This window comes from Narcine bancroftii, unplaced genomic scaffold (genome assembly GCF_036971445.1).
Source record: "Narcine bancroftii isolate sNarBan1 unplaced genomic scaffold, sNarBan1.hap1 Scaffold_275, whole genome shotgun sequence".
NCBI lineage: Eukaryota > Metazoa > Chordata > Chondrichthyes > Torpediniformes > Narcinidae > Narcine > Narcine bancroftii.
This window is the reverse complement of record NW_027212010.1, coordinates 130,111-252,658: the sequence shown is the minus strand read 5'-3', so window position 1 is coordinate 252,658 and position 122,548 is coordinate 130,111. Positions and strand designations below refer to the sequence as shown.

General features: G+C 40.5%; 2 protein-coding genes and 1 long non-coding RNA gene across 11 annotated transcripts; 2 read left to right on the top strand and 1 right to left on the bottom strand.

Moving 5' to 3' along the window:
• Positions 1-908: 908 nt before the first annotated feature.
• LOC138750829 (NACHT, LRR and PYD domains-containing protein 3-like) lies at positions 909-55,961 on the bottom strand. 7 transcript variants are annotated; one of them, XM_069912947.1, is made up of 14 exons: positions 55,770-55,960; positions 36,738-36,878; positions 32,217-32,278; positions 25,169-25,335; positions 11,443-11,605; positions 11,281-11,346; positions 5,403-7,128; positions 3,575-3,661; positions 2,779-2,949; positions 2,508-2,666; positions 2,110-2,280; positions 1,788-1,961; positions 1,524-1,691; positions 909-1,418 (listed from the first exon to the last, which is right to left on the bottom strand). In XM_069912947.1, exons 3-14 carry the CDS (start codon positions 32,248-32,250, stop codon positions 1,331-1,333), a joined length of 3,174 nt encoding a protein of 1,057 aa, XP_069769048.1. In that variant the 5' UTR covers positions 32,251-32,278; positions 36,738-36,878; positions 55,770-55,960; the 3' UTR covers positions 909-1,330. The 7 variants fall into 7 exon arrangements, with proteins under 7 accessions (XP_069769048.1, XP_069769047.1, XP_069769050.1 ...); XM_069912946.1 differs by lacking the exon at positions 36,738-36,878; XM_069912949.1 differs by lacking the exon at positions 36,738-36,878 and having other exon boundaries at positions 2,508-2,609.
• Positions 55,771-73,634, top strand: LOC138750830 (uncharacterized). The gene is made up of 2 exons (XR_011349539.1): positions 55,771-56,135; positions 73,288-73,634. It is a non-coding gene; the product is annotated as an uncharacterized lncRNA (long non-coding RNA).
• Positions 73,635-91,046: 17,412 nt separating this feature from the next.
• Positions 91,047-98,638, top strand: LOC138750828 (probable G-protein coupled receptor 139). Of its 3 annotated transcripts, none has more exons than XM_069912943.1 (2): positions 91,047-91,656; positions 97,494-98,638. In XM_069912943.1, exons 1-2 carry the CDS (start codon positions 91,473-91,475, stop codon positions 98,390-98,392), a joined length of 1,083 nt encoding a protein of 360 aa, XP_069769044.1. In that variant the 5' UTR covers positions 91,047-91,472; the 3' UTR covers positions 98,393-98,638. The 3 variants fall into 3 exon arrangements, with proteins under 3 accessions (XP_069769044.1, XP_069769045.1, XP_069769046.1); XM_069912944.1 differs by lacking the exon at positions 91,047-91,656 and adding an exon at positions 92,787-92,897; XM_069912945.1 differs by lacking the exon at positions 91,047-91,656 and adding an exon at positions 94,561-94,636.
• The last annotated feature ends 23,910 nt before the right edge of the window (positions 98,639-122,548 follow it).

Below are 122,548 nucleotides of genomic sequence, written 5' to 3'. Positions count from 1 at the left end.
GATGTACTGCCAAAGTTTCAGGCCTGAGTCCTCTTCAAGTAATAAGCAGAATGAGCGAAAAACAAACATCTCAAAATACAGACAGTAGGGATTTACAAATTGGATTGTAACACGAGTTTAACCTGCCAATTTGCCAGGCCAATTAATGGGTAGAATTTTAAAAAACTGCATTTCTAGGCAAACCAACCTGGAGGTGGATGGCCAACCACTGTACATACACTGAGTAGCTGCTGCTGGTCAACTTGTAAGCAATCATGGCTGCATTGGTAGAAAATGACATCAGTGCTTGTGTGCAATGGTTGTCTTCCTTACCCATAAACCCTCACACTGCTGGAACATGAGAGCAGTTCCAGCAGTGTGGAGGATTATAGGTAAGAAGGACAGCCATTGCTCCTGCCCCAACCCGTTCCCCGCCGGCCCACTCTGCTCCCAACAGCCCATGCCATTCCCTGCTAGCCCAACGGTGTTTGCCCTCCACCCCCCCCCCCCCGTCTCCGACAGTGTTCCTCCCCTGGCCCCGACAGCGTTCTGACTCCGTCCTTGACCCGGTGCCAACAGCCCTACCTCAGCCACTTACCTGCGGGGCCTCGGTGACATGGTGAGTGCATGACATATCACTCACCATGTCACTTTTAGAGGCACCCTTAAATTTCCTGGTCGCTGTTTGACTGGGCAATTTAGAGTCCAGTGCATAAGGGGCTGTAGGGGCATGCTACGTGGGTAGGATACATGGGGCCCGAGCAGCCCCAGTTTGTAAACATCTAGTGCTAGCTGACAGAGGAATCCAGACCAACAAAAGGTGTTAATTGGATATGATAAGGGGAGAGGTAAGGATTGATTATGTCTGTGTGAAAGGAGACAGGGAGAAAGGAGTGAGACAGAGCTGGGGGAAGGTGACAGGGGAAGAAGTGGGGTGGGGGAGGGTAGTTTAACGAATGCCAGCGAAGTCAATATTAATGCCATTTGGTTGGAGGGTGCCCAGTCAGAAGATGAGGTATTGTTCCTCCAATTTGCGGGTAGTCTCAGTGTGGCAGTGCATGAGACAGTGGACAGACATGTCAGCAAAGGAATGTGATGGGGAACTGAAATGAGGGGCCAATGGCTATTGCAGTGGACAGAACCAAGGTGCTTAACAAAGAGATCTCCCAATCTGGGCCCAGTCTCTCCAATGTAGAGGAGACCACAACGGGAGCATCGGATGCAGGGGGTTATCTACTAAAATGGTTTCTTGCACCATTCTCAAGAAATCGGAAAAGTATAAGACACCACAAGGAGCAATAGAAATCCCATTTGGAAACAAAATCACTTTGGTGCTTGGAAATGGAAACTTTCACACAATCACTGTCATTCTGGATCTGTAGTTCCGCAGCGACAGCAGGCGGTCACGCCCCTCTGAACTGAACTTATTATCATCCAGGCTGAAAGAAAGAATATACAGAAAAGGACAGCCTTGATATTTCAATAATTACAAAAACATTATCCTCAAAAAATGTAAATCTACTGATATTCGCAGAAACACTCACTCAATAATTTTCAAGCTGCTGCAGTTCCTTGTGAGGGTTCGGAATTTTTCAACAGATTGGTCTGTAAAGAAGTTAGATGAAAGGTTCAGCTTCCTCAATGAGCAGACTCCAGAGAGACCAGAGACAAGATCTTCAGCACATGAATCATGAAGGTAATTTTTCCATAACCTGTGGATCAGAGAAAGAAATAACAGGAAATGAGGTATTTACCAGTGTTCATTTACACTACCACGAATAACAATTTATTACGACTCTTGCACTTACTGTAGTGTTTGTATTTTAGAGTTTGAGTTGTTCTTCAAAGCCTCACACAGCAATTTCATGCCGTGATCTTCTAGTTTATTACCACCCAGGTCCAAAACCTTCAGTGTGCAGCTTATACTGAGCACAGATGCAACATCACTGGCACAAGAAGCTGTGAGCTTAGCTGAGCAAAGACTGGGGATCACAAATGACAATAAAGAAAACCATATTTCAGTGTAAATCCCCAGGGTCCATTAAAAGATGGTGATAATAAACATGAAATTATTGAATAACATTTAGCATTAGCAAACTTGTAATTATGATTTAACAAACTGGTACTTACTGCAATTGCTCTAGCCTTTGGTTAGGTTTCTTCAGAGCTTCAGAGAGTGCTTTCAGCCCTGAATCCCCCAGGTTATTACAACTTAAGTTCAGAGATCTCAGTGACTGGTACTCACTGATAGTGGTAGCAAGGTCCTTCATGCAGCAAGCAGAGAGATTGTTATTTTCCAGACTGTCAGTCAAGGATTGTGGAGGAAGGACAACCCATGAAAACGATTAAAGGAGAAATGGGAAATGAGAGCAAGATTCACTATCAGTGGAATTTATATATTGGCACCACTAACATTGTTACTCCGACAAATTATCAACATTTGATACTAATATATGTCAATAACCTAAATGTTCAGTACTGGACAGCCAATCATTATGAAGATGCAAAATGATACATTTGGTACTCACCCCAATTCCTGTATGTTCTTCAGATCCTTGAAGAATTGTCGCACCCCAGCATCACCCAACTCATTATTCCCCAGATACAGAGATATCAGTGACTGGTTTGTACTGAGGGCAGAGGAAAGATCATTGATGCAAGCAGCTGTGAAACTGTTAGCATTCAGTCTGAAAATGAGGGAGAGGAATGAACAGAAACAAAAATAATTACCTAATACACAAAGTGCATTTTCCAATAACTGGTTAATAGCAAAACAATTTTGCAGAATCAGGTACACACCTCAGGTATTGTATTTTACTGTCTGGGTTCTTCAAGAAAACAGACAGATTTTTCATCCCTGCATCTTCTAATTTGTTATTACTCAGGTCCAGTTCCAGCAGTGATTGATTTTTACTGAGAGCAGAGGAGAGATCTCCAGTACAATCAGCTGTAAGGTTGTTAACATTCAGCCTGAAGGATCAGTAACCAAGAGAGAACACAAAGAAAGAATCAATATAAATCCCGAGGGTATGCTAATAATCTTATTAATTACTCTAATATTTGTCTGCATACATGGTGGAGAGGGTCAGAACCTTTAAATGAACGCGAGTCCGCATTTCAGAAGACCTTTCCTGGATGTTGTCAGATACTCTCACACTTTTATAGGTGCACTGTGGAAAGTCCATGACTTCACAGCCTAGTTTGGCAATTCAAGTGACCCTATTACCCTTCCTTTAGGCAAAATGAACAGGAGGCCGAAGACTTGGTCCTCAAGGATCAAGTACAATTTCTTTCCAACAGCTCTGAGGATCTCCTTGTTACACTAATCATGGACTGCTCCAACACTACAAATGGTCTGTTTACTCGATTGCAAGTCGCTTTTTTGTACTGAGATTACTGTGGATATTTCTGTCATCTGTATTTATTGTCTCTTCTAATTAAGTTTACTTTGATCATTTTTTGTGTACCTGCACAGCTGTAGCAAGTAGGAATTTTGGTGCATATGCATTGACAAACATATGTACTGCATATTATGCAATTAATATTAATTGTTTACCCAATTATTACAAGCACATTAAATCTCAGTATTACTTACATCAGTTGCTGTATTTTACAGTTAGGCTCCTTTAGGACAGCAGACAGCAGTTTCACTCCTGAATCTCCAAATTTATTGTCCCTCAGTCTGCAAGCACATTGAGAAACATTTTGAATCAAACAATTGATCTACTACAGTTTCTGTAATTTTATATTTAACCTCAGGGTATTACTGTCAGATCTTTCAGTCAAAACACAAAGAAATGCTGGAGGAACTCAGCTAGTCTCGCAGTGTCCTTAGGACGTAAAGATATATTACCAGCATTTCAGGCCTGTGTCCTTCTTCAAGGAATAAGCGAAGAACTGGAAGGCATCAGAATAAAGACTGAAGACTGGAATCCAGGCTGACAAAAGGTGTTAATTGGATAGGATAAGAGGAGAGGTGAGAATTGATTTTGGCTCTGTGAAAGGAGACAGAAGAGAAAGAGAGAGAGAGAACTGGCGAAAGGCGACAGGAAAGAAATGGGGGGGGCTTTAAAATGGAAACTGAAGTTGATGTTCATGCCATCTGGGTGGGAGTGCCCAGATGGGAGACGAGGTGTTGTTCCTCCATTTTGAGGGTGGTTTCAGTCTGGCAATGCCTGAGAACATGGACAGACATGTCTGCAAGGGAATGGAATGGGGAATTGAAATAAGTGGCCACGCTAGTGCAGCAGTCACACCTGATGTGCTCAACAAAGCAATCTCCCAGTCTATGCTCAGTCCTGCCGACATGGAGGAGACCATAACAGGAGCACTCGATATAGTAGATGACCTCTGCAGATTCACAAGTGAAATGTTATTTCACCTGGAAGGGCTGTTTGGGGCCTCAAATTGTGGTGTAAGGGGAACATGTGGGCACAAGTGGAGCATCTGTGGTTACAGGGGTAAGTGTCAAGGGGTCGAATTGTGGGGAGGGGCAAGTGGACAAGAGAGTCATGAAGGGAGCAAGGGGAGGAAAGGGGAATATTTCTCGAGTAGTGGGATCATGTAGTAGGTGGAGAAGGATATGTTGGACACAAAGACTGGTGGGGGTGGGGTGTAAGTGACGACAAGGGGAATCCTGTCCTTGTGGCATATGTGGGCAGAGGGGCCAGTGGAGATGTGAAGGTAATGGTGGATATGTGGATGAGGGCTGTTGATGGTAGTAGAGGGAAAGTTCATGTTCTCAGGCATCACTGATGATGTGGCATGGAAGGCCTCATCCTGGGAACAGATGCAACTGAGACATAGAAATTTAGAGAAGGGAATGGAGAATAGAGAGAAGGGATCTTTCAGTCAATCCATCTGAATTCTTAGGTGGCTAGGACACAACAATAAATATTCTCACTGAACGCTTTCATTGACTTTCCAAATGTCTTTCAAACTAATCTTATTCCCGATGACTGGATTTATTCCCCTGGTGCTCAGGAGTCTCACCATGTACAGGAAATTTCTCACTTATTTGCTTCTTCAAATCTGGATTTTATGGAGGAGATGGGAAATGTTTCCATGAATTGGATGTTAGCATAATTCACCCTGCAATTTACACATTAACTTGCAGAAAATTTCAGGGGAAATTATGCAAGATGCCACAAGGTGAAAAGGTGCTTAATGCTGCTCTTACACATCGATTACAATTAAATCAATCTTACTGAAATGATAACTGTTTATCGTCCCCTCACAAGGAGCAATTCTCAGCACTCTCATCCTTTGGGAACCACAAAATGACCTCTGGATGCGGGTTATATTTTGTGAAATCAGCTTCTCTCCTTTTTAACGGAATTGCTTGATGCTGTTTATACTATGAATCAACTGCACATTGATACACTGTCAACCCAATTTTCAGTTTGAGACAAATAAATAAATACCTCAACACTTCACATTTATGCAGTCCACGTCCCAGCCACTGGAGTCCATCATATTGAATGGAGCAATTTTGCAGGTCAAGTTCTTTTATTGTGTCACATAACTCAATGACATTAGTCAAGACAGCACAGTCAATGGGATTCATTTGCAGTCCACTGAATGTAACTTTTTTCACTAATCCAACAGTGGATTTAACAAGTGGGCGATTCTGAGACTCGAACAAATAGTGGAACAAGTTCAGGAGGTTCCTTTTACTGGCTTTGGAGTTCGTGTTTACAAGCTGTTTATGAACTTCTTCACCTATCCAGTCAATAACTTGTATGATCTTTTCTGAAGGAAATTCTCCCAAGAACTCTTCAAGGAGCTGATTTGATTGTGAGGAGAAGCCAGCGAGAAATCTGAGAAGTAATTCGTATCGCTGATCTTCCTCCCTGTGGGCTTTCTCGAAGAGCTTCTTCATATCCTCAGGACTTGCGGTTAGGAATTGTGCGAGTGCTGCCACAAACTCTTGGATTGTGAGGTGTGGGAATGTGTATACCACACTCTGGGTAGTATCATCTCTCTCTAAAAGCTCCATCACAAACCCAGACAAGAACTGGGAAGGTTGCAGATTGTATTTGATCAAATCTCCTTCTTTAAACACAATGTTCTTCTCAGAGATTCCTTCAAAGGCCATCTCACCTATCTTCAGCATTACATCCCTCTCCTTCTTAAAACTGTGGTTTTTCAGGATGTTGCAGATATAACAGGAATATAATTCAGTGATGGTTTTTGGAATGCGATGCAATTTTTTGCCTTTCATGAAGAAAGGGCCCAGAGTTTGACCAAGGATCCAGCAATAAGAAGGGTTGAAGCTCATAGTGTACAGAATCTGGTTCTCTTCCACATGCTTGAAAAGAGCTGCTGCCGCTGTCTGATCTTCAAAAATCTTGTTAAAATATTCCTTCCGCTCTTCATGATCAAATCCCAGGATTTCAGCCCAGACATCTATCTCAGCCCTTTCCAATAAATTTAATGCAGTTGGGCGACTGGTCACCAACACTGAACATCCTGGGAGTAGCTTTCGTTGTATTAAACCATACACAATGTCAGACACCGCACACCAACACTCTGGATCTGTGCACATGTACTTTGGCTCTGTGTTTCTTCGATTGTCTGCAAAATCAATTCTTGTGTTGTATTCATCTAAACCATCAAATATAAACAATATTTCTTCTGGAAATTTCCAGATTTCCCTCAGGAGATGTTGAAGGTAGGGATATTGATCCAGAATCAGTTCTTGCAGGTTGACTCTGCAATTAATATCATTCAAATCACGGAATTTGAAAGAGAACACAAATTGGAATTTATGGTATATTTTTCCAGTGGCCCAGTCATGAACAATCTTTTGTACCATTGTTGTTTTTCCAATCCCTGGAACTCCAATCACAGCAGTTGAACTCCCAAATTTGGATTTACTCCGGGAAAAACTGCTGCAGAACAATTTATCAGTTTGGATTAATTCTAGCTCTTTCTGTAGATGCTTCTCTCTCCAAACTTCATGCTCTTGGCCTCTTGCCAATAGTTCATGTTCTACAAGTTTCAAATCTCGAATGGTTGAAACGACTGTAAGCTGAGCATATCGATCAACCAGCTGGAATATCTTCACTGCCTCATTTGCCTGAATTGTCTTCATTCTCAGTTTTTCAGTTTTTTTCCTGAGCTCTTCCTTGTGTTTCTTTTGAATATCTTCAATAGAATAAAGCAGTTCATAATATTAGTTTAAATTGAGAAAGTCACTAATCATTAACATGGTTGCAAGAAATAAATTAACAGCTTAATTGCAGTGTAAAAAGTAAACATCAGTTTATAGCAATTTTTTTGACAGTGCTCAAGAATTGAAACAACTTTTCAAATCCTCACTTGATTACATGATGTCTAATGATAATGGTATATTTGTTCATGATATTTTAAACAGCCTGATCATTATTTAATCCTTTTTTTGGTAGTAATGTTCAGGTGAATATTTCAGACAACAGCTGGAAGAATGAGTTCTATCAATGTCACGGGAAAGTTAGACAGTGAATGTACTTGTATCTTATTGCTTTAGACATTTGGGCAGGTTATCTCGTGCATTAAGAGAGATCTCTAAAAAAGGCCAGGTTGCCCACTGGTGGTCCATTGACTGTTACGGTTAGAAGAATAGAACACTACAGCATGGAAAAAGGCCCTTCAGCCCATCTAGTCCATGCTAAACAACTATTCTACCTTGTTCTGTTAACCTGCACCCCGACCATACCCTCCAGATCCTTCCTATCCATGCACATATTCACATTTTTCATAAATTTCAAAAATCAAGACCACTTTCACCACTTCAGCCGGCAACTCATTCCACATTTTCACCACTTACTGCGCAGTTTACCCTAGTTCCAATTTAAACATCTCATCTTTCACCCTTCTCCCATGTCTTCTAGTTCTTGTCTCATCTAACCTTAGTGAAAAAAGCCTGCCTGCATTTCCTCCATCTAGATCCCTCATAATCTTGTGTACCTAAATGTTTCTTTTATTACTTAGTGCACTGGAAGGCAAAGATAATCAACCAACATGATTTCTCATCAGGTTTCCTATAGCAAGGAACATCTACTTGCACCTCTGTAATATCATCCATTTTTTGCTCTTCCTTTGATGCTCAAATCACATTCCGTTCCTTCAACTCAGCTTTTGGTCAGTTGCTCTCCCAGCATTTTGCATGAGCTTGAGTTTGCCTGTGTTTGCAAAGCCCATATCCAAACTTACCCTGGAGAAAGGAGTTTGATTGGGGATTTAAGGGAAAATGGTTTTATTACAACTTCAACTTGCAACCACGGATATTGGAATCAGAAACATTTTAGAGACATTTATTCAGGTACTTAAAATATACAAGGCATGGAAAAACACAAACCAAGTGCAGGGAAATAGAACTATTATGTATGTGGTTAAAAAGATTGACATGGATGTGATGGCCAAAGGACCTGCTTCTGTGCTGTGACACTGTAATTGGAGTATACTGTCCACTAACCCTGATGAGTACAATTCCAAAATAAAGCTCAAGATGCTTGACCATCCAGGATATCCTGTCACCATCCTAAACAGTAACTGATGGACAGTCATGGCAGGGTATACCATTCAGAAAACGCAAGAACTCAGGTGGACCATGAGCTGACAAACAGAAGCTCCGATTCCTGCAATTGCATTCATTAAGGAGAAGGAAACAGGCACTTAGGAGTACCAGTACTATCAATTGAAAATCACGAGCCTCATTGCTTGGAAATACATCATTTGTTCCTTTAGCACCCAATAAACCTACTGACCTTCATCCTGCTCTAATTCAGGCATTCTGTGCCTTCTGAATTATCAATTTTTCCTTCTGTTGGCTCAAAACTCTGCCAATTCCCCCCTCCCCTCCACCATCCCCCCCCACTCTCTCCACGACCCCAATTCATTATTCTTTTCCCATTTTTTACAACAGGAATTTTACTGGTCTCACCTCTAAAGTGTATCCACATCAGAAAGCAACGATAAAGAACATTTAAATATTTTTGTCTTATTTCAGGACTCCGGTTTCATGTGGAATATCTTGCAATTCTTGGTTGTAGTTAAAGATTGACCAATATTCTTCAGGTACACAGTGGGACCAGATGGCATTTTAAGGTATTAAGGAGAGAATAGAGTTAATAATAGCCTTGGTTTGCATACAATGTTAATCGAAGTAAGAATTGCAAGAAATAACCACACAACCATAAATAATTCATAATATCCAGTTATATTTTTGCTTCAAACTGTTAAGTCGGTTTCTCTTTCTAGCTGTTGCCTGACTGATGATTATTTCCTGCATTTTCTTCTATTGTCACAATATCTGAATCTTGGAAGAATGGAAACTAGAATTTTTTTTTAAGTGTGATCAAGCAGAGATTTGGTGAAGGCAAAGGGGCCAAATAACTGGGTTCCAAGATTGAGAAATAATATTTTTTCTTGTTTTGAAGGCTTGTATTAAGAGCTACTGCTTATCCAGAAAATTCAGGACAACATTTCAAAGAGTAGACAGGCAATAATGTAGGACAATTTTGAATTGGCAATGGTTGGAGTACTTAAGAACAATCACACCCAGTAGTCAAACAGTGCAAGGCAACAATATGTACTGGGTTCACAGTTCTATTTTTTTTACTTTAAAATCTATTTTCAGGATGCAGTAAAGAGCAGCATTTAATTGGCAATCCCCGACTGTCTTTCAAAAGGCAGTCGTAAACCATCATCCCCTTGAAAGGCTGCAGTTCCTTTGCTAAAAGTCCTCCGCACACCCCCCCCCCCCCCCCCATATGATAACGTAGGGATTTTTAGACCCAGAGATGATGAAAAATTAACATGTTCATGGCAGGATGATGTTCAATTTGAAGCTGAATCTTTAGTCAGTAGTGTCTTCTGTGCTTCCTAGTGTCAGAGGTTGAAGATACAATGGGTGCAGTCAAAACAACCCATGCAATAAAGCACTCTTGCAACCCAGATACAATGAAAATGAAACAAATACAAGTTCAAAGAGGTCAATAATCCTGAAAGGTGGCAGGTTTCTTCAGCATTGCTGGATTGGGACTTATCCAAACCATTGAAAGCATTCTATCTTTCTCTTGATTAGTGACTTGTAGATTTTTAAAACCATTTTTAAATTTCAAGATGTGAGACTCACTTTTTTTTGCACGCATTGGCTTCAATATCTCATTTTTGATACATATATGGTCAGTTAAGTTTCAAAATCGCAGATTTTGACAATAGTGGGAGACTTGTCAACACTTGTGCCACTGAATGCTGAGGGTGGGTGGTTAGATTCTCTATTGTTGTAAAATTTCATTCCAAGCACCGTCGTGGCACAAATGCTGCTTCGAATATGAAAATGAACATTGTCATAAAAAATACCCCCTAATAAATGTATAAGAGAAGGGAGGTCATTGTAAGGGAAGGGATGGAGAAATGGCTATTAACCTTTACTACTATTGACACTGCGTGACCTGCCAAGTCTCTCCACCACATTTGTGGATTGCACTAGTCCCCAGCAACTGCAGATTTTCTGGTTTGATTCTATTCAGATGTAGACGAGGTTTCACACCGTTTCAGCACACAGACAGCTATTTTTGGGGGGGTGGTTACAGTATTCCAGGGTTCTGCCTGATCTATAAAAGGTTTCAGAGTTTGGTAGGACATTGCAAGGTATTTTCATAAATTTTGCTGTTCATGGCCTTGCTCGGAGTCTATGGAATTTCACAGCACCTACAGGGTGCTGTGATGGGAAATCCAGCTGAACTAGGCATGAAAATAATATGGATACAAGAGAAGGCTAAAAACTACACCTCACCTCCTGACAGGAATTATTGTGCAAGTGGTGGAACAGTTAAGTCTATAGTGTATTAGAAGATGAGCTTGCTTGGCTGAAATAATTTCAACAATGGACAATGGAATAACTCACTTGACCAGCACCTAATCTATCACCCTAAAAATTCCTTCTATTACTAGCAGTGTGCGAAATCTGCAAGTTACTTTGCAATTACTCAACTACAATCCAAAAAAACTCTCCAAAATCTGTTCAGGGAGGGCTCCATGCACACAACAGTAGTGCCAATTGTAGGTTCTCTATCCTCAAAGTCTCACACCTCTCTGATATGGAATTTTGCCATTCCATCATCCAAGTTCAAATCTTGGAATTCAGACTCAACAGCATTGTGGAAGCTCATGGAAGCAAATTTACCAGGAATGCACCAATACAAGAAAGGGCCCACTAACCACACGAGCATTTCAGAATGGATCATGAAATATGACCATATTTGCAGTTCCCTTATTGTTGAAAAAAAAATTAAAATCTAATTTGTCACTTACCTTTCAGTTGAGTGGGAACTTCAGGAAAATCACGGATTAATTTCATGAAATCCGCTGGATCAGTGCCTGTTCAAATAATTTAAATTTTGTATTGTAATAAATCCATGTAACTCTATGATAAAATATGGACATTTTGAATGCAGCATGCAATTTTCTTCTTACCCAATTCATGTATCTCTTTTAGCACTCTCTTCAACTTTGGTAATCTATTTATCATTTTCACAAAGGATTCCCACATAACTTTTCGGGCAGCAGAGCCTTTTCCCATCACAAGAGTGAAAAGAACTTTGGAACTATAGGCCTTGCTCTGTTGCTCCACCACTTTCTGTGGACAATAATAATTGTTGATCAGAGAGAAAGACAAGCACAGGAAACTGACATTTTCCAGTGAGAGAATCTCGAACAATGTATCCATTGGATAAAGAAGTGATTGGAAGAATAATATTCTGTAAATGAATATTCTGTAGAAACCGGACAGCCAAATCAGCGCTGTCTGTTCAGACATTCAATAAGATTTTAAACTGATACTCATACTGACACTTGCACTAATCCCTCTGACTTTAAAAATAGATCCAACGGAGAGGAGTCACGTGATGGGAAAACCAGCCCTCTCCAGAAAAAAAGGAAGTTAGGAAAAGACAAAGCACAACAAAGAAATAGAAAATAAAGTTACAGAGAAGAGAAAGAAGATGGCACCCAAGAAGGAGAAAGTAAAAACAACTGGGAAAAAAAGAAAAGTCACCAGAGAAGAAAGAAGAAGGCCTTACCTGCATGAAGGAACAGGGAGTTGTGGTGGCGAGGAGCGCCCGATCCCCAAGGCTGGTGCCTGCCCTGTGGAGTCACGACCTCCCGACCAGTGGACTTCAAGCAAGAGTGCGCAATCAAAGGAAAAAGAGGACACTGATGGGAGGGGGGCTCAGCAGAGGAGAGGGCAGGCACAGTGCGATCAGCTGAGGGACGCCCGACACCAGGGCGCTCAGCTGGAGGACAAGGAAGGCAGCAGAGGAGGAAGTGAGGAAACAGACGAGGGAGAATGACGGAGGGGTGACCGACAAGAGGATCAACGGCAGAAGGCCCGACAGACAAGCAGTCCAGGAGGGGAGGACTAACAGCAAGAGGCCCAGCAAAGAGATAGAAGCAGCTCATCAGGAAAAACAGAAGAGACACAGACACAAAGAGAAGAAGACACAAACACAGGTACAGACACAGAAGAAGAGGAAGAAGAAGACCAAGATCTTCACAGAGAAATGGAAGGTAAAACTGATGGACAGAATATAGATAAAGCTTTTTTTGAATAACAAATGAGATCATTAAAAGAATGGTTATCATTCGAATTTAGTGCAATTAAAAGGAAAATGAAAAAAGCAGAAGATAAAATGCAAAGTTTAGAGCTGGTCATGACAGAAATAGGGAAAAATATGGAAGAGCAGGAAACGGCTGTAGAAATGGAAGTAAATGACAAGAGAAAAATTGGCAGAAAGTGACAAAAAAATTAAAGAGACACAAGAGTTGTTATCTCAGAAAATTGATATGTTGGAAAATTATAGTAGACGAAACAACATAAAAATAGTGGGCCTGAAGGACGGTGAAGAAGGCACAGACATGAAGGAATTTATAAAAGGATGGATCCCGAAGATCCTGGGAATGACAGAAAGCAGGAAGAAATGGAAATAGAAAGGGCACACAGAGCACTAGCTCCGAAGCCACAGGCACATCAAAAACCAAGAACCATCTTAGTAAAATTTTTTAGATATACGACAAGAGAAAATATACTGGAATGGGCAAGCAATAAAGTTAGAGAAGATAATAAGCCATTGGAATACAAGGGTCAAAAAATATTTTTTTACCCAGACACAAGTTTTGAACTTTTAAAGAGGAGGAAGAAGTTTAATACAGCAAAAACGATTTTATGGAAAAAAGGTTATGAATTCATGTTAAGATATCCAGCCCTGCTTAAAATATTTATACCTGGGGAGCAAAACAGACTGTTCTCAGATCCAGAGGAAGCACAAGAATTCGCAGAACATTTGCAGGACAGAAGAGATGAAGAACGGTGATAAAGTGTATATATGTAAAGCTGTAAAGAACTAAAGAAGGTAAAGAGAAGGGAAGGAAGGAAGCAAGGGGGAAAAAAGAGAGCTTTGTTGTATGTGTAAAAAAAAGTGTTTTCTGGGGGGGCTGGGGGGGGGGGGGGGAGGAGAGGGAATAACCTTTACTGCAAAATCACTTGATGCTTGCGAGCAAGATCGCAATCCAAATGGAAAGGGAAGTTGTGGTTGTCCGGCAAGGGATAAGGGGCAACTCAGAGAGGGGGGGAGCATTTGGGGTTAAGGTATAATTGGGTGTGGGAACTGTTGGAGTATTTTATGTTTTAAATGTGTTGTCATACATTGAGTTTAATAAGGGAAAACTAAGAGATCAAAATGGGAAAAAAGGGGATGAAGGAGGCGAGGAAGTGGAAAAGAAGTGTAAGCAAGATATAAGATGGCCACGTTGAATTCTATGATTATAAACATTAATGGAATACATAACCAAATTAAAAGGAAGAGGCTACTAAATTTATTGAAGAAGGAAAAAATAGATATAGCATTTGTGCAGGAAATGCATCGAACTGAAGTGGAATATAACAAATTAAAGTGAGACTGGGTAGGACATGTAGTGGTAGTATCATATAATTCAAAAGCTAAAGGTGCAGACATATTAGTTAACAAAAATATACCAATCAAAATAGAGGTGGAAATAATAGATCCAGCAGGGAGGTTCGCAATGATAAAGAGTCAGATATACTCAGAGTTTTGGAATTTGCTCAATATATATGCGCCTAATGAGGAGGATCAAAAGTTTATGCAGGATTTTTTTTGAAGATTGCAGACACACAAGGAAATATATTGATAGGAGGGGATTTTAACCTTAATTTGGATCCAATGTTGGGTAAAACTGGACAAAAGACAAGCAAAAAGAATAAAGTAGCCAAATTTATGGTTAAGTCAATGTAGGAAATGAAATTTATGGATATATGGAGGAGGCAGCACCCAAGAGAGAAGGAATATTCATATTATTCGAGTAGGCACAAAACATACTCAGGGATTGATATGTTTTTGTTGAGGGCCCATATTCAAGGGAGAGTTTGGAAAACTGAAGTATAAAGCTAGTCTACTATAAGATCATTCATTAGCAATAGAACTGAAGGACATCCCACCAAGAACATATAGATGGAGGTTAAACTCCATGCTACTTAAAAGGCAGGAATTTAGAGAGTTTATTGAATGACAAATTAAAACATATTTTGAAATAAACACAGAATCAGTGAAAGACAAATTTATATTATGGGACGCAATGAAAGCCTTCATTAGAGGGCAGATAATAAGTTATGTAACCAAGATGAAAAAGGATTACAATTGGAAAATAGAGCAGTTGGAAAGGGAGATAGTAAGTATAGAAAGGAAATTAGTAAAAAGGGATGATATGATGAAAAAGAGAGAATTGGCGGACAAAAGAATAAAATCTGAAACATTACAAACGTAAAAGGTGAAGAAGAACACAATGAAAACAAAGGAAAAGTATTATGAACTGGGAGAAAAAAACACATAAAATATTAGCCTGGCAACTTATAATAGAACAAGCTAAAAGAACTGTATTGGCATCAAGGAAAAAGGACAAACAAATTTCATAAAACCCAACAGAGATTAATGAAAACTTTAAGGAATTTTATGAACAACTATGCCAAACTGAGAATGAGGGGAAAGATGATAAAATAGAATGATTTTAGCAAAAATTGAACTGCCAAAATTGAAAGAATAGGAACAAAACAAACTGATAAAACGATTTGAAATTAAGGAAGTACAGGATATATTAAAAAACCTCCAGGAGAGGATGGATTCCCAATAGAATTTTATAAAACATTTAAAGAGTTATTAATTCCTCCTCTCCTGGAAGTAATGAACCAGGTATAAGAAACACAAAACTTGCCAGATACATGTAAGATAGCAATAATTAAAGTAATACCAAAGACGGGGAAGGATCCATTAACACCAGCTTCATATAGACCAATATCTCTACTTAACTCAGATTATAAGATGATATTGAAATTATTAGCAAACAGATTGGCTGATTGTGTACCAAAAATAGTAAAACAAGATCAAAGTGGATTTATTAAGAAAAGATGAACAGCGGATAATGTCTGTAAACTTATTAATCCAATTCATGCAGTTCAAGGAAATAAGAAGCCAACAGTGGCTATTGCTTTAGATGCAGAAAAAGCCTTTGACAGAGTAGAGTGGAATTATTTATTTAAAGTATTACAGAAGTTCAATCTACCAGAAAAATATATAAATTGGATTAAAGCATTGTATAATGGACCATTGGCAAAGATAACAGTAAATGGATATGTATCAAATCAATTTAAATTAAGTAGGTCAACTAGACAGGGATGTTCATTATCCCCCTCATTGTTCGCCTTAGCAATAGAACATTTGACAGCACTGATAATAATAGAAAATAAACTAAAAGGGATAAAAGTAAAGGAGAAGGAGTATAAAATCATCTTATTTGCAGATGACGTCATAGTATACCTAACAGAACCAGAGATATCAATAAAAGAATTACATAAGAAATTGAAGGAGTATGGTGAAATATCGGGGTACAAGATCAATGAAAAGTGAAGTGATGCCAATGAGTAACGCAGACTATACAGAATTTAAAAAAGAATCACCATTTAAATGGCAAGCACAAGCAATCCGATATAATAACTTAAGCCACTTGAACAAATTAAATTATTATTGCAGTAAGACTTAGAACATTGGAAAGAATACCGCTAATGTTGATAGGGAGGGTAAACTGCATTAAAATGAACATGTTCCCAAGGATATAATACTTATTTCAAATGTTACCAATTCCATTAACAGAATTTTTAAAAAACGAACTAAAGAGAATAATAAGGAAATTCTTGTGGAAAGGGAGGAAACCGAGGGTAGCGTTAGATAAATTAACAGAGAGGTACAACCAAGGTGGTTTGCAGTTAGCAAACTTTAGAAATTATTATAGAGCAGCACAATTAATGTATTTATCATTTTTTAATTAGACAAGGAAAAAACCAGACTGGACTAAGATAGAACTAGATAAAATAGGGGAGAAGGTACTGGAACATATACTTTATAAGTGGGATGAGAAGCTGGTGCAATATAATAGCTCACCAGTATTGCATCATTTACTTAATACATGGAAGATCCATTTAGAAAGGAAAAAAAAATGAATACCAAATACCAAAATTATTATTGATGCAAAATCCACTAAAACCTTTTACAATAGATAACCTTTCCTTTAGAGAATAGGAGAGAAAAGGAATCAAAAGAATAAAAAATTGTTCTTTGGGAAATAATTTATTAACATTTGAACAGTTGAAGTACAAATATGGAATAACTCATGGTACAATGTTTGCATATCATCAACTTAAAGCTTATATAAAGGATACATTGGGAAACAGATTGAGATTACCTGAAGGAAGCAGTTTTGAATATGTGATTACAGACACAATGATAATTAAAAGATTTATAATCGAGTCCACGCTGCTGAAGATCCAGCTGCGCTGGATGGGTCACGTCTCCAGAATGGAGGACCATCGCCTTCCCAAGATCGTATTATATGGCGAGCTCTCCACTGGCCACCGTGACAGAGGTGCACCAAAGAAAAGGTACAAGGACTGCCTAAAGAAATCTCTTGGTGCCTGCCACATTGACCACCGCCAGTGGGCTGATAACGCCTCAAACCGTGCATCTTGGCGCCTCACAGTTTGGCGGGCAGCAACCTCCTTTGAAGAAGACCGCAGAGCCCACCTCACTGACAAAAGGCAAAGGAGGAAAAACCCAACACCCAACCCCAACCAACCAATTTTCCCTTGCAACCGCTGCAATCGTGTCTGCCTGTCCCGCATCGGACTTGTCAGCCACAAACGAGCCTGCAGCTGACGTGGACTTTTTACCCCCTCCATAAATCTTCGTCCGCGAAGCCAAGCCAAAGATAACGAACATGTACATTAAGCTGCAAGTAATGGAAAATGAAGAAATAAACTATAAACCTTAACAGAAGTGGGAAAAGGATTTAAACATAAAGATAAAAAATGAAGTATGGGAAATGTTATGTTCTGGAACTATGAAGAATACAATAAACACAAGGTTATGCATGATACAGTATAATTGGTTACACAATATCACTCCTCAAAAATGAAAAGAATGGGATTCAACATTATCAGATAGATGTTTTCACTGTAAGAAGGAAATGGGAACAACAGTACATGCAATTTGGGCATTTACGAAAGTGAATACGTTTTGGGAAGAATTAAATCAGATATTAAATAAAATCACAAAAAATAACACACCAAAAAATCCAGAGATCTTTCTTTTAAGTAACATAAGAAGTAAAGAATTAGGCCTCAAATTGGATAAATCGCAATAAAGATTCATTATGATAGCCTTAGCAATAGCAAAAAAAAATATAATGTCAACTTGGAAAATGGAAGAGAGCCGGAGAATACAGCAATGGTACATAAAATTAATAAATGTATTCCATTGGAAAAAATAACCTATAATTTAAAAAATAAAGTCACATTGTTTGAACAAATTTGGGAACCATACATGGAACATAACAGAGAGAGCTTGCCTCGGACCTCCATCCCCTAAAATGATAAGAAGACAAAACGACTAGATTCAGTATGTAACAAATTGATCATGCATTTTTCTTGTTTACTTTCCTTTGTGTGAAGATATTGTTTAATGGTTTTATTGTATATGTTGAATATTTATGGGTTTTGGAGGAGGTGGGAAGTGGGGAGGGAAGGAAAGGGGAAAAAAGGGAGAAAATGACACTGTGTATATTTAATGAGAAATGTTTGTACATATTTTGGTTGATACGGTTCACAGTGTGAAAACAAAAATACATCCAACATGTCTCAGTGAAAATGCTACTAGGATGGAGCAAACTTGAAGGAGAGAATTTTAAAAAAACTGATCATCCTAAATATAAAGGTAACAGCAAGAATCAGTATAACAAATACAGTGAGGAGGAGTGGGGAAGAGAAATACTAACAAAGGAACAAATAGCATTTGTTATAATGGGATTGTAATTTGATAGCTACCACTGAGAAAAAGGAAATACTTTTGACAATAATTTCACTTGCACATTAAATAATACATGTGTGTATAAATTGGACAGCATGGTTGTATCGTGATTAGCGCAAGACTTTTACAGCGCTAGTGATCGAGACCCGTTTTTGAATCCTGTGCTGTCAGGAGTTTATACTTTCTCCCTGTATCTGAGTAGTTTACCCTGGAGGCCCAGGTTTCCTCCAACTGTTTGAAATGTACTGGGGGTGGGGGGATGGGAGTGGCAGGGGAGTAGGTTAATTGTGTGGAAATTGGGAGACATGTACTAGTGGGACGAAATTGCCTGTTAATTTGTTGTGTTTAAATTTTAAAAAAACACAGCATGACTCCAGGCAAAGTAATTTTGGTGGCAGGTTACTGAAGGGAAAATGAACCATAGTAAACCTGTAGAAGTAGAAAAAAAATACAGAAATGCTGGAGGAACTCAGCTGGTCATGCAATGTCCAGAGGAGGTAAAGATATATAACATTTTGCACTTCAGCCCTTCATCAAGATAAAAAGGGCACAGGCCCGAAATGTCAGTTATATATCTTTACCTCCTGTGGGTGCTGCGAAAACCACTGAGATCCTATAGCATTTCTTTATTTTTACTACAATCACAGCGTCTGTAGGTTTTCATGTTTTACTCCATGTTTAATAATGACAGTAGTGGGTCTGTGGCCATTTGATCGACCTCTCAGTGAAGAATATCAAAAAGACAACATCTTAAAATTAAGATTTTTTTCTCTAAAAAAAATGGACAAAATAAGTATTAAGAAACCAAGGCAGCCAAGAACAAAAATGGAAGAAGCTTCTACTCAGCCAGGAACATGGAGCAAAAGCCAAAAAAGGAGTGGCGCAAGAGCGACCTTGGGCCCGACGGACCCTGGTAGAGCTGGGGAGTCAAGACAATAATCAAATATTATCCTGGAGAAAATGGAAAACTTGAGCAATCGATTTGCTGGCGTCGAAAATGTAATGAGAGACACGACTGAAAGGATGACTGAAATTAAAGAAATCGATGAAGACTTAATGGAAAGAATGAACCAAGCAAAAGAAGACTTGGTAAAAACACAGGATAAACTAAAAGCTTTGGAGAAAGATGCAAAGCAATGGGTGTCGGACAGACAAGGTCTGCTGGACAAGATTGACCATATGGAGAATTTTAGCAGACAAAATAATGTTTAAATTATTGGACTGAAAGAAGGAATCAAGGGAAGAGATCTGGTGAACTTCTTCAAAACATGGATCCCACAAGTGCTGAGAGAAGACAAATTCAGAGAAAAATTGCATATTGAAAGGGCTCACCCGACCTTCGGTCCCAGAAGAGCTGGTGATCAGTGACCACAACCGGTCCTGGTAAGACTTTTGATTTACTGGGAATGGGAAACAATTCTGGGAGCAGCATATGAATACTCTAAGTAAAATAATGGCATGCTGGAGATTGACCATGAAAAAGTGCTATTCTTCCAAGATTTTAGTCCTAGTTTGATTAAGCAAAAGAAGTAATTTGATGATGTAAAAAGGCAATTGCATTTCAAAAACTAGAAATATTCGATGATATACACTGTGACTCTGAGGGGCAAAGCAGCAGAAGGTAATCTATAATTTTTCAAGACTAAGAAAGAGGTGGAAGACTTCCTGCGAGGTTTATGAAAAGACTAAGGTTGCCAAAGAAGACCGTGAAGAATGTTTACAATGGGACTAAGTAAAAGTTATATTAAAAAAAAACATTTTGTATTTATTGTTGAAAAGAAAATTTTATTGAAATGTTTACAGAGAGTTCAGAAAATTGGGAAAAGTAGTAGCAAAGTGAAGACTTGGTCCAAGGGGGAGAATGGTGCCCAGAGAGGAGTATATATAAAAGATGGAGTTCTTCATCCTTGAGAGATTCCTTGGGCTTTTTTCATGGCTTTCGGGGTTTCCTGTTTACGTCACAGTCAGGGCAGGGACACTATGTTTTTTTTAAAGGGGAAAGATCACTATTATTTAAACAATCAAAAAGACTTTTATTGTTCAACAATATTTGTTTAAAAAATCAATATGGATAGAATGTTAAAATGTATTAGTCTTAATGTTAATAGGATAAATGGAATAGTGAAAAGGAGGTGGATTTCGGCATACATATAAAATTAAAGACAGATATAGTCTTTCTATAAGAAACACCTCTTATTAAATTGGAACATGCTAAATTAAAAAAAGGATGGGTGGGACAAGTAACATCGTCTACATTTGGCTCAAAAGCAAAAAAAGTAGCATTCCTAATTAAAAATAAATACCAATAATAATAGAAGATACACTGACTGACCAAGCCAGAAGATTTGTATGACATATTGTAAAATTTATGCAGAATCATGGACATTTACGGACATCTAATGCACCAAATTATGATGATGAAGCCTTTATGAAGAATATCTTTTTAAAAACAGCAGATGGAAGACAAAATATACTGGTTGGAGGAGACTTCAATTTCTGTCTAGATCCAATATTGGATAAATCGGCCAGAACAGTGACAAGGGCAAAAGATGCAAAAATGACACGATCGTTTATGAAGGATTTAAATTTGATTCATATATAGAGGCAGCTTAATCCCTTAGAAAGAGACTATTTGTTCTACTCAAGGATACATGATTCACATACAAGGATTGATTTGTTTTTAATGTCTGCGCAGTTAAAAAGTAGAGTGTGTTTAGATGGCGTCTCAATACCACACTGTTGAAGAGTAAGGACTTTTGTAAGTTTATTAAGAGACAGATAGAACCATTTTGTAACTCTAATCTCCTTTCTACTGATAATTGCTTTTTAATATTGGATAGGCTTAAAGCCTAAGAGGACAAATTATTTGTTATACAAAAAAAATCTTAAGAAAGAAGCTGGATGGTCTAGAGAAAGACATACAAAATTGGAAAAAGATTCTCAGAGAACAGGGTTACAAGAAAAATATAGATTATTAGAGAATAAAAATTGAAATATGACACATTATAAAACATAGAATGGAAAAAAACTATATTTAAAAACCAAAAATATTATGAATTAGGAGAATGGGTGCAAAAGTTTTATCTTGGCAGTTAAAGAGGAGTTATCTAAAATATATAATCAAAAAGAAATAAATAGGATTACATTGAAGATAGATGGAATCAAATATTTAGGAATAATGACAGATAATAATTTATGGAACTTATATAAATTTAATTATACTCTTAGAAAAAGAGAAAAATTTACAGAAATGAAAAGACCTGTTGATTAGTGGGAAGAATAAATGGTATTCTGCCAAGATTACAGCATCTTTTCAATTGTTGCCTAGTGCCCGACCAAAAAAATTAGTTAAATTATTGAATAATTACATAAGACAATTCCTATGGAATAACAAAGTGCCGAGAATTTCATTGGAAAAGTTAACAATGTGGAAGGACATCTGGACTTTAAGAAATACTATTTATCAGCACAAGAAAGATTTTCTTTCATTCCTTTTTACAAAAGACAGTCCCCTTTCTTGGATCCAAATGGGATTGAATTCAATAAGAAACAGCGAAGGATTTTATTTATTAACATAAAAGACAGATAACCCTAAAATAATACATAGGATTAGAATATGGCACAAAATAAATGAGTATACTGGGGAAAAAAAAGCAGGTGTCTCATTAAGAACACCCTTGAGTAAAACTATTACTACCTATGAATCTGGGTAACAAAATATTGAATTCATTGTATGATAAAAGGATTAAGATATATTGATGATTGTTATGTGGTGGGATCTCTCATGTCTTTTGAACAATTACGAAATAAATATGGAGCAGCTAATGGGACTTTCTTTTGTTTTCTCCAGCTAAGGTCGTTCCTAAGAGAAAGGCCCCACTTGAAATTAGTGAAGTGGAATGAATTGTAATTAGTGAAGTGGAATGAATTGAAATTAGTGCAGTTGAATGAATGATTTGGCAGGGGAATACACTTAAATGTATAACCAAGATGTACTACACTCTCCAAAATGAAAGTGGGAAACTAGGTTTACAGAGATCGAGAGAGATGGGAGTTGGATCTAGGTGTTGCAATAATGGAAAGATGGTGATTTGATTGATGTTTGGATAGCATGACATCAATTATAAGTTTATGATGGGCATAAACAAAGTATTAAAGGAGGGCATATACAAGTGCTTCAACCGCAGGTGGTCTGATTAGGATCAGACATAAGCTGTATTTGTGATGCAGTGCCAAAATGCTAGTCTGATAAATTTATGAACAGCTAATTGGAGATCTCTAACAATAATAAGTTGGAATATATAAGGGTGATAGAGAGACTAGTGACTTGGAGCTAGGAAGTAAAAAACTTCCAGAAGATGGTGCAGATCACTCTCCAGTCTGCATTGAAAGACACTGAGCACCCAGGAGTAAATATCTCCAGTGAACTATGCTGGTCCACAAATATTGATGCACCAGCACCTCTAATTCTTGAAAAGCCTGAGAAAATTTGGCAAGTCACCTGCCTTCCTCAAATTTCTACATTTGCACCATTGAATTTATTCTATCAGGGTGCATCACCACATTGAACAAGAAATGCTTTGCCAAAGATCACAGGAATCCGTAGAAGGTTGTGAACTCAATTCAGTCCAACATACAACTCCTGCCCCTTCAATGACTTCATCTATTCTTTCTGCTGCTTCAGAGAAGCAATGAACATACCAAGTCTCATTGCATCCATCATATACTCTCCACCTTCTATTGGAAGGGAGATTCACAAGTGTGATATCACACACCAAAAAGTTGAAGGAGAGTTTCTTTCCTGCTGTTATTAGACTCTTGAACGACCTCCAAAACAATGAAATTAATTAACCTTTGCTCTGTAACAACTGATACCTGTCACTCTACTGCCCCACATTGTGATTTCTTGCTGTACTAGTCTGGGATGTGTAATTACTCTGCTCACACTGCACTTCCCTTGGTATAAAGGGACAATAAACTTAAACTTAGAGCAATTCAGAAATAGTGCATGTAGCTTGGGAGAAGTAGTTGTGGGGTGAGGGAATGAGACTCCTCAGACGTTAAAAAGTGACATTAACTGCTTTATTTAATCACTTTTAAACTAATCAATGATTTTTTTTCATCCTTCTTCAGTATAAAAATTAAAATAAATGCAGTTAGGATTTAATGACAAATTTCAAACAAACACCATTGTGGTGTCATATTAGTTGCAGAGAAGCAGCTTGTAAAAGTTTGGTGATGCATTGATTTAACTGCACATGCGTAATTGAAGTTGTAATCCATTTTTCCAAATAAAAGTGCCAAGATAGGCAGTTGCTTCTATCTCAAGAAGCTCCCATGTGATGAAGCTTTTTAATTCTGTGTGGCTTTTGGATAAATGTCCCTCTTTAGGCCACCTGCAGTGGCTCAGTAAGTAGAGCTGCCTCATAGAGCCAGGGACCAGCTGTCTGACATTTGCAGGTTCTCCATGAGTCTGTATGTGGTTTGTCTGGGTATCCCGAGAATATGCAGATTGGATGACTGATTTGCTGCTCTAAATTGCCCCTCACAAAGGTGAGCAGTAGACTTTGGGAGGGCGAGAAAAGAATATTGCTGAGCATGGGAGGAAAATATGGGATTTATGTCAGATTAATGTAACTAGTTGGTCGATGGATGACTTTTCTGTGCTATATCTCTATGAAACGCCATTTGAAATGTCTTTGCTGGCGGAGGTACTATAAAGGCAATGATGTAACGGCAGCATTGCTGCTGGTGCGGCTCTGCAGAGAATCGCCGCAGGGTTGAACTGCCCAGTCTGACTGCCGTCAACTCTATACAGGTTTTAAACAGCCTGTTAAAGGAACCAATGGTGATATTATTTAAAATCCTGCCATCGCGGGGTCTAGACGCAAGATGGCGCACACCTATGATCGGCAGCTGTCACGACAGGTTCCATACTCCAGGTAAGCAGAGGACTGCATAGGGCACCAGAAAGTGGAAGAACACCCCACTTGAGAAGCAGAGGAGATGACCCATGGCACGGTGACCATGGCGCCGGACCAGTGAGGGGGCTCTCTCTGCAGCTGAGGACACACAGGTGGCGGGGCTGTTGCTGACTCAAGGTGAGGAACCCATGGAGGCTGCGGACTGGTGGAAGCTGTGGTCAAAGGATTCACAGAAGGCTGCGAATTGCTCATGGCTGGTTGAAGGGGTACCAGGTATTGGAACTGGGATGTGAGAGGGTGCTGAGAGCGCTGAAAATTTCCTAGTCATGTTGGAGGTTTGGATCTGGAGCTCGGGTTGCTGGTGGTTCAGACTGAAGTTTATGGGGCTATGGAGGATGCATGGGGACAATTCACAGACACTCAGTTTCGGGGGGGTGGGAAAAGCCTCTTTTGCTTCTCTTTCTCTGACGAAGAGGTGCCCGCCAATTTTGGCTGGTCGTGAATCAGTCTACCTGACAGCACACTAAAGTCAATTACATAACAATAAAGGAATCTTGAATGAATAGGAAGGAGTCTTATATTTTTGCTCAAAATGCTTCTCATTTTCTTTGCAGATCATTGTCACCTCCAAATTCCTTAAATTTAGCCAAGAAAGGAGGTGCAATTTTGTCGTTGCAGGAAGTCAAATCATACCTATTTGCTGTACAGAAACATCTGAGAATAGTTTTCAAATTTATCACTTTATCTTTGCTCTGTTTCCCTTCAACAAACCTTTGTGTTCTCATAGTTAATGCACTTTCAGTTTTGTGAATATGGGAGAAATGAAATTCATTAGATTTTTGTGCCACTCACCAAGTGGTCTTTTTCACTGAAATGCTGCTTCTCTTTCAACACAGAGCTGATTGATTTCACCTCTTCCTCAATTGCCTTTTCTAATCGGTCCCGGTAGAATTGCGTTAATTTGAACAGATGATGTTCTTTGCAATTTTCCAAAAGTTTAGTGAACTTAAAGGTCAGATCTAAGGGAAAAAAGTGAAACATTAACAATCATTATTCCAGGGTTTGCATTTACCAAACTGCTGAAGCCTCTTATAAATTACATCAAATGTCTTCTGAAAAATCATTTGGCATTTCATCATTGCATGTCTCAACAAATTAAATTGCATGTCAAATTCATGCCTTCTGCAACTAATCCTTTCTTGTTTAGCTTTTCATGCCATCCCTTATGTTTATTTATTTGACTTGAAATTACAGTTCACAAACCATGCCACAACAAACCAAAAACTAATTTTCATTGATGCTGTGGGTCCAGTGAGAGGAAGTTTGGTTACAGGTTTAGATTGGAAGAAAATTGGAAAATGCGCCTTGAAGGAAAAGAGATTGAGTGGAGTTTTGATTGGGGTGAAATAATAGGCAGACAGACATACAATAGTATGCAAAATGCAGTTGGAGAAGTGGAATTGAGGTGGAACTGTGGTTATGAAGGTGAATGAAGAAGAAATGTTCAATTATTTCAAAAGGAGATTTGATGTGGATAGGAGAAAAAATTGCAGGGGAAACGAATGAGGCAGCATGGATTCAATTAGATGAATAGCACGTTTAACATTAAAAAATGACACGAGTTGATCCTCCTTCGGTACACAGGTTTTATTTGACCCATATAGATATTGCAAATACAGGTACGCAATCCTTTCTCCGGAACCCTTGGGGGAACAGTGTGTTCCGAATTTCGGATTTTTCCGGATTTCGGAAAGCCAGATTTTAGCCCACCAAATTGTACTGCCGTATCCACCCCCACCCCTTCTAGTCGCACTGCCGTTTCCCCCCCCACGACTCACGCTGCCAGTCCCCCCCCCCCCCCCCACACCTCCTGCCCAACTTACGCTGCCGTCTCTCTCCCCACTTGCCGGATTTTGGAGCTTTCCGGATTTTAGAAACCTGGATAAAGGATTGTGTACCTGTATTAAAACCAGATTTGAAAATAGAAACAGACAGCGCTAATTTCCTATGACATCCCTCAAGGTTCTTGAGTTCATTAATGAAGCCAAGTAATATGGCCAGATGCTCTTCTGTCTCCCTTCACCACCAATTTAATGTTTTGATTTAGAAGCAGAAAAAAAAACTGTTCATCACCTCATAATGGGCTTGCGCTGTCTTTCATCCTGTCTCCTACATAGATCCGAGCCTGCAAAATGCTCCTACCCTTTCTATTCCAGATATGTTAGATCCTTTCACACACTCTTGAACAAAATGATTACCCCTCTGCTCCTGCTCTGTTATTCCCCCTGCCTCTTCTCCTGCACCTATTTATTCAGGCAGCTGGCTGCTTTTGCTCATACCTGATGAATAATCTAGGCCCAAAACATTGTATACCCTTTAATTTCTATGGTGCTGCATAACTGTTGGGTTTCTCTAGAATGTCTGTAAACTGCACCTGATCCCATGCTATGTAAACTTTCTTGTTCAACATCATAGTCAATATACATGCCTTGATCTCGATCTTTCTTTATCTCCAAAGATATATACAATCATAGTACACTATGAATCATTGAGTGCAATACTAGATCTCCCATTAGGGAATGAGACAGGTGACAGAAGTATGTGTAGGGAAATATTTTGGGTCCAGTGATCATTTTGGAGAAGGTTAGGTCTAGGCCTCAGGTTGAGATTCTAAATTAGAGAAAGGGAAGCTTTTTTGAAATGAGATAGGATCCATAATGTGCAGATTGGGATGAGTTGTTTTCGAGAAAGGATGTGCTTGGTTGGAGGAAGACCTTCAAAGATGACATTTTGAGAGCAGAGTTTGCATGTTCCTGTTAAGATTAAAGGCACAGTAAACTTGGTTTTCGAGGGATATTGGGGATATAGTTCGGAAGAAGAAAGAGGTGTATAGCAGGTATAGGCAACACAGAGCAAATGAGGTACTCGAGGAGTATAAAAAATACAAGAAAAAAAAAACTAAAGAAAGAAATCTGGAAGGCCAAAAGAAAACACGAAGTTCCTTTGTCAGATAATGTAAAGAAAAGCCTAAGGATTTCTACAGGTATTAAGAGCAAAAGGATAGTAAGGGACAAAATTAATCCCCTCGAAAATCAGAGTGGTCGGCTAAGTATGGAAACAGTAGAGATGGAAGAGGTATTTACTGTGGTACGGAGTTGTGGGAAATAAGGAAATCAAGCAGTGAGGCCATGAAACCAATAGAGATTAGAGAGGAAGAGGTGCTTGTAGTCTTAAAGCTATTAAGGGTAAATAAATTCCCAGGGCCTGACAATATATTTCCTTGGACCTTGAGGGAGGCTAGTGTAGAAATTGCGGATCTGGCAGAAAAAGTTAGTGTCCTTAGCCATGGATGAGGTGCTGGAGGATTGAAGGGTAGCTCATGTTCCATTGTTTAAAAAAAAGGCTCCAGAAGTAACCCTGGAAACTAAAGACCTGTGAGCCTGATGTCAGAACAGGTACGAATTCTCTCATCTGAAATTCTGTAAACCGAAAACCTCTGAAAACCGAACATTTTCACAACTGCCTCCAACGTCCAGCTCCGTCGCAACCACTGCCAACGTCCAGTGCCCCCAATGCCCAGCGCCGCCACAACCGCCCCTGACGTCCAGCAGTGCAAATACTTAAAAGTACCACTGATTATTCAGATTATTCTATTATCTGAAAAACTCCAAATTCCAAAAAGTGTCTGGTCCCAAGAATTTTGGATAAAAGATTAAGCACCTGTAGTATGCAAGTTATTGGAAGATGTTCTTAGGGATTGTGTAGACAAGTATTTGGACAGCCAAGGACTGTTTAAGGATAGTCATCATGGCTTCGTGTGTGGTAGGTAGTGTTTATCCAATCTGATGGAGTGTTGAGGTTTACGGGAAAGTTGATGAAAGAAAGGTTGTGGATGTTGACTTTAGTTAGGCCTTTAACAAGGTCCCACATGGGAGATTAGTCAGAAAGGTTCAGATGCTGGTATTCATGGGATGGTAGTGAATTGGATTTGACATTGGCTACACAGGAGAATAATGGATGATTGCTTCTCACACTGAAGGCTATGACAAGTGGAGTGCCTCAGGGATTGGTGCTGGGACCATTGTTGTTTATCATCCAGATCATTGATATAGTTGACAATGTGCTAAGTTTGCAGATGATGCAAAGGCTTTCAAAACTTGCAGAGGGCTCTGGACCAGCTGGAAGAATGGGGTGAAAAATGACAGATGGAATTTAATGCAGACAGATATGACGTGTTTGGAAGGACAAAGCAAGAAAGGACATACACAGTGAATGGTAGTGTACTGAGGTGTACAGTGGAACAAAGGGATCCTGGAATACAGATCATAATTCCCTGAAAGTAGCATCACAAGTAGATAGGGTGGTAAAGAGATCTTTTGGCATATTGGCCTTCATAAATCAAAGTCTTGAGCATATGAGTTGGGATCTTATGATAAAATTGTACAAGACATTGATGAGGCCAAATTTGGAGTATTGTGTGCAGTTTTGGTCACCGAACTACAGGAAATATATCAATAAGATTGAAAGAGGGCATGGATCAGGAACTGAGGTACAGGGAAAGGTAAACAGGTTAGGACTTTATTCCCTGGAGCATAGAAGAATGAAGAGAGATTTTACAGAGGTATTTAAAATGATCAGGGTTCCAGACGTAGTAAATATAGGTCGGCTTTTTCCACTGAGGGTACAACCCAGAGGACATGGGTTAAGGGTGAAAAGGAAATGGTTAGGAGCAGTGGTTTTCAAACTTCCCCCTAAGATCACATTCCATCTTCAGAAATTCCTGTGATCAGTAAGGGATTACTTAAGGTGGTATGCGAGTGGAAAGTTTCAAAACCCACTATTTTAATCATACTTAATTGACCAGTTATGTGCATGGTTTCATAACTCCAAAGGAAATGGGCCCATGACAATTTTTCTCAAGCGGTGATTCTCAACCTTTATTCCCCCTCTCACATACCACTTTAAGCAATTCCTTACTAATCACAGAGCACTTATGGCATAGGGATTACTTAAGGTGGAATGTGAGTTTAGGGGGAGAGTTTGAAAAGCACTGTTTTAGAGGGAACATTAAGGGGAAATTCTTCACACAGTGTGGTGGGAGTGTCGAATGAGCTGCCAGCTGAAGTAGTGAATGCAGGCTCAATTTAGAAGAATTTAGACAGATGCATGGATTGAAGGGGAATGGTCATGGTATGGGTCAGTGGGATGAGGAAGAATATTTTTCTCTTGGTAGAGAGTCTAAAACTAGAGAGGACTGTTTTAAGGGTAGGAGAAAAATTGAAAAGGCACCAAAAGGGGGAACTTTTGTCCAGGTGCCGATGTTTCATCTCATTGGCTATGTAACTTGCTCTCCCTCGGCTTGTACTCTCTGGACTCACACTCCAAGGGTTGCGACTCCAAGGGTTCGCTCTCCATGGGGTACAACTGCATTGGCAAAGACCCCATGGGCTCACACTCCGTGGGCCCATACTCCGTGTTATAATTGCATTAGCTCGTACTCCGCGGGCTCAAACTCCGTAGGCTCGAACTCGACGGGATACAACAGCATTAGCTCACACTCCAAGGGCTCTCGCTCCACGGGCTATGACCGGAGAGGCTCACACACACTGGACTCACATTTCCTGGGCTATGACTGCATTAGCTCGTACTCCAAGGGTGGGAAGGGTTACACTCTAGGGGTGGGGAGGGACGCACTCTAGGGGTGGGGAGGGACGCACTCTAGGGGTGGGGAGGGACGCACTCCAGGGGTGGGGAGGGACGCACTCCAGGGGCTCTGGATGCATTTAATCACACTCCCTCGGCTACGACTTCAATAGCTCGCATTCTTTGGGCTTGCTCTCCACTGGCTACAATTACAAGGGCATGAACTCCCTGGGTTCACATTCTGTGAGTATGACGTTATGAGTACAACTTCATGAATACGGATTCAGATTTACTGTCAGAGTACATTCATGACATCACATTTAATCCTGAGATTCTTTTTCCTGTGGGTGAGGCAGAGTAACCATTTGTTGGCAATGCAAAAAAGAACTAACTCAATGTACTCAGTGAACAAACAAAGAAATGTGAACCAACAGCAATACAGAGAGAAAAATAACAACAAAGTGCTAATGTCAGAATCCTTAAACGAGTTCCTGGTTGAGTTTGTTGTTGAGGAGTTTGATGGTGGAGGGGTAACAGCTGTACCTGAACTTGGTGGTGCGAGCCTTGTGTCACCTATACTTCTTACCTGATGGCAGCAGCCAGAATAGAGCATGAACTGGGTGGTGTAGATCCTTGAAGATCGCGGCCATTCTCAAACGGCAGCATTCCCTGAAGATGAGGAGGGTTTTGCCTGTGATGTACTGGCTGTGTCCACTACCTTTTGGAGGGCTTTTCTCTCGGGGGTATTTGGTGTCGCCATACCAGACCATGATGCAGCCAGCTGGTCAGCACACTTTCCACTATATATCTGTTGAAATTTGCTAGGTTTTTCAATATCATACCAAACCTCTGCAAACTTCTAAGGAAGTAGAGGGGCTAATGTGCGTTCTTAACAAAGCCATTTGTGTGTCAGGTCCAGGAAAGATCGTCTGAAATAAGTGACTCTCATGAACTTCAATTTGCTCTCCTTCTCTGATTACCCAATCACTGGATTGAATACCTCTGGGTTTCCCTTCCTGAAGTCAACAATCAGCTCCTTGGTTTTGGTAACTTGTCGTTGGTGCACCATTCAACCAAATTTTCAATCTCTCTTCTATATGGTGACTCATCACCCCTTTTATACAACGCACTACCGTTGTGTTGTCAGCAAACTTGCAGATGGTGTTGCTGTTGTACTGAGCCACACAGTTGGAGGTATAGAGTGAATTGAGTAGGGGGTTAAGAACACAACCCTGAGGTGCTCCGGCACTGATAGAGATTGTAGAGGAGAAGTTCTTACCAATTCTCACTGATTGTAGCCTGGAAGTGAAGAAATCCAGGATCCAATTGCACAGGGGGTGTTAAGTCCCAGTATTGCATTTTGCTGATCACTTTTGAGGGGATGATGGTGTTAAATTCAAATTAGTCGATAAAGAGAATCCTGATGTATGCTCCTTTGCTGTCCAGGTGTTCCAGGTCTTTATATAAAGCCAATGAAATGGCATCCATCATAGACCTGTTGCTACGATAGGTGAATTGGATCGGATCCATGTTGTCACTCAGACAAGAGCTGATATGCTTCAACACCAGGTTTTCAAAACACTTTATCACTGTTGATGTGAGACCCATTGGTCGATAGTCATTTAGGCAGGTTATCACACTCTCCTTTTGCACATTGAAACAGGCGAGTATCATGCCTTGCCAGAGTGAGATGTTGAAGATATCTGTGAATACATTGGCAAGTTGGTCAGCACAGATTTTTAATACTTGGCTGAGTACTCCATCCAGACCAGATGCTTTCCTTGGATTCTCTCCATGACTCTACAGTGCTCACCAAAATCCATATCCAGATACTCATCCTCAACCATCCATTGGAACACTCTGATTGTACTGAGGGGTAAGCAGCATTAGTTGCTGACAAGGAGAGAAGTGAGTATGGTGGTATAGGCGGCTGAGAAAAAGGCCAAAAGACAAGGAGAGAGGGAGTCAGGACAGTACTGGACCATGACTGGACTGATGGCCATGCCACATTTACATCAGGAAGCTGCTGTTATTTTTCATTTAAATTTCAAATTTGACTTAACTGAAACATTTAAGTTATTTTGTACCATTGACATGATTAATTTTATTGTCGTGTTCTCTGAACATTTTTTGTTCATCGGAAATGGCATCACAGCATGGTACTTTTCTGTGAGCCGCTGTACGGCATGCAAAGCTAAGGTTTCACTATAACCCTGTCCATGAGATAATAAATAATTTAATTAAAATGTGAACTTGCCTGCATTCACTGCAGTTCTTGGATCTTGGGCCATGATGCTCCTATTAGCAGATGATGATTACCTATCGTAAATGCAATAATCAAATGAGAATTAGATAGATGTTAAGATGAAAAAGACATGCTTGCTCTCTTAAAGTTGGGATTCTCCATGACCCTTAATGCCAAAGGCACATTATACCCCCTCCATATTTCCCTCTTGTGAGTTCCGCTATCTTCTTCTGCAAAATAGACTTGTTTGATTTCAACCTTCCCTAACAGATACGCATCTCCTTTTACTTTAACAGAGCCTAAATATTTCTGGTCATCCAGCGTACCTCATTCTTACTCTCCATTCTCATAGGAATATGCTTTCTCTGAACTTTCCCAGTCTCTTAAATCTCCCACCATGTGCAAAGTTCCCCTTTTGGTTGAAAGTAGCCTATCCCAATCAATCTTTGCAAGCTCCTGTCTCCTCAGGACATCAAAATTAGCCTTAATAAAAGTGAGAACTTTCACATGTGGAACAGTTCTGTCTTTTCCCATGAATATTTTAAAACTAAGAGTGATGATCACTGGACCGAGAGTACTCCTCTACAGACACCTCAGTAACTTGTCCTGCCATGTTTCTCAAGAGGAGGTCCAATGCCATTTTGTCTCTATTGACATATTGTTTGAAAAAAAAAATCCTTTAGACTATGAGAATCACAATCAATGAGGGAAGTTGAAATCAGCAACTGTTCTGTCCCTGTTATCCTACAGCTGGCTGAGATTTCCTGACACATTTGCTCCTCTCATCCGCTAACCCAGACAATTTGGGATATGGGAAGAAACAGCAGCACCTAGAGAAAACCCATGCAGTCACAAGGAGAAAGCAATAAAGAGGAGGACGATATATTATGAAAATAAACTAGCCAAAATAGACAACCAGATGCTAAAAGTTTTTATAATTATATAAAGTGGAAAAAATGTGGCTAAAATGAATGTAAGTCCCTTGGAAGACAAGAAGGGGCAATAAATAATGGGAAATGCCAAAATGGTTACTTCAGGACAGTCTTAAAGTGGAGGACACGTCTAATTTGTCAAAGAGTGATGTTATGAATGTCATGGGAGATGAGGACTTCAATGCAGTTGATATCACTAAAGACTTTATTGCCGAACAAACTAAGGCCTGATGGTAGATAAGTCCCTTGGTGCTGATGGAATGCATCCAAGGGTAATAAAAGAAATGACAGAAGTTATAGCAGAAATAATAGTGCTAATTTACAAAAATTCTCTGGACAGGACATGGCAGATGGGAAAGCACCAAATGTTATTCTAATATTACAAAAATGTACAAGAAAGGCAACTATAGTTCCGTTTGCTTAATGTCGGTGTTCAGGAAAATGCTTGAAGTTGTCATTAAAGAAGAAATAGCACATCACCTGAATAGAAATGTTTTCATCAGGCAGATGTAGCATGGATTCAAGAGGGTTGTGTAATATGGAGGATCATGCATGCTATGTGAGACTAGTCAGAAGTCATCCCACCTGCCAATCAAGGTCAGGGCCTGCCCACAGATTAGTACACTCCTGTCCAATGGCCCCTGCAATCACCTAACCCACACCTGGACCAGACTCTCCAGTTGATTGCACTATAATGCCCAACACATGTGGTCCATCTGCCTCGGGACGAACCCCAGTTCTACTCCATGTTGCGAACCATGGGGGGATGCTGGAGAGTCATTGGTAAGGTGTGTGCGGGCAAAGGTTTGGGATCTGTTATATTGGATACATAGAAATTACTGATCCTAGACTAGTTTAGTTCAGAGCCATGCCTGGACTATGTCAAAGGATGACGGGTATTGTATTTTATTCCTTGATTGCAAATCTATTTCTCCATGAGTGGTTGCAAGTATCAGATAGTTGTTCTATCCACTGCGATTGTATTTGAGTGGGCGTGTGTGTTTTATCCATGTTGCAATTTACCTATGTGTCTCAATAAAGATCAATAAAGGGACTTGTCAAAGTTGTTTTTCTCATAATATTTGATGCCTTAAGCAGGGTTCTTGGAGTCATGACTGAACACGGATACAGAGGAGATATTTTGGAATTGGGGAAGGAAAGCCAGTGAAGGCAGTGAGAGGATCCCCAGGTGGACCAACTATGGTGCAGGGCTTGGGAGCTTGGCTAACATGCTGGTGGATCATGGCAAATCAGTAGACCGATCCAAACACCTGGAGCCATATGGTGAGAAAATGGGACACCATGTAGTATCCCTCCTCAAGAAGTCAGGGTTCCCAAAGACTACGGGGAGACAGATGGGTGACCTTTGGCTAGCTTCTCTCCTGAGACACCAATGTGAGACCATAGAAAGATCAAGAGAGCGCCCCCCCAAAAAAGAGACAGAGACACTCTAGTAATGCTGTTCTGCACTGCAGGAGTCAACGTGGGCTTCCCAAGCCTGAGCCACAGATCTTGAGATGAAAGTGATTAAAATGCAACAGATGCACACAGTTTGCCAGTCCAACTGACAGCTTGATCCAGTTAAGATCTGGGCCAGTGAGGGGACGGGTTTGACACGTGGTCAGGGATGGGGACATATAGATGGACTGTGGTGAGAGAGAGGAGACTGGCACATATACACCTGCAGGCAAAGCTGGTGACCACACAGTCCCAAACCTACCACAATGGCACTCCGCCAATGCTACAGAATGGGGAAGCATCAGAGATTCCGGGGACCTCATGGGGACATATCTGTGGCTGCTGTGAGACCAAGGAGACATGACAATTCAGCTAAAGAGATAACTGGGCTAGAGGATTAATATCACTAGTGGCCGGGCAAACACCTGGCTGTGTGGCTGCTCTGACTCTGGGATGAGGATGCTCCCAATGTGGTCTCTCTTACCAGGAAGCGAGCACCCTGGATAGCTTATCTCAGTGGTTCTCAATCCTTGTCTTTCCACTCATGTACCACCATAAGCAATCCCTTCCTATTCACATATCACCTATGACATAGGAAATACTTTAAGTGGTACGTGAGTGGAAAGAAAAAGGTTGAGATCCACTGGCCTATCCAATCACCAATAATAACCTGCAGGCACTGTCTGAAGGGGTCAGTGGTGGCACCTCCATATGGGATAGGGTGGGCCATATGGCGAGCCCAATACGCCACTCTCCTAGAATGGAATCTAAACAATGGCCACAGTAGAACACTATTAGTGAAGGGATAATGGTCATCAAAGAATGGACATTAATTACCGGGATCATTGGGGGAGTCCGTGATCGCCATTTCCCCGAGAACACAAGGGTGACATGATGCCTCAGCAGAGTACTCTTACCACAGTTACCACAGCATACCCTGATCTAAAAGCAGTGGTCCTGGCCCTCATGGGACCGGCAACTGGAAAGACTGTCTGGAAAGTCATCAGACTTCTAGAAAGGCTTGAATACATGGAGTGGGAGGCACCCGGTAAATTCCGCAAGACCGAGGCAAGGGTTGGTAAAGTGACACCCCCAGTTTACTCGCAAAGAATTTTACAAGGTATTGGTGTGTGCCAGTGTGGAACGCGCTCGCATTAATGGGATTCACATCTCTGCTATGTATGCTCTCTGGAAGGAGCATTGAAGGGAGGAGTTTAGAAGTCCCCACCCATGGCTCAGCGCAATCCCCCCTTAGCTCCTACTCCACCCACAGTGGCCCCGACTCCCTTCGGGGAAAGCTAACAACCCTGCTGTGCAAGGAAATTGCCCATATCTAGCAAGAGGAAACATCGCCTGCAGGGTGGCCAACCTCCACCCCCACCCCCCCCACAGAATAGAGGCCCTGAAGATTTACTCAGCGATTCTGTCCTGTCCAGGCAACCCAAGGCCATGTTTCCCGGCCGTACATTGGGCCAACAGGAACACACTATTGTTGGATGGCCTGAGTAGATGTTGGGGCTGAACACAGTATTATCCCCAATAATCCTGCAGTTTGGAGAGGACAGTAGGTCTCTGTAGAGGGTAGGAGGGTCCACTGTTCCCACCAAAGACCTCACCCTCTGCCTATCCATAGGCATTGAACCACACCGACCTGTCAGGCCGTTGAGTGTATCTTGGAATGAATGTGCTCAAGGGGCAGTCCTTGTGTACCAACAGGAGGAGATTCACTTTTGGGGTTGCCTGCATGACCATAGTAGTTGGAGCAGCCAAATGGGAGTGCATAATCATCTCCCACCCCCTCTCCAAGGTAGTCAGCACCAGACAATACTGGGTGTCTGGGGGCACCAAAAAATCACAAACAATTGATGGATTATTGCAGGAGAGAGTCATCCGACTTGCTGCCTCCCTATTCAACAGCCCGATCTGGCCCGTACGCAAGAAGAATTGCACGTGGCACATGACCATTGATTACAGGCAGGTAAACAAGGTTGCCACTCCCCTCACTGTCAGTCGCTGATGTGGTCATCCTGGTGGAGGACAATGGGAGACGGGAGATCAAGCATTGCTATGCCTTTATCAATTTGACCAGTGCTTTTTTTCCAACTTCCTTCATTTCCAATTCCTAGGGTCAATTTGTGTTTACCTTAGAATGCCCTTGACATACTAATTTCTTCCTTGTATGCACGAGCAAAGGCCGTTAACATTGAAAAAATGCAGCGCCCCAGTTAAATAATCCTCTTCCGAGGCATCTAGTGAGATTCCAACCAGAGAGAAATTCCTGCGGCTGCAAAAAATAAGATCGTCAATGCTTCAGTGGCCACAAATAAGGTCGAAACCCAGCAGTATGTGGGCTTTTTTTTGTTTCTGACTCCAGCACATTCCCCATCTAACTATGCTGCTTTTCCACCCTACGGTGTTTCGAGAGAGAAAACAACATTCCAATGGGGACCCAAGCAAAAAACAGCCTTTGAAATGGTAAAACAAGCTGGTAAACAAGCACTGCCGCTGGCCCCATGCCAGACTGGGGTGTCCTTTGAATTGCAGGTCTCTACCACGAAAGCAATTGCCGAGTGGAACCTCTGGCAGATGATGCAAGATCACAGAGTCCCACACAGATTCTGGACAAAGTTCCTCCCTGAAGCTTCCTCTCACTATGCCCTGTTTGAGCGGCAGTTGCTTGCGTGCTACTTAGCTGCAGAGACCATCACACTGCGGCTGCTCCTCCCCTCACAATGGTCTATACCTATTCGTGTGTCCTGGTGGTGCTGCCACATCAGTGGGCCAACCAGGATAGCACCATTAAAGGATTACAGCATCAGTACTGTGGAAGGTACAATCTGACCAGGACTCAAACTTCACTCGGGCCAAAATACAGAACTGGGTGGCAGAGACTGGCATCTTGTGGCTACTGCATATTCCCTATCACCCACAGGCATCCAGTCTGAATGAGACAATTAATGGCCTGCTAAAAGGGAAATATGCACACAGCCCTCACCAATGCACTATAGGGGTGGCTCAGTGTGTTGCAGAAAGCAGTTGACCATATGAATTTGATTGCAATTGGCCGGGGAAGTTGGGGGGGGGGGGGTTTCCCACTCTCATGACAACTGGCGCCCTCTGACTTTGGGAAGTCAGAGGTTGAGGTTCAGCACTCCAAGAAATGAGAAAATGTGTAGGTGCAGTAGCCACAATGTCCACCTAAAATAGGGGAGATGATACCGCATGGGCCTGGGGACATGCGAAGGGTCGCGATACTGAATGAATGTACCATCTCATGTGTTCATACAAGTCAACTAATCGAATGTGAGCGAGTCTTGCATTTTCCCCACCATCCCACCCCTAACAGGAGAATGCCGTCACGGAAGACAATCCTGATCATTGCGGTGTTGATCAGCACTGTGGAAGTCTACAACAAGTTCCTCACCTATATATTCCTACAAACTGAAGCTTTAATACCTTGTAACTCACTATTTTTCTTTCATTTATATTTCTGTCTAAGAGTCTCTTAAATGCCCCTAACGTTTCAGCCTCCACCACCACCCCTGTCTAGCAAGGATTTCCGGGCACCCACAACATGGTGTAAAAATTAAAAATAAATGCACCCATGATGCCGTCCCTAAACTTTTCTCCTTTCATTTTGTGGAGTTGTCCCCTATTCCTGCCCTGGGAAAAAAACCGCAGGTTGTCCATTTCATCTATGTATCTCAGATTCTTTTTTTTAAATTTTTTAAAATTTTTTACTTTTTACACTATAAACCACATTGATCAAGATACATACATTTTCCTTTTCAAATATATACAGTGTCGTTTTCTCCCCCCATTCTCATCCCACCCTCCCTACCTACCCTCCCATTCATTTAAAGTTCAGAATCTAAGATACATTAAACCCGTCAAACAATGTTGTCACTCAATAAAAATAAACAAGAAATTCCACTGAGTCAATTCTTTTCATTCCCTTCTCCTTCTGTCATTTTAGGTGGTAGATGTCCCCGGTAGGTTTTCTCTATTGTGTTTCATGTATGGCTCCCATATTTGTTCAAATATTGTAATATTATTTCTTAAATTATATGTTATTTTTTCTAATGGAATACATTTATTCATTTCTATATACCATTGTTCTATTCTCAAGTTATCTTCTAATTTCCAGGCTGACATAATACATTTTTTTGCTACAGCTAGGGCTATCCTAACAAATCTTTTTTTGTGCACCATCCAAATCAAGTCCAAATTCTTTGTTTTTTATGTTACTTAGGAGGAAGATCTCTGGGTTTTTTGGTATACTGCTTTTTGTGATTTTATTTAATATCTGGTTTAGATCTTCCCAAAATTTTTTCACTTTCTCACATGTCCATATTGCATGAATTGTTGTTCCCATTTCCTTTTTACAGCGAAAACATCTGTCAGATACTGTTGGGTCCCATTTATTTAACTTTTGAGGTGTAATATCTTCTTTTCTTCTTTGGCTTGGCTTCGCGGACGAAGATTTATGGAGGGGGTAAAAAGTCCACGTCAGCTGCAGGCTCGTTTGTGGCTGACAAGTCCGATGCGGGACAGGCAGACACGATTGCAGCGGTTGCAGGGGAAAATTGGTTGGTTGGGGTTGGGTGTTGGGTTTTTCCTCCTTTGCCTTTTGTCAGTGAGGTAGGCTCTGCGGTCTTCTTCAAAGGAGGTTGCTGCCCGCCAAACTGTGAGGCGCCAAGATGCACGGTTTGAGGCGATATCAGCCCACTGGCGGTGGTCAATGTGGCAGGCACCAAGAGATTTCTTTAGGCAGTCCTTGTACCTTTTCTTTGGTGCACCTCTGTCACGGTGGCCAGTGGAGAGCTCGCCATATAACACGATCTTGGGAAGGCGATGGTCCTCCATTCTGGAGACGTGACCCATCCTGCGCAGCTGGATCTTCAGCAGCGTGGACTCGATGCTGTCGACCTCTGCCATCTCGAGTACTTCGACGTTAGGGATGTAAGCGCTCCAATGGATGTTGAGGATGGAGCGGAGACAACGCTGGTGGAAGCGTTCTAGGAGCCGTAGGTGGTGCCGGTAGAGGACGAATGATTCGGAGCCGAACAGGAGTGTGGGTATGACAACGGCTCTGTATACGCTTATCTTTGTGAAGTTTTTCAGTTGGTTGTTTTTCCAGACTCTTTTGTGTAGTCTTCCAAAGGCGCTATTTGCCTTGGCGAGTCTGTTGTCTATCTCATTGTCGATCCTTGCATCTGATGAAATGGTGCAGCCGAGATAGGTAAACTGGTTGACCGTTTTGAGTTTTGTATGCCCGATGGAGATGTGGGGGGGCTGGTGATCATGGTGGGGAGCTGGCTGATGGAGGACCTCAGTTTTCTTCAGGCTGACTTCCAGGCCAAACATTTTGGCAGTTTCCGCAAAGCAGGACGTCAAGCGCTGAAGAGCTGGCTCTGAATGGGCAACTAAAGCGGCATCGTCTGCAAAGAGTAGTTCACGGACAAGTTTCTCTTGTGTCTTGGTGTGAGCTTGCAGGCGCCTCAGATTGAAGAGACTGCCATCCGTGCGGTACCGGATGTAAACAGCGTCTTCATTGTTGGGGTCTTTCATGGCTTGGTTCAGCATCATGCTGAAGAAGATTGAAAAGAGGGTTGGTGCCAGAACACAGCCTTGCTTCACGCCATTGTTAATGGAGAAGGGTTCAGAGAGCTCATTGCTGTATCTGACCCGACCTTGTTGGTTTTCGTGCAGTTGGATAATCATGTTGAGGAACTTTGGGGGACATCCGATGCGCTCTAGTATTTGCCAAAGCCCTTTCCTGCTCACGGTGTCGAAGGCTTTGGTGAGGTCAACAAAGGTGATGTAGAGTCCTTTGTTTTGTTCTCTGCATTTTTCTTGGAGCTGTCTGAGGGCAAAGACCATGTCAGTAGTTCCTCTGTTTGCGCGAAAGCCGCACTGTGATTCTGGGAGAATATTCTCGGCGACACTAGGTATTATTCTATTTAGTAGATTCCTAGCGAAGATTTTGCCTGCAATGGAGAGCAACGTGATTCCCCTGTAGTTTGAGCAGTCTGATTTCTCGCCTTTGTTTTTGTACAGGGTGATGATGGTGGCATCACGAAGATCCTGAGGCAGTTTACCTTGGTCCCAACAAAGCTTGAAAAACTCATGCAGTTTGGCATGCAGAGTTTTGCCGCCAGCCTTCCAGACTTCTGGGGGGATTCCATCCATACCTGCTGCTTTGCCACTTTTCAGTTGTTCGATTGCCTTATATGTCTCATCCAGGGTGGGAACCTCATCCAGCTCTAGCCTTAGGGGCTGTTGAGGGAGCTGGAGCAGGGCGGAATCTTGGACTGAGCGGTTGGCACTGAAAAGAGATTGGAAGTGTTCTGACCATCGGTTGAGGATGGAGATCTTGTCGCTGAGGAGGACTTTGCCGTCTGAGCTGCGCAGCGGGCTTTGGACTTGGGGTGAGGGGCCGTACACAGCCTTTAGAGCCTCGTAGAAACCCCTGAAGTCGCCAATGTCCGCGCTGAGCTGGGTTCGTTTGGCGAGGCTAGTCCACCACTCATTTTGGATCTCCCGGAGTTTGCGCTGAAGATGGCTGCATGCGCGACGGAAGGCTTGTTTCTTCTCTGGACAGGACGGCTTTGTAAGGTGAGCCTGGTGGGCAGCTCGCTTCTTTGCCAGCAGCTCCTGGATTTCCTGGCTGTTTTCGTCAAACCAGTCCTTGTTTTTCCTGGAGGAGAAGCCCAGTACCTCTTCAGTGGATTGCAGTATGGTAGTCTTCAACTGATCCCAGAGGGTTTCAGGGGACGGGTCCGTGAGGTGGGTTGCATCGTCGAGCTTTGCTTTGAGGTTTGCCTGGAAGTTTCCTCTCGCTTCGTCTGACTGCAGGTTTCCAACATTGAACCTCTTTCTGGGGGCTTTATTGTTCCTGGGCTTTGGTTTGAAGTGAAGGTTGAGCTTGCAGCGAACCAGCCGGTGGTCAGTGTGGCATTCCGCGCTAGGCATGACCCTGGTGTGCAGCACATCTCGTTTGTCACTTTCTCGCACCAGGATGTAGTCCAGGAGGTGCCAGTGTTTGGATCGGGGATGCATCCAGGTGGTCTTAAGGCTGTCCCTCTGCTGAAAAAGGGTGTTTGTAATGACAAGCCGCTGTTCTGCGCAGAGCTCCAACAGGAGGCGCCCATTGTCGTTGCACTTGCCGACGCCATGCTTGCCCAGGATTCCTGGCCAGGTTTCTGAGTCTTTGCCGACACGAGCATTGAAGTCGCCCAGGATGACAACCTTGTCGGCTGTAGGGGTGCGTTGGATGAGGTTGCGCAGGTCAGTGTAGAACTTGTCCTTTTCTGCTGGTTCCGCCTGGAGGGTTGGAGCATAGACACTGATGAGGGTGATGTGACGCTTGTTCTGAAGGGGGAGTCGCATGGACATGATTCGGTCCGAGAGGCCTGTCGGAAGGTTTTCGAGTTTGGAGGCAATGAAGCTCTTGACCATGAAGCCTACACCAGATAGGCGTCGTTCATCCGAAGGCTTGCCAGACCAGTAGAGTGTGTAGCCCGCGCCGCGTTCTTGGAGGCTGCCTACATCTGCCAGGCGGACTTCACTGAGAGCGGCTATGTCGATGTCAAGTCTGAGGAGTTCATGTGCAATGAGGGCAGACCGACATTCAGGTCGGTGGCTGTCAGCCTTGTCTAGCATGGTTCTGATGTTCCAGCATGCGAGCTTGAGTTTGTGAGCATCTTTTGAGGGGGAAGGCGTGGAGGGAGAGGACGTGGAGGGGAAGGATGTGGAGGGGGAGGACGTGGAGGGGGAGGACGTGGAGGGGAGGACGTGGAGGGGGAGGACGTGGAGGGGGAGGACGTGGAGGGGGAGGACGTGGACCTGTCCTCGGGCCTGCGCAAAGGAGCTTTTAGGTGGAGTGCAGTGCGTGCAGTACTGGCCCCACCCTTTACACCCATGGTTCGTGTGCCGTGGCCAAGCAAGCTGGGACGTGGCAGCGAGGTCCTTGGGTCGTAGGTTTTATATCGGAGTGGCCTTCTCCTATGCAGGTTTCTTACCCGGGCTGGAGGGGCCTGCCTCCCCTCCTAGGTCGGTCCATACTGCCCGGACCGGGGCCGAGGCCGCCGCAGCTCACCCTGTGCCTGGACAGGGTGAGGTGTAATATATAGCCTGTGTATCCAGCTATATTGTATCATACGTAACCTCGTATTTATTGTATTTCTCATAGTTCCTGAACATAACTTCTCCCAGGTTTCCTTCTTTATCTTTATGTTTAGATCTTGTTCCCATTTTTGTTTAGTTTTATCATTTGTTTCCTCATTCTCCTTTTCTTGTAGTTTAATATACATGTTTGTTATTAATTTTTTGATCATCATTGTGTCTGTAATCACATATATAAAATTACTTCCCTCCGGTAACCTCAGACTGCTTCCCAATTTGTCCTTCAAGTAGGATTTCAGTTGGTAGTATGCCAACACTGTATCGTGAGTTATATTATATTTATCCTTCATTTGTACAAAGGATAATAATTTATTTCCCGAAAAGCAATTTTCTATTCTTTTGATCCCTTTTTTCCTCCCATTCTCTAAAGGAAAGGTTATCTATTGTAAAAGGGATTAGCTGATTTTGAGTTAGTATTAGTTTTGGTAGTTGGTAATTTGCTTTATTCCTTTCTACATGAATCTTCTTCCAAATATTGAGCAGATGATGTAATACTGGAGAATTCCTACGTTGTACCAATTTTTCATCCCATTTATATAATATATGTTCAGGTATCTTCTCCCCTATTTTATCTAGTTCTAATCTGGTCCAATCTGGTTTTTCCCTTGTTTGGTAAAAATCTGATAAGTATCATAATTGTGCGGCTCTATAATAATTTTTAAAGTTTGGCAGTTGTAAGCCTCCATGTTTATACCACTCTGTTAATTTATCTAGTGCTATCCTCGGTTTCCCCCCTTTCCATAAAAAATTTCTTATTATTTTCTTTAACTCTTTGAAGAATTTCTCCGTCAAGTGTATTGGCAATGCCTGAAATAGGTATTGTATCCTTGGGAAAATGTTCATTTTATTACAGTTTATCCTTCCTATTAGTGTTAGTGGTAAGTCTTTCCAATGCTCTAAGTCGTCCTGTAATTTTTTCATTAGTGGATAACAATTGAGTTTATATAGATGGCCAAGGTTTTTATTTATTTGTATACCTAGGTATCGTATTGCTTGCATTTGCCATCTGAATGGTGATTCTTTCTTAAATTTTGAGAAATCCGCATTATTCATTGGCATTGCTTCACTTTTATTTGCATTAATCTTGTATCCCGACACTTCTCCATATTCCGTCAATTTCTTATGATATTTATTGATAATTCTGGTTCTATTAAGTATACTATAACGTCATCTGCAAATAAACTGATTTTATATTCTTTGTCTTTTATTTTTATCCCTTTTATTTTATTTTCTGTTCTTATCAATTCTGCTAGTGGTTCTATGGCTAACGCGAACAATAAGGGTGATAGTGGGCATCCCTGCCTTGTTGATCTGCTAAAGTTAAATTGTTTTGATATATATCCATTTACTGTCACTTTCGCCAATGGCCCCTTATATAATGCTTTAATCCAATTAATATACTTCTCTGGTAAACTGAATTTTTGTAGTACTTTGAATAAATAATTCCACTCTACTCTGTCAAAGGCTTTCTTTGCGTCTAAAGCAACCGTTACTGTTCGAGCTTTATTTCCTTCTACTGCATGAATTAAGTTAATAAATTTACAAATATTGTCTGTTGTTCGTCTTTTTTTAATAAATCCAGTTTGGTCTAGATTTACTATTTTTGGTACATAGTCGGCTAATCTGTTTGCTAATAGTTTAGCTATTATCTTATAATCTGTGTTAAGTAAAGTTATTGGTCTATATGACGCTGGTGCGAGTAGATCTTTCCCTGTCTTTGGTATTACTGTAATTATTGCTGTTTTACATGAATCTGGTAAGCTTTGTGTTTTATCAATCTGGTTGATGACTTCCAGGAGGGCAGGAATTAATAAATCTTTAAATGTTTTATAGAATTCTATTGGGAATCTATCCTCTCCTGGTGTTTTATTATTCGGTAGTTTTTTTTATTATCTCTTGTATTTCTACTATTTCAAATGGTTCTGTTAATTTATTTTGTTCCTCTATTTGTAATTTCGGTAGTTCAACTTTAGTTAAAAATTCATCTATTTTGTCTTCTTTCCCTTCGTTTTCAGTTTGGTATAATTGTTCATAGAATTCTCTGAAGTTTTCATTAATCTCCGTTGGATTATATGTGATTTGTTTGTCTTTTTTCCTTGATGCCAATACCATTCTCTTAGTTTGTTCTGTCTTAAGCTGCCATGCTAGAATTTTGTGCGTTTTTTCTCCTAGTTCATAATATTTCTGTTTTGTCTTCATTATGTTCTTCTCCACCTTATATGTTTGTAGTGTTTCATATTTTATTTTTTTATCTGCCAATTCTCTTCTTTTAGTTGTGTCTTCCTTCATTGCTAATTCTTTTTCTATATTTGCTTTTTCCCTTTCCAACTGCTCTGTTTCCTGATTGTAGTCCTTCTTCATCTTGGTTACATAACTTATTATTTGCCCTCTGATGAATGCTTTTATTGCGTCCCATAGTATAAACTTATCTTTCACTGATTCCGTATTCATTTCAAAGTACATTTTAATTTGTGTTTCAATTAATTCTCTAAAATCCTGCCTTTTAAGTAGCATGGAGTTTAATCTCCATCTATACATTCTTGGAGGGATGTCCTCTAACTCTATTGTCAATATCAGGGGTGAGTGGTCCAATAATATTCTAGCTTTATATTCTGTTTTTCTTACTCTGTCTTGCATACGAGCTGATAACAGGAATAGGTCTATTCTTGAGTATGTTTTATGTCTACCCGAATAATAAGAATATTCCTTTTCCTTTGGGTGTTGTTTCCTCCATATCTCCAAAAGTTGCATTTCTTGCATCGATTTAATTATAAATTTGGTTACTTTGTTCTTTCTGTTAATTTTTTCCCCAGTTTTATCCATGTTTGAATCCAAATTAAGGTTGAAATCCCCTCCTATTAGTATGTTCCCTTGCGTGTCTGCTATCTTCAAAAAAAGATCTTGCATAAATTTTGATCTTCTTCGTTAGGTGAATATACATTGAGTAAATTCCAAAACTCCGAATATATCTGACATTTTATCATTACATATGTCCCTGCTGGATCTATTATTTCCTCTTTTATTTTAATTGGTACATTTTTACTGATTAATATAGCTACTCTTCTAGCTTTTGAATTATATGACGCTGCTGTTACATGTCCTATTCAATCTCTCTTTAATTTCTTGTGCTCCATTTCAGTTAAATGTGTTTCTTGCACGAATGCTATATCAATTTTTTCATTTTTCAGTAAATTTAGCAGTTTCTTCCTTTTGATTTGGTTATGTATTCCGTTAATATTTAAAGTCATATAGTTCAACATAACCATTTCATACTTTGTTTACCTTTTCTTTCCGTTTCCTCATCATCACCTTTCCTTCTTATCCATTTCAGCTTTCTAGTTTTGAACACTTTATAAGACAACATTTCTAAAACATCAAACATTTCCCTTATTCTCCTATCTAAAATTTCTTTAACCCCACTATCCCCTTCCCTTCCTGAGTTGCCCTTTATCCCTTGTCGGGCAACCACATCTCCCCTCTCCATTTGGATTTGCAAATTCACTCGCAAGCGTCAACTGATTTCGCAGTGACCATAACTCCTCCCCACCCAGCCTCCCCCAGAAAAGATTTTAATTTTCATATACAACAAAGGTCACTCTCTTAATTCCCTCCTTACTTCCTCTCTTCCCTTTCTTTCCCTTATTAATTCTTATCTATACTCTATATATTTTCTTTTAAATACAGATACACTCATGTACACACATATATACACACACACACACACACACATATATATATATATATATATATATACCCATATACACACATACATATAGTTCGTGGTCATTTTTGCTCTCGTTACATGTCTTCATCTCTCTGTCTGTTTTGTAGTTGTTCTGCAAATTTTCGTGCTTCCTCCGGATCCGAGAATAGTCTGTTTTGCTGCCCTGGAATAACTATTTTAAGTACCGCTGGGTAGTTTAGCATAAATTTATATCCTTTTTTCCATAGGATCGCTTTTGCTGTATTAAACTCCTTTCTCTACTTCAGGAGTTCAAAACTTATGTCTGGATAGAAAAAAATTTTTTGACTTTTGTATTCCAGTGGCTTTTTGTCTTCTCTTATTTTCTTCATTGCTTTCTCCAATATATTTTCTCTTGTTGTATATCTTAAGAATTTTACTAAAATGGATCTTGGTTTTTGTTGTGGCTGTGGTTTAGGGGCTAACGTTCTATGTGCCCTTTCTATTTCCATTTCTTCCTGTAATTCTGGTCTTCCTAGGACCCTGGGGATCCAATCTTTTATAAATTCTCTCACATTCTTGCCTTCTTCATCTACCTTCAGGCCCACTATCTTTATATTATTTCTTCTATTATCTTCTTTGGCTTGGCTTCGCGGACGAAGATTTATGGAGGGGGTAAAAAGTCCACGTCAGCTGCAGGCTTGTTTGTGGCTGACCAGTCCGATGCGGGACAGGCAGACACGATTGCAGCGGTTGCAAGGGAAAATTGGTTGGTTGGGGTTGGGTGTTGGGTTTTTCCTCCTTTGCCTTTTGTCAGTGAGGTGGGCTCTGCGGTCTTCTTCAAAGGAGGCTGCTGCCCGCCAAACTGTGAGGCGCCAAGATGCACGGTTTGAGGCGTTATCAGCCCACTGGCGGTGGTCAATGTGGCAGGCACCAAGAGATTTCTTTAGGCAGTCCTTGTACCTTTTCTTTGGTGCACCTCTGTCACGGTGGCCAGTGGAGAGCTCGCCATATAACACGATCTTGGGAAGGCGATGGTCCTCCATTCTGGAGACGTGACCCATCCAGCGCAGCTGGATCTTCAGCAGCGTGGACTCGATGCTGTCGACCTCTGCCATCTCGAGTACATCGACGTTAGGGGTGTGAGCGCTCCAATGGATGTTGAGGATGGAGCGGAGACAACGCTGGTGGAAGCGTTCTAGGAGCCGTAGGTGGTGCCGGTAGAGGACCCATGATTCGGAGCCGAACAGGAGTGTGGGTATGACAACGGCTCTGTATACGCTTATCTTTGTGAGGTTTTTCAGTTGGTTGTTTTTCCAGACTCTTTTGTGTAGTCTTCCAAAGGCGCTATTTGCCTTGGCGAGTCTGTTGTCTATCTCATTGTCGATCCTTGCATCTGATGAAATGGTGCAGCCGAGATAGGTAAACTGGTTGACCGTTTTGAGTTTTGTGTGCCCGATGGAGATGTGGGGGGGCTGGTAGTCATGGTGGGGAGCTGGCTGATGGAGGACCTCAGTTTTCTTCAGGCTGACTTCCAGGCCAAACATTTTGGCAGTTTCCGCAAAGCAGGACGTCAAGCGCTGAAGAGCTGGCTCTGAATGGGCAACTAAAGCGGCATCATCTGCAAAGAGTAGTTCACGGACAAGTTTCTCTTGTGTCTTGGTGTGAGCTTGCAGGCGCCTCAGATTGAAGAGACTGCCATCCGTGCGGTACCGGATGTAAACAGCGTCTTCATTGTTGGGGTTTTTCATGGCTTGGTTCAGCATCATGCTGAAGAAGATTGAAAAGAGGGTTGGTGCCAGAACAAAGCCTTGCTTCACGCCATTGTTAATGGAGAAGGGTTCAGAGAGCTCATTGCTGTATCTGACCCGACCTTGTTGGTTTTCGTGCAGTTGGATAATCATGTTGAGGAACTTTGGGGGACATCCGATGCGCTCTAGTATTTGCCAAAGCCCTTTCCTGCTCACGGTGTCGAAGGCTTTGGTGAGGTCAACAAAGGTGATGTAGAGTCCTTTGTTTTGTTCTCTACACTTTTCTTGGAGCTGTCTGAGGGCAAAGACCATGTCAGTGGTTCCTCTGTTTGCGCGAAAGCCGCACTGTGATTCTGGGAGAGTATTCTCGGCGACACTAGGTATTATTCTATTTAGTAGAATCCTAGCGAAGATTTTGCCTGCAATGGAGAGCAACGTGATTCCCCTGTAGTTTGAGCAGTCTGATTTCTTGCCTTTGTTTTTGTACAGGGTGATGATGGTGGCATCACGAAGATCCTGAGGCAGTTTACCTTGGTCCCAACAAAGCTTGAAAAACTCATGCAGTTTGGCATGCAGAGTTTTGCCGCCAGCCTTCCAGACTTCTGGGGGGATTCCATCCATACCTGCTGCTTTGCCACTTTTCAGTTGATCGATTGCCTTATATGTCTCATCCAGGGTGGGAACCTCATCCAGCTCTAGCCTTAGGGGCTGTTGAGGGAGCTGGAGCAGGGCGGAATCTTGGACTGAGCGGTTGGTACTGAAAAGAGATTGGAAGTGTTCTGACCATCGGTTGAGGATGGAGATCTTGTCGCTGAGGAGGACTTTGCCGTCTGAGCTGCGCAGCGGGCTTTGGACTTGGGGTGAGGGGCCGTACACAGCCTTTAGAGCCTCGTAGAAACCCCTGAAGTCGCCAATGTCCGCGCTGAGCTGTGTTCGTTTGGCGAGGCTCGTCCACCACTCATTTTGGATCTCCCGGAGTTTGCGCTGAAGATGGCTGCATGCGCGACGGAAGGCTTGTTTCTTCTCTGGACAGGACGGCTTTGTAAGGTGAGCCTGGTGGGCAGCTCGCTTCTTTGCCAGCAGCTCCTGGATTTCCTGGCTGTTTTCGTCAAACCAGTCCTTGTTTTTCCTGGAGGAGAAGCCCAGTACCTCTTCAGTGGATTGCAGTATGGTAGTCTTCAACTGATCCCAGAGGGTTTCAGGGGACGGGTCCGGGAGGCGGGTTGCAACGTCGAGCTTTGCTTTGAGGTTTGCCTGGAAGTTTCCTCTCGCTTCGTCTGACTGCAGTTTTCCAACATTGAACCTCTTTCTGGGGGCTTTATTGTTCCTGGGCTTTGGCTTGAAGTGAAGGTTGAGCTTGCAGCGAACCAGCCGGTGGTCAGTGTGGCATTCCGCACTAGGCATGACCCTGGTGTGGAGCACATCTTGTTTGTCACTTTCTCGCACCAGGATGTAGTCCAGGAGGTGCCAGTGTTTGGATCGGGGATGCATCCAGGTGGTCTTAAGGCTGTCCCTCTGCTGAAAAAGGGTGTTTGTAATGACAAGCCGCTGTTCTGCGCAGAGCTCCAACAGGAGGCGCCCATTGTCGTTGCACTTGCCGACGCCATGCTTGCCCAGGATTCCTGGCCAGGTTTCTGAGTCTTTGCCGACACGAGCGTTGAAGTCGCCCAGGATGACAACCTTGTCGGCTGTAGGGGTACGTTGGATGAGGTTGCGCAGGTCGGTGTAGAACTTGTTCTTTTCTGCTGGTTCCGCCTGGAGGGTTGGAGCATAGACACTGATGAGGGTGATGTGACGCTTGTTTTGAAGTGGGAGTCGCATGGACATGATTCGGTCCGAGAGGCCTGTCGGAAGGTTTTCGAGTTTGGAGGCAATGAAGCTCTTGACCATGAAGCCTACACCAGATAGGCGTCGTTCATCCGAAGGCTTGCCAGACCAGTAGAGTGTGTAGCCCGCGCCGCGTTCTTGGAGGCTGCCTACATCTGCCAGGCGGACTTCACTGAGAGCGGCTATGTCGATGTCAAGTCTGAGGAGTTCATGTGCAATGAGGGCAGACCGACGTTCAGGTCGGTGGCTGTCAGTCTTGTCTAGCATGGTTCTGATGTTCCAGCATGCTAGCTTGAGTTTGTGAGCATCTTTTGAGGGGGAGGACGTGGAGGGGGAGGACGTGGAGGGGGAGGACGTGGAGGGGGAGGACGTGGAGGGGGAGGACGTTGAGGGGGAGGACGTGGACCTGTCCTCGGGCCTGCGCAAAGGAGCTTTTAGGTGGAGTGCAGTGCGCGCAGTACTGGCCCCACCCTTTACACCCTATTATAATTTCTATTATAATTTTACATTTTATCTATCTTCTGAGCTAACAGCTCTTGTGTCTCTTTAACTTTTTTATTAGATTCTTCTAATTTATTTTTTAAGTCCTCTACTTCCATTTCTACAGCTGTTTCTCGTTCTTCCACCTTGTCCACTCTTTTTCCTATATCTGACATGACCATCTCTAATCTATTCATTTTTTCTTCTGTACTTTTAATTCTTCTTTTTATTTCACTAAATTCTTATGATTGCCATTCTTTTTCTGATTCCATATATTCTTTAAAAAATATATATCCATTGTCTTGCCCTTCCCTTCTTCTTCCATTTCTCTATGTTCTTCCTCTTCTTCTTCCTCTGTGTTGGTCATCTGTTGTTTCCTTGATTTCTTTTTACTCTCTTCTTTCTTGTTCTCGTTGTTTTCTATGTTCTCTTCTTGTTGTTGTGTTGTAGCTGTCATTCTCAGCTGTGGAGATCGACTCCTCAGCTGGTCCCCCCTCCCGTCAGTGTTTTTTTTGTCATGCGCATCGCGCATGCGCGACTCCTCACGCATGCATGGTTGCGCACTTTTGCTTGGCTCCGCGAGCCATTTTTGTAGTCCCGAGCTCGGGACTTCGACTGTCCTGAGGGAGCGGGCTTCTCTCTCCGCGGCGGGACTCCTCGGACACGTAAGGCCTTCACCTTCTTCTTCCGATGTCTTTTCTTCTTCTCTTCTTCCCGTTGCTTTCGACTTTTCTTTCTTTGCTGCCATTTTCTTCTCACCTTTACTTTCACTTTATTGTAATTTTTGTGTTTGTGCCTTTGTGTTTTCTGTGTTTTTTTTTTAAACTTTTCCGGAGAGGGCTGAAGTTCCCCGACCGGCCACTACTCCATCACGTGACTCCTCCATCTCAGATTCTTGTAGAACTCTATCAAGTCTCCTTTCATCCTTCTTTGATCCAAAGAAAAAAGTCCCAGATCTGCTAACCTTGCCTTATATGACATTTTCCAATCCAGGCAACATCCTGGTAAATCTTCTCAGCACCCTCTCCATAAATAAAACATCCTTCCTGTAATGAGTGGTTGCCCAATCTCGAAGAACTACAGCAGATCACCAGTCACTTTGTCAATCTATAGCTCTTAGCAGCACTGGCAATCAGCTTGAAAAAAACGGGAGTTTTGTACCAACTGGCTCCTGGATCAGCTAAGAAGAACCAACTGTCCTCATTGATGATAATTGTCTCAATGCCACCAACAAGCTTTACTACCCGGGCAGCACAATAACATCCTCAACATCTCTAGATGAGCGAAGATCTAGGCCTGCTTTGCCTTTGGTCAGCTGAAAGATCAGGTTTGGTCACAGAACATCAGGTTGGCTACAAAGTGCAAGGTGTACAGGGCTGTTGTCATATCGGCCTTGCTGATATGGAGTTGAGACGTGGTGCTTATATCAGAGTCACTTATGTCAGCTTGACCAACTGCAGCAGCATCACTTACATTCTCTGATGAAGATGACCTGGTAAGAAAAGGGGTTGAGGTCCTTTCTCAAGCCAGAATGCCAGCAGTTTGGACCTTGGTGATGTCAACCCAACTGGGCTGGGCAGGTCGTGTTATCAGAATGCTTGACGGATGTCTGCTCAAGGGCATCTTGTATAGCCAAATGTCTTGTGGTACCCAGAAATGAGGAGGCCAGAGACTACAAGGATGTTTTGCACAGGAGCCTCAACAAAGCTGACATTTCCCCATCAACATAGGAGGATCAGGCTCAAGATGGAGGGGCGTCATCAGAAAAGATGTGGACGCTACTGAGAAAAAGCTTAGAGGCAACAGAGGAAAAGTGCGGAAAGTGCCACAGCAAAGCTTCTGCCGCTGTTGTTCTTCCAAGCCTCACCTGCCATGTATATGCCAAGCAATGTCTGTCAAGGATCAGCCTGTACAGCCACTCCAGGATGCACATTTCAAACCCCACAAACTGACTGAAAGGAACCATCATCATCCTACAGGATGGATAGCCAGAAGAAGACAATGAGATGATCAGAACTGAACACAATGTTCAAATATGGACTCTCCAGAGATTTGTAGAGTTGTAACATGATCTCTTGACTCTGGAACTCAATCACCCTATTAATGATGCCCAGCATCCCACAGGCCCTCTTAAGCATCCTATCAACCTGCACAGAAACCTTGAGAGATGTATGAATTTGAACCTCAAGGTCCCTCTGTTCCTCCACACTGTTAAGTATCCGACCATTAACCCTGTACTCAGCTTTCTGGCTTGATCTTCCAAAATGCATTATTCTCACACATTCTGCCACTTTTCCCACCAACTCTGCATCCTGTCTATATCCTTTTGTAACCTATGACAATGTTTAGCACTATCCAAAACTCCTCCAACCTTTGTATCACCTGTAAACTTTCTGACCCATCCTTCTGCTTCTTCATTTAGTTCATTTATAAAAATCCCAAAGAGCAAGGGTCCCAGAACCGGTCCCTGTGGAACTCCACTGATCAGTGACCTCCAGGCAGAATACATTCCATCCACTACTCCCACCCATCAACAACTTACGGGTTGTAGGTTAATTGGCTTGTGCACACAGCACAGGCTTGTAGGATAGAAGGGCATGTTACCATGCTGAATGTCGAAAAAAAATGGTAAGGTCTTGGGGAGTGAAATCTGGTGATAGGATCCTGGACAAATGAAGGTAGGAGAAGTGTAGCACAGATACTGTATAAGAAGATAAAGGGGATCATGCTGAGTCATAGACTGATCACACATTCAAAATGCTGAGGAAGAAAACTGACAGGAGAGAGGAAAGGTTGAATTAAAAAAAATGTTAACAGCATTAGCATTACCCTAATTCCAGTGGATTTTTTTGTTTTAGCTTCTGTGGATATTTTTCAAGTTATTTCACAATGTCTTTGATTTTTTATTCAGTCGTCATAGCAGGGAATGGATTGTTTAAAACAATAAAATTGGTTCAAGAAATCATTTCCATTTTAGGAATGTAGAGTCTATCATTGTACTTAACAATTCCTGTTCTGGAAACCAGCAATATTTCCAACTTGCAGTTAAAATAAAGCTGCAGAATTTTGAGCAGCCATGATACTTACTATAAAATTATTACAGTACACTGATACATGTTATTAATTTAAAGTTATGTAACCTCAGAATTTATTAATATTGAAACAAAATGATTCCTTCAAGCATGAAATAAAATTCCCTAATTAAGTACCTCTGCAGAATAAACAGTCTTATTCAAGAAATTTGCTCTAGAGGCAAAAGACTGCAGTTACAAGAAATAGGAAATAAAGCAGAATGCCAAAAATCTAGCAGATTAAACTATAGGTGGAAAGAAAATTAACATTTTGCATTATCAGAAATGGAAAAACTTAGAAATGAAGCATCAAAAGTTGTAGAAAGAGGGAAGACATAGGTGGGAGAATGTGGATAGAATAAAAAGATTAAGTGGTTAAAAGGAGAGACTGAGCAACACTTCACTTCTTGGTGAAAGGCTAGTGAACACCAAAAGGTGAATCTGGAGATGGTATATTCAGGAGATAAATGAAATCTGAACCTCAGAAGGCATAAGGGAAAAAAAAGATAAAATGGGTTATTTGCAAGATACATGCTCGGAATGGCAATTTGATATTTTAATTCCGTTCATTCATTCTGAAGATCAAATTAAAAGGTGCTGCCCTTCCAATTTACATTGTGTTTTTGTGAGATATGTGCGTAAAGACAGATAGATCAGTACGAACGTGGGATAAAGAACTGAAGTAAGTTTCCATTCTTCCATTAGGCACCCAATTAGTCTTTAGTTTTCTCCAAAAAACACACCATAAGAGGACTAAAATTTAATAGTTGCAAAAACTCAACAGCTCCATTGAGAATTTTTCCAATCTCACATCTGCAAGTCCCAGCTGATGGGCAGAGGAAAGAATAGAGGCCAATCTTTGTAAAAAAAATTGTCATGAAACAAAATACATCAGCTGCTTTCCCCAGAACTTTAACACATAACCAGATTCTATTGAAGATTTTCAGATGATCAATAAATTGATCATTTCTTTATAAGGTTTAATTAGTGGCACATTCAATTTAACATGTAGTTCAGTTTCCTCCCCTGTCCAAATTGTATTAGCTGTTGCTAATTAACATCATTCCACATTAGACTGTTTACAATATAAATTGGGAAAAATATTGATATGAGCTAAAACAAATGATGCCACTAAAAGACACTTTTATGTCTTACCATTGGAACCGATACCAAGTTTGCATGCAGAGGAACAAATTTGAAAGGTCAGAGTCAAGTTTTCTACCATATGACCAGGAAAATTTTAAGTATGTACAAATTTTATTTCAAACACTGCAGTAAAATTATTGTAAAAACTTATTAGCCTCATTAGGGTAAGAGTAATTCACATTCTGTCAAGCTCCAGCTTAAGTAGATCACCTGGCAGGTCTTTGCCTGAATCACTGCTGGATCCCTTGTTGTAGTCATATATTAATAATTTGAATGAGTGTGAAAATGGCACATTATGCAATTTTGCAGACAATACCAAAATGGGTGGAGTGGTCAACAGCAAGGTAGGTTGTTTAAGGTCACAACACAAAGTGGGCAATGGAATTATATTCAGACAAGGGCAAAGTGATGAGAACGTTAAACCAGGGTAGGTCATACACACCATAAGACAGGGCAGGAGGTAGTATTTGTAGAAGAAAGAGAGGTAGGGTCCCAAGTACATAGTTCCCTGAATGCTGGAACACAGGTAGACAAAGCAATGAAGGCAAATAACTTGGTCATCAGAAAGGGCTCTCCAGTGAGGCATCATGTGACAGCTGGTCTAGACATTGGTGAGATGGAACAATATGCAATTCCAGTTCCCATATTATGGAAGGATTTGATGATGTGAGACCAGGTAAAGAAAATATTCACAAAAGTGTTGCCAGGACTGGAGGGCTTGTTAGAACAGGATGCTTTCCCTGCAGCAAAGGAGGCAGAGGTGTGATCTTAACAGGCATTTACAAATCGAGGGAAGCAGCACAAATAAGATGGACGATCACAATGTTTTCCACAGAGTAGAAGGCCAAAAACAAGCGAACACAGATTCAAAGCGAGCCGTTAAATGTTTAAAGGGATTATACTTGGTGATGGGATGCGGAAGAAGCTGCCAGAGGATGAGGTAGAGAAGGGAACGTTCAAAAACATTTCGACAGGCCCACGGGTAGGAAAGGTTTCGAGGGGATCTGGGCCAAATGAGTTTAAGGAGGTACCTTGGTCTGTAGAGAGAAATTAGGCCGAGGGGCTTTTTTCGGTTCTGGACGACTCCATGACGTGCGCCCATCGCGCCTCAGTCACCACACACACGCCTGAGCGACACTAAACAACTGTCCGACCATCGCGCGCCCTCCCTCAGGGCTCGGGTTCGGCCGGGCGGGCGCGCGCGCGCGCGACCCGTCAATAACTCGATGGCACTTCCGCTTCCCACTGCGAACGCAGTTCAAAGACGCGCATGCGTAACGGAGGCAGCTTCCCATCACGGTTTGAAGAAGGCGCGTCTCTTCGCGATGCCGGACGGTCTACGGACCGAAGAGGAGAACGAGGCAGCTATCGGGGAGATGCGGCTCGGTTTGAATGAGGTGAGTAAAACACGGAAGGCTGGAGATGTCAGAATCCCGAGAAATGCTGGAGGAACGAAGCTGAATCCCATGACTTATTACCAACGTTTCGGGCCCGAGAGAGTCCTCAAGACCCAGGCATGGAGATCCATCACTTTATTATTTGCTGTCTCGGGCCAATTTCATTCTGTTAAGGGCGCTTAGTTCTGCAGTGCAGTGGTGTGTTGTACTGATGGCGGGCTCCGCCCTCATCTCCCCTGGTTTCCTGCCTGAACCCTCTGAAGACCCTACCCTCGGTTCTAAGATTATAAAAGCTCTCCAGTCGTGAGAGCTTTTACTCACGTTCTAACTTTATTAGCATTCCCCAGAAGATGGAAGCGCTGCTCAAGCCAGGTCTGCTGCTGATTGACCCTTTGTCCCCCGACGTGGCTACTGAGTAGATTGCTTCCAGGGCTACCTGCCGTGACCAGAGGGCTGAACTCAGGAGGTCTGCACACATTTTGAGGGGAGGAAGGAAAGGGTATGCAGTCATCAGGGACTGCACTGCATATGATGCTGCCATCGAGGCTTTGAAGGCTTTGTACCGGAAAATGCAAAAAGAGGTCCTAGTGAGACACTGATTCATTCTACGTTGCCAAAGGCCAGGGCAGACCATCGATGATGACCCGCTGGATCTGTGGAGGTACGAAATGGCTACGGGCCCTGTTCGTAACAGATCTGGGACACTAGTTGCGGGGGTCCGCTCGAGGGACATGAGGCAGTAACTGATTGAGTCAGGTAAGAAGGACCTGGCTAGCCACGTTGAAGTGGCCCAGTCAGTGCAACAGGCCAAACACGAGAATGATAACCTCAAAGCGAGTGAGCTCGCTCACCCAGGTGACCCCTTCCAAGGACCGGCTGCTACTGCTACCCCAGCCCTAACAGCTGTTCCTTCCTGTGCTAGGGAGCGCTCACAAGCTAGGAAGTTATTTTCCGGCACCAAGGGCTAGCATCCCTGATCTCATTGCCTGGCTCAAGACTCAGTTTGCTCCATCTGTGGCAAGAAAGTGCATTGGGTGAGGGTTTGCCATGCGAGGGGAAGCTCGAGGAAGTCCATGACCTGCACCACTCTTAGATTCGATTCCAGCCCCAAGCCATCTGCCCCGAATTTGCCTGAACCCAGTTGCTGCACTATATGCCGAAGGAGGGTGGATGTGAGAAAATGTTGCAAAAAAGGCTCAGTGGCCATCTTGCTGCGATTCAAATTCAAATTCAGCGCCAACATTGTCAGAGGAAGGAGGGCAGCCATCTTGCTGCACCACAAGGTTGACGCTGTCATGATAATGAATATGTATGAGATGTACCGGAAGTCAGGTGGTATGAGAGAGAGATAAGAGCACAAGCAAGAGAACAAAGGAAACGGGAGAAGAAAGCCACAGAGAAGTTTACCTGATAAAACTTGTGTTTAATGTTTCATTAACTTCACATTTCGGGCCACAAATGTGACATTGGCGACGAGGATGAAAGAAGCTTGAAGAAAATTAAAGACTAAACAAGATTACAGAGGATTACAGACGACTTCAAGGTGATAAGAAATTTCTCTGTGACTCAGTACTTTTGGGGCTGGAATATTTCATCATGGCCAGACAATTGCTCAGTACGTGACAAGACTACGCCAGCTAGGTGTTGGATGCAATTACATGCCAGCTGATTTGGACAACCAATTACTGGATCAAGTCGTACAGCACTGCAGATCAGATAAACTCAGAAGACGTCTACTGGAAAGAGGGAGTGAGTTGGAACTCACCGATGCTTTAACCATTGCTGCTGCATTAGAGGCTGTTGAAGGGCAATTTCATACCATGACCCTGAAAGACAACTCAAGCCAGCAAATTAAGAGGCTCTCACATCGCCATAATCAGCCAAGATATATGCCGACACAGGACGTGGAGTGTTATCGATGTGGAAACCGAGGTCACTTTGGAAAAGACCCATATTGCCCGGCCAAAGGCAAAGTTTGCAGAAAGTGTGGAGGTAAGGACCACTTTGCAAAGAAGTGCAAAAGCAAGTCCAATGCAGACCAGAAGAGGAAGAGTACAACTTCCAAAGGCAAAGCCTGGGGGAAAGGAAAGTATCCTGGAAAGAAAGATACCATTTGCCAGATAGACGGTGACGATGATGATACCCAGGAGGAACAGAGTTGTTACCAACTTACGTTGAATGAAGTACGTCATGAGAAGGTCGCAGTGATCATTGGTGGAGTGTCAGTTCAGGTCACTGTAGACTCAGGCAGTGACAGTAATGTGATTGATCGACATTTATGGGAGAAGTTGAAAAGGAAAAAGATCATCTGTACCTCAAAGAAGTGTTCCAAGAAACTATATCCATTCACAGCAACTAAGCCATTGCAGACCATTGGATGTTTTACTGCAACTGTTGAAGCTGGAGATAAGTACACCGAAGCAGAGTTTATGGTCATAGAAGAGAGGGGAGAACCATTGCTGAGTAGAAGCAAGACCTGGCAATACTTCATATTGGAGCTTGTGTCAATTCAATTCAGTCATACGAGGATATGAAGCAAGAATTCCCCGCAGTCTTCCAAGGAGTAGGAAAGCTGAAAGGTCGACAATTGAAGCTAGTAGTAGATGAAACGGTCAAACCCAAGGCACAACCAATGCGCCGAACTCCATTTGGACTTCGTGGGAAAGTCGAAGCCAAAATTAAAGAATTGATCGAACAAGACATTATTGAACCGGTGGAACATTCAACACAATGGGTCAGTCCCGTAGTGATTGTGCCCAAACCAAAGGGTGAGATAAGACTATGTGTTGACATGAGAATAGCCAATGAAGCTATAATTAGAGAACGACACCCTATACCAACAGTGGAGGAAATAACTACCAGTAAGATATTCTCAAAAATTGATCTGAAATGGGGCTATCATCAATTAGAGCTGGATCCGGGTTCCCGAGATGTAACTACATTTGTGACTCACTGTGGATTGTATCGTTACAAAAGACTATCATTTGGAATTAATGCAGCTTCGGAGATCTACCAGTATGAAATCCATCGAGTGATTCAAGGCATTCCTGGAGTTGCCAACATTTCTGATGACATTATAGTCCATGCACCAACGAAGGAAGAGCATGATAAACGGTTGAGGCGTGTACTATCTAGACTACAGGAGGCAGGCCTTACCGTGAATGGAAACAAGTGCCAGTTTAGTGTGTCAGAAATGGACTTCATGGGACACAGACTTACACGGGAAGGACTAAACCCTGCAGAGGCCAAGGTGAAAGCTATTGCAGAGGCACGTGCACCTCAGAACGCAACAGAGGTGAGGAGTTTCCTGGGATTGGTCAATTTTTGTGCAAAGTTCATTCCTAATTTCGCTACAGTGGCAGAACCACTAAGGAAACTAACCAGGAAAGGAGTACTATTTCATTTTGGATCTGAGCAGAAGAAAGCATTCACAGCGCTGAAGCAAAGCCTGACAGATGCAAAAACTCTTGGATATTACGATCCGGCGGCATCAACCAAAGTCATAGCGGATGCCAGCCCAGTTGGTTTAGGAGCAGTGTTGGTCCAGATGCATGATGGAGGACCAAGAATCATTGCCTATGCCAGCAGATTGTTATCAGATGTGGAAAGAAGATACTCTCAGACAGAGAAAGAAGCACTCGGACTTGTATGGGCCTGTGAGAGGTTCCATACATATTTATACGGCATTGAATTTGAACTCATCACAGATCATAAGCCATTAGAGGTGATCTAAGCACCTAGATCAAAATCATGTGCCAGAATAAAGAGATGGGTACTCAGACTACAACCCTACAAATATAAAGTAATCCACATTGCAGGGAAAGCAAACATTGCTGATCCGCTGTCCAGATTGGTGAAGGATGGTGGTCCACAATCCAAGTCAGAATTGGGAACAGAAACAGAGCTTTGTACGCTTCGTAGCTATTCAGTCGACTCCGAAAGCTGTGACTACGAAGGAAGTCGAAAGAGAATCCGAACGTGATCCAGAACTCATGGAAGTAAGAGAATGTGTACAGCGTGGACTATGGGACAAGTGTACTCACAAGGCTTACATTCACATTAGAGACGAACTTTGTTGCATCGGACAGTATGTATTAAGAGGTTGCAGATTGGTGATTCCGCAAAGATTGAGACCGAAGATCGTATCCTTAGCGCATGTACCAAGCAAAAACCTCAGGACCAAGGTATGGTGGCCAAGTTGTGATAAAGACGCAGAGAAATTTGTTAAAACTTGTCACGGATGTCAAATCACAAGTAGGAGTAATCCGCCAGAACCGATCCGGAGTACGCAACTCCCGACAGGACCATAGATCGACGTAGCTGTTGATTTTCTTGGACCTTTACCGACGGGAGAATCAATTATGGTAGTGATAGATTACTACAGCAGATACTATGAGTATGTAGTGTTGAAGTCCACAACCACTGAAAAAACAATACAAGCGTTAGCAGAGATATTCGCAAGATATGGATTACCTGTTACATTATACTCTGACAATGGTCCACAATTCATTTCAGAGACATTTGCGGAATACATGAGGACCACAGGTATCCACCATCATAAAGTAACTCCGAAATGGCCGCAAGCCAACGGAGAAGTAGAGAGACAAAATCAATCCATTGAAAAATGATTGAGGATTGCACTCGCAGAAGGACAAAATTGGCGAGAAGCATTTCTATCTTATGTGGCTGTCTATCGAGCAATGCCTCATGCAACCACTGGAAAAAGTCCTGCAGAAGCATTTTTTGGGAGAAAAATCCGCACAAAAATGCCAGAAATAAAGGAAATCCAAGACGACCAGGAGATGAGGGACCATGATGCTGAAAAGAAAGGTGCAGCAAATCTGTACACAGATTCGAAACGTGGAGCCAAGTACTCAGACATCATGCCAGGAGATAATGTTCTAGTGAGGCATGAAACTGGTGGTAAGCTAGACACACCTTATTACCATCAACCCTATACTGTCGTATCCAGAAGTGGCAGTATGGTGACAATCAAGTCTCCGACTGGAGTCATGTATAAGAGAAATGTCTCAGGTGTAAAAAGGTACCAGTCCAGAGATACATCAAGCGAAGAGGTTGAAAGGCCAATACGAGATGCTGAAACTGAGAGACCTGATGATGTTCCAGAGGCAGTTACCAGCACTCCTGATGAAGTGACTAGAGCGCCAGAAACACCCAAAGCTGTGGCGAGCAGTATTTCCGACGCTGAGAGTGAACAACCGAGAAGCGACGACAATATCGCAGGCGGGCCGAAACGAAACCGGAAAGTGCCCAAACGATACGAAGACTTTGTGCCATAATTTTAATAAGAACTTTGAGACAGTATTTAATCTTATATCATAAAGTGCATGTATGAATGTTGTAGGAAGTAAATTTTATGTAGTTGAGTTATAATATTACCATTAGTTACGATGTTTGTATGTTTCCGAGGGATATTGGTAAGTGAAGGTAAAGTTTATTTCTGATTAAAGGAGGGATGTCATGATAATGAATATGTATGAGATGTACCGGAAGTCACGTGGTATGAGAGAGAGATAAGAGCACAAGCAAGAGAACAAAGGAAACTGGAGAAGAATGGCACAGAGAAGTTTACCTGATAAAACTTGTGTTTAATGTTTCATTAACTTCACATTTCGGTCCACAAATGTGACAGACGCCATCTCACCCACGGGCAACCCAGGACAGTGGGGGCCACTCAAGTGAGGAGAACAGCGTCTCCAGAGTCCTTGCCTCAGTGGTTCTAGATCAGGACGGCCTCACCACCTTAGCAACTCCATAGTGACTGTTAATGTAAATAAACACTCCACTAAATACCTATACTGAAAAGGTTCATAGACTCTCAGACTGTAGAAGAATACAACCTAAAGATGTATCCTTCCAATTAATGTATATTTCTTGCATCTCATTTGCACTCTACTCATATTCAAGAACATTGCATAGTACATTTGCCTTTTGTGGGGGGAGGGATTTTGTAAAATACGCCTGTATGAACTTAATGAATTGTGTGCTCTGGTGTTGTTGGGTCTAGACTTCCTGTGTCACCTTAAAAGTGTGTCCTTGAAGTATTCTGGTCCCCTCCCCCATAACAGTTTGGAATGGAGGGCCCTTAAAATCAGAACCCACATGCAATTGAATATTGATGCCCCCACCTCTCTTCCCAAATCTGTCCCCAGATGGCAAACCTATTGCTACCAAGAGCAAAAGGTACAGCACAGCAGACTGAGACTTCATAAAGTCTGAGATACAATGTCTACTCAATAAAGGTATCAACGAATCTAGCACTAGCCCTTGGAGAGAGCAAGTGGTAGTAGTAAAAGGGGAAAACAAGTCCAGGCTAGTAACTGACTATAGCCAAACTATTTATTGGTACATATTCCTGGACACTTACCCCTCCCTTGGATTGCAGACGTGGTGAATGATATTGCGCAGTATTGGGTCTATTTGACCATCGACCTGAAAGCTGCTTGTCACCAGTTGCCAATCCATTCCGAAGACCATCCAAAAATGGCATTTGAGGCTAATGATCGTCTCTATCAATTCCAGAGGATCCATTTCTGTATTTCTAATGGTTTCCATCTTTTCCAGAGGAAGATGGACAGAATGGTAGATGAGTATGGGTTGAAGGCTACCTTCCCCTACCTCGATAACTTCACCATTGTGGCCATACACTGGAGGACCATGACACCAACTTTCAGAGTTTTCTCCATGCAGCAAAAGCCCTGAACCTCACTCACAATTCTAGCATCTGTGTGTTCTGGACTAAATGTCTGGCTATCCTTGGATACATGATGGAGAATGGCATAACTGCCCCCGACTCCGATAAGATGTGCCCCCTTAGAACTCCCCGTTCCCAGGACCATGAAGGCTTTGAGGACACCACTCATTTTGGGGCAGCTATGTCTACTGCTAGTAGAACAGAAGTCTCCATTTGGGATATCATCCGTCAGGCAGGATGGTCAAATGAAAGAACTTTTAGCAGGTTTTACAATAAACCTTTGAGGATGGAGGGGCAAAATTTAATTGCAGCAATTTTGCAGGCTGCCGATTGAATTGTGACTCTTTCTGGAGGTCCATTGATTTACCCTGTGGTCTTTCAAACCATGTGAAAAAGAGACCACTAAGCTTTGAAATCTCATTAGCGAGCCAATAAACATTATGAAAAATAGAGCATTAAACAAGAACTTATCAGTTCGAAGTTTGATGATTATTATTTGAGTAATGGGAGTGATGAGATAATATGCCTTCCTGTAATTACTTTGAACATTGTTCAGGTAGTTTCTAGTGAATCATGTATGCCTCACAATAAAACGCTCTTTTGAAAGAATTATACCAGTGGATGTCTTTTTCAAGATTCAGAGATTGGCTGCACATGTTCAGATGGGATCTCGTATTATCTCACCACTCCCATTACTCAAATAATAATCATCAAACTGAACCGGTAAGTTCTCATGTTCCATTATTTATCAAATTATTGTTATCACACTAAATCTTAGTATGTCACATCATCTGCTGTATTTTAGAGGTAGGGTTCTTTTGGGCAATAGTAGTTTGACTCCTGAATCTCTAAATATATTGTCCCTCAGGCTGAAAGCACAATGTAAAACATTTTGAATCAAACCCTTAATCTACAACAGTCTCCCCAACTGATATTAGGGAGACTGGGTCTGTGCATGGGGGGGGGGGGGATACCAGGATGCCAGGATGGATGGATGTTTATCGAGAAAAAAAAAACAATTAAAAGACTAAACAGAATCGTAAAAGATTGTTTACCGTCACCATTTATTTCTCACTTATTATGTGCTATATCTCGGATTTTTCTGATGTACTTTTTGCTTTGTGATGTGTCCTTACAGTTCCACAATTCTGCTTGAAGGGCTTAAGCCTGAAATGTTGGGTGTGTATCTTTGCTGTATAAAGTACACTGTTGGACCTGCTGAGTTTCTCCAGCAGTGTGTTTATGCTTCAATTTCAGTGGATGCAGACCTTCGTGTTTTACTTTTGCTTAATTAGTGTTCTTTTTAAAAATATGTTATTTATAGTTTTAAAAACTGAACTCAACAGTTTACACACGTTACTCACAGCTTTACAAATTTGTATCAATTACAACTTATCCTAATCCCATCTATGCAAAGCCTAACACTCCTTTCCCTTTCTCCCTCCCCCCCACCACCACATTCCTTTGACCTCAAACACTTAACAATTGGACAACTGAAGAGCAAAAAAAACCACTTAGTACATTAAAACGTTCAAATGGGATTAAATAATATCCCGGAGTTATGAGTGTAGCTTGGCCCAGCGGCCAGAGATTCGTCTGATTTTTACTTTGTTTTCCTGTATTTCCTTGGCTGGACTGAGGCGGATCCTCATTGCCCCCCCCCCCCCACCCCAGTGATTGGGGAGGAATTTGAGTGAGCCAGGCCCCTTGGCAAAGTTGTCTCTTTTCACAGCCGTGCTCCAATATTCCTCAAATGTGGCTGCCAAATTTTTTGCAAGGTGCAGTACCTTCCCCTCAAGTTATAGGTGACTTTCTCCAGGGGAACACAGGCTTGCATCTCCCTGCTCCATTGCTCAGGCAAGCATTGGATTTCCAGATAACTGCTATGCATTTCCTGGCCATCTCCAAGGCAATCATTACGAATTGAATTTCGAATTTGGACAGCTTCATTTTAACTCTTACCCAGCAGGAACAACTCGGGGTCCTGTGGGAAATTTTTTAAATATAATTTTTTATTTTTCACACTGTGAACCATATCAACCAAAATATATACAAATGTTTCTCATTAAATATACACAGTGACATTTTCTCCCTTTATTCCCCCCTTCCCACCCCACTCCAAAACCAATAAATATTCAACATATACAATACAATAAAACCATAAAACAATGTCTTCACACAATGAAAAATAAACAAGAAAAATGTGTCATCTACTTTGACACATGAATCAAGTTGTTTTGTCTTATCATTTTAGGGGGTGGAGGTCTGAGGCAAGCCCTCTTTGTTATGTTCCATGTATGGTTCCCAATTTTGTTCAAATAATATGACTTTATTTATTAAATTATGTTTTTTTTTTCCAGTGGAATACATTTATTTATTTCCATGTACCATTGGTGTATTCTCAGGCTCGCTGCCATTTTCCAAGTTGACATTAAACATTTTTTTGCTACTGTGAAGGCTATCATAATAAATCTTTTTTGCACTTTATCCAATTTGAGGCCTAATTCCTGACTACTTGTGTTACTTAAAAGAAAGATCTCTGGATTTTTTGGTATGTTTTTTTTTGTGATTTTATTTAATATGTGATTTAGATCTTTTCACTTTTGTACATGCCCAAATTGCATGTACTGTTGTTCCCATTAGCTTTTTACAGTGAAAACATCTATCTGATATTGTTGGATCCCATTCTTTTATCTTTGAGGTGTGATAATATAACCTGTGTAACCAATTATACTGTACCTTGTGTAACCTTGTATTTGTTGTATTCTTCATAGTTCCAGAACATAACTTCTCATGCTTCATTTTTTATCTTTGTTTAAATCTTTTTCCCACTTTTGTTTAGTTTATAGTTTATTTCATCATTTTCCTTATCTTGCAGCTTAATGTACATGTTCGTTATAAATCTTTTAATTATTATTGTGTCTGTAATCACATATTCAAAGCTGCTTCCTTCTGGTAATCTCAATCTGTTTCCCAATTTATCTTTTAAATAAGTTTTCAGTTGATGATATGCAAACATTGTACCATGAGTTATTCCATATTTGTACTTCAACTGTTCAAATGTTAATAAATTATTTCCCAACAAACAATTTTCTATTCTTTTGATTCCTTTTCTCTCCCATTCTCAAAAGGAAAGGTTATATATTGTAAAAGGGATTAGTAGGTTTTGTGTAAATAACAATTTTGGTATTTGGTAATTTGTTTTTTTTTCCTTTCTAAGTGGATCTTCTTCCATATATTAAGTAAATGATGCAAATCTGGTGAGCTATTTTATTGCACCAGCTTCTCATCCCACTTATAAAGTATATGTTCCGTTACCTTCTCCCCTATTTTATCTAGTTCTATAGTCCAGACTGGTTTTTCCCTTGTCTGGTAAAAATCTGATAAATACCTTAATTGTGCGGCTCTATAATAATTTTTAAAGTTTGATAACTGCAAACCACCTTGGTTATACCTCTCTGTTAATTTATCTAACACTACCCTCGGTTTCCCTCCTTTCCACAAGAATTTCCATATTCTCTTTAGTTCATTGAAGAATTTCACTGTTAAGGGAATTGGTAACGATTGAAATGAGTATTGTATCTCTTTTAATGTAATTTGCCCTCCCTATCAATGTTAGTAGTAATTCTTTCCAATGTTCTAAGTCTTACTGCAATTTCTTTTAAGCTAAATAATTTAGTTTTTACAAGTGGCTTAAGTTATTATCTAACCTGATACCTAGATATTGGATTGCTTGTGCTTGCCATTTAAATGGTGATTCTTTTTTAAATTCTGTATAATCCGCATTACTCATTGGCATCACTTCAGTTTTATTTGCGTTGATCTTGTACCCCGCTATTTTTCCATACTCCATTTTCTTATGTAATTCTTTTATTGATATTTCTGGTTCTGTTAGGAATACTATGATGTCATCTGCAAATAAACTGATTTTATACTCCTTCTCCTTTATTTTTATCCATTCTATTTTATTTTCTGTTCTTATCAGTTTTCCAATGGTTTTATTGCTAAGGCGAACAATGAGGGGGATAATGAACATCCCTGACTAGTTGACCTACTTGATTTCAATTGGCTTGTTTTTTTTTTTGTTTTGTTTTTTTTTCCAAACAGCTGCTTTATTTGGTCCAAATTCAGGACATGAGATTCAATTCCTGTAATTGGGTGAAACGGTTAGTGAAATGTTATTATATAACTAACGACCCAGGATCGAATCAAGTCCTGCCTGTTAAGAGTCAGTATGAACCCCCTGTAATTAATAGGTTAATTGGGCAGCACGAGGTTCATGGGCTGGAGAACCTTTAACCGTGATGTATTGATAATGTTTAAAAATATATAATCGGAGTCACTAATATTGATGGAGAGAATCTATTCCACCTCCACTTCCCACTGCCTTTTAAAAGCAAGCAACATATTAAAAGACTCACCCCTCCCCAGACACACTCCCTTTCCCCTCCTCCCCATGTGGATGATTCACCAGTGTGAGATCACCCTCCAACAGATTCCTTCCCCCTGTTATCAGACTCCTGATGATCCTCATACCTGCTGCTTTTACCTTGTACCAACTGATCTGTCCCTGTAACTACACTTCTGCACTGTGGCTTATTTGCTGGACTATGTACAGGATGTCTAGCTAGATTGCTCCAAAACAAACTTCCTCACTGCATCTTTGTACATGTGACAATAAACTTGAACCTGAAAACAAACTGCAAATTGACCACAAGACCAGGACCTGTTTGAATTTGTTGCCTCAATAACCACAAGACTCCTTTCACCCTTGCCCTGCGTGGGAGCCCCCACTCATCCGTGCGGCCGGGGGGAAACAGGGGCTGCAGCCGGACACACGCGTTGTCAGGGACCTTTCTCCCCGATTTTTTTTTTTTTTTCCCCCCCCCCCCTCCACCCTCTCCGTGGGACAGGAGGCGCGGTCTCTGCCCTCTCACCCCTCCTCACCCGTTTACTGTGGGGGGACGAGGCACCGGCCCCTCCCGAAGGCCGCACTCACCACCGCCACCCCCCCACCCCGGGCAACACGGGATTCAACAAAGGCCGAGTCCGCACCCCGGGCACCGAACACTTCGGACCCTCCGGCTGCTCCGCCGGGCCGTGGCAAGTCTCACCTCCAAGCCGTGGCCAGGCCGCAGTCTCATCGATTTCAATTGGCTTGATACATATCCATTTACTGTTACCTTCGCCAATGGTCCATTATGCAATGCTTTAATTCAATTAATATATTTTTCTGATAGATTGAACCTCTGTAAAACTTTAAATAGATAGTTCTACTCTACTCTGTCAAAGGCCTTTTCTGCTTCTAAAGCAACAGCCACTGTTGGCTTCTTGTTTCCTTGAACTGCATGAATTAGATTAATAAGTTTACAGACATTATCCGCTGTTCGTCTTTTAATAAAACCAGTTTGATCTTGTTTTACTATTTTTGGTACACAATCGGCCAATCTGTTTGCTAATAATTTCACTATTAACTTATAATCTGAGTTAAGTAGAGATATTGGTCTATATGATGCTGGTGTTAATGGATCCTTCCCCGTCTTTGGTATTACTGTAATTATTGCTGTCTTACATTAATCTGGCAAGTTTTGTGTTTCTTCTACCTGGTTCATTACTTCCAGGAGAGGAGGAATTAATAACTCTTTAAATGTTTTATAGAATTCTATGGGGAATCCATCCTCTCCTGGTGTTTTATTGTTCGGCAGCTTTTTTTAATATATCCTGTACTTCCTCTATTTCAAATGGTTTTATCAGTTCCTCTTCTTGCAATTTCGGCAGTTCAATTTTTGCTAAAACTCTTCTATTTTATCATCTTTTCCCTCGTTCTCAGTTTGGTATAATTGTTCATAAAATTTCTTAAAGTTTTCATTAATCTCTATTGGGTGAAATGTAATTTGTTTGTCCTTTTTCCTTGATGCCAATACAGTTCTTTTAGCTTATTCTATTATAAGTTGCCAGGCTAATGTTTTGTGTTTTTTCTACCAATTCGTAATACTTATGCATTATTTTCATTATGTTCTTCTCCACCTTGTTTCTTAGTAATGTTTCATGTTTTATTTTTTGTCCGCCAATTCTCTCTTTTTCGTTATATCATCCCTTTTTACTAGTTCCATTCCTGTACTTACTATCTCCCTTTCCAACTGTTCTATTTCCCAATTGTAGTCCTTTTTCATCTTAGTTACATAACTTATTTTTTGTCCTCTAATGAAGATTTTCATTGTGTCGCATAATATAAATTTGTCTTTCACTGATTCAGTGTTTATTTCAAAATGTTTTAATTTTACATTCAATAAAGTCTCTATATTCTTGCATTTTAAGTAGCATGGAGTTTAACCTCCATCTATATGTTCTTTGTGGGATGTCCTCCATTTCTATTGCTGATATTAGGGGTGAATGATCTAATAGTAGTCTAGCTTTTAACTCAGTTTTCCTACCTCTCCCTTGAATATGGGCTAACAACAAAAACATATCAATCTTTGAGTATGTTTTATGCCTACTCGAATAATATAAATATTCCTTCTCACTTGGGTGGGTGCTGCCTCCTCCATATATCCATAAGTTTCTTTTCCTGCATTGATTTAACCATAAATTTGGCTACTTTATTCTTTTTGCTTGTCTTTTGTCCAGTTTTATCCAACTTTGGATCCAAATTAAGGTTAAAATCCCCTTCTATCAATGTATTTCCTTGTGTATCTACAATCTTCAAAAAAATATCCTGCATAAACTTTTGATCCTCCTCATTAGGTGCATATATATTGAACAAATTCCAAAATTCTGAGTATATCTGACACTTTATCATTACATACCTCCCTGCTGGATCTATTATTTCCTCCTCTATTTTGATTGGTACATTTTTATTAATTAATATAGCTACATCTCTGCCGCTATGTGTCCTACCCAGTCTCTCTTTAATTTGTTATGTTCCACTTCAGTTAGATGCATTTCCTGCACAAATGCTATATCTATTTTTTCTTTTTTTAGTAAATTTAATAGCCTCTTCCTTTTAATTTGTTTATGCATTCCATTAATGTTTATAGTCATATAGTTCAACGAGCTGTCTTGTATCTTGTTTACATCTAATTTCTCCTTCCTCACCACCTCCATCCCCCTTTTCCCCATTTTCATCTGTTTTCTCTCTTTAAACTCAATGCATGACAACACATTTAAAACATAAATACTCCAATAATTCCTACACCCAATATTACCTTAACCCCAAATGGCCCCCTTCTCTGAGTTGCCCCTTAACCCTTGCCGGGCAACCACAACTCCTCTTTCCATTTGGATTATGATCTTGCTCGCAAGTGTCAACTGATTTCGCAGTGACAGTTATTCTCTTCCCCCCCAACCCCACCCCAGAGAACACTTTTTTTTACACATATAAAAAGCTCTCCCTTTTTTTGTATCCCCTTACTTCCTTCCTTCCCTTCTCTTTTCCCTCTTTAATTCTTTACATATACATTTTATCGCCGTTCTTCATTCTTATTACATCTCTTCATCTCTCCTTCTGTCCTGCAAACGCTCTGCAAATTCTTGTGCCTCCTCCGGATCTGAGAACAGCCTGTTTTGCACCCCGGGTATAAGTATTTTAAGCACCGCTAGATATCTTAACAAACACTGTTGGGACTAACTCTGCCCTGGGGCATTGGCAAGTGAACTGGCGTGGACTTGACGGGCCGACAAGGCCTGTTTCCACACCGTAAACAGTTATATGGTTATATGAATTTATAATCTTTTTTCCATAAAATCATTTTTGCTGTATTAAACTCCTTCCACTTCTTTAAGAGTTCAAAACTTATGTTTTGGTAAAAATAATATTTTTTGACCCTTGTATTCCAATGGCTTATTATCTTCTCTAATTTTATTCCTTGCCCGCTCCAGTATATTTTCTCTTGTTGTATATCTAAAAAAATTTACTAAGATGGATCTAGATTTTTGATGTGTCTGCAGTTTCGGAGCTAGTGCTCTGTGTGCCCTTTCTATTTGCATTTCTTCCTGCATTTCTGTTGTTCCCAGGACCTGTGAGATCCATTCTTTTATAAATTCCTTCGTATCTGTGCCTTCTTCATCTTCCTTCAGGACCACTATTTTTATGTTGTTTCGTCTACTATAATTTTCCTACATATCAATTTTCTGAGATAACAACTCTTGTCTCTTTAATTGGTCACTTTCTTCCAATTTTCCTCTTGTTGTTTACTTCCATTTCTACAGCCATTTCTCGTTCTTCCACATTTTCTACTCTTCCCTATTTCTGTCATGACTAGTTCTAATCTTTGCATTTTATCTTCTGTTCCTTTCATTTTTCTTTTAATTGAACTAAATTCTAATGACAACCATTCTTTTAATGATCTCGTTTGTTCTTCAAAAAAGCTTTATCTATATTCTGTCCATCTGTTTTACCTTCTATTTCTCTGTGAAGATCTTGGTCTTCTTCTTCTGTGTCTGTACCTGTGTTTGTCTTTTTCTTCTCTTTGTATTGTATCTCTTCTGATTTTCCTGATGAGTTGCTTGTATCACTTTGTTGGGCCTCTTCTTGCTGGGCCTCCTGCTGCTGCTCCTCTTGCCGTTCACCCTGTTGACTTTTTTTCTCACCTGGTACCTCACTCCCTCTCCTGCCGCCTCCCTCATCTTCCAGCTGAGAGCCCTGGTGTCGGGCGTCTGTCAGCTGGTCGCCGTGTTGTTGCCTACTCGTCGGCTGAGCCTCCCCTCCCGTTGGTGTTCTTTTACCTTTGATTGCGCAGTTTTGTTTGGCTCAGAGAGCCATTTTTGCAGTCCACTGGTCTGGGGATTGCGACTCCGCAGGGCCAGCACCAATCTTGGAGAACGGACGTTCTTCGCCACCATGACTGCCTGTTCCTTTGTGCAGGTACGGTCTTCTTTCTTTTCCAGTGACTTTTTTTCTCGTTTTTACTTTTTCCTTCTTAGGTGCCATCTTCTTTCTCTTCTCTGCAATTTTATCTTCTACTTCTTGTATTTTATAATTGTTGAACTTTCTCTTTTCTGACTTTTTTTCTTTTTTATGGAGAGGGCTTGTTTTACCCTACTGACTTCTACTCCATCACGTGACTCCACAGGGTCCTGTGGGAATTCTTTACCTATAATTTTCCCTGAGACTTTGCCTAGTTCTGTCCAGAAGGACCTCACCTTCGTACATGTCCAGGTTGCTTGCACAAAAGTTCCTATCTATCTCAATGCCACACCTAAAGCAATGATCTGACTAATTAGTGTTACCTGAATGAAACTGAGCTGGGCTGTTTTTTTTTAAACTGTGCCAAGATGTGCAACTTCAGATGTTTCATTTCTCCAGCTGATATCTTATTTTGGGATGTTTGATGGATATTTGACATTTAATGTGGCTGAAATTAAGCATCTGCTGTGATATTTGAATTCTGAGTTGCTGAATTATTTTGAGTTACATCGTCATTTGGATGTGCTGCAGCTATGTAAGGTGCTCTATGATTCGATGGCTCTGGCATATGTTCCACTACATCATCAATAGTTAATGAATAATTTTAAAAATTGTTTTTTTTTATTGATATCTGTTATTTTGAGGTGGTTCGGCAGATGTGCCATGACATATTAATTTCAATAAATATATACTGCTTTTCTCTCTGGTTTCATTGTCTTTCTGGGTGAGGGAAGTGAGGATAATTGTTTTAGCCTGATGTTCTGAATTATTGTTGGGTGACTACAAGCTGCTCTCACACTGAGATTTTTTTTCTTGGTCCCATTTGTTGCATTCGTTTTAAATATTTACTATGCTAATGCTCTAAATTGGTCGACTAAAATTTGAATCAATTTCTGATATTTAAACGTTCTTTGTAGTATTGGTTCGTAGAGCTTTACATATCAGCGATCTGGTTTTTTTTCTGTATTTTTAATTTCCAATGCAATATTGAAGTTTTTCCTTTTGCCCGTTCTACTTGGGGTTGACGTACTTTATGTTTTGAGACACTTGACAAGTGAGCTGTGGTGCTTTTGAGAGTTACTTCAGGAACGATGACGATTATTATTGATCTTAAATGGTGTGAAAATAAGCTCCGAAAAGAACGAACAAGATGCATTGACGGGCTGTCCTCGTTATACTGTTTTTCGCGACCAAAACCCTTTTTAAAATTGAGAGTTGAAATTTGAGACCGTGTTCTTAATTTTGAAGGGTTTTAACATTGAGTTAATTTGAGACATTTCATTTGTGGAAGGTGTTCAATAAGCATTATCATTTTTATGAGAGCAGCTTCATTAATTTGACCGGTTCAGTTCAACATTACACTAGATCTTTGTTTTGATAATTATAGTAATAGAATCCAATATAATAAAGCAGACAATTTGCCGCCCCACCTCCACACTGATACACAATTACGTATTTATGGTAATCCCATTCAGCAGTACTATGCCCATACCCTTTTGTCGTGGGATAATTCTCTGCAGTTCTTTCAACAGGTCCCAGAACACTGACGCTGCACGTTCGAATCTTTCGCTTAGAGGTGATGGAACTTTCTCCTTCATGGTTTCTGTATCATCCTCTCGCAGCTACTATTACACCATTGAACAAATGAAATGATTGGATATTTCACCGCATCCCAGAGTTGATCTCTGAACTTAGATTGAGTCACCACTTAGACGAATGTGTTTATGCAACAGTTTAAATTCAGGAGTAAAGTTCCAGCTTGACGGAATATATTCTCGGATTCGTTAAAATCACTACGATCTTTTCCTGTAATTGTATAATAGATGAAATAAAGGACATATACCATCCACAATGGTATGAAGCTCCCGGATAAGGCAAAGAGCAAAATGATAAACTTTTTTCTGCTTTCCATCTCCGGGTCATTGCGATTATCTGTATTTCCTTTTCTCTTTAGCTCTTCGCGCACTCGGCTGGCCACTATAATGTGTCTGACTGTCAGTGCGTTGAATAATAATATTAAGGCAAATGGGAGTAAAGGCATTAAAACGGTATCAAACCAATCAAATCCCACCCACCCCAGCTCAGAATAATAACCTGGCTTATTGTAACTGCCCCACGGAAACGTTATTGATGATTGTCCAAGATTTCAGTGTAAAATACCAGGGAATGTTTTTTACGAAGAGGAGACATCCTGTGGTCCCAAGTACGACAATCGCCGTTCTCTCTGTGCAATACTTCACTTTAAGTTTCTGACAACAAATGACTACAAATTGATCAAAGGTGAAGGCTACGGTGAACCAAACAGAAGAATTGGTACTTGCGCGACTCAGGACAAGGATAACATTGCACACTGGGGTGATATCCAAGAAACTCCCAGGGAAGTAATAATAACTGATCATCCAGAGAAAGACCTCAGTGATTATGGATAATAGATCCGATGCTGCCATAGCCACCAGATAGTGTATGGTGCACGATGAGAGACCGCATTTACCTCAGGACAGGATCACAATCGCTACTAGATTCACTTGAAAATAAAAAAAATAATTGAACTGGTAAAATACATTGTTATTAACAGCAAATGTTTTCTAAATAAAGACATAAAGAATCACAGCGCCACAGTTTTGCAGTACAGAAACAATATCTTCAGCACAATTTGTTCATGCCGACCAAGTTGTCTCCCTAAAGTAGTCCCATTTGCTTGCGTTCAGTGCAAATCTGTCAAAATGCTACTCATAGATAAAACTGTCTACTGCTTTTTAAAATTTTACAATTATAACTGCCTGCACCATTTCCTGTGATATTTATTTCGATATATCCAGTACACAGTACGACAAAGTGCCCTTCAGAATCCTTTACGGATTTATCCCTTCACTTTCAATGCATCTCCTCTCGTTTTAGATTAACTTGTAAGAAAGTTTATTACTATTTAATTTAACTCTGCCCTTTATGATTATACAAGTCTCTGAAGTTACCCTCTCAACCTCCTATTATTCAGGGATATGTTCTAATCTGTCCAGTCTCTATCAAAAATAGTAGCCTGCAAGTCTCAGTAATGTTTCTGTGTATCTTTTCTGGACGCCTTTCATCGTCATGATATCCTTTTCGATAACTCGGTGAATAAAACCGTGTTCCCATCCATAAATTCAATGATTACACCTCCTCTGTGGTGAGGAGGATCTCTAGTGACGAAATGGAGCTGAAAAATAAGATAGAGTGACAACCTGATCAAAGGAATGGTTATAAAAACAAATTAATTTTTTTTCAAAGAAAATTCTAATTCTGTTCAAAGTAAGTTTGTATTATGGGATGCTATGAAAGCCTATTTGAGGACAAATAATAAAGAAGAATCTATTAAATCAGAGTTTTGAATTAGTGAAACAGATTGAGTTAGAAAAGGAATTTCAGAAAGATGCTACAGAAGATCAGAAAATAAAATTATCTAGGTTGAAATTGGAATATAATACTTTGCTATCTTATCAATTTGAATGTGTGATTAATAGGATTAAGCAAAAGTATTATGAATGGGGAGAGAAAGCACATAAGGTACTGCGTGGTAATTAAAGAAAGAACAGATTTCGAGGACTATTAATGCTGTTAGACAGAATTCCCTTATTACGTAAACCTTGTGAGATTAATGATGAATTTTACTCTTTTTATAAAAAGTTATATACATCTGAAGGAAAACAAGAAACTGGATCGATTCATTTTTTTTAAAATCACAGTTGAATTTACCGATATTAGAGAATGCAGATATCCAGGAGTTAGAAGAACCATTTACTGATTTGGAAATAAAAATTGCTATGCTGGAAATGCCGAACGGTAAATTGCCTGGTGATGATGGATTTTTGGTTGAATTTTATAAGATTTTTATGATGATTTATCTACAGTGTTTGGGGATGTATTATGTCAAGTTGGAGAACATTCTGAATTACCTGAGTCTTGTTCTAGTCATTTAATTATAGTAATTCCAAAAAAAAATAGAGATCGTTTGAAGGTATCTTCATATAGACCAATTTCGTTGTTAAATGTAGATTATAAAATAATAGCTAAAATATTAGCGAATAGATTGGCTAAATTTTTACCTAAGTTGATTCATATCGATCAAACAGGTTTTATAAAGAATAGATATGCTTCAAATAACATTTTGTGCATGATTAGTTTGATTAATAGATTTCAACAATCTTCAGATCATCCGATGGTGATATCACTAGATGCAGAAAAGGCATTTGATAGAATTGAATGGAACTTTTCGTTTAAAGTTTTGGAGAAATTCAAGTTTGGTCCTTTTTTTATTGGTTGGATTAGGGCTCTATATAGTAAACCGGTAGCTAGAGTATTGATGAATGGTTTGATTTCTGAACCCTTTAAGCTATCTCGATCAACTCGTCAGGGTTGTCCTTTATCACCAGCTTTGTTTGCGTTAGTGATTGAATTTTTAGCACAATTGATAAGACAAAATACACAGATACAAGGTATGAAAATTTTAGACGAGGAGTATAAAATTAATTTATTTGCTGATGAGGTATTGGTGTATTTAATAAACCCAGCTCAGTCACTTTTGCACTTGAAGGAGTGTTTAATACAATATGGATGTCTTTCTGGATATAAAGTTAATTGGGGAAAAAAGTGAAATATTACCGGTAAGTGAAGGAGATTATTCAGTTTATAAGAATATTATTAATTTGAAATGGACTGATCGAATTAAATATTTGGGTGTAATTTTGAATGTTAATTATCAATCTTTATATAAATTAAATTATGTTCCGTTAATGAAAAAAATTAAAATTGATTTGATCAAATGGAAAGATTTACCTATTAATTTAATGGGTAGGATAAATACAATTAAGATGAATATCTTTCCACGTATACAATATTTATTTCAATCTATTCCGTATTTACCTGATAATATTTTTTTTTGAGATTTGAATAAAATGGTTAGGGAGTTTTTATGGAGAGGTAAATTTTTGAGAGTGGCTTTGAATAAATTAACTTGGAAATATGAGTTACGGGGATTATGTTTACCACATTTTCAAAATTATTATGAAGCAGCCCAACTTAAATTTATTAGTTCATTGATGGATTTGGTATGGCCTCCTAGTTGGGCCAAAATTGAGATGGCAAATATTTCTGAATTTGAAATACATCAATTTTTGTTTAGATGGAATATAAATTTGTTTCAACAATATAATGTGCCTATGTTAAAACATTTAATGAAGTTATGGATAAAGAAAAATGACAGGCTCTAGGGGTAAATGATCGGCTTTGACTCTTGTATAATAATCAACTTATTCCTTTTTCAATACATAATCGAAGTTTATTGCAGTGGAGATTTAAAGGTGTGAAAAAATTTGGGAGATTGTTTTAAAGAGGGTAAATTTTTATCTTTTAATCAGATGAGAGAAGGTTTTGGTATTCATAAGAATTCTTTGTTTTTATATTATCAAATTTGATCTTTGGTAAGATGTAAGTTTGGTAGAGATATGATTTTACCTGAAATGCCTAAATTTGAGACTTTTTTTATGAAGGTACCAGAGAAGGGTTATATTTCATCTATGTATCAAATATTACAGAATGGTATGGATAAAAAGGGTTGGGATAGATCTAAAAGTAAATGGGAAGCAGATACTGGTTATATTTTGTCAGAAGATGATTGGTTAGATATCTGTTATGATAGTGTAACTAGATTGATAAATGCCCATTATGCAATGATTAACTATAATTTTTTACATCAATTATATTTAACACCTGAAAAATTAAAAAGGTATGGTTTTCATGAATCAGACTTGTGTTTTAGATGTGGCGATACAGTTGAAACTTTTTTTCATGGTGTTTGGTCATGTATACACATACAATCTTTTTGGAAGAAAATTCAATAGTTTTTAGAATATCTGTATAAGATTAAAATAGTTTAAGATCTAACAGTATTTTTATTGGGTAGTTTGCAACCTTTGAAAGGCTTGGGATTAGATAAGGTTCAGTTTGCTTTTGTATATTTATCTTTATCCGTAGCGAAAAAATGTATTGCTAATACGTGGAAAGATACAAATATGATTGATATTAATAGATGGCATGATGAGATGAAATATTGTTTAATAATGGAAAAACGTACATATGTTTCACGTGATAATTATTTTTTTATTAAAAGTGGTTGTTATATTCAGAATATTTACATTTCAATTTACATTGATTAGATCTTGATATGTATATTTAATTTTTCTTTAATATTTTTTCTTTTTTCTTTATGGCTCTCCTTAGGAGAGTTGGCTGAAGGTGGGGGGGGGGTGTTCTTTTCTTTTTTCATATATATATATATATATATATATATATATAAAATAACGTTCATGTTTATGGTTAATTGTATATGTGATATTATTTTTTTTAACAAATAAATAAAGTTTTTTTTAAAAAGTAGAGGTTTGGCTAATATATCTCCCCTTCACCACTGAGGACCGTTTCAAGAAAATGTACCATTTGATTGGTGTGCCTGGTAAGTGATTATGATATTTCGAGACAATGCACATTTATTTTGACCAATACTTTGATTTTTTTTTCTGTGACGAAAATGAAACCTGATCTCCTAAATGTCACTTAAAGTCGCAAAGTATGCAATCATTTAACCTTGAATGTCCTGAATTGCTTCTTCAATCACTTACGCCACCATGTTTGAGAATAAACTTTGATTTCAGCTGGTAGATTCGATGAGTTATCTGTCAATTAACTCCCCTTCTGAGGTAGTAGCCAAACGCCTGGCTGAGCCTTTGTCAGTGTGTATAACTTAAGTGTTGTAACGATCAATTGCACCTGACCATCGTGATGCATTTTTAAAGAAAATGGACATACTTGAATATAATTGAGGAGCAAAAAATGAAACGGCTGACAACCGTGCCGATATCATTGTGTGAGATAAAATGAAAATGCTGCATTTGTCTGAAATTGTAACAATAACCGTGAATGAAATCATTGATGAGAGAATATGAAACTACCCAGCTTGAAAAAGTATTAACTTTTTTTAAATGCATCTCATCTGTCTTCATGAGAAACACTAATTTAGCGTGCATTTGTCCCAGGAATAAAAGGCGGAAAGGGCATGGAAAATAACAAAGCAAGTTATGTTAGCTCCTGTAAATTAATAAAACCTGGGTAAAACGTTTTGGACAGTGCAGGAAAGTGTGCTATTTATGGCTGGAACGACAGTTTCCATGTTATTTTGGGGGTGGGGGTGGGGGATTAGGATTGTTCCACTACCACTACCATTCCCGTCAACACTCTTCTGTCTCGCCTCATTTTAATCACGATTTTCAGCCCAATCGCAATTTCTTCGTTTTGGGACCCTCTCGCGCCTAATTCCATTTGCCTTTCTCCACTCAGATATTTTGTCCATTTATCAAGTTTAAACCTCTTAATACACCATTCCATCCCCATCCACTCGGTTCCGTTTGAAAAATGTTTCCTACCTTCCCTTTGCACGCTCATCTCCGATACATAGTTTTGACCTGAAATGTCAGCCACTTCTTTGCCCCACAGTACCTTCTTAATGTTCTTCTAGCAGTTTGCTTTAACACAGATTCCAGCATCTGGAGCCTTCTGTATTCGATTGTATGAACATGGTTGCGTTTGCCGTTGTGTCATGAAAAATGTCAAATTACGCATCGGACGATATAACATTTTGTGCTTTAGTCCTCTTCAACATCTTTTGTCAAAATTAGGTAAGGACAAGAACATCCATCCCAATTGCCAAAGGTCTCTGTACCCACTGAGGATATCAAAAATTATATGGCCAATTGACGAATAGGCAATGAGTTCAGTGTCTCACATCATATTTAGAATGTTGACATCTAAGAATAAGTACATAATGAAGTAAAATGTAGCAATGGTGATGAAGCAGGTCAGCAAGGCACTGCTAATATGGACTTAATTTCAAACCCAAAATTTAAAAAAAAAGGCTTATTTAGAGACATTTCCAAAATGTAAATATTCTTTTGCCCAAATATAAAAATCATTGGCAAGTTAGTTTTCAGCAACCAATTTTCTGACCAGGATGTCACAGAAGATTTTCAATAATGTTGGTTATTTTTAAAATTCTTTCTAAACAAGAATTCCCAGGTTAGATAATGAAAGATTATCAACGTGGAAATTGTTAGAACCGACACACTTATGATTGGTTACAGTTGACCACCTTATGTGGTAACTTGTCATTATGTTTTGAGCACTGTATTTTTCCACACAAAAGTGCCACTGTTGTGTCCAGCATTTTTCAGAACATTTGCTCATTGTCTGTGTACGACTTTAAACACACATAACAATAACTGCATTGTGGTTTAGCTTCACCTGGTTCTCAACGCAAATAAAACACTGTAAAAATTGGACAAGGGTCCAGTGTCACAAAAAGACAAGACATGAAGTGAAACTTCTGTTACTATTGTCCCAGGATAGTTAAAACTAAAACACTGTTAACTTGAGATACACACACACACCAAAATTAACTCTGTTGAATAGTACTGTATTAGACTTGCTAGCTCATGAAAAACGTAATAAACGCGTAGAAATGAATATTGCCAGTTATATTTAAGACATTTCATTTGGCTTTGACAGTGATTTGTTGTCTTAATTTCAGCTTCTGAAACACTTTTTGTTCACTTAAAATAAAACTGTACATTAAGTATCTTTAGTGATGATGGAGATCCCTTTCTAGGCCACATTGCAGCTCTATAAGAAGAATTTCAGGAAATCCAAGTGAGGGAATATGTTCCCTGTGGCTATTGGTGACGAACAGATATAACTATATAACCATATAACCGTTTACAGCACGGATAAGGAGTGAACGATTAGATCACACGGAACAAGATGAACGGCAAAGGATTTATTAAGGACTAAAATATATATCTCCATTCGTCCTTGGTAAAACCAAGACGTCGGAGATAGGCTTCTGGGAATTATTTGTATTTATTTCAAGGTGGATTTATAATGAGCACGTCGTCGTTGGACAGGACTCTATATTGACGAGACTGAATGCAATCGATTGATTGCCTTTCGTGCAACACAAACAATCAGGGCTTCCGATTTTCAATGTGGCTATCGCGACTTCAAATTTCTCAAACAAAATTTGACTTTAAATTTTTTTGAATTGAAAGAAATCGGGGAAGACTTGCTCTGATGTTGTTCAAACCAAATGAAAAAAAGAATGAGTAACAAATATTGTCAAACTTCTGTTGAACATATTACAGGGACGTGCAAAATTTAGAGGCTATTTGTGTCCTGCAAGTTAAATTAGCCCAAGGTGCCCAGATTGTAAAAAAAACCAAATATCATATTGAAATGGGATTGGTAATTATCTGAAGAGGTAAAATAAATTAATTAGGTCAAGCACAGCCAGCTGAAGGATAAGAATCCTTACCCGCAAATATTGTTCCATCGATTTAATGTAATGACTTGACAAGCAAACGAATTGAGTGGGTAAGATAAATGCGCACTGTGCAATGTTCAAAGGTTTAGAGAAAGCGCCTCATCAGGTACCATTAAAGTGGCTGGACTGAGAACAGAACATTTGGCTTGAAAACAAAGATAGAAAGTTTTCTAAACTTGATACGGAAAACTGATGTAAACCCTGTAGAAGATGAGTAGTGGTGTTCGCTGGGGATTTGTTTCGGGGGTGTTCTATTGTTTTCTGTTATTCATAATGTGCAAATGACACAGGGCTTCGTTGCCTTATGCACTGTGTTTTGGATAACAACAGAATGCTGCGGGTGAGAGCAGGCAGGAACACGAGAAATAAGTTTTAATTGAGTAATACAAGGAATTGTTTATTTCAAAAGCAGTGATCTGTAGAGTGATCGATCGCTGAATGTAATGTAGGAAGAGACTGGGTGGTGTCCTTTCTTTGTGCCTCAACACAATTAATTCATCGACCTTCTAAATATTCGGTGATTGCACGGTTTAATAATTCCCTGGATCAACTTGCTCTCTATATTCTACTCCCAATCACATTTCTTCTAAAACATTTTTAGAGTCTGAATGTCGCAGATGAAATCACCACTTCTAATTGTCGCAGAAAAATTACAGAGTGCGGACTGTTTGTACCCTCTGATGAAGATAACCTGCTAGTTCTGCTGGGCAACACTTTTTGAAATTCAACTTAGTAATGGAGATAGATTTGATTAAATTTGAACAAAGGGTAATGCGCAACTTAGAGGGAAGAGTTTAGCTATTCGTGTTGCGTTTGTCTGCTGCTCTTAGACATCCTGCAGGAAGTGAATTGAGTTCAAGAGTTGGACTTCTCTTAAAATTTTCAAGTCGTTGATGAGATCACTATTCCCTGCAGATGTGGTCTTTTAACCATGGAATGGATATAATTAACACACACAAAAAAAAGAAAGATAAATTTCACAAGGATGTTGGGTGAAAGAAAAGAGAAGTTGGAAAGCCTCAGTGTTTCGGGTAGGGAGATTACATCGCGAGTGCGAAAGGGGAATATCAAGCCCAGAAAAGGGGCAAGGGGAAGGGCTGGGAAGGCCCATGAAGTGACAGAATACTGGACAGATGTTGGGAGATGGAGAACGGCTGCAGGCAGGGATAGTTTGCGAAGATAGAGATTTGAGGAAATAGTCGGAACAGGAGGTGGAGCAGTAAATTAGAGATAGGAACTTTTGAACTGGTTGTGAATGGGGTGACTTAAAACTAGAAACCTCAATGTCCATGCCATTGGATTTCATGCTATTTACTAGGAATATAATATAATTTAAAAAATATATATATATATATTCCTCGAATTTACGTGTACATTGGCAATACACGAGCCAAGGACTGAGATATCTCCATGGCAATGTTGAGAGAAATCAGATGGCTGGCAGCCTGAACCCAAGCTTGAAGCGACAACATAGCTCAACTGTTCGGCCTTCCATCTCTGCTCACGTTCTCGATTCCAGCATCTGGTGTATTTGTGATTTTCTTTTTTCGTGGATGTTGCCGGACTGGCGGCCCGACTTATTAGGAGAGCTCTGGGTTGTTTCCCCTGCACTGCAAGATGCTGCGTGGACATTGGAGATGGATATAAAATCATGAGTAGCACAGATAAGGCCTAAATTGGAGATTATGTCCACAGTTCGCTGCACTCTTGCATTTAAGCTTTAGATTTCGCCTCAGAGCTTGTGTCGGAGATAAATTAATCTATTCTCATTCAGTTTTATTGTAGCTCCGACCGTCAAATATTTTATTTTCTACTAAAGTATTAAGTATAGATTAATTCAGCATCAGGGAGCATCCGCGTGTTTTTAAGTGTTTGAACAATCAGTTGGGGTGGATTACATCTTCTTAATTTGCTCACATTCATCACACTTCCATGAACACTCCTTTCCACCTCGTTTTAGATTTCCAACTGCTGATATTTATCCGCGTAAGAGGATGCAAGTGAAAGTTTGAAGTTTAAATTTATCGTCACGTATATCAATATTCAGTGACAGATGTCATTAAGCGAGCACATCAGTTGACATTTTATATATAGGACAACAAATAAGACACCGTATAACAGTAGGAAAGTGCAGAGTTGCAAAGAGAAATTAGTTGATAGGGAGCAATGGAAACATTTTACAATTTTAGGGATCGTTCGGAATTCTAATAATGGTGGGAAAAAGGCATTTTGAATCTGGTAGCGCGTGATCTTATTGTCATGAACCTTCTTCCAGGCGGGAGAGGAGTGAAGAAATTGTGGCGGGGCGGGATGGGTCTTTCAATATTTTGGCTGCTTTTCCCAAGGCGGCAGGGACTACAGATGAAGCGTATGGTGAAAGTGGATTTGTGTGATGGGCTGAGCCATGCTCACAACCGCCTGCATTTTCTTGCTGCCTTGGAGGGAGCAGTAATGCAACCTGACAGAATGCTTTCAATGGTGCATTTGTAGAAGTAGTTAATTGGATGCTGGTTTTTGGTTTCTGCTCTATTGGCCAACTCATCAACGTGGGTCAAGTCATTTGAGATGTGTACCCCGTGGCACACATAGCCGTCTGCTATTTCAACCTCAGCACATTTGATGCGGACCGGGAGGTAAGCTCTGCCATTCCTCCGGAATTCTATAACCATCCCTTTTTTAAAAAACTTTATTTATTCGTTCAAAAAACAAATAACATGACATATACAATAATTAACCATAAACATGAACGTTACTTTATATATATATATATATATATATATATATGTGTGTGTGTGTGTGTGTGTGTATAGACCCCCCCCCCCCCCACCTTCAGCCAACTCTCCTAAGGAGAGCCATAAAGAAAGAAAAAAGAAAAAAAAATTAAAGAAAAATTAAATATACATATTAAGATCTAATCAATGTAAATTGAAATGCAAATATTCTGAATATAACGACCACTTATTAATAAAAAACTATAATTATCACGCAAAACATGTGTAAGTTTTTCCATTATTAAACAATATCTCATCTCATTATGCCATCTATTAATATCAATCATATTTGTATCTTTCCATGTACTAGCAATACATTTTTTTGCTACAGATAAAACTAAATATAGAAAAGCAAGCTGAAACTTATCTAATCCCAAGCTTTTCAGAGGTTGCAAACTACCCAATAAAAATACTGTCGGATCTAAAAGTATTTTAAGCTTATACAGGTATTCTAAAAGCGATTGAATTTTCTTTCAAAAAGATTGTATATGTATACATGACCAAACAGCATGAAAAAATGTTCCAACCGTATCACCACATCAAAAACACAAGTCTGATTCATGAAAATCATACCTTTTTAATTTTTCAGGTGTTAAATATAATTGATGTAAAAAATTATAGTTAATCATTGCATAACGGGGATTTATCAATCTTGTTACACTAATATAATGTTCCGTTGTTGAGCCACAGAGTTGCACCTGATAACTCAATAGGTAGAGATATATTATATTGAAATTATTGAAATAACACCACAAAAAGAAACACAAAGTACTATAACGGTCATATAAATGTATACATATTCATATAATACACACCCACCCACCCACCCACCCACCCACCCACTCACTCACTCACTCATTCCTGACACAAGCCATTGTTTTAATTTCACTAATCCCTCGGTCCTACATTGAATTTCTCTTGGATCTTGCCCTTGTCTTCGTTAAAAGGCCAATAATTTTGAAGCATGTCTTAGATAAGGTGAGAAATGTTTAAAAACAGAGAAAGCTATATGTAAAGATATCAGTAAGAATTAGAAAAATAAAAGAAGCTGGTTAAGGGTGGGTGGTGGGAAATGTTAACAAGGGTACAGACAAAATTTTTATTGCAGGATTCTAATTAGATAGGTACTGAGAGAAAAAATGAAATAAGTTTAACAATAATTTCACTTGCCTATCGAATGATATACAGTAAGTGTGCAGAAAACCAGCATGGCTGCAGGCAAAATAAATTAAGTGTAATCAGACCTTCTGCAGTGAGGTTTACAAAGGAAAAATGAAACATAGCAAAAAAAGTAGATGAAAAATACAGAAATACTGGAGGAACTCAGCGGGTGACTCAGTGTCCTTCTTACCTTAATGAAGGGCTCAGTCCCGAAAAGTCGGTTTGATATCTACTGTTTCCCTCCAGCATTTATTTGTTTTTATTCTATGATCACAGCATCTGGAACCTTTCATGTTTTACTCCAAGTAGAAGTAGAAGAGCACCCATATTTTATAATAAACGTGGGGGACTTATATTCATCTGAAAGGAATAACAATGCACAATCATAATCAAAAGTTTTCGGTCCAGAATTAAGTGGATTTTAGGACTGGAGGTAGTGAAATTAATAGAAAATGGTTCAAGCAATCGAATGAATTTAACCAACTGAATGTTAAAATGAATGAAATAAGAATTAAATACAACATAGATGAGTGTGCACACTGTTGGCATGTTATGAGAGCCTGAGCAGGAGAGGAAGTTTTTGGATGATATGAAGGTAATGCTGGACATAAACGTCATATGAAAAGAGGGCATGTCCAATTGTTTCAATCACAGATTGTCTTGTCACGATCAAAAATGTACTGTATTTGCAATGCAACACCAAAGTACTAATCTAAAATATTTACAATTGCAAATTGCAAACGTCTAACACTAACGGGTCAGGAAACATAACGGAGATAGATATACAGGTGACTTGGTACGAGCAAAACAACCTCTAGTATGATGTCAATAAAATTAAATAGCTGATGAAAAGCCGTTCATAAGAAGGGGTTGAAGACACTTCAGTCTGCATTACAAGATTATCCACTGAATAATAGACATCGGTAAACCCATTGGAGTAAATAATTCCCATGAACTTTACTGATCCATCAGCTCTATTTCTTGAATAGCATGAGGAAATTTGGCATGTCACCCGCCCCACTTACCAATTTCTACAGTTGCACTATTGAAATTATAATGTCAGGGCACATAACTGCATGGAAATGGAAATACTCTGCCCACAATTGAATGAAGCCGCAGAAGGTTTTTTTAAAAACTTTATTTATTTGTTCAACATACAGATAATATGTAACATACATATCAATAAACTAAACATGAATGATATATTTTATATATATAAAAGAATAAAGAAAGAAAAAATAAAAAGAGAAAAAAAGAAGACCCTGCTTCCAGCCAACTCTCCTAAGGAGAGCCATAAAGAGAAAAAAAAATAAAAATTAAGCATACATATTAAGATCTAATCAATGTAAATATTTTGAATATAACCACTTATTAATAAAAAAGCTATAGTTATGTGAAACATATGTGTTTTTTTCATTATTAAACAATATTTCATCTCATTATGCTATCTATTAATATCAATCATATTCGTATCTTTCCACGTACTAGCAATACATATTTTCACTACAGATAATCCTAAATATACAAAAGCAAGTTGAAATTTATCTAATCCCAGACCACTACCCAATAAAAATACTGTCGGATCTAAAGGTATTTTAATCTTATACAGGTATTCCAGAAACAATTGTACTTTCTTCCAACAAGATTGTATATATCTTCTTTGGCTTGGCTTCGCGGACGAAGATTTATGGAGGGGGTAAAAAGTCCACGTCAGCTGCAGGCTCGTTTGTGGCTGACAAGTCCGATGCGGGACAGGCAGACACGGTTGCAGCGGTTGCAGGGGAAAATTGGTTGGTTGGGGTTGGGTGTTGGGTTTTTCCTCCTTTGCCTTTTGTCAGTGAGGTGGGCTCTGCGGTCTTCTTCAAAGGAGGTTGCTGCCCGCCAAACTGTGAGGTGCCAAGATGCACGGTTTGAGGCGTTATCAGCCCACTGGCGGTGGTCAATGTGGCAGGCACCAAGAGATTTCTTTAGGCAGTCCTTGTACCTTTTCTTTGGTGCACCTCTGTCACGGTGGCCAGTGGAGAGCTCGCCATATAACACGATCTTGGGAAGGCGATGGTCCTCCATTCTGGAGACGTGACCCATCCAGCGCAGCTGGATCTTCAGCAGCGTGGACTCGATGCTGTCGACCTCTGCCATCTCGAGTACTTCGACGTTAGGGATGAAAGCGCTCCAATGGATGTTGAGGATGGAGCGGAGACAACGCTGGTGGAAGCGTTCTAGGAGCCGTAGGTGGTGCCGGTAGAGGACCCATGATTCGGAGCCGAACAGGAGTGTGGGTATGACAACGGCTCTGTATACGCTTATCTTTGTGAGGTTTTTCAGTTGGTTGTTTTTCCAGGCTCTTTTGTGTAGTCTTCCAAAGGCGCTATTTGCCTTGGCGAGTCTGTTGTCTATCTCATTGTCGATCCTTGCATCTGATGAAATGGTGCAGCCGAGAGAGGTAAACTGGTTGACCGTTTTGAGCTTCTCCGGCACTTCTTAACTTGCTCAATGTTCCAGCATCTGCAGCTTGTGCGTTAATTTCACTTCACAGAAAGCCTTAGTTGTGCGAATGGGCAGAGCTACAACGCTTTAAATTACTTAAACGTGAATACGATCATGCAGCAGTGGAATGAGCGTCAGAAAAGTATCATGTAAGCATGCTTGATAGCAGAATAAATCAATCCCTCGACTCGATTCCTCTTTTCAACGAAGTCTCAGCTAATTATAGTCACCAGGTTTTGATTCTTTTCCAGTGAACTTCTAACCTATAAAAAATAAACAATCTCTGTTAAGAATGTCGAAACGCCTGTCAAAATGTAAACCTTTTTTTTCTCCAGATTTTCACTTTGTTTTGCTCACATATCCTGTGCAAATTATAGTTTTCTGAAATGATAAATGAAACCATCTAAAAGCATTCATCTCTAAGGCGCCAGTTCTCTTCTTCAAATTCCAGTTTGTTCCTGTGTAGCTAATGGAGAGGAAAAAATAGCTTTGAAAACCATTTGGATATCTGTGGTCTGTTCTACATGATAGAAATAGGTATTGACATTTAGTCGTGTAAAGCTTGAAAAAGACCATCGGAATTCTCAATCAGGGGAAGTAACAAGGGTGTGTAATGTTATAATTTCATGGATAATGTTACTGAGAGGAGATTTTCTTTTAATACATGTAAATATTAGAATTTTAAATCGTTAAATGCTTTTAGAAAATTCAGGTTTTATTCTCCTTTTGTTCTGGTCAGTATTGCAGTATCTCGAGTAGCATATTATTATTTTACAAATATCGCTGGACGTACTCAGCAAGCCAGATAGGATCCAGCAGAGTTGTAGTGCCATACAACACTGAACCAGTCCTTGCAGCCTCCCTGTTTGTTTCGGGCAGGAAGAGCATTTACTACCCAAACGCATTTCCAGTATTCGACCTGTGGCATATTGTGCCATCAAGTGCTCATTTCAATGTTCGACGGAACACCAATCGATGAGGTAGCGCATTCAATTTTTAAACCACCCCTTCATATTGAGGCATACCTATTAATTTTCGCGACTGATGTCGCTCCATTCGCTGAGTTCCTCCAGCAAACAAATTTTCTTTTGTTTCTGATTAGAGCATACGGAGTACTTGGTATCAATCTAATTCTCCCATCTCCGAAGGATTCTTCACGCAAGGCGTAGAGTTCCTCACGAGCTTCTAAATCTATCCCCCATGTAATTTTCTGCAATAATGTTAGGGCCCCCTCCGACTTCTATACCGCAAGCAAAACAGTCGTATCTTCCCATTTACTTCTCATATACATGGGTAACATCTCAGTGAATCTTTTCCATGCGGTATACAGTCTCGCTGCATGGTGACCAGAACTGTACACTATAGATCAATTATAGCCTGACTGTTATCTTACTCAATTGTACAACAACTTCCTTGCTCTAATATACTTTACTTGGCTAGTGAGCGCAAATATCTAATCTACTTTCCGAACACCAAATCGACTTGTGCTCATTTCCTTAGGAATAAAAATGCTTTGGTTTCTCTCTGTTTGTCAGAGTTCAACTATGTATATTCAGCGTCATTGTCAAAACGCATCATCTCTCAATTCCGATTGAATTCACTCTGTTATTGCTTTGTACATCCTGCTAACCCGGCAATGGCATTGTGTAAGAGAAAACTACTCGAGGAACAAAAACCCTAGACCATTGTCTTTGCATTATAATCACTGTGAATTTTAGATCTAGCTTGCTAGGTTGTCTCATATCTTATGGATTCTGATATATTGGAACATTCTCCCAAGTGAGTCATTCTCAGCAGCCAATTGAAGTCAATTCTGATTTTTCAGATAGGATCTCCCCTCAATAAAGTCTCTTTAATTGCCTCTAAAAGTGCAGAATTTGCTCCGTCCTTCCGATATTTTCAAATCAAGTTTATTGTCATCTGATTGTACAAGTACAACCCGACGAAAGAGCGTTCACTGGTCCTTGGTGCAAAACATGCAGAAACACAACCAGACATAACATACTTGCATAGAAACAATACATATGCATGACAAGTAATTCAACTGTACAAATACACAAATAGATATTATTTTATGCATGTGAGAGTCTCGGATGGTTAGTGTGAGCAGTTCCTTTTGTGGTTCAGCCTTCTCACTGGCTGTGGGAGGAAGCTATTCCTCACCCTTGTGCTGCTGCTCTAATACTCCTGTAAATCCTTCAAATGGGAGCAACTGAAAGATGCTGCTTGCAGGGGAATAGAGATCCCCAATGATTTTGCGTGTCCACTTCAGACAATAATCACATCGATTGCGGTGGGAGTGGGGTTGGGGGGTTGGGTAGGGGGTAGGATGCAGACCCCATTGTTATTTTCTGCCGCTCTCATGGTCCTGTGGACTGTCTTCTGATCCATTTCTCTGCAGCAACCGTACCTCACCGTGCTGCAGACTGCCAGGACGCTCTCTATAGAGCTCCTATGGAAGGTTGACACAATGCCTGTAGTTTATTTACTTTTCCTGATAACTTAAATCTATTGGAAAACCGGACCGAAAAGCCCCTTAAATTATTTCTTATAAGAAGAACAATCACAGACCTTTCATTAATTTATTTTTCTCATGTTCAACACCGTTTCGTTTAACATCTTCACATTATGAATATCCTCTCGCTCTTTCTGAAATCATGGAGTTTTAAATCTGTTGCCATAGTTTAGTAGTGGCTTATCGCTTAGTTCATAACCTATCCATGTATGCCAAACGTCCAAAAGGTTTGTTAACTCCCTTCTTACTTTGCATTGCCCGCTTCATACAACGACCTGCGATTTAATTTACCAGTATGTCATGGTGTTTTCCTCGTATCCTCCTGTCCATTTTGTCATAATAGAAAAATTCATACTTCTACCCATTAAATTCCTCATGTGTCTTGCCTGCCATTGGTCTTGCCAACTATATTACTTCTGTCGATAATTGCTGAGTTGTCACGTTGAAAGTGTGGCAATGTTTCAAATACAAGAAAGTCCGGAATTCTAGCAAAAATGCATACATCGAAATACTGGGACAGAAACACATATCTTCATTATACGAAAACATGTTCTGCAGATACTAGAATGTAGAAATAATAAATGTTGCCCTTTTTAACGATATGTCCGGCTTTATTCGTGCACAGCATGAATTTAACTCAGATCACGGACAGCTGCAAGATCTCCAGCGGTCACATCACAATGCTTTCCACTGGCATACTGCCAGCCACAAATGGTCCCAGTATAGCATCATGTTGCAGATCAGATACCTTGACGGTTTACTCTCAAGCGGGTACCTTGATGGTTTATTCTCATAGCAACATGTTGAATTGAACATGTCAGAAACTAAATTCGTACAGAGTCAAAATTGACCGTCGTGTATCACAAACATTTATATCGTTCCAGAAATAACTACTTTATAATCGTTATTATTGTACATCATTGATTAAATATTGCAATTTATTCAACAGTCCTTCTGCAGTTTGACATTGGGATGCGAAAACATTGCTATTTGTCTTCTGTCTTGCACCTTATTAAGGTTTTGAAAAGACGATCTACAACATTGACAGCCTCATTTCCCTCCCTATGTCTACTGGTTCTCTCGCATCAACGGCGAAATCATGGATCACCGAAAAGATGACCATTTCTTACACACGTGCAGACTGATAACTGTTCTACTTTTTGTGATACAAACGTTGAGCGGAGAGGAGTTGAATCAACATGTTTGTTTTGGCGCACATAATTAACGACAGCCTCAGTGGATCTGAATATGTCACAAGGGATTCACTTCCTCTATTAATGTGGTATTTATTTTGCAGTTGCCGTTAGTTGAAAGTGAGGGTACCAGCTCCCGCTTTGCCAGTCTCTAGAAGGATTTACATCTGAAAACAGAAGTGCAGAAATGTTCACTGATATGGATATAGGAACCGTGGATCAGAATGATCCAACCACGAGGAAGAATATTTTCTGGGCGTTCGAAGTGTTTTTGAGACGGGATGAACGCCCATTGCTTTGGCGAATATTTTATCTGGTCCGAGGAATTCAAGTTATCTACTATCCCATCTTGGCTATGACTGCTCTTCCTGGTAAGCTTTTCTGCGCACGATATTGATCCGAAACGATTCTCATTTTATTCTTTCCAACTTTTGTTGATTCTGCTTTCTTGAATCCCTGTGTATTATCTTGCCAAATTACAGCTAACAGCAATATTGTTTCAAATTTACGATCACATACTAGCAGTGCTTTGTGTTCCTGGTACGTTGATACATCCATTTAGTAATCCATCCTTCCAAAAGTAGAACATTTATTGTTGCGCCACAAACAACATTCAAGACAGAATGAACTGCTTGGCAACCTCGTATTTCCATTTGTCCCAATAATTTCACGTAGGCAATTAAATTGTCTTCAACAATAAAAATATATTCGTCCCTACCCGAGAGGGCCTGATACTGGACGACATTTTGGGAAACGTAGCAGGGAAAGTACCTGAAATGTCCATCAGAGATCACTTCGTGACCAGTTACGGTAACCCCTTCAGTGTTGAAATTACTGGAAAAGACAGGATTGGCCCACAGTTGAAAGTTCTAAACTAGTTATCAGGGCATCTGACAAGTGGAAGGCTTTCAAAGGAAGATAGGGGGTGTTTGGTAGATGGAAATGGTCAGCGTGATCATGAAATAATTTAGTATGCAATAAATGTCTGCAAATATCTTCAGGAAATCATGGAAAGCAAAGGGAACCCATTCAAAAACGAACAATGGCTATTATTTCAGTTTAGTTGTCATAGGATTCATTTGGCTCCGGGAGACAAATTATTGAAGCAATTAAGAATGGTCTCACTAAACTAAAGCTTGATACTGTAACTATAGATTGTTCCAGCTGAGGAGCGGCACTCTTTATCGCGCTTCGAGATAAGAATATACAGCTTATTTTCCCCTTCCGTGGCGGACCGTGCAATTTTCACGTGGTGTTCATTCTTATTCTCACAATTATATGCAAAACAAAGAGGAATAATAACAATTAGTGCTGGAAATCTGAAAAACAGGCCGAATGCACTGCAGCAAAAAAAAACAGATCATGGAACAACAGTGGAAAGAGATGCTAAGTTAATGATTAAAGTCCTTTGTCATTTATGACGCAGTCAGCACTGCGTGTACAAGCGTGTATGCTTGCGTGCCGTGACCATGCATTAGGCTTTTGTAATGCAGCATCTTTTGCATTGGTATCTTGTCCCATTCAATGGAACGGTGCAGAGCCATTTCATTGAACGAAATGGTCACCCAAGAAAGGTCTTGCACATCTGGAACAAATATGTTCACAGCAAAGGGTGTGATAGAATATGATCTTATTTGAAATATTGAGGAATTCATATTGAAGAATTTGCTGAAACTATGGACAATGCTGTGGACATTTGACAAGTTAGTGCTAATTGAAATGACGTCATTAAAGCTAGAAGGATGAGCCGCTCTAGTTGTGAAAAAGCTCTATGCAAGGGTTTTGACCGAGTGCACAGAAAGACAAAAGAGAGAGAGAGAGAGAGAGACAGAGAGATAAATCGAGAGAGAGATAGAGCTGTACATTGTAAGCTAAGAAACTTGTTAGAACTGAAACAGAAGCTCCAGAGTGGTGGATAGCTGGAAGTACTATTTGTCTGATATTTCCCTTTGAATAAATGAAACAGAAATGCACTCTGTAATAGCCTGAAAGAAAGATGGACATCCCTGATGGGGCAAGTTTCATCAGCAAGGCACTGATGTGCCTAATGGTGGTACCTCAGTTGTGGAAATCCTGGAACAGCAAATCACTCTCTGCAAACGCAACAAGAACCTTCTGGGTGGTAAACATTTACTTTTCAAGCACCAAAGCCGATGGAACTTGATACATGTTAAATTCTGTGCACAGTATAAGAATGGCCTGCAACCAGAGAACTTGGAAGAATGACATTTACATTTACACACACATCACATACACATGCGCATTGAATTAGAAGGGAGTTAAATTGGGTTTAGTTAAGTTAATAGAGTTAAGTGAAAGCTTGATTCTGTTTTCATGTTTAAAGATAATTAAAAACAATATTTGGTTAGGTAACTATTTGTCTTGGTGATTGTATATTACCGCTGGGTTTTGGGGTCCTTTTAGGCTCGTAACAAGGGACACTTGCATTCATTGCAATGTTCCACGAAAACGGTTCAACGCAATTTAGTTTAATTTACATGTTAAACGCTGAATCTATGATTTTTGTACTTACCTAAATTATCCCGGTGTAATTGTCTCCATATATCATAGAAACAGAAAATATCAGCATAGAAATGGGCCCCCAATTTCTTCTAGTCTGTGCCGAACTATTATTTTGCCTGGTCCAACTGACCATATCCTTCCCATCAACATATCTCTGCAAAAGCGACACATTCACTGCTTCAGCTGGTTGCTGGTTCCCTGCTCCACCACTCACTTCTATGGTATATATCATCCTCTACTCCTCTATCTGCCCTGGTGCTTTGGTTCCCAACCTCCCTACAAATGTTGTTTGAATACCCAGGATCTGGTACCACAAGGATGTATTCCCACAAGGATCTTTGTCCCACTCCAGATTCGATGCAAAATGGCTTTCAGGTACAGACCACTCATTTCTTGAAAGAGAGCTCAATAATTCAAAATCCTCCCTCCTGCACCATCTCATTAACCATATATTATGCTGCATTATCCTCCTATTTCTTACCTAATCGGTACGTTGCACAGGTAACAATACTGGGATCATAATCCTGGAGGTCCTGGCCTTCAACTGCACAGGTAACTCTTTGAACTCACTTAGTAGGAGCTCATCACTCTTCCTATCCACACCGTTGGACCCTACATGTTCCACGAATTCTGGCTTTCACCCTAACTCTTTAGAAGATCTCCGGGACTCTGTCACTAAGGGGAAATATCATCCGGTTTCGTGATCTCATCCACATCATCTCATCTCATCATTGTTCCCCTCATGAGTGAACTCCTGGTCACTGCATATGGCCTTATCCACAGGGTTACACTCTGTTCCAGAGGCCTTACCTTCGGTGTTTGTACCTGGTATGTGGTCATTTTCAAGCGTATGTCCACTGTCTGTTCCCTTATCCTTTCCCTTCTGTCTCCTGGGTGTGACTCCTTCCTGTAATTTATGTTTAGCACCTCATCAGCCTCCCGAACATTCCGTAGTTCATCCTACCCAAGCTCTAATACCTTAATATAATTTTTTAACGAGCTGCAATTGGAAGCATGTCTTACCTATGACGTGGTCAGGGTAAATGCATTTTTGACCGGCTGAGCACCCGTAGTGTGGGCGCCCTAATCCAACACATGAGTAGCGTCATTATTGGGAGACAAGTATCAAAGGACAAGGAAGTAAATTTTCGATGCAATCTAAAAGAGGTTAATCAGATTGCGAAGAAGTGGATTGGAGCTACTAACCATGTCAAAACACGAACAGAAATGAATTTCAACCTACCGGAGAAGATCTTTATTGAGTTTACTTGTCAACAACCCCACAAAAAATGCCACTGTGAGAGATGGGAAAATTGATCTAAAATTATGAACATGGAAGAAACTAAAGTCCATCAGTAAATGGCTGTAACCAGTTCAAACAGGATAAGCTTGGGGCTTAGGATGCAGGAAAGCAGAGTCAGCACGATTAACATAAGAATCTTCTAGTCTTTGTGACAAGACCATAAGACTAAGATAAGGAATGGTAAGGTACAATAGAATGTAGGAAGTTGAGGTAGTCTGGATCAGATAAGGGTCTCCTAGCCCTGGACAGAAGTACCAAGTCATACATTTCTAATTAGCTAACCTTACACAGATTTATACATATTAAATTAGCCAACCCTAGACAGGATGAGCCAACTCTGCATATCAAGAGACTGTAGCCCAGAGAATCAGGAAGGTGTGAATAAGGACAATAACATGAAGGGACACCGACAGGATACCCCCCCCCCCCCCCCTGGTCCTCCAAGTATACTGAAATTGCACGTAGGCAGGCAGGATTGCCTAATGCCAAACCTCTCCAGCAGGAGGCAGAAGAATGTAAGGGGGAGGGTATTCCTATACTGAAATCAACTGTATAAAAGTTGGGTGAGCCCCAGTGTATGTGTGTATTCCCAGGGTAAGGGGAAGCACCCAACTTTGCATTGTTGTAGTAATAAATGTTCTTTGTTCTCAATTTTTGTCTCGAGCAATTTCTTTAAAGGTACTTTAATTTCTAACACCACTGTGCTCAATCTGTTCCCAACAATAAATTTGCCAGATTCCTCCCAACATACATCGCCAGATTTTAAATGTCTTTCTCTCTGCACCGGTTAATTATATGGAATAAAGCTCAGCATTTGGATGAACCCTTCTCCATTGACAATGGTGTGAAGCAAGGCTGCGTTCTTGCACCAACCCTCTTTTCAATCTTCTTCAGCATGATGCTGAACCAAGCCATGAAAGACCTCAACAATGAAGACGCTGTTTACATCCGGTACCGCATGGATGGCAATCTCTTCAATCTGAGGCGCATGCAAGCTCACACCAAGACGCAAGAGCAACTTGTCCATGAACTACTCTTTGAACACGATGCCGCTTTAGTTGCCCATTCTGAGCCAGCTCTTAAGTGCTTGACGTCCTGTTTTGCGGAAACTGCCAAAATGTTTGGCCTGGAATTCAGCCTGAAGAAAATGGAGATCCTCCATCAGCCAGCTCCCCACCATGACTACCAGCCACCCCACATCTCCATCGGGCACACAAAACTCAAAACGGTCAACCAGTTTACCTACCTCGGCTGCACCATTTCATCAGATGGAAGGATCGACAACGAGATAGACAACAGACTCGCCAAGGCAAATAGCGCCTTTGGAAGACTACACAAAAGAGTCTGGAAAAACAACCAACTGAAAAACCTCACAAAGATAAGCGTATACAGAGCCGTTGTCATACCCACACTCCTGTTCGGCTCCGAATCATGGGTCCTCTACCGGCATCACCTATGGCTCCTAGAACGCTTCCACCAGCGTTGTCTCCACTCCATCCTCAACATTCATTGGAGCGACTTCATCCCTAACATCGAAGTACTCGAGATGGCAGAGGCCGACAGCATGGAATCCACGCTGCTGAAGATCCAGCTGAGCTGGGTAGGTCACGCCTCCAGAATGGAGGACCATCACCTTCCCAAGATCGTTATATGGCGAGCTCTCCACTGGCCACCGTGACAAAGGTGCACCAAAGAAGAGGTACAAGGACTGCCTAAAGAAATCTCCAGGTGCCTGCCACATTGACCACCGCCAGTGGGCTGATATTGCCTCAAATCGTGCATCTTGGCGCCTCACAGTTCGGCGGGCAGCAACCTCCTTTGAAGAAGACTGCAGAGCCCACCTCACTGACAAAAGACAAAGGAGGAAAAACCCAACACCCAACCCCAACCAACCAATTTTCCCCTGCAACCGCTGCAACCGTGTCTGCCTGTCCCGCATTGGACTTGTCAGCCACAAAAGAGCGTGCAGCTGACGTGGACATTTACCCCCTCCATAAATCTTCATCCGCGAAGCCAAGCCAAAGAGAATGGAACGTGTTCTAAAATTACAGTAAAATGGACACGGAAGCACCCTTGTAGTGCCGGCAGTTATGGTAATCGAGCTGGTATCAATCACATGGATTTATTTTGGAAGTACCCCACAGTGCATAGTCCTGGCTATGAGTAAGATGCGTATGTAACCCGGCAGAGATGCATGGCAAGAAATTGCTTTTACACAGGATGCTCGTTTCTGGTCACCAACTCTCCCCACAGTTACAATCCATAAACATGGCTCGACCTTCCTTTAGTTTTCGGGGGATTTGTAAAGTAACCAGTCGTTTACTGTTTATTTCTGAACTCTATTCAGCGTCAGAAATATAATTTATTTTCCTTTTTTTACAGTAATATCAGTGACTATTAAGATCCTGTCCCGAGGGAACTGCGGTCTGTCCAAAAATGTCACGCTTTACCTCCTTGCAATGGCGGCGGCGGATCTACTGATCGTTATCTTCGATCTGATAATGAGGCAGATACCAATTGCCTACAGGTACAACTTCCGTTTCCTCAAGTCCATCCCTTTGTGTAATATTCACGCCGTCCTTGTTTATACAGTGACAGATTGGTCTGTCTGGAACACCGTCGCATTCACCTTTGATCGGTTTGTAGCCATTTGTTACCAGAAGATGAAAAGGAATTATTGCACCGAGAAAACGGCGACGTTTGTACTTGGAACGGCGAGCGTGCTAAGTTTTTCGAAGAACATTTTCTGGTATTTTATGTTCACAGGTGAATATTTCATTGAAAATTCCCCTTGGTTTTGTTTGACAAGAGACAGTCTTCTGGGATCAGAGAACTGGGCAACAGCCACATTTGTTCATCATATCTTCACACCGGCAATCCCCTTTGTCCTCATTTTGCTGCTCAATGGGTTAACTGTAAGACATATTCTGGTGACTAGCAGGGTGCGCAGAAGACTTCGAGGTGCCAGCAGTCGGGAGAGTTTTCGAGACCCAGAGATGGAGAGCCGCAGGAAATCCGTCACTTTGCTGTATGCTATCTCGGCGAATTTCATCCTGTTATGGTCGCTGTTCACAGGGTATTTCATATGGGTCCAGTTGTATTATGTTCGCATTGTGTTTGTCAGTCCAGCTATTTTTGTGCAAGACCTAGGTTTCATGCTGCAGCTGTTGAGCTGCTGTACAAACACGGCCCTTTACACCATTACCCAGAAAAAGCTCAGGGAACAACTGAAGGAACTAGTGAAATCTTCCATCTCTCGAGTTGTGAAATGTGCTCAATGACGCGAGGAGCCATGAAATCTTTATCGTCAGGCGCAATTTAAATAATTAATTTGACAACGAGGTGTGATCAAATAAAATATCAGCCCTCAGAGGGAAAGAGCGATTGACGTAATCCCAAAGGAAACCTCGGAGTAAAGTCACTCGAACTAATGATCAAAATTAAACAGACTTCAAATGACACAAACTAGTTCATCTACGACGATGACCATGGGACCTGCAATTAAAATAATGCTTCGTACCTCACAAGGAATTCAATCTGTTCTTGCATTCCCGATACGTTAACCAAACCGAACCTCATGCAGTTACTGAAAATAGTATAGAGCTCAGAAATACCGTGGCTGTGCCGACGTAGAAAGGTAGCTAAATTGGTGGAGCTCATAATACATTTCTTAGGTTACAAAGTTATGCATTGGTTCTTACCTAAACAAATACGACGTTAATACAGTCGAGGAATCTAATTGAACACGTCCAAAGCCAGTCCCAGGCAGAAGTTGTAAACAATATTTTATCATTAGTTCAAATATCCTAAGGCATGTACCCAATATAAAGCAGCAGGTTACCAATTCAACGAATCATAATTACGATACACTTTTAAGTGGAACGTCAAATCAGACCTACAAAATATCTTAAAATAAAAATAACATTAAAATCTTCACAATGAAATTAGACGTTAGAATGAGCGATTAACGTGTAAAAGTACAACTATTTAAATTCATAAAACAATTCCAATCTTTATGGAATACCGACGGGGCATGGAAAATGCAAACCAGCGGAGCAGATCAAGAATTAGCATCAAAATAACTCAGTAACTCCTGCGATTTAGAAATTCAATATAACGTTCCGCTGTAGAGCCACAGAGTAGCTCTTGATAACTCTCTCACACATAAACACACACACACACACACACAAACACACACATGTTAGAAATTAAAGTACCTTTAAAGAAATTGCTCGAGACAAAAATTGAGAACAAAGAACATTTATTACTACAACAATGCAAAGTTGGGTGCTTCCCCTTACCCTGGGAATACACACACATACTGGGGCTCACCCAACTTTTATACAGTCAATTTCAGTATCAGAATGCCCTCCCCCTTACATTCTTCTGCCCCCCTGGATGGGTTTGGCATAGGTAATCCTTCCTGCCTACGTGCAGTTTCAGTACACTTGGAGGACCAGGGGGTATCCTGTGGGTGCCCTATCATGTCATTGTCCTTATTCACACCTTCCTGATTCTCTGGGCTACAGTCTCTTGATATGCAGAGTTGACTCATTCTATCTAGGGTTGGCTAATTTCATATGTATAAATCTGTGTATGGTTAGCTAATTAGAAATGTATGACTTGGTACTTCTGTCCAGGGCTAGGAGACCCTTATCTGATCCAGACTACCTCAACTTCCTACATTCTATTGTACCTTACCATTCCTTATCTTAGTCCTATGGTCTTGTCACAAAGACTAGAAGATTCTTATGTTAATCGTGCTGACTCTGCTTTCCTGCATCCTAAGCCCCAAGCTTATCCTATTTGAACTGGTTACAGCCATTTTACTGATGAACTTTAGTTTCTTCCATGTTCATAATTTTAGGTCAATTTTCCCATCTCTCACACACACACACACACACACAAACACACACACAGACACACACACACACACACACACGCACACACACACACACACAAATACACACACACGGACACACACACACACACACGCGCACACACACACAGACACTCACACACACAGACACACACACACACACACACAAGGCTGACCGGCCACATCCATGTCTATGTCTCTTGCTTCACAATGAAGTCTGCCAGTCGCTCGCATTGTCCACTGTTCACTCATGTCAACCGCTGTCTCATGTTCTGCCACTCGTGCATCGGGCCTGCTAGTCACACACAACGTTAGCAACAGAGAACGTTGGCTAAACTGTAGGTAGAACTAGGTGCTAGTTTAGTGTAGTCGTGCTCAGCAACATGATGGGAAAACAGCAGAAGATAGAAATTAGCTAAAAGCTGACACACAAAATATGTCAGAACAATGAAGGTCGCAGCAGCATCTGAGAGAACAATAGAGCATTTGTTGATATGCACCTGCACCGATTAGCACCCTGAGACTTCGCAGATGTGAGAAACTAACTTTAGTATTAATAAGCTGTGGTCTTAGGTTTGGTAAAATATTATACAGCAAGCGTACTAACTTAGAGATACTTTGTATATGAGAGGAACTAATTATTGGATGTTAAAAGATGAGGTCGTTTATGATTGATGTTACATTATTCAGAATGCTACCGATCAGGAAAAAAATGAATGTATTGGAGCTGTTCGGGGGGACATTTGTCACTGATTCCTGAATGACATTTCAGTAGTAGCGGTGAATGAAATTAACCCAATCTGCAGATTAAAGAATTATCCAACCAAGACTGTAGTTGAATTCAGTCATTTCGTGTGAGCACCCTGCGGAATCGGGATCCATCCAACCATCTCTCACAAACCTCAATACCTTTGGGTATTTCACTCAGAGGCTCACGAGTGACCTATAACCGCACCTGGTGCAACTCATGTTCCATTCCACTGGCCAAGTCAGCTGTTCGCATTCTCATCCAAGGACAGGCCGAACCAGTCGATGGCACTTAACTTCAAGCAATGTCAGGAAGCTCAAAACAGCGTCCCTGCTCTAAGATTTCGGAAAACGTGTCTCTCTCAGTGAATGAGAAGATCCTGAGAGAATGTCATTTGTTGGACATGGACTCCGAGTGCGGTAAACGTGCTATTGAACATATAAAGTCAGTATATTCATAGGCAATAGCTCAATCCGACTGCAGTGCATGTTTGTGTGACTATCAGATATCTACGACTATATTTTTGTATCTGTGAGGTGGATCTCGGGGTTCAAGTCGTCTGAAATGGCAGCAATTCATCTTTGTATATTTCCATCTATGAGTCTTTCCCTCCTTCTCCCTCCCTCTCTTCCTCTTACCATCATGCTCTCTCCTCCTCAATCTCTCTTCCCTATTCCAACACAAAGAGTAAACATGCTCCTTCCACATCTAGGCAAACCTAAATTTGACCGCTGTTGAATATTCGATAGTATGTTTAATCACAAATATGCAATAGATGCAGCCTTTATGATTCACTCTTGGACACCAGAGCATGTAAATTTTAAAACAGCGGGAATGAGGCAGAGATCGAGAATGGAGTCATCATTTCTAAATTGAAGGAAATCGGAAGAAGATTCCCAAAATGACGAAATTGGAATGACATTCCCAGACTGCGGCAAAGGGAATGAGACTAAAAGTGTGAAAGAACCCATCAAAGCGTTATGCTTGGAGGAATATGAAAACTTCTGGTGAAAGTGGCTGGATATAGGAATGGATATTTCTGTTTCGTCTTATGTCAGTGGTAAAAAGGATAAAATATGATCGTAAGCGAGTGAGAGAATTCGAACTAGGATGGAACATTCAACCAGAAGAACACGGTTGAGAGGATGAGAGCAAAGGAATAGGAATGAGCTTTCAAATGACTGGAGGAATGTGAAATTCTAAGACTTCGGGTACGGAAACCCGTTTCAAGAAATAAGCGAATTGATGGAGATTCTCAGCATCAGGGAACAGAATCTGGGAATGGAAGTGCGAATCTTTGAATGAGAAAATGACAGTAAGCCATGATTGAAGGAAATGAAATAACGTTTATAATTGGAAAATAGGCTTGATCTCCACAGTCATAGAAAATATGAATAGAGGTGTGCGTGGTGAGATTTTGACGAAGAAAGGGAATTTATTTATTTATTTATTTAGCTGTGTTGGTTAACTGTGAGACTCAACTCACTTAATCTAACAGCTACTGGGATTATATATCGTCCCTTGGAAGGATTTTATCCATTTCTCACTATTTCTCTGCCTCCACTCTATCTGTTCCCTGGATAATGACTTCCAATCCGTGACATCTGAAATAACCCCTTTCTCTGATAAACTCGGATCGCTCCTTCCTGGGGATGATAAAGCCCACGTTTGTATCTCCTCTTATTTTCCTAATTCAGTCTTTGACTACCTACCCCAGGAAGAAAAAGGACCGAGTATCTCTGGTCCTCACTTTCTTCTTCTCCATCATCCACATCCGACATATTATTTGACACTTCAGTCAAATTCGATGTGATACCACTAACAACCATATCGTCCCCTCTCAATTCTTCTTCATTTTCGCCGGGATCTTTCTGTCTTAAACCCTCTGGTTCACTCTTCCATTCTCACTCACATTTCCATCCCATCAGCCACAGCTCGCTCTAATTGTAAAAAGTTCAAAACTTGTCGCTGCATCTCCTCGCTCATCAGGAACACAAACGGTCGTCCTAAGAGAGATAAAACTTTACATGGACATCGTCCAGCCTCATCCACTACATGAGATGAACTCGCTGTGGAATCTTCTACATTGGTCAGACCAAAAGCAGATTAGCTGGCTGCTTTACTGAACACAATATCTGTGTTTGTAGTTCTTAACCTAAGCTTGCTGTAGACAATCATTTGAACTACCCCAACTCTTCCTACAATGACGCATTGGTTCCTGTCCTCGTCGTTTGTTGAGTGACGCTAAATGTTAATTTCTGGAACAATACATCATATTCTTCATGGACAGTTTAAACTTAATAGCATTAAACATCGATTTTCCTTATGTTAGATACCGCAAACACTTTCCAACATTTCTTTCCCCACTCCTGTACTTTTTTACCCCTCTCTATATTTTCTCCTTCCTAGTCGTGTCTCCCTCTGCCTACCTCTTCATCTTTAAAACCCTCTGCCCCATACACATCAACTATGAGCCCCAGAAATTTTATTCCTCCCTTAGATAATTAATTTTACCCCTTCCCTCTGGTCATGATAAAGGATTTAGACCCCAAAGGCTGAGTGACTATTTGTACCCATGGATGCTATCTGACCTGTTGAGCTTCTCCGGCACTTCTTAACTTGCTCAATGTTCCAGCATCTGCAGCTTGTGTTTTATTTTCACTTCACAGAAAGCCTTAGTTGTGCGAATGGGCAGAGCTACAACGCTTTAAATTACTTAAACGAGAATACGATCATGCAGCAGTGGAATGAGCGTCAGAAAAGTATCATGAAAGCATGCTTGATAGCAGAATAAATCAACCCCTCGACTCGATTCCACAATTCAACGAAGTCTCAGCTAATTATAGTCACCAGGTTTTGATTCTTTTCCAGTGAACTTGTAACCTATAAAAATTAACCAATCTCTCTTAAGATTGTCGAAACACCTATCAAAATGTAAACTTTTTTTTCCAGATTTTCACTTTGTTTTGCTTACATATCCTGTGCAAATTATAGTTTCCTGAAATTATATATGAAACCATCTAAAGGCATTCATCCCTAAGGCGCCAGTTCCCTTCTTCAAACTCCAGTTTATTCCTGTGTAGCTAATGGAGTGGAAAAAATAGCTTTGAAACCCACTTGGATATCTGTGGTCTGTTCTACATGATAGAAATAGGTATTGACATTTAATCGTGTAAAGCTTGAAAAAGACCATCGGAATTCTCAATCAGGGGAAGTAACAAGAGTGTGTAATGTTATAATTTCATCTTTAGTCTATGTGTGTTCTGAGTCCAGCGTGTTCTTTGAATGAAGTGATAGGAGAAGGTATTCGGTTCAACAGTCAATTTATTACACAGCACAAGAATAAAATTTAACAGAGCTCTGGGTCAGTCGTTAGTTCATAGGTCACCTGCACAGTGAGCTATTCCCCAAGACTGACCCCTATTGTCCAGTTGGCTCAGTTTATATAGATCAATCTTATCATACAGAACAAAAGTTGGCTTCCTTTGCTAGATTTCATTATCATCCAGAAAAAAAGTTGTCTTCCTTTGCTAGATCTTTTTGCATAAGGGTTATCACAAATCATCTCCTGTTTTGCAGATATCTGGGGTGTAGCGCTCCCATCTTAATCCTCCAGGCCAGACTATCCTGTTGTTTTGATCAGAAATCAATTCATCCCCAGATATTTCTAATCACCATTCTGATTCTGTATTGGTCTGGCCAATTTCTGCTGTTCTCTTTAACACCTCCTCATGCCTTAATCTTCCTCCTAGACTGGTTTTCCATTCCCTTTGTTTCTTGCAGGCCATTCTTTGTTCTGGTCTGGCCTGTGTCTCCTGTGTTACTCACCACCTCCTTCAGTTTGAGCATTCCTCCTAAATCGTTTTATGCATTTCCTCTCCCTGTATTTTGGGAGCGGACTATTTTGCTCAGCCAACTTTGCTCCATGCTGTGATTGCCACTTAATCACATTCCTCTTTTTCCCTGAACCATGCAGTAAATATAAAATTATTAATTAATCATTTCTTTCATAATGTTTTAACCCCTAGATTCCAACAGTCCCCCTCTTGGTCTCATGAAAATGAGACCAACCACCAGTTAATTTATGGGACCAAGACCTCAGGAGTCTTTGCAAGGACCGGCATCTCCAACCCCTTGTTAAACTTAACCTCACAAACTTGGCCATTATGAACACACTTCAGTCCAGTTGGGGCCCCAACACTGTGTTCATGAACGTCAGTCCAATCCGCAAAGTACTGTTTCGGTTCGTTATGGGCCTCCCAGGCTGACCACAAACACTTCGTACAGTGGTTTTCTTCCCCAGCCCCTTCAAGGGCTCGGAACACCAGTACCCATAGTCCCCACATAGTATTCATCCCAGCTCCCTTCATTGTTTTGATGCCAATAAATCGATTATACCGTCAACCACTGATATACAGTCACCATAGTCCAATAGTCTCTTTAAAAAGGGACGTGTTAAGTGTTCTTAGTCCGTGGTTTCTTCACAGAGTCCCAGTCATCTCCGTTCGAATCTGTTCCAGTGATCGTGTTGGTGGGTCCGTTGCTGTTCACTGACTCCAATGATACCTCGTCTCGCCTTTTCCCTGTAGTCGAACTGTGTGGGACGTCCTCTCCACCACTCTGTAGGGTCCAGTCCACCTGGGCTCCGACCACTTTCTCTTGATGACCTTTAGCAGAACCCACTCCGTGACTGAAGGTATCGGTGTTTCCCGTTTTCTGTTGGGACTTGTGACCTGTTGTGAAAAATCTGACACCAGAGCCGTTAGTTTATCATCATAAAGCTTGCATCCCATTGAACTTACCTCATTCTTCGTAGTCTGAATTCCGGCTCCCAGTCCCGGAAACTGTTGCCCCGTTTGTAGTTCATATGGAGTAAATCCTGTCACTGAACTTACCGAACTCCTTATTGACATTAATGCCAAGGGCAACGCATCCACCCAATTTAGTTTGGTCCGTGCCTGTACTTTCCCGATCTTACCTTTTATTGTTTGGTTCATCCTCTCCACTTTCCCTTGGGATTGTGGATTGTATATCGTTCCAAAGGCATGTTTCAATCCCAACATTGCTTCTACCTTCTGTAGATCGTTATTCTTAAAATGACTTCCATTATCGGACCTAATTTTTCTAGGAAATCCGTGTCTCGGAATATACTGGTTGATCAGGAATTTACATACCGTCCTTGCATCTTCTCTTTTGGCAGGGATTGCCTCCGGCCACCCTGTGAACACATCTACTGCTACGAAGAGATATCGATAGCCACTTACCCTCTCAATCATGTCCATATAATCAAGTACGATTTCCTGCCCTGGTAACTTAGGTAACGGGAACTGTCCTTCATGTGGCTTTACAGTCTCCTTGACATTGAAAGTTATACATACCTCACACTCTCTAATATGGTTCTCCACCATTGCTGGCAGGAAGGGGTGCCACCAATGTATCAAGTACCTTATCATCTGCTTCTTTCCACAGTGCGTTAGCCCATGCGTCTCCTCAAGGAGGGGTTTCATGAGTCCAGATGGTAAAACTGGCCTCCCGTCTATCGATCTCCATAGTCCTTGATCCTTGGTTGCCCCCCTTTCCTCCCATACCATCCTTTCCTGAGGTGATGCCTTTGCTTGTTCCTGTATTATTACTTCTACCCTACATGGTGGTAATAAGTCATGTGCTGTTCTGTCTGCCTGTATCATAATAAACTGAGGGCCGTATCCTGCTGCCCTTTTAGCGGCCATGTCCGCTTCCTGATTTCCCCGAGCCACCATCGTATCTGTTCTATCATGTCCTTTATATTTAAGAACTGCTAATGCCCTTGGTTTCAGGAGGGCCTCAGCCAGTTTCCTAACGACCTTCTCGTGTTTAATTGGGGTCATTGCTGCTGTTAAAAACCCACTTCTAATCCATTGACTAAGCTCAACCTGTATTGTCCCTACCACATATGCCGAGTCTGTATATATATTGACCATTCTAATGCTGCTATCATTCCCTGTAGTTCTGCGAGTTGTGCTGACTTCTTTCCTCTCACCGGCCCTGCAATGATTTCTTCAAATCCTCCTGTAGTTTTTCGTACCACCGCATAGGCAGCTTTCAATCCATCTGTGGGGTGTCTGTAACAACACCCATCTGTAAACAAGGTTTCATCTGGTTCTCTTATGGGTGTAGCCTGTAAGTCAGGTCTTATTTTAATATCCTTTACTACCCTCTTCTCACAAAAGTGTGGTTCTCCCTCTCCCATATTATCTGCCATGTTAATGCCTTCATGGGTAAACGTAACATTTGGAGCATTCGGGATCTTTTCTAGTTTCGTCTGCCTTAGCGAAATCATTGTAAATGCTGTCGAGATCACAAATGCTACAATACTATGTGTTGTTAATACCGTCAGGCCATGTCCCATTACTATGTGTGCCACGTTTTGTAGAATCTTTGCTACTCCCGCTGCATGTCTCGTGCATGGTGGGTGTTTGACTTCAGTCGGATCTAGTGTGATACTCACATTCATGAGCACACATCTTCCACCCCCTTTTTTCTGAAAAAGAACACCATCAATTGTGTGTGCTTTTTCAGAAACATCCAAAAAGAAAGGTAGTTTATAATTTGGAATCGCCAAATCTATAGCTGTTGTAAGAGCTTGCTTCAATTGAATAAAACTCATCTCAGCCTGTTCAGTCCAATCAAGTGTAGCTCCCAGATTCCTCATCCCCTGCTCATTCACCAAAGTTCGCAGTGGATGTGTCAACTCACCATAAGATGGGATAAACTGCCTACTATAACCTGACAAATCCAAAAACGAAAGCATTTCCTTAACTGTCTTTGGTTTTGGGTGATGTAGTAGGGCTGTTCGATGTGCAGGGGAAATCCCTGTGCCTTTCGCTGAGACCATTCTACCTAAAAAAGGTGACCACCTGTCTGCAGCATTGCAGCTTTGAGCGAGAGACTTTAAAGCCTGCCTTGAACAGCTGCACTAGCAGGAGACAGGTGGCCTCCAAACAGGAAGTATGATCAGGTGCTGCTAATAGGATGTCATCCACATACTGGATCAGAACTACCCCACCTGGCAGTGCTAGCCCCCCCAGCTGTTCTTTCAACACCTGATTGAAAATCCCTGGAGATAAGATAAAGCCCTGCGGAAGCCTAGTATACCGCAACTTTCTACCTTTATACGTGAACAAAAATACATCTCTTAATGGTTCTGCCAGCGGCAAGCAAAAGAAAGCATTCGCTAAATCTATGCAAGAGAACCACTTGTGGTTAGGGGTTAAAGCAGTCATGGCAGTATATGGGTTTGGTACTGAAACTGTGGGTGTTCGCACAATACCATTGATGCGCCTTAAGTCATGGGCCATCTGATATTTGCCCATGTCTTGTTTAGGAACAGGTAAGATGGGTGTATTCCAACTAGAACACGAATGTTCCAACACCCCTGAATACATAAGGCCATCAATGGTATCTGCCAAACCTTCCTCAGCTTCAGGTTTGTGGGGATACTGCATCTGCCAAATTGGGGTGTAATCCGACAGTTCGAAGTAGTGATTCCTGCGATCATTTCTACCTGCTGTATCTCCCACAGCCCAAGCTGTTTCCCCAATAATGCTCTCCAATTCCGTATGGCTATCTTATGTCCCATCGTATATTTGCAGAACTTTCCCATCCACGCTCCACCTCCCTCAGTCGGAGGTGGCATTTTGTCCAAAATACAATTCATGTCAGTGAATGGAAAGGGTTGGTACCTTTCCCCAATTTGCGGACCCTTATAAATTAGTGGCATCTGTCTATACCTTTCTGGAAGCCGTACTTCCTCCCTGTCCCGCAACGCATATCCCAAAGGGGAGCGAGGTTTCTTCTGACCCTGTCTTCTGTGCGTGATCATGCTTCCCCTGATCGTGACTAGCTGTTCCTCCTCTTCACTCTCAACACTCACACTAGCTATTTCATTTTCCTCGTTCTGCCCTCTCTCCCGCTCCCATTTGACACTCGCTGGGTCATTTCCCTTCCTATTCTCCTCTTCTTGTCCCAGCTCTCTCTCATCTGTTTTTCCCAAGCACCTACTATTTTCCCTTACTGCACATATATCGTTCTGTATTTCGTGCACCCATTCCTTTGTTTCCTCCACTCTCTTCTGCGCAACTCTCTTAAGTCTGTCCTTCGCCTCATGTAGTTCTGGACCTGTTAACTCAGTGACATTCACTATTCCCTCACTTATCTGCATCGTTGGCATCTGGGGAATAGGATAAGGTGGTGGCAATGTCTCTGGGAACTTTGGATATAGCGGGGCTGACGGCTTAACCTCCCCCGTTTTCTCCTTTACGATAGGGGGGTCCCTTTTTAATATCATGTTGAAGGTTCGCTTCCACAGCCATGCAAGCCAATGTCATGTTGTGCAAATCTGCCCTTCTCTGTTCCTTCACTTCTTTCTGCTGTTTAAGCCTTCTATTCCATATAGATCCTTGTCCCTTTGCCTCATGTTCCCGTACCTCCTTTGCTGCTTCCCTCTCGGCTTCTCCTAAGTACATTACCCGCCGGATTTTTTCAAACCCTCGTGGTACCTTCACCTGACTCTGCAGCTCTTTCCATATCTGTTCGTACCGTGCCATAGCCTGTACCTCCTCTCCCTTCGGTAATCCTCCCAGTAATTGATTCCTTGTTTTTTCCCACTGTCGGTTTACAGATGCGGGAACCCATCTGTCTTCCCCGAACTCTTGCCCTACATCCCTAATTACTCCTTCCATCTTATGTTCTGATTTTTAACCCTTTAGATTTCGTAATTCACTGGGTCTCTCCCCTGGTAGGGGCAACTTCGACCTTTCGCACGTTATTATAAACACCAGCGGTACACTGTACACAATCCTTAAACAAATACTTATTAGAAACTATTATGATACACTATACGATTCTTAACCAAATACTTATTATACACTTTAGAAACAAATAACTATAACACAATACACCTTATTCTATTTGGCCAAGTGTCTAAACCTATATCTTGAGATTGCTATGAGGGGACTCTAATCCCATTGTACTAGGGGGACTCTAAACCCCTTTTTCTTGCAGGGGACTCTAACCCCCGCTTCTTACTGGGGACTCTAACCCCAGTTCCTTACGGGGGACTCTAACCCCCGTTTCTTGCAGGGGACTCTAACCCCTGAAGCTTTATTCTTTGGCTTTAACTAGGACTTTTGCAGAGTAGTGACAACACACAATTTTATCGTTGCCAATGCCAAACTTCGTTTAAACACGCGTCTGCTTACCTCCTTTTGTTGAATGGCCACTTGATGTTATCACCACACCACAATCGACCGGTGTTTCGTATCTTTTTCTTCCGTCACTTCTCCATCTTCATCACGTCGGGGTCACCAAATTGTCAGACTCTGGCTTTACCTTACTCTTAATTTAGTCTATGTGTGGTCTGAGTCCAGCGTGTTCTTTGAATTAAGTGATAGGAGAAGGTATTCGGTTCAACAGTCAATTTATTACACAGCACAAGAATAAAACTTAACAGAGCTCTGGGTCAGTCGTTAGTTCATAGGTCACCTGCACAGTGAGCTATTCCCCAAGACTGACCCCTATTGTCCAGTTGGCTCAGTTTATATAGATCAACCTTATCATCCAGAAAAAAAGTTGTCTTCCTTTGCTAGAACTTTTTGCATAAGGGTTATCACAAGTCATCTCCTGTTTTGAGATATCTGGGGTGTAGCACTCCCATCTTAATCCTCCAGGCCAGACTATCCTGTTGTTTTGATCAGAAATTAATTCATCCCCAGATATTTCTAATCACCATTCTGATTCTGTAGCTGTCTGGCCAATTTCTGCTGTTCTCTTTAACACCTCCTCATGCCTTAATCTTCCTCCTAGACTGGTTTTCCATTCCCTTTGTTTCTTGCAGGACATTCTTTCTGGTCTGGTCTGGCCTGTGTCTCCTGTGCTACTCACCACCTCCTTCAGTTTGAGCATTCCTCCTAAATCGTTTTATGCATTTCCTCTCCCTGTATTTGGGAGCAGACAATTTTGCTCAGCCAACTTTGCTCCATGCTGTGATTGCCAGTTAATCACATTCCTCTTTTTCCCTGAACCATGCAGTAAATATAAAATTATTAATTAATCATTCCTTTCATAATGTTTTAACCCCTAGATTCCAACATAATACATGTAAATATTAGAATTTTAAATCGTTAAATGCTTTTAGAAAATTCAGGCTTTATTCTCCTTTTGTTCTGGTCAGTATTGCAGTATCTCGAGTAGCATATTATTATTTTACAAATATCGCTGGACGTACTCAGCAAGCCAGATAGGATCCAGCAGAGTTGTAGGGCCATACAACACTGAACCAGTCCTTGCAGCCTCCCTGTTTGTTTCGGGCAGGAAGAGTATTTACTACCCAAACGCATTTCCAGTATTCGACATGTGGCATATTGTGCCATCAAGTGCTCATTTGAATGTTCGACGGAACACCAATCGATGAGGTAGCGCATTCAAATTTTAAACCACCCCTTCATATTGAGGCATACCTATTAATTTTCGCGACTGATGTCGCTCCATTCGCTGAGTTCCTCCAGCAAAGAAATTTTCTTTTGTTTCTGATTAGAGCATACGGAGTATGGTGTCAATCTAATTCTCATCTCTCCGAAGGATTCTACACGCAAGGCGTAGAGTTCCTCACGAGCTTCTAAATCTATCCCCCACGTAATTTTGTGCAATAATGTTAGGGCCCCCTCCGACTTCTATACCGCAAGCAAAACAGTCGTATCTTTTCATTTACTTCTCATATACATTGGCAACATCACGGTGAATCTTTTCCATGCGGTGTACAGGGTAATTACGCAGTCTCGCTGCATGGTCACCAGAACTGTACACTTTAGATCAATTATAGCCTCACAGTTAACTTACTCAATTGTACAATAACCTCCTTGCTCTGATATACTTTACTTGGCTAGTGAGCGCAAATATCTAATCTACTTTCCGAACACCAAATCGACTTGTGCTCATTTCCTTAGGAATAAAAATGCTTTGGTTTCTCTCTGTTTGTCAGAGTTCAACTATGAAGATTCAGCGTCATTGTCAAAACGCATCATCTCTCAATTGCAATTGAATTCATTCTATTATTGCTTTGTACATCCTGCTAACCCAGCAATGGCATTGTGTAAGAGAAAACTACTCGAGGAACAAAAACCCTAGACCATTGTCATTGCATTATAATCACTGTGAATTTTAGATCTAACTTGCTAGGTTGTCTCATATCTTATGGATTCTGATATATTGGAACATTCTCCCAAGTGAGTCATTCTCAGCAGCCAATTGAAGTCAATTCTGATTTTTCAGATAGGATCTCCCCTCAATAAAGTCTCTTTAATTGCCTCTAAAAGTGCAGAATTTGCTCCGTCCTTCTGATATTTTCAAATCAAGTTTATTGTCATCTGATTGTACAAGTACAACCCGACGAAAGAGCGTTCACTGGTCCTTGGTGCAAAACATGCAGAAACACAACCAGACATAACATACTTGCATAGAAACAATACATATTCATGACAAGTAATTCAACTGTACAAATACACAAATAGATATTATTTTATGCATGTGAGAGTCTCGGATGGTTAGTGTGAGCAGTTCCTTTTGTGGTTCAGCCTTCTCACTGGCTGTGGGAGGAAGCTATTCCTCACCCTTGTGCTGCTGCTCTAATACTCCTGTACATCCTTCAAATGGGAGCAACTGAAAGATGCTGCTTGCAGGGGAAAAGGGATCCTCAATGATTTTGCGTGTCCACTTCAGACAATAATCACATCGATTGCAGTAGGGGTGGGGATGGGGGGTTGGGTAGGGGGTAGGATGTAGACCCCATTGATCCTCTCTGCTGCTCTTATGGTCCTGTGAACTGTCTTCTGATCCATTTCTCTGCAGCAACCGTACCTCACCGTGCTGCAGACTGCCAGGACGCTCTCTATAGAGCTCCTATGGAAGGTTGACATAATGCCTGTAGTTTATTTACTTTTCCTGATAACTTAAATCTATTGCAAAACCGGACCGAAAAGCCCCTTAATTTTTTTTAATAAGAAGAACAATCACAGGCCTTTAATTAATTTATTTTTCTCATGTTCAACAGCGCTTTGTTTAACATCTTCACATTATGAATATCCTCTAGCTCTTTCTGAAATCATGGAGTTTTAAATCTGTTGCCACAGTTTAGTGGTGACTTATCGCTTAGTTCATAACCTATCCATGTATGCCAAACGTCCACAAGGTTTGTTAACTCCCTTCTTACTTTGTATTGCCTGCTTCATACAACGACCTGCGATTTAATTTACCAGTATGTCATGGTGTTTTCCTCGTATCCTCCTGTCCATTTTGTCATAATAGCACAATTCATACTTCTACCCATTAAATTCCTCATGTGTCTTGCTTGCCATTGGGCTTGCCAACTATATTACTTCTGTCGATAATTACTGAGTTGTTAATGTGTGGCAATGTTTCAAATACAAGAAAGCCCGGAATTCTAGAAAAAATGCATATTTGGAAATACTGGGACAGAAGCACATATCTTCATTATACGAAAATATGTTCTGCAGATACTAGAATGTAGAAATAATAAATGTTCCCCTTTTTAACGATATGTCCTGCTTTATTTGTGCACAGCATGAATTTAACTCAGATCACGGACAGCTGCAAGATCTCCAGCGGTCAGACCACAATGCTTTCCACTGGCAGACTGCCAGCTACAAATGTTCTCAGTATAGCATAATGTAACAGATCAGATACCTTGATGGTTTACTCTCAAGCGGGTACCTTGATGGTTTATTCTCATAGCAGCATGTTGAATTGAACATGTCAGAAACTAAATTTGTACAGAGTCAAAATTGACCGTCGGGTATCACAAACATTGACATCGTTCCAGAAACAACTACTTTATAATCGTTGTTATTGTACATCATTGATTAAATATTGCAATTTATTAAACAGTCTTTCTGCAATTTGACATTGGGATGCGAAAACATTGCTATTTGTCTACTGTCTTGCACCTTATTAAGGTTTTGAAAAGACGATCTACAACATTGACAGCCTCATTTCCCTCCCTATGTCTACTGGTTCTCTCGCATCAACGGCGACATGATGGATCACCGAAAAGATGACCATTCCTTACACACGTGCAGACTGATAACTGTTCTACTTTTTGTGATACAAACGTTGAGCGGAAAGGAGTTGAATCAACATGTTTGTTTTGGCGCACATAATTAACGACAGCCTCAGTGGATCTGAATATGTCACAAGAGATTCGCTTCCTCTATTAATGTGGTATTTATTTTGCAGTTGCCGTTAGTTGAAAGTGAGGGTATCAGCTCCCGCTTTGCCAGTCTCTAGAAGGATTTACATCTGCACAAATGTTCACTGAATGGGATATAGGAACCGTGGATCAGAATTATCCTACCACAAGGAAGAATATTTTCTGGGCGTTCGAACTGTTTTTGACACTGGATAAACGCCCATTTCAATGGCGAATATATTATCTGGTCCGAGGAATTCAAGTTATCTACTATCCCATCTTGGCTATGACTGCTCTTCCTGGTAAGCTTTTCTGCGCACGATATTGATCCAAAACGATTCTCATTTTATTCTTTCCAACTTTTGTTGATTCTGCTTTCTTGAATCCCTGTGTATTAACTTGCCAAATTACAGCTAACAGCAATATTGTTTCTAATTTACGATCACATACTAGCAGTGCTTTGTGTTCCTGGTACGTGATACAACCATTCATTAATCCATCCTTCCAAAAGTAGAACTTTTATTGTTGCACCACAAACAACATTCAAGAAGGAATGAATTGCTTGGCAACCTCGCATTTCCATTTGCCTCAATAATTTCACGTCGAATTAGATAAAATAGGGGAAAAGACACCTGAACACATATTATATAACTGGGATGAAAAATTGGTACAACATAGAACTTCTCCAGTATTACATCATCTACTCAATATTTGGAAGAAGATTCATGTAGAAAGAAATAAAACAAATGATCAATTACCAAAACTAATATTGACGCAAAACAAGTTACTCCCTTTTACAATAGATAACCTTTCCTTTAGAGAATGGGAGAAAAAAGGGATTAAAAGAATAGAAAATTGTTTTTCAGGAAATAGATTATTATCCTTTGAACAAATGAAAGATAAATACAATATAACTCAAGATACAGCACTGGCATATTACCAATTGAGATCCTACTTGAAGGAAAAATTAGGCAGCAGTTTGAGTTTGCCAGAGGGAAGTAACTTTGAATATGTGATTACAGATACAATGATAATCAAAAGATTTATAACAAATATGTATATAAAACTGCAAGAAAAGGAGAATGAGGAAACAAATGGTAAAACTAAACAAAAATGGGAACAGGATTTAAATATAAAGATAAAAAAGGAAACATGGGAGAAGTTATGCTCTGGAACGATGAGAAATACAATAAATACGAGGTTACGTATGATACAATATAATTGGATACACAGGCTATACATTACACCTCAAAAGTTAAATAAATGGGACCCAACAGTATCTGATAGATGTTTTCGATGTAAAAAAGAAATGGAAACAACAATTCCTGCAATCTGGACATGTGAAAAAGTAGAAAAATTTTGGGAAGATCTCAATCAGATATTAAATAAAATAACAGAAAACAATATACCAAAGAATCCAGAGATCTTTCTCCTAAGTAAAATAAAAAACAAAGAATTTGGAATTGATTTGGAGGATGCACAAAAAAAGATTTGTTAAGATAGCTCTAGCCGTAGCAAAAAAATGTATTATGTCAACCTGGAAATTGGAAGATAATTTGAAAATACAACAATGGTATATAGAAATGAATAAATGTATTCCATTAGAAAAAATAACATATAGTTTAAGAAATAATATTGAAATATTCGAACAAATATGGGAGCCTTATATTAAACACAATAGCGAAAACCTACCGGGGACAATCACTACCTAAGTTAACGGAAGGAAAAGGAAATGAAAAGACTGGACTCAGTGGAATTTTTGGTGTATTTTTATTGAATGACAACATTGTCTGACTGGTTTAATGTATCCTAGATTTTATACCTTAAATGGACGGGAGGGGGGAGGTGGGGAGGGTGGGAGGGGAGGAGGGAGGTGGGGGGGAGAAAATGACATTGTATATGTGTGAAAAGGAAAAAATGTGTATCATGGTTAATGTGATTTATGGGGTGAAAAATAAAAAATTATAAAAAAAATAATAATTTCACGTCGGCAATTAAATTATCTTCAACAATAAAAATATATTCGTCCCTACCCGAGAGGGCCTGATACTGGACGACATGTTGGGGAACGTAGCAGGGAAAGTACCTGAAATGTCCATCGGAGATCAGTTCGTGACCAGTTACGGTAACCCCTTCAGTGTTGAAATTACTGGAAAAGACAGGATTGGCCCAAAGTTGAAAGTTCTAAACTAGTTATCAGGGCATCTGACAAGTGGAAGGCTTTCAAAGGAAGATCGGGGGTGTTTGGTAGATGGAAATGGTCAGCGTGATCCAGTGAGGGGAAACGACATGGCTGATAGGATTGTGAAACAGCCGATAACAAGATCTATGGAGACTCTGGTGAAGGAAAATATATCGATATAGAAGGGATCATGCGATCCGTTAAGGAGAGTAGAAAAATTAAGAATGCACTTAAAATGAGATCAGGAAGGCAAAAAGGGCCACAAGGTGGCTCTGCGATATCGTTTGAATGGGTTGGGGGGGGGGCCTATAACATGCTACAAATATATTAACTTGGGAGAGAAATGGGGCGTTTAAACATCACCAATATTATTTAGCTATGGAACCTTAGGAGGTGCGGAAATGTATATAGTCTTTACCGGGTGAAAGCCATGACTATGAGGAAACTCGGGAAAGTAAATCCTGAAGAGAATCCACACAAGAGAAGAGATGCTGCAGATGCTCAATAGCATCAAGATATAGAAATCTCGAGGGCCTTATCAATTGCGTGCAAAGATATTTTGCAAAGCGAAGAAAGAAACAGCAAACATCTAGGCACATGTGTGAGCTGTCAAAGACTGGGAAGGTGTCAACGATATGCATTCAGGCGAACCTGAATACCCCTTATTGGGACAGCGTCAATTTATTGATGCCGAAGATTCCAGCATCGGCAAATATGCGTTTCTCGAACATTGTGCTACTGTTCAATTGCACTAAAACTGGCAGATCAGACGCAGATGGACATATGGTGTTTAGATTTTTACGAGGATATTCAGAAGCTATTTGCGTGAAATGAAATAATTTAGTATGCAATAAACGTCTGCAAATATCTTCAGGAAATTATGGAAAACAAAGGGAACCCATTCAAAAGCGAACAATGGCGATTATTTCAGTTTAGTTTTCACAGCGATTCATTTGGCTCCGGGAGTCAAATTATTGAAGCAATTCAGGATAGTCTCACTAAACTAAAGCATGATACTATAACTGGATTGTTCCAGCGGTGGTGCGGCACTCTTTATCGCGCTTCAAGATAAGAATTTACAGCTTATTTTCCCCTTTCGTGGCGCACGGTACAATTTTCACGTGGTGTTCATTCTTATTCTCAGGGAATATGCAAAACAAAGTGGAATAATAACAATTAGTGCGGGAAATCTGAAAAAACAGGCCGAATGCACTGCAGCAAATAAAACCAGATCATAGAACAGTGGATGGAAATGCTAAGTTGATGATTAAAGTCCTTTGTCATTTATGACGTTGAAGCATGCGATGCGTCGCAGTCAGCACTGCGTGTACAAGTGTGTATGCTTGCGTGCCGTGACCATGCATTAGGCTTTTGTAATGCAGCATCTTTTGCATTGGTATCTTGTCCCATTCAATGGAACGGTGCAGAGCCACTTCATTGACCGAAATGGTCACCCAAGAAAGGTCTTGCACATCTGGAACAAAGATGTTCGCTGGCAAAGGGTTTTGACCGAGTGCACAGAAAGGCAAAAGCTTGATCAAGAAAAATAACTCCTATTTTTTGCTGGAGAAGGTCAGGATGATACAGAGAGAGAGAGAGAGGAAGAGAGAGAGAGAGAGAGAGAGAGAGAGAGAGAGAGAGAGAGCGAGCTGTACATTGTAAGCCAAGAAGCTTGTTAGAACTGAAACAGAAGCTCCAGAGTGGTGGATGGCTGGAAGGACTATCTGTCTGATATTTCTCCTTGAATAAATGAAACAGAAATGCACTCTGTGATAGCCTGAAAGAAAGATGGACATCCCTGATGGGACAAGTTTCATCAGCAAGGCACTGATGTGCCTAATGGTGGTATCTCAGTTGTGGAAATCCTGGAACTGCAAATCACTCTCTGCAAATTTTACAAGTACCTTCTGCGTGGTAAACATTTACTTTTCAAACACCAAAGCCTACGGAACTTGATACATGTTAAATTCTGTGCACAGTACAAGAATGGCCTGCAACCAGAGAACTTGGAAGAATGACATTTACATTTACACACACATCACATACACATGTGCATGGAATTAGAAGGGAGTTAAATTGGGTTTAGTTAAGTTAATAGAGTTAAGTAAAAGTTTGATTCTATTTTCATGTTTAAAGATAATTAAAAACAATATTTGGTTAGGTATCTATTTGTCTTGGTGATTGTATATTACTGCTGGGTTTTGGGGTCCTTTTAGGCTCATAACAAAGGACACTTGCATTCATTGCAATGTTCCACGAAAACGGTTCAACGCAATTTAGTTTAATTTACATGTTAAACGCTGAATCTATGATATTTGTACTTACCTAAATTATCCCGGTGTAATTGTCTCCATATATCATAGAAACAGAAAATATCAGCATAGAAATGGGCCCCCAATTTCTTCTAGTCTGTGCCGAACTATTATTTTGCCTGGTCCAACTGACCATATCCTTCCCATCAACATATCTCTGCAAAAGTGACACATTCACTGCTTCAGCTGGTTGCTGGTTCCTTGCTCCACCACTCACTTCTATGGTTTATATCGTCCTCTACTCCACTATCTGCCCTGGTGCTTTGGTTCCCAACCTCCCTACAAATGTTGTTTGAATACCCAGGAGTTGGTACCACTAGCATGTATTCCCACAAGGATATTTGTCCCACTCCAGATTCGATGCAAAATGGCTTTCAGGTACAGACCACTCATTTCTTGAAAGAGAGCTCAATAATTCAAAATCCTCCCTCCTGCACCATCTCATTAACCATATATTATGCTGCATTATCCTCCTATTTCTTACCTAATCGGTACGTTGCACAGGTAACAATACAGGGATCATAATCCTGGAGGTCCTGGCCTTCAACTGCACAGGTAACTCTTTGAACTCACTTAGTAGGAGCTCATCACTCTTCCTGTCCACGCCGTTGGACCCTACATGTTCCACGAATTCTGGCTTTCACCCTAACTCTTTAGAAGATCTCCGGGACTCTGGTACTAAGAGGAAAATATCATCCGGTTTCGTGATCTCATCCACATCATCTCATCTCATCATTGTTCCCCTCATGAGTGAACTCCTTGTCACTGCATATGGCCTCGACTCCCTCTCTTTCTTATCCACAGGGTCACACTCTGTTCCAGAGGCCTTACCTTCGGTGTTTGTACCTGGTATGTGGTCATCTTCAAGCGTATCTAAAACGGTATACGTTTTATTGAGGGTTACGTCCACTGTCTGTTCCCTTATCCTTTCCCTTCTGTCTCCTGGGTGTGACTCCTTCCCTGTAATTTATGTTTAGCAGCTCATCAGCCTCCCAAACGTTCCGTATTTCATCCTACCCAAGCTCTAATACCTTAATACAATTTTTTAACGAGCTACAATTGGAAGCATGTCTTACCTATGACGTGGTCAGGGTAAATGCATTTTTGACCGGCTGAGCACCCGTAGTGTGGGCGCCCTAATCCAACACATGTGTAGCGACATTATTGGGAGACAAGTATCAAAGGACAAGGAAGTAATTTTTTGTCTTTCAATCTTTTTATTATTATTATAATTTATAAACACATACAGTTCAAAGAGATATAAAATATACATAGTAAGTAATGAATTAATACAGAGATATTAAACAATAATATTACAAAATTTTTGATCAGTTTAGGGTGTGAACTATCTCTAAAAAAAAAGATATAATTAATAACAATATATGAAAAAAGAGGAAAAAAGAACCCCAAAAAAGAAGAAAAAACAAATCTGAATTTAAAAAAAACTTAAAAAAACACCTACAGATATAGCTAAACCACGCCGATCACTCCGATCTCATCTTACAGCCCAATTATCATACATAATCATAGAAAGAAAACAGAGCCAGATCAACTCACCACAAATGAAAATATTGAATAAATGGTCGCCAGGTTAACTCAAACTTAGAAGGGGATTCATAGACAGAGTTTCTAATTTTCTCTAAATTTATACATAATATAGTTTGGGTAAACCATTGGAAAACAGTGGGAGGATTTACCTCTTTCCAATTTAATAGTATAGATCTTCTAGCCATTAGTGTAAGAAAAGCAATCATACGATCCCCAGGAAGAGATAAATAAGTCAAATCTATCATAGATAATCCGAAAATTGCAGTAATGGGATGTGGTTGTAAATCAATATTCAAAACAGTAGATATAATGGAAAAAATTCCCTTCCAATAATTCTGTAAAGAGGGACAGGACCAAAACATATGTGTAAGGGAAGCTATTTCCAATTGACATTTATCACATATAGGATCGATAAGAGAATAAAAGCGATGGAGTTTATCTTTAGACATATGAGCTCTATGAACAACTTTAAACTGTATTAGTGAATGTTTTGCACATAGAGAAGAAGAGTTTACTAGTTGCAGAATTTTATTCCAATTTTCATTAGAAATATGAAGGTTGAGTTCTCTTTCCCAATCATTTTTAAACTTTTCAAAAGTCCCAGAATTTATTTTTGTAATTATATTATATAATTTAGATATCACACCTTTTGGAGGGAATTTTGAATATAGTATATCCTCTAAAACAGTCGTAGTCTCCCGATTGGGAAAAGAGGGTAAAGTCGAAACTAAGAAACTCCTAATCTGCAAATATCGAAAGAAATGAGATCGAGGTAAATCATATTTCATGGATAATTGTTCAAATGACATGAAAGAGTTATCCAAGAATAAATCCGAAAAGCATGTTATACCTTTAACTTTCCAGAGTAAATAAGCTTGATCAATTAGAGAGGGATGAAAAAGGAAATTTAGTACAATAGGAGTTTCCAAGATAAAATGACTTAGGCCAAAAAATCTCCGGAATTGAAACCATATACGTAGTGTATGTTTAGCCATTGGATTATCAATTTGTTTATATAATTTATTAAGAGTAAAAGGGAGAGCAGCTCCCAAAATAGAGCTAATTGAAAAATTTTGTATCGGTTTAATTTCTAAATTTACCCAATGGGGATTTAGAGATAATTCTGAATAATTCAACCAATACCTTAAGTAACTAATATTAATTGCCCAGTAATAAATTCTAAAGTTGGGTAATGCCAACCCTCCCTCTAGTTTAGATTTCTGTAAATACTTTTTCCCCAATCTAGGATTCTTGTTTTGCCAGATATACGAGGACAGTTTAGAATCGACCTTATCAAAAAAAGATTTAGGAACAAAAATAGGTATAGCTTGGAATATATATAAAAATTTAGGTAAGATCATCATCTTAATAGCATTAATTCAGCCTATCATGGATAGGGATAATGGTGACCAATTGGTAAGTAAACTGCCGATCAGGTCCAATAGAGGGAAAAAATTAGTCCTAAACAAATCTTTATGTTTTTTAGTAATCTTAATCCCTAAATATATAAAATGGTCTCTAGCTATTTTAAAAGGTAAACTATCATAAATAGGGACCCATCCATTAAAAGGGAATAATTCACTTTTATTTAAATTCAGTTTATATCCCAAAAAATTACTAAATTGGGCTAATAAAGGTAAAACAGCAGGAATAGAATTTTCAGGATTGGAAATATATAACAATAAATCATCTGCATATAGTGATAATTTATGAATATCCCTGCAATGAATAATACCAGTAATATTGGGTGCTTCTCTGATAGCAATTGCCAAAGGTTCTAAAGCTAAGTTAAATAATAAAGGGCTAAGGGGGCACCCTTGCCTGGTGCCCCGAAATAATCGAAAATATGGCGATCTTTGGGTATTAGTAAAAACCGAGGCAACTGGGGAATTATAAAGAAGTTTAATCCAAGATATAAATATCGGACTAAAATTAAATTTTTCAAGAACTGTAAATAAATAAGGCCATTCTACTCTATCAAAGGCCTTCTCAGCATCTAGTGAAATAACACATTCTGAAGACTTATGTGAAGGAGTGTAAATAATATTCATCAATCTTCTAATATTAAAGGAGGAATAACGATTTTTAATGAATCCAGTCTGGTCTTCAGAGATAATATATGGTAATATTTTCTCTAGCCTTGTCGCTAGAATTTTAGAGAAGATCTTAGAATCAACATTCAACAAAGAAATAGGTCTATAAGAAGAACATTCGGTCGGGTCTTTATTTTTTTTCAAGATTAGAGAAATCGTAGCTCTGTAAAATGATTGTGGTAGTTTACCCAATGTGATAGATTCATCAAACATCTTAATCAGCCAGGGAGAGAGAGTAGAAGAAAAAGCTTTATAAAATTCCACAGAATATCCATCGGGACCTGGTGCTTTCCCCGAGTTCAGTGAGAAAATAGTATTATTGATCTCCGAATCTGTAATGGGTTTACTTAATTCTAAGTTATCTTGAGGTAATACTTTTGGGAATTTCAAATGTTCTAAAAAATTAAACATATTACTAAGGTCTTGAGGGGATTC

Excerpts from the sequence above, each read along its gene's own strand:
- LOC138750829 (XM_069912947.1), bottom strand. The coding sequence starts at position 32,250 with ATGGCCCAAGATCCAAGAACTGCAGTGAATGCAG. Across the intron at positions 11,347-11,442 it reads AAAAGAGATACATGAATTGG|GCACTGATCCAGCGGATTTC; the intron begins GTAAGAAGAAAA and ends TTATTTGAACAG. Across the intron at positions 2,667-2,778 it reads AGTAAAATACAATACCTGAG|ACTGAATGCTAACAGTTTCA; the intron begins GTGTGTACCTGA and ends CCTCATTTTCAG.
- LOC138750828 (XM_069912943.1), top strand. The coding sequence starts at position 91,473 with ATGTTCACTGATATGGATATAGGAACCGTGGATCAGAATGATCCAACC. Across the intron at positions 91,657-97,493 it reads GGCTATGACTGCTCTTCCTG|TAATATCAGTGACTATTAAG; the intron begins GTAAGCTTTTCT and ends CTTTTTTTACAG.